The sequence below is a fragment of the Marmota flaviventris genome, chromosome 9 (assembly GCF_047511675.1).
Source record: "Marmota flaviventris isolate mMarFla1 chromosome 9, mMarFla1.hap1, whole genome shotgun sequence".
Classification (NCBI taxonomy): domain Eukaryota; kingdom Metazoa; phylum Chordata; class Mammalia; order Rodentia; family Sciuridae; genus Marmota; species Marmota flaviventris.
This window is the reverse complement of record NC_092506.1, coordinates 5,257,573-5,391,380: the sequence shown is the minus strand read 5'-3', so window position 1 is coordinate 5,391,380 and position 133,808 is coordinate 5,257,573. Positions and strand designations below refer to the sequence as shown.

The 133,808-nt window shown below is 51.5% G+C and overlaps 5 protein-coding genes across 15 annotated transcripts; 3 read left to right on the top strand and 2 right to left on the bottom strand.

Annotated features, from left to right (window-relative positions):
- Nucleotides 1-18,773: 18,773 nt before the first annotated feature.
- On the bottom strand, nucleotides 18,774-28,462 carry Unc93b1 (unc-93 homolog B1, TLR signaling regulator). The gene is made up of 11 exons (XM_027944012.2): nucleotides 28,309-28,462; nucleotides 28,065-28,206; nucleotides 27,553-27,706; nucleotides 24,811-24,972; nucleotides 24,484-24,616; nucleotides 24,051-24,144; nucleotides 23,526-23,650; nucleotides 22,724-22,906; nucleotides 21,835-22,108; nucleotides 20,224-20,342; nucleotides 18,774-19,393 (listed from the first exon to the last, which is right to left on the bottom strand). The coding sequence occupies exons 1-11, from the start codon at nucleotides 28,402-28,404 to the stop codon at nucleotides 19,091-19,093; spliced, it is 1,785 nt and encodes a 594-aa protein (XP_027799813.1). The 5' UTR covers nucleotides 28,405-28,462; the 3' UTR covers nucleotides 18,774-19,090.
- Nucleotides 28,463-37,460: 8,998 nt separating this feature from the next.
- Nucleotides 37,461-52,068, top strand: Aldh3b1 (aldehyde dehydrogenase 3 family member B1). 4 transcript variants are annotated; one of them, XM_071615999.1, is made up of 11 exons: nucleotides 37,461-37,642; nucleotides 38,314-38,459; nucleotides 41,502-41,667; nucleotides 44,016-44,126; nucleotides 44,226-44,346; nucleotides 44,571-44,656; nucleotides 44,999-45,080; nucleotides 46,593-46,979; nucleotides 47,393-47,559; nucleotides 49,241-49,340; nucleotides 51,428-52,068. In XM_071615999.1, exons 3-11 carry the CDS (start codon nucleotides 41,506-41,508, stop codon nucleotides 51,616-51,618), a joined length of 1,407 nt encoding a protein of 468 aa, XP_071472100.1. In that variant the 5' UTR covers nucleotides 37,461-37,642; nucleotides 38,314-38,459; nucleotides 41,502-41,505; the 3' UTR covers nucleotides 51,619-52,068. The 4 variants fall into 4 exon arrangements, with proteins under 4 accessions (XP_071472100.1, XP_071472099.1, XP_071472101.1 ...); XM_071615998.1 differs by having other exon boundaries at nucleotides 37,462-37,642; nucleotides 41,505-41,667; XM_071616000.1 differs by lacking the exon at nucleotides 41,502-41,667 and having other exon boundaries at nucleotides 37,471-37,642.
- Nucleotides 52,069-53,281: 1,213 nt separating this feature from the next.
- Nucleotides 53,282-57,490, top strand: Ndufs8 (NADH:ubiquinone oxidoreductase core subunit S8). 4 transcript variants are annotated; one of them, XM_027944017.2, is made up of 7 exons: nucleotides 53,282-53,368; nucleotides 54,291-54,348; nucleotides 54,432-54,482; nucleotides 55,229-55,318; nucleotides 55,404-55,576; nucleotides 57,074-57,202; nucleotides 57,283-57,490. In XM_027944017.2, the coding sequence occupies exons 2-7, from the start codon at nucleotides 54,291-54,293 to the stop codon at nucleotides 57,412-57,414; spliced, it is 633 nt and encodes a 210-aa protein (XP_027799818.2). In that variant the 5' UTR covers nucleotides 53,282-53,368; the 3' UTR covers nucleotides 57,415-57,490. The 4 variants fall into 4 exon arrangements, with proteins under 4 accessions (XP_027799818.2, XP_071472102.1, XP_071472103.1 ...); XM_071616001.1 differs by lacking the exon at nucleotides 53,282-53,368 and adding an exon at nucleotides 53,582-53,605; XM_071616002.1 differs by lacking the exon at nucleotides 53,282-53,368 and adding an exon at nucleotides 53,586-53,618.
- A 2,319-nt stretch (nucleotides 57,491-59,809) lies between these two features.
- Nucleotides 59,810-68,774, top strand: Tcirg1 (T cell immune regulator 1, ATPase H+ transporting V0 subunit a3). Its single transcript, XM_071615996.1, has 20 exons — nucleotides 59,810-59,892; nucleotides 61,818-61,938; nucleotides 62,255-62,333; nucleotides 63,038-63,258; nucleotides 63,341-63,429; nucleotides 63,663-63,789; nucleotides 63,862-63,944; nucleotides 64,118-64,211; nucleotides 64,283-64,495; nucleotides 64,694-64,838; nucleotides 65,935-66,074; nucleotides 66,142-66,299; nucleotides 66,395-66,485; nucleotides 66,949-67,067; nucleotides 67,147-67,360; nucleotides 67,574-67,705; nucleotides 67,864-67,974; nucleotides 68,050-68,167; nucleotides 68,367-68,544; nucleotides 68,617-68,774. The coding sequence occupies exons 2-20, from the start codon at nucleotides 61,822-61,824 to the stop codon at nucleotides 68,693-68,695; spliced, it is 2,508 nt and encodes an 835-aa protein (XP_071472097.1). The 5' UTR covers nucleotides 59,810-59,892; nucleotides 61,818-61,821; the 3' UTR covers nucleotides 68,696-68,774.
- Nucleotides 68,775-70,607: 1,833 nt separating this feature from the next.
- Nucleotides 70,608-128,778, bottom strand: Chka (choline kinase alpha). 5 transcript variants are annotated; one of them, XR_004618751.2, is made up of 14 exons: nucleotides 128,213-128,774; nucleotides 106,811-106,922; nucleotides 95,299-95,328; nucleotides 94,279-94,332; nucleotides 86,791-86,904; nucleotides 82,458-82,591; nucleotides 82,039-82,143; nucleotides 81,248-81,306; nucleotides 79,083-79,170; nucleotides 78,583-78,691; nucleotides 76,706-76,812; nucleotides 75,793-75,874; nucleotides 71,324-71,709; nucleotides 70,608-71,239 (listed from the first exon to the last, which is right to left on the bottom strand). XR_004618751.2 is itself a non-coding variant. In XM_034636878.2 (13 exons), the coding sequence occupies exons 1-13, from the start codon at nucleotides 128,545-128,547 to the stop codon at nucleotides 71,650-71,652; spliced, it is 1,389 nt and encodes a 462-aa protein (XP_034492769.1). In that variant the 5' UTR covers nucleotides 128,548-128,774; the 3' UTR covers nucleotides 70,608-71,649. The 5 variants fall into 5 exon arrangements, 4 of the variants coding, with proteins under 4 accessions (XP_034492769.1, XP_027800062.1, XP_027800063.1 ...); XM_034636878.2 differs by having other exon boundaries at nucleotides 70,608-71,709; XM_027944261.3 differs by lacking the exon at nucleotides 95,299-95,328 and having other exon boundaries at nucleotides 70,608-71,709; nucleotides 128,213-128,773.
- Between the last annotated feature and the right edge of the window lie 5,030 nt (nucleotides 128,779-133,808).

The window sequence follows — 133,808 nt, the reverse complement described above, 5'->3', positions numbered from 1 at the left end:
GTAAGGACCATATGTACTATTGGACAACCTAAGGCAGGCACGGTCCCTAAGCCACATGCTTTTTGTTTAAACAGAGAGGGGGAGATGTTGAGAGCCACAGCCGAAGGGGCCCCAGCAAACTTCCAGCTGCCGGCTGATGATTGGCTCACAGCGGCCCCAGCAACATCTAGCTGATTGGCTCCTCTGCGGTGATGCTCATTGGGCTGTTTCCCTGCCCTTTCAGACCACGGAGCTGCTCATTGGGGGACTTTTTGGCTCCGCCCACATGACCCAGCCAATCAGCCTCAAGAGCAGGAGGATTGTGGGAGGTGGAGAGAAGCTTGTGTGGGAGAGAGAGGCTTGTGGAAAGCCGGTGGTGGCAGTTGAGGCTCTGAGGGTTTTTCCTGAGAGGCTGTTTTGTTTGGCATGTGTGGTTCTAAAAATAAAGTTAGTTTCTTTTGACAAGTGGCTCCTGATTGTGCCCAGCCAGACTGCAGCAGGCGTCTCCACCGCCTCCCCCTGACCAACCCCTTTCTATCCGGGAACTCCCCCGGGGAACACCGGGAAGTGCAGGATTGGACCTCAGTTCCACCTCCCGAGCAGTACTGACTCTGCAGATGGGTCCCCAGACCCTGCCAACTGGAGTCTTTGGCCCTTTGCCGGAGGGAATTGTGGGACTGATACTGGGAAGAGGCAGCACTCTGCATAAAGGGCTCAGAATTCTTACAGGTGTGGTTGATGGTGATTACCACGGGGAGTTAAAAATTGTTGCCGAGGCTACCCAAGGGATCGTTATTATTCCTCCCGGAGAACGCATAGCACAATTATTGCTGCTGCCGGCAGCGTCCCTACCCAGCCGCGCCCTACAGGCAGCCCTGGGTAATGGCAGTTTTGGTTCCACCGGCTCCCCTCAAACCTTTTGGGTAGCACACTTGGACTCCCGACCACAGTTAACCATTAAAATACAGGATAAAATCTTCAAGGGGATATTAGATTCAGGAGCTGATGTCTCTGTTATCTCTAAGAAACAATGGCCACCTGCTTGGCCTCTCCAAGATCCCTCAGCTGTATTACAGGGGATTGGGCAGACGAGACCAGAAAAAAAGTGCCTCCTTTCTAAAATGGAGAGATGAGGAAGGACACAGTGGTTATTTTCAGCCTTACGTAGTGGCTGGACTCCCCACAAACCTTTGGGGAAGGGACCTACTTCAACAAATGGGAGCTATCCTCACCACTCAGACCCTAAAAGGGAGTAATAAATTTGTTAATGACATGATGTTAGATATGGGATGGCTTCCCGGAAAAGGACTGGGGAAAAGACATGAGGGAAGGGCAACGCCTGTGGACCCTACAGAAGAAATTACCAGAAGTGGAGGAGATCGGAGGGGGCTAGGAAATTTATCCTAGCGGCCACTGAAATGCGGCCACGTCCTCTATCTATTACTTGGTTATCAGATGACCCTGTGTGGATAGAACAGTGGCCCCTAACTAAGGATAAATTGCAGGCCGCGACCCTTCTGGTTCAGGAACAGCTTAGGGTGGGGCATATAGTGCCTTCCACTTCCCCCTGGAACACTCCTATTTTTGTCATAAGAAAGGGGTCTGGAAAATGGAGGCTTCTCCAAGACCTGCGGGCTATTAATAATACCATGCAGCCCATGGGACCTTTACAGCCAGGACTACCCTTCCCCACGGCTATCCCTAAAGATTGGCATCTTATTATTTTGGACCTAAAAGATTGCTTCTTTTCTATTCCCCTGGCCCCCCAGGATTGTAAACGTTTTGCTTTCTCTTTACCTTCAATAAATTTTAGGGAACCCTATCAGCGGTTTGAATGGACTGTCTTACCTCAAGGAATGGCCAATAGCCCTACTATGTGTCAGTACTTTATAGCAAAAATTCTGCAACCCTTTAGGCAACAATTCCCAAACTTTTACCTCGTCCATTATATGGATGATATATTGTTGGCAGGCCCTGATAGGAAAGCACTTTTCCGGTCTTATGAAGTCCTCCAGTCCCTGTTAAAGGGGGCCGGACTGATTATAGCCCCAGAGAAGGTGCAGATTCAGTATCCTTATAACTACCTAGGATATACTATTAACAAGGTAGGGATCACTCCCCAGAGGCCTCAATTTCAGGTGAACCAGCTCAAAACCCTGCACCAATGGCAGACATTTCTGGGGGAAATCCAATGGCTGCGGCCTTCCCTCCATGTCCCTATTGGTGAACTTAAACCCCTGTATGACCTTTTGAGAGGAGACCCCTCACCCACCTCCCCGCAAAAACCTACTCCAGAAGCCTTGAAGGCGCTTAGATTGATAGAGACAGCCTTACAAGAGATGCAGGTGATGCAGGTGGAATACTCCCAGTCCTTGTTATTCATTGTTCTGCCATCAAAACTCACCCCGACTGGAGTCTTTTGGCAGACTGGTCCTATTTATTGGGTTCACTTACCTGCATCCCCCTCCCGGGTCTTGATACCTTTCCATGATCTGGTAATACAATTAGTTTGGAAAGCAAAATATCTAGGAGATGCCTTGTTTGGGAAAACCTTTGATGTTCTCATATTACCATATAATCAAGACATTCTTTCTAAATTAAGACAGGAACATTATCTCTGGTGTCTTTTCTTCTGTAGTTTCATGGGACAGGTTGACAATCACTACCCTAAAAGCAGGCTCCTTGAAAGTCTAAAGACATGTCCAATAATTTTCCCAAAGATCCTAAAAAAGGATCCTCTCCCGGGGGCACAAACCGTCTTCACTGACGGGGCCAAAAATGGGTTTGCTGTCGTTTCAGATGGGACCCAAGTCATCCGCAAGAGAGTGGCCGATTGTTCGGCCCAAAAAGCGGAGGTTGCAGCCTTAATATTGGCCTTACAGACCTATAGCTCGGTGCCCCTTAATGTTTTCACAGACAGTCTCTATATCACCAGGCTCGCCTCTGCGATTGAGACGGCACCTTATATTGGAAAACAATCCACTATCATGGATCAACTACAAACAGTGCAGCTTCTTATATGGGCTAGGGCAGACCCCCTCTTCATAGGTCACATTAGAAGTCATTCCGGACTTCCAGGTCCTCTGGCGGCGGGCAACGCCATGGCAGACGCTGCCACACATGCCACTAATTTTATATATACAATAACTGAGTATGATAAGGCCCTACAACTTCATAATAAATTTCACCTAAACGCACAAACTTTGCACTTCCGCTCAGGATGTTCCCGGCATCAAGCTTTAAAAATTGTCTCCCTATGTCCTACTTGTGCACCTTTTATCCATTCCCCTTCTCTGGGAGTCAACCCAAGGGGCCTTCAGCCAAACGACATATGGCAAACTGATGTAACTCATATTCCTAGTTTTGGAAAGCTGTCTTTTGTGCATGTCAGTATAGACACGTTCTCTGGTTTTATCTCCGCTACTTTACATTCAGGAGAAAAGGCTAAGGACGTGATACAGCACTATGTTAAAACCTTTTCCTTTATGGGAACCCCTCAATGTATAAAAACAGATAATAGCCCAGCTTATATTAGTCAAACCTTCCAAAAATTTTGCTCACAGTGGGATATTATACACAAAACAGGAATCCCATATAACCCCCAAGGACAGGCCATTGTTGAACGGGCCCATCAACATCTTAAAACCTATTTGCAAAAAACAAAAGAGGGGGAGATATACCAGAATTGTCAGGGACCACAAGCACTCCTAAGCATAACTCTATTCACTTTAAATTTTTTGCTCACTGACGCCGAAGGCCGCGGCGCAGCGTCACTTTTCCCCTCCCACCATACAAAAAGCACAGATAAGATGGAAGGATCTGGCTACAGGGAAGTGGCAACCCCCTGCTCCACTCTTGGCTAGAGTGAGAGGAGCTGTATGTGTCTTCCCTCCAGGGACGGAAAAACCCATTTGGATCCCGGAGTGCTGCACCAGACCGGTGAATGAAAATTCAAGACAAAATGAAGTTCCCAAGATGGCTGATCCTGCCGCTGTTGTTCTCACCCCTTCAAGTGAGTGCCGAGACATACCTCATGAGCTGGACCCCGCTTGTTGCATTCCTTCTGGACAGGTTTGTTGAAGGAGGGCTTGACCCCCCACCTGGGAATATTCATGAATATCTTTTTGGAGCCCCTTGTGAGTGTAAGGGAGGGCCCCGGCACTCGGCCCCCTCTGGTTATATCCAGAGCGTTGATTGTGGGACTAAAGTAGCCTACGTGGCGGCTGAACTCAATCAAAACATTGGAGGATTTGAGCAACCAAAATGGGTATGTGTCAATAAGCCCGGACTTAATGTCCCCAGTTCGACCGAGACTCTTGGAAGCTGTTCCGCCACTTATCATTACACCCCGGCGATGCACATCTCCTGTTATACATCGGCCTCAATTTGTGTTAATAATCAAGGAAAATAGTATTTTGAGGCCATCCTAACTAACACCCGTGGAGAAGGGGGGACTACTTATAATTTTATTCCTTTTCTTGGTGACCGGGGAGGAGAAGGCATCACGACTCGGTTAACGGAGGCAGGATGTGAGGGCATCGTGGGTAAACCCTCCTGCTGGCCCATGCAGGCCCCCATCGGAGTCTCTGATGGAGGGGGACCCACTGATGCTATCAAACACCTTCAGGTGATTAAGCTTTTAAAGCCGGAGATCCCTAAGCCTACATACCACCCCTTGATATTGCCCAAATCCCAGCTTCCTGATTTAGATGCCAATACATTAGATATCCTAGAAACCACCCTTTTCTTACTTAACAGTTCCAATCCTACCCTTGCTAGTGACTGCTGGCTCTGCATGACGGCAGGTGCAGTCATGCCATTGGCGGTCCCCATTAATTATACCATTGATGATGACAACACATGTCAATCTGGGCTACCCTTTAAGGTGCAGCCTCTAGGTGGTTTTATGTCTTGCCTTCTGGGCATGATGCAAAATAATACCTATGATGTTGATGTTGGAGTCTCTTCCTTTGGGAACTGCTCATTAGTAAAGAATTACTCTTCACCTACTCCGCCCATTTGTCCCCCTAATGGTACAGTTTTTATGTGTGGTGGAAATTTAGCTTTTCCCAGGCTCCCAGCAAATTGGACTGGCGGTTGCGTTCTGGCATTACTGCTTCCTGATATCACGATTATTTCAGGAGATGAACCCCTACCCATTCCTAGCCTAGACACCCTAGTTAGAAGACACAAGAGAGCTGTTCAGGCCTTACCACTCCTTGTTGGCCTTGGAATAACCGCTGCTGTGGGCACAGGCACAGCTGGACTGGGTACGGCTATACATTCTTATCGCCGTCTATCTCAGCAGCTTATAGATGATGTGCAGACCCTATCTGGCACTATTAGGGACCTACAAGACCAAATTGACTCTTTGGCAGAAGTGGTCCTCCAAAATAGGCGAGGCCTAGACTTACTGACTGCCAATCAGGGGGGAATCTGTTTAGCCTTAGGAGAAAGGTGCTGCTTCTATGCCAATAAATCGGGCATAGTTCGCACTAAAATCAAGGAGCTTCAAGAAGACCTAGAGAAAAGGAGAAAAGAATTATTCGAGAACCCTCTTTGGACTGGGATGAATGGGTTCCTGCCCTACCTTCTTCCCCTCCTGGGGCCCTTACTGGGTCTTCTTTTGATTGCAACCTTGGGATCTTGTGTTGAAAATAGGATAACTCAATTCATTAAGGACCAGATTAACATTTTAACCTCCAAGCCAATACAGGTTCACTACCAACGCCTGGAGATGGACGACTCTGCCCACGAGGTGTACTTACGACCCATCCGGAGATGAGATGTAACTGGACAGGAGCCAATACCCGAGCCCTCCTATGTATGCCTGCTTTTGCCCAGGTCCCTAATTACCCTGCCGACTTGGTGCCATCATCCCAGACACTTACGTTCAGAAAGCTCCCTGGTCATAGCTATCCCACTGGCAAAGATGATGACTGGGATCCGCAGTTGTGTCCTGCTGGCCATGACATCCTTACTGAAAAGTGTCCGTTTACGTAGGACAAGAGCTGATCTTGTAGTACCCAGTGACGGGCAACTTCCACGCTTGCACTGCAACCTAAGCCAGGGGAATGGGGCCTCCCCAGAGACGGGTAAGCAGTGCAGGGGCGGTGGACGACCTAAGACAGGGGCTACTTGATTCCCATTGACATGCAAAAAACAAAAAAGGGGGACTTGCTGATAGCAGGCCCGCCCTGGCCCCTGGGGACTCAACCCCCAGTTCTTTGTTATGCATGTCAATGTGGCCAGCTCACAAGGCCATGACACGGGCTTGCGGTTCCCTGTTTATCTGCCTGGAGCATATGTGTCTCTCGGGAACATCTTGACCTGTTCGAGCCTCCTGATAGGGGTCGGTGACATGACGGTAACCCAAGGACGCAGTTATTACTCTCCCCTCCTCACTTTTGAGTAATTTCCCGCAGCTGTTAAAAAGATATATAAGGGGAACAAATTTGGCAATAAAGCGCGCACATGCTCCCTCCTGGATGAAGAACCTTGGTGTCCTGTGTATTTTTTAACCCCGCCGTCCCTCGCCGGACTCGGCTCCGTCAGCCGGACGCGGCAGATAGGAAGAGCTCAGGGGTACCATCTACACAATTAGCTGATTTAAAATTGGAGTGGGGGGCTGGGGCTGGGGCTCAGTGGTAGAGCACCTGCCTCGCTCACCTGAGGCCCTGGGTTCATTCCCCAGCACCACATAAAAATAAATGACTAAGTAAATAAAATAAAAGATAAAATAAAATAAAATCTGAGTGGGCACAGAAAAGGGCTACAGTGTGACTGGACACCTGTTAGGGGATTTAAAAATGGCTCCACGCTGCCCAACATGAAACTCGCATGTCACGTGTGTCACGGTGAACACACCTGTGTAACATTACGGATTTAACTTTGATAGAAAAGACAATTCTTACAACTTCCCCCTCTTATATTATCCATATGTAAATCATCTTCTTCAAGTTTGGATATCATCTTTTGACACTTATGTTCAACTGTGTCTAATACTAAAGGATCATTTTGATATAAGACCAGAGTCTGTTGAGAGCCGTCTCCATCAGTCACTGAATGAGACCCTCCCACACACGGAATCACATACCATCGAACTGGATCCATTGCTCCCAATACAAAAACTAATGGGGCAATAATAGATGTGATTGGTTCTTTCCATATTATTCTTTAAAAAAATTTTTTTGAAGTCATAGATGGACCCAGTGTCTTTATTTGTTTATTATTTATGTGGTGCTGAGGATCAAACCCAGTGCCTCACAGATGCTAGGTAAGTGGTCTGCCGCTGAGCCCCAGCCCTAGCCCTCCATATTATTATTTAGTAACATCTATTAAAAAAAAAGTAACGTCTATTTTTTTTGTAATTCCCTTGAGAGCCTCTCAAATACCAACCCCCTGTTGATTATCATCAATGTAATTAATCCAGTCTGTTTTTGTTTATCATAGATCACCAAAAAAGAACTGATTTAAAACGTGCTGTTATCTGATTTTTGGCTTTGAGCTGATTAGGAATCCCTTGAGATATCCCGATGGAATTTATATGAATATGGGGGGGGTCACATGACCCTGAGGAAGAGTGAGCCATCTTTTCCCCAGAGAACTGGGACTGATTTTTTTTTTTTTTTTTTTTTTTAGTTTTCGGTGGACACAACATCTTTGTTTGTATGTGGTGCTGAGGATCGGACCCGGGCCGGGCCGCACGCATGCCAGGCGAGCGCGCTACTGCTTGAGCCACATCCCCAGCCCAAACTGGGACTGATTTGATCTGAGAAATGCCAGGGTGAAAGGGATCCCAACTGAACCAAAGTGCAGGCTCCACGCCCACTGGCGGGTAAGGTCTCAAGTAACGGTGTCCACAATCCCACCACCCGCAGGCTCGGGCTGCAGGGAGCGCTGACCAGACATCTCCGCCAAGGACTCGCTTTTCACAGACTCATTTCCCAAGGGGGCCGATGCCCCCCCCCCAGGGAGGCATGGGGGTAACTGGATCCCAGGGAAGGGGGTTGGAGGCTTCCTGACTGCAGCCAGGGTCTTGCAAGAGTTACTTCCCCAGTAACTCTTGAGATTCCTCCTGAAAGAGGGATCTCCTACACTCCTGCCCATGGGGTCCGAGGTCCAGGCAAGTGGGCATGGGACCACTTGGGCCTCTGGCCTCCCTGTTGGGCAAGGGGAACAGTCGCTTTCATTTAATGCACAAACAGAATATTTAATCCTTCCATCCGGGCATTTGTCTCCTCGAATTCAATCTCTAAGTTTGTTGTAAATTCTCACTTCTAGGGTGACCTTGGTGACACCATTAGATTTCCAGAGGTTGATTTCCCCAGAACATGCTGGACAGACATCAAACTGAACAACCAGAGGGGGGTGGTCCAGGTGACATTAGTGATCAGCTTACAGGATGTGGTTTTCCATGTCACTACGATGTCATTAGAGTCCTTTCAAGGTTGATGGGGTGGGCTCTGGGGGTGGACTGAGGTCACTGCTTCTCCTGACAAAACCCTGTCCTGCAGTCCAAACAGCCACCTCGGTCATGAGCAGGTCTTGGCAGGGCCCCTCCCAAGCAGGGTCCAGCTGGTTTTCCTCCCAAACCTGGATTGGGGCGTGGTTGCCTGGCCTGGGTGTGCGGGAGCCCCAGAGGTGGCACCTGCACCAGGAGGCCCTGCAACCTCAGGGAGGACAGAGCAGAAGAGAGGCCCATGTGTACTTCTAGGAAACTGAGCCTTGGTTTCAAAGGTGCGGAAACCTTTGTTTTCCTAAATAAAGCAGTTCACTTGGGGACAGTCACCATCTCTCCTGGGAGCAATCCTAACTCAGAGAGGGACAGTGGGGGTGCGCTCAGTCCAAGGGTTTTGTCTCAACGTCAGCTTAGTGGTTTGTCTCTTGAGAGTTTGGTTCTTTCTCTCCACCTCTCCTGAGGAAGGAGGGTGCCCGGGGTGTCACGAGTTCTTTAATAATGGTGAAATGGCTTCCATTATCTGAATTCATATTCTCCATCAAACCAAATCAAGGGATTTCAGATTGCCCCTCTTTTCCTTTTGGGAATTTTACTGCCTGATTAAGAGCAAACAGCTCACAGGTCTGGGCAGACCACCTGTGAGGTAGTCTTCCTGATTTATTTTTTATTCTGTTCCGTCTACTACAGAATGTCCACTATGTCTCTTCCCTTGAATGACTCAGGAGGACCCATCTACAAAGATTCTGAGGCCTATTGAGAAGGGAATTTCTCTGAAGTCAGGCCGGCCCTGGTCTGGTCTTCTATTAGATCCAAGCATGGTGTCCAGTGGGGTCTGAGGTTTTTTTCCCCTAGTTAAGAATTCAGCGCGGCTGGGTACAATGGCACGAGCCTGTAATCCCAGCGACTTGGGAGGCTGAGGCAGGAGGATCCCCAGTTTAAAGCCAACTTCAGAAATTTAGTAAGGCCCTAAGTGACTTAGTGAGACCCTATCTCAAACTAAAATATTAAAAAAGGGCTGGGGATGTCGTTCAGTGTTAAGTGCCAAAATGCCTGGTATAGTTTCATCCCTGGTACAGTTAAAAAAAAAAAAATCAGCTATCGCTTGTGTCAAGTAGTCCCTTTCCAGAACGGCCTCGAATGTTAGAATCCTGGAACAGTTAAGCACCTCCCAGCTCCTCAGTGGAGGATGGTCCTGACCTGGTGGCATGGGCTCACTCTAAGGGTCCTCTATCCGTTAATTTTTTACTTTCCTTAACCAAAAGGTCAATAGCCACCAGTGGCCAGGTACATTCCGACCATCCCCTGGACACTGGCTCCTTTAGATAAGTAAGCTACTGATTGCCTTTGTCCCCCAGAGCCCTGGGTCAAAACCCCTGGAACTGTCCCCTTGTCTACACTGACAAGCAAGTGGGACAGTCTCTCTAGTGTGGGCTCAGCCAACCCAGGAGTTTGACAAGGGCCTGTTGAAGGACATCCCGACCCGGGAGCTCCCGGGTGTCTACAGGAGAGGGCGGCTCCTCCCCCTGGTTCCCCGTGCCGTGGCCCATCCCTCCTCGAGGACACCCTGTTGGTCCCGGGCGCTTGCTGAGTTCCTTCCTGGTGTTAGGTGCTGGCAAGCCAGGTACCCTGAGATCTGTTCCGGGTTGAGTCCTTGTTTCCCCTCACTCATTAAACGTCCCAAGTACTTGACCTCTTGTTGTACAAATTGTGGTTTAGTTCTTGAAACTCAATCCCTGTTGTGCCAGGAAGGAAAGGAGGTCCACAGCTGCCTCGTGCGTCTTCCTTCTCATCTCCGGAGATTAACGAATCATTGTCTATTGCAGGGGCTTCGTTCGTGGTGGGTTCTTAGATTTTTCTAGAACTTGTTCAAGGCTTTGTCCAAATAAGTTGGGGGGGCACTCTGTGAACCCTAGAAAAGGACTGTCCACTCATGCTGTCGTTTCCTCCAGTCTGAGAATTCTCCCATTCAAAGGAGATCACATCTCTACTGACCTTGGCTAAAGGACATGTCCAGAAAGCATCTGTTAGATCTACCACACCAAGCTACTGGTGATCGGAAGGTATTTTGCTAGAAAGGGTGTAGGGACAGGGGACTATGGGATGTCTGTGTTGAATAATCTGATTCATTGCCCTCGAGTTTGGGGCTCCCCTGTAAGATCCATCTGGTTTCCTGACTGGTAAGATTTGGGTGTCCTAGGGGGACATACAGGGTTCAAGCAGGCCATCTTCGAGTAGCCCTTCTATGACAGGTTGCAATCTGTCTCTCTTCAAGAGGAACTGGGGGTTATTTTCTCCTGATTGATTCTCTTTAATTTTGAGTTCAATATGTATTGGGTCAACCTTTAATCTCCCTCAATTTCTCTCCTTTGTCCAGATCTCGGGAAGAAGCTTTTCTTCTTTAGCAGTTAGAAGGTCCAGAGAGCCAGGTGCAGTGACACATGCTGTAATCCCAGCAGCTCGGGAGGCCGAGGCAGGAGGATCTCGAGTTCAAAGCCAGCCTCATCAACGGCGAGGCACTAAGCAAATCAGTGAGACCGTCTCTAAATAAAATACAAAATAGGGCTGGGGATGGGGCTCAGTGGTCAAGTGCCCCTGAGTTCAATCCCTGGTACAAAAAAAAAAAAAAAAAAAGACATAAGGTGCGTCACCCTTTCTTCCCTTCTCCATTCAGGCTTCCCCTCTTAAATGTCCTTCCTCCCACATTTGTAGCACTCATTTCCTCCCCCGCCCCTCACCCCCCTGGCCCCCTGGCCTGTGGTCTCTCAGGGTATCTTGACAAGGCCCCGTTTGTGTCTGATGTTTAGGGCCTGGTTTTCGCTGAGTGACCTGTTCTGTGGTAGAGAGCACGATTTCGCCTTCGTCTCTTGTCACACGTACCTTCTGAGTGTTTCCATCGTCCCTCTAGACGTCTATCCTTCCAGTTTTCTTTCTTATTTATTTATCAGTTTAGGTGGACACAATATCTTTATTTTATCTTTACGTGGTGTTGAGGATGCCCCGCGCGTGCCAGGTGAGTGCGCTACCACTTGAGCCACCTCCCCAGCCCTATCCTTCCAGTTTTCTAGTCTGTGATTTTCTAGAACTGTCAGGCCAGCCATTAGACACACACTGTAGTTCTAACATTCCTTGCCTTGAGGGATCATTAGCATCTAACCCAGAGTAACTTCTCATGGATGGCGAAACTCCAGGTCCAGCCAGATGCCTGGGCTCCCAGGTCATCCTGGCTGATCTCCTAATCATCCCCTCTCTTCCCCAGAAAATAACGTACTTCAGAGAGTCGTAAGTCCAGCCCAGGTGTCAAGTTGAAGGCTGAGGAATTGGTCTAAGTGGTCTGCTGCCCATGTGGGTCCTCTAATCAAGGGCTTCAGGTTTATTAAAGTTTTGAGTTTCTCTGGAACCCAGTTTTGCCTAATCCCAGAGGATAAAGGGCGGAGGGGGAGGAAAGGGAACTGGCCTTTTCCTCCCTGGGGAAGGAAACCTTGAACACCCCATTTGCATTGTTCTAATTCTTTTTAATCTAGGCAGGGAAGGGTCTGGCACTGGCCCAGGGGCAGAAGCCTGCAGCTGCTCCGTTTCCTTTGCATCCTCTTTTGACACACTCCTGGGGCAGGAGATGGATTCGGTTGCAGCAGGGTTTGAGTCCACAGGAAGGTAGAGCGGGGGAGTTAAGGGATCCCATGTGTTTGATTCGTCCTTCTGGGTCTCACCATCTTTAGTCATCTTAAGAAGAACAAGGACTTTGGGCCTCTTTCTCTCCAAGACAGCATAAACTACCTCTTCTTGACTACGAGGGCCTTTGTCATTTATTCTATCAATAATTGACAGACCCGATCTTCATCTGTCCCAAACTTTGGTCAGCATACTGATGGCTTTAGCTTTGGCGGCTGAGTCCAAATAAAACAACAGTATTTTATCATCTTTGCTTTCTCCTTCTCTTCTGTCCTAGGGTACCTTTCCAATACTTTAACCTGCGGCCCAGAGGGCTACCGGGGGAACACTGGTGTCCTTTCCCCTGCCCGGCACCCTCTTTCCGTGGAGTAGCTTTTATTTTCCATCCTGTCCCCTGGGTATGATCTTGTGTTCCTGAGCCTCCGGAGGTGTAGCTGCCCTCGGTTAGGGAGGACTCCTGCCCCTCCCCAGCCGCCCCCTGACTCTGGCCGGCTCCCCGGCTCCCCCAGGCTTTGCGCACCGACTCCTCCGCAGCCAGCACTTGGAGCACACGCATGTGCACTCGCCTCCCATTCTGGGGGGCCACCAGGACAGCGCTCCTCCCCAGCTCGGGTTATTCCCTGGACTAAGGTGCTTGCCAGAGCCCTTCCTCGCGGTGCTGACTCACCTTCGATTTAGGGTTTGCTGTTGGCCTCGGAGTCTCAGCTTTCTCCCCCACCCAGCAAGGCAGCTGGTGTCTCCTCCAAGAAGGGGGTCCCCAGCGCCCCCAGGCATGTATGGAGCCCCAGCTGAGCGCCAAGAAATCAAATATGGGACAAAGAATAACTGTCTATAACCACCCACTGTTATATTAACCCCCACTGAGTATAAATGGAAAAGAATTTCCAGACCTGGGGTCCAGAGATTTTTTTGGCATTAGCCCCTCTGGACCGCAGCAGCTTAAATAAGCCTGCTTCCTGGGAATTCCTGGGTGTCCAGCCTCATCTGTCCTACATCACTCAGAAGTGGGTCAGCAAGGCATACTGTCCCTCCACAAAAAGGTGTGCCTCAAAGAGCATCTGGATCTAGCACACCTGGGCAGGTGGCCTGCCAATATTTATCCCTAAGGAGGCATTGCGCCTCACTTCTGATAGGAAGAGTCGAGGGTTACAATCTATGTGATTAGTTAATTTAGAATTGGGGTGGGTACGGAAAAGGGCTACAGTTGTGATTGGACACCTGTTAGGGAATTTTAAAGTGGCACCATTCTGCCCACATGATTCCCAAACTTAGGATGGCTCCATTCTGACCCTATGAAACTTAAGTTACAGTCAACACGCCTGTGTTACATTACAGGGTTAACTTTGATAGAAAAGAAAACATAAATCTTACTACATGATATGTATTTCAGTGGCTTTAGCACAGATGATCCCAACTTGCTCAGCTTAGGACTTTTTGACTTTATGAATGTAGGATGGTAGGCAGAGATTTTCTCAGAGCACAGAAAAAGATAGCAGGACACCATTAGTACCAAGGTGAGCCCTCCCAACTCAGTTGTAACATTGTCGCTCCTCTGTGATCTAGAGATAGAACGTCTAACCAGATATTACCACAAATGGTGAAGTGGCACCCCCTTTCTCCACAGAAAAGCCCTCTTCACCATGGCTGACTTTAGGACTGTCAGCAAAAGAGTCTCTGTGAAAGAGTCCAATGTGATAAACTTCCTATTTTCGTGTCGCCCTGTTTAAGTGGCCACTGGCCGGGAAGATACCAGCACTCCAGGTGCTGGACACCCCCTTACTAGTTTTTCACAAACATATCCAGTATAGTACTTTGTAGAAATGTGCAAACAAGGCCTCTGGCCTTGAGCTGGGCTTCACAGAGATGTCTACATTTTTAAGATAAGTTACAAATGGGCTCCTTGGTAACAGCTGGCAGGGGAGGAAAGAAAGGGGAGAAGAAGCTCTCCCCTTCTCAGGTGTTGTCCTTGAAGAGTTAACTTGCCCAGAACAGTGAAAGAAAAAGCTGCTTTTATGTGAACTTCTGCAGACTGTGAACTTCTGAGCCCCTCCCCTTACATGCTGGATATAAAATTCTGAAACTCCCTGAACTCGGGGTTCAGGGATTGATTGATTACAGCAAAAGCTGTGCCCCCTGAATCTGGCTGCAGCCAAATAAAACTGTTTCCTGCTGTCTTGGGTGCCTTGCCTCGTTTGTCCCCACAACAATGGGAGAAGGAGTATGTAACAATAGTGTGTAAAAGGAAACTAAAAAAGTATATAAGGCTATGGCTCCCTGCACTAAATGCTCAGCCTTTGGATAGGAATCCCCTGAGCCTTTGTCGACACAAATAAACACTGCTTCCTGCTGAATGCCCTGGTGTCCCATGTCTCTGTGTCTCTGTGCAAGAATCCTGCAACAGTACCAAAGTGATATGATCAGCAGAAACAACACTTCAGACTTTGACTTTCGCTCTTTTCCCAGGTTAGGAATACACAGTGCCATGGTCTTTGTCATGCCGGGGAGTGGCGGCAAGCACTGCTCCCAGTCCCCCGCGATGGGGGTGAGCCGCTGATGCTCCACAGTGCCCTGGGTGCTAAGTCACCATATTCCATAATTTAGGTGTATTTGGTGCATTTTCAACTTACAATGGATTTACCAGGATGTAACCCCACCTTAAGTCTGGACCATCTGCATCCTCACAGAGTTGTGCAACCACGGAAATGGGGTGACCTGCTGCAGCCACCTAGCCACAGAGATTCCCAGAGATGGGTGTGGCTTCCCAAAATGCCAGTCAACCTTGTTGACTGCAAGACACCTTGAAAGAAGACTCCACCTCTGAAGCCTCATCCCTGCCTTTGATGCTATCCCTTAAATAAAGAATCGGAGCCATTTTCTAACTGTTCTGTTCCAGCTCCTGTCTATCAGGCGCCCCCTTAAAACTAATTCTGACTTTGTCCCTTGTTTCTTCACTAATTACTTCAGGCTTTAATTTTCTCAGGTGGCTTATCCCCTCCTGTGCAGGAAGAATTACCCTGGAGAGGCGCTGGCCGCCTCGCGATACAGCTGCAGCTTAGGGCCTTGCTGGAAGAATCTGCTTCCAAGTTACTCCCCTGGCCGCTGGGTGGAAGGCACAGGGCCTCAGTTCCTTGCAGGCTGTTCCCGAGACCACCCTCAGCTCCTTGCCATACGGGCCTCTCCGTGGGGCCGCTGACAGTGCAGCAGCTGGCTTCCTCAGAACAAATGAGTGGAAAGCAACAGAAAGTGCAAATGACGAGATCAGTCCTTTGTCTCTCTCTCAAGTGACATCTCACTACTTTGGCCATTGCATTAGTTTTCTGTTGCTGTGAAAAGGTTTCTAAATTCAGAATCTAGAAACAACACCCATGTATTATTACCCAGTTGATGTGGGTCAGGAATCGAGCACAGTGTAGCCGGGCTCTCGGCTCAGGGGGACTCATAAGGTCACAGTCAAGGTGTGGGCCGGGCTGTGTTCTCATCCGGGGCTCAGGGTCCTTTTCCATGTTCCCTCTGATTGTTGGCAGAATTCAGTCCCCTGTGGCTGGAGCTCCTAGGCCCCCATATTTTTGCTGGCCGTGAGCAGGGGCCACTCTCAGCTCCTAGAGTCTACTTAAAGGTACCAGCAGGCTGCTCACCTTCCTCCAACCAGCAGGTGAGGGCCTATCAGGTACACACAGGTAATCTCCCTCTCGATTAGCTCCAAGACACTGAAATGATATCCCTTTCTGTTCCGCAGCCCTGACCACACTCACAGCAAGGACATTAGTGTGGTGGGTGCCCAAGGGACCGAGAAGCTTAGAGGCCAGCTCAGAATCCAGTTTGCTACAAGAAATACACTGAAAAATACATAGGAAAAAATACAAAAGATAAAAATAAAAATTAAAAAAAAAATTTAATTTTAAAAGAAAAACAAACATATAACTAGATCCGGCCCATAATGAAAGGATGGAGATTACACAAAGATGTGAAGAATCCAGGGTCAGGTCACTGGGATCCATCTTAAAAGGAGCTGCTGACCCCATCCATCTATTTGACAGCCTATTGTGTTTGGAGGGGGTGTCTAATCCTGCTCTTTCAGGGTCTGTTGTCTAGTTCACAGTGACTCGTTTCCTTGTGTGATCTGTAGTTTTGGATTGTGAGCTCAGCTTCAGAAGGGACTTGTGTGGGAAGCCATGATGGCCAGGCTCAGGGCATGTACCTAGAGAGCTTCCCTATTGGTTTGGCCAGGTACCCCAGGGCCTATCATAGGCAAAGACTGCTAGTCAACGTTAGCCTCTCAACTTCAGGGTTCCTGGACCTTACGAATGGTGTAACTTCTTTGTAGGAATTCCAAACTTATATAAAAATTTCAAGGGAAACGTCTTCTGGACTTAAAGCTCAAGATTTTTTGCACCTTTCTGCTTCTCTGGGTGGACATTTTTTTCTGTCCTTTGTTCTAATAGTGTTGTCTTCCTTGGCCCCAGCTTTAGCGTTGCATTGTAAGAGCCCCCAACCCTCAGCCGTGTCCCCACCTGGCTCGTGAAACTCAACCCAGGCCCCTGGGCTGCCTCAGTTCTCTGTCTGCACCCTGCTTTGCAGCTCTCTCTTCATTTTTGGCCCTAGGAGACTTGGCTTCTTTTCTTTTTTTTTTTTAAAGAGAGACAGAGAGAATTTTTTAATATTTTATTTTTCAGTTTTCGGTGGACACAACATCTTTATTTTATTTTTATGTGGTGCTGAGGATCGAACCCAGCGCCCTGTGCATGCCAGACGAGTGCGTTACTGCCTGAGCCACATCCCCAGCCCTGGCTTATTTTCTTGAATGCTCAACTCTATATTTAAAAGGAAACTTATCCAGTGGTTCTGGAGGCTGAGACAGGAGGATTTCAAGTTCAAAGACAGCCTCAGCAGTTCAATCCCTGGAAGTAAAAAAAAAAAAAAAACTATAAAAGGAAACTTGTTTCTCATCAAGCATTTTTAAGTGTTCTGTAGAGGGGCCCTTTTCAGGTTATCTCACCTGCTACGGAGAATTTAAAGATGGTAGAAATCCTAGACTGGAGGTTTGAGGGATCATACTTTTAAAATCACATCATGCCAACAGACAAGACAGGAGTTGCTTTTGGAGCAACGATAGTGCTCTGAGGCAGAGGCTTCAACACAGACTTTCCACCCAGGGATCAAGGCCTCCACTAGCCACTTTATGCAGGGATGACGGAGACAGGGGAGGTGACACCAATGGCACTGTCATCACTTACTGTGAGACCTGGAGCTGCTCAGGGAGCAGGCATTCTGACCTTGGTGGCTCAGTCACCACTGCCCAAAAGAGCCAGCATGTTGCTGCCGCCCTCCCTGTGGCCTGCCCTCTGTGTGCACATGGGTCGCCTGTTGTGTTACGTGCTGCCTGTTCTAGGTATCACCTGTCATGTGTGGGTGTGAGTCTCATCCACGTCGCGGGGGCAGCTAGGTGGATGTGGGGTCCTTGTGGGGACCATGACCCCGTAAGAGGAGCAGGACTGAAGCCGCAACCTCACACTACGCCACACACCTGGGTCACCTCAGTCTGCTCCACATTGGAGACTTGGTCCTTCAGCATAATGAACTTAGAGATGAACTGTGACATCTGTAGATCCACTGTCCAGACATGTCCCCTCCCCATGTTCACCCAGCACACCTAGGACCCACGTCCTTCCAAAAGGCACCCACCCTGCATCCAGGTGCCCATTAGCCCAGGGTCTGGTCACCAACTCCAACTGGGGCTCTGTTGGAATCCTGCCAGGAGGAGGTTGCCACCTTCTAGAATGCTCCCTTCCTCGGCAGGTATTGATGGGACCTGGAGGGACTTGCTGTGTGACAATGTCTGGGTCTGCTTGTCATTGAAAATTTGCAAGCGAGGCAGGCTGCTTTCCCTCCAACATGTAGACAACGTCTCCTCTCCTCTCCTGCCGTGCCCTTGTAGCTTAGAGGACCCAGTGCTGAGGGGCCTACTGCCTCTTTTATGGACTGTCCCGGGAAGCTGTGGTTCAGATGGGAGGGGGGCGCCTTGCAAGGCCACAGCACCTGGCTTCAGGGCCCACTAGAGGCTCGAGAAGGCAATGGGGGGGGGCAGAGAAAGGAGAGAGGGGAGCCACAGAACATGGGCAGGAGAACCCAGGAGACCCAATGCTGAGGACGGCGTGGAGGGGAGGCAGAAGCGAGGGTCTGGCCTTCAGCCAGGGGCCCAGGGGCTTGAGCGGGAGTGGTGTGGCCTCAGCAGAACACCAGGGGAGAAGCCACAATCCCCCAGGGCGCCCTGACTCCTCACCCAATCCTTCAGAGGTCTTCACAGAGGGGTCTGGGTCTTCTCTGTCACAGTGGGCACCTGCAGATGCTTAACACTGCCTGGTTCGCCACCAGCTTCTGGGCATCCTAGCTGAGGCTGTGGCCCAGGACAGTGACCAAGTGTACCTGGGCTAGAGTCACTACTTCCCAGGCCCATACTTGGCACCGGGTGACCCCCAACGTGATTCAGAAGTGGAACCTGCCCTCAAAGGTGTCCCTGGGAGATTGTGGCCAACATGCTGCAAGAGACAAACAGGGCTGGGGCCAGGCTGCCCGCCACCACAGTGCCCCAGGGGCGGGACCAGCCAGGCACACACCCCAGGCGCTCTTCATGCCCCTGCACCCACGGCCAAGTCCCCCCAGTCAGGACAGTATAAAAATCTCTTTATTGCTTATTTTCTATAAAAAGGCGGGCTCTCATAGGAAGTGCAAAGCGCGAGTCACAAGAGTCACAAGCGGTCCAGGCCCGCAGCGCCCCGGGCTGGGGCGGGGTCCAGTGGCGTCCCTCGGGGCTTCGGCTGTGCTGGGACCCTAGGCCCCCCTCACCGCCGCGGTTCCAGTGGCCCTGGGCTCTGGGGTGGCTTCCGGACACAGATCAGAGGGCGCAGGGCTCCGGGGACCGGCTACCGGGGCGGTCGTGCGGCCGGCGAGCAGGGAGGCGCGGTCCAGCCGGCGCCCGGGGCCTCAGTGCTCCTCGGGGCCGTCGCCCCCCAGCGCCTGTTCGTAGGGGCAGGGCCGGCGGCAGGGGGCGGCTGGCTCCGGGCCCGGCCCTGCCGCCTCCTCCTCGGCGCAGTCCCCGCCGCGCGCCCCCTCCGCGTCGCTCTCGTCCGAGTTCTCCTCCTCCAGGTAGCGGTAGCCCCGCACCTTGTGCTGCGGCCGCGGGATGCGCGGCTGGCGCGGGGCCATCCCGCGCCGCAACTTCCGCTCCATCCACAGGTACGAGGCCGCCGCCGCCACCAGAGTCACCAGCAGCACCGCCAGCTTAGCCTGGGCGCAAGGGAGCCATGAGGGCACCGTCCTCCCGGCTCCCAGCCCAGGTCGCAGCCACCTGTCCCGCTGCCACACACACCGGCCCCAGAGCCTCTGCCCCGCGCCCACACACCTCCAGGGCACCCTCGGGAGGATCCCGGCACTGCCCCGGTTTCCTGGTAAGCCCCACAATCCCTTTGCCTCACGGGTAGATAAGATTGGGTAAAGGCTGAACCAGGCCCGACCCTCTTTGACCAGGGCTTCCATTACCCTCTGTCCCCTCAACACAGCAGGCCGCAGTCAGGCCTTTCAGATTTTTAAAACTGTAACCCGCAGTCAGAGAACAACCGTGCAGCCTGACTTGGCTCACAGACTCATATTTGCATCCCTGTTTTGTTGGTTTCTATTCTACTTCATTTTTTTAAAAATGTTGCTCAGGACCTGCTAAACTGACCTGCCATGATGAAGGAGCAGCTCAGGGGGACAGCACTGGCCTAGCATGCTCCAGGCGCTGGGTCCCATCCCCAGCACCACAGAAAGAAAACAAGCAGACGAGCCCTTGCAGGCCACGGAGGGAGACATGGAGGAAGACAGATTCCGGGAACCCAGGAACCCAGTCTGAATAGGTGACCAAACAGGCCACAGGAAGACAGCTGGGATACACCCGCAGGAAAGCACAAACTATGGGTCCCTCCAGAGATGGGTAAACTGGGGCTGACAGGAGAGGCGGTAAATGGGGTACTGGGTTGGGGGCCACCCAGTGGGCTGAGGAAAGGGGTCCTTGGCCTGGGGCTTGGCCCAGGGAAGTGGGGATGGGGCATGGAGTCCCTAGCCCCACCCAACCTCACCTTCATGGGCAGGCTGGCACCCAGGTACACCATGAAGATGGCCACTGCCTGCCACCAGTGATAGATGGTAAAGATGAAGTCCTGCCTCTCCTTGTCCTCATACAGGATTCCCAGGAGTGCTGCAAACAGGCGGAAAGGACAAGCAGGATGCAGGGGTCGCCTGGTGCTGCTGACCTCCCCCTGGGACTCTCCTAGGCCCTGCACTGTTCCCCTCCATGAGTCCCAGAGCACCCGGGCAGCACTTATGCCAGTCCTTGCCTGCCCTCTAGAGGAGGCCCTGGTTACCCTGCTGCCCAGGGGAGTTCCAGAGGAGAGCTCTATGCCCAGAAGTCATGGCCTAGATCTCAGGTGCCTAGGGCCAAGAGCAAAGGGACTGTTGCTCTTCCTCCTCAGGGACCAGGGAGGGCCAACTATCCACAGCAACCAACTTTCTACAAATCGACCCTCAAGTGTGGGAGCAGGGGACTTGTTTCCCAAGGACCCTCCCAGGTGGGGAGAAGAGTACTGACAGGGAGTCAGGGGACTCGGACTTGAGCTTCAGGACTGGAAGGTGGAGGTGGGGGTTCAGAGGTGCAGAAATGTGGATATAAACGTTGGCTCCGAGGGTTATTTGGGTCAAGTGAGTTTATGCATATTCTATGCTGTTAGAAGTTCTAAAGAGAACAGGCCAGCCTGGCACCTCACAGGTACTGGGAGGTACTTGCTATTAACACCTCTGCCAGGCTCAGGGAATGAACACTCCTGTCCTGGGGCTCATGGGTGACATTAAAAACCGTTAATGGCTCTGGCACACCAGAACAGATGCCAATGTGGACTACCCACGTGGCTAGACCCATGTGTATCAGTAATTCCCACTGGCAATACCCCCTCCATACAGAGGGCATCACACAGCTGAACTTGGGCTCACTCTGCCTTCTGCTAATAGGGCCCCTTTCCCCAGTGACTCATCCCTAGCAGCCCAGACCTGGAGACTGCTAGGCGATTAGGTTAGGATTCATGCCTGTTCCTGTCTCTGCTCCACAAAAAGGCCCAGATCTGGGGCCATATGTATATCTCAGTGGTAGAACACTTGGCTAGCACGCATGAGGCCCTAAGTCAATCCCCAGCATCCAGGGGGAAGAAAGAAAGGGCCCAGGTCTACACCTGCATCCTAGGGTATGGACAGGGCTACCTGCCACTAGTCCCACCGTGCTGGTCCCTCGAGCATAGACCCCATCATCCAGTGTATGGAAACTCTATGAAGGCAGCCCCACCCCTGTGATGAGGAGGAGGTGTCCCCGCTGTGTTTTCCAATTTCCCTGAAGGCTGGGCACACCCACCCCATGTGTCCACAAGATCTCACCCCATCCCTTGGTGTCTGCAGGGCTCAGTGCCCACCCTGAAGTATCAACATACCCCCAGGGCGTCTGGCTCTTCTTCTTCTGTGCCTCCAGTGTGGGTCTGTGGGACTTCCTGCCACCCCTGGACTGCCCACCTACCTTTACTTCATAAAACTCCATGGCAGATCCCCTATATGTTCGTGTCCATCCCTGGGTGTCCATGTCTCCCAACCACCCACAGCTTGCCACAGATCCTCCCCGCAGTCATCCCAGTGTCCATGGCTGTACTCACTGCTGAGTCCGGTCTTGTTGAAGGCACTGCCCACACCCCAGAGGGCAGCTGCCACATAGAGGACCCAGCTGTGTTTCAGGGCTCGAGGTGCAGGGGCCCAGAAAAAGAGGCCAAGAGTGAGCAGCAGGTGCAGCCCTGCCCCAGTGACCAGGGGCACTGAGCGTGGCAACCACAGCCCCAGCAGACCCAGGACCGAGGCAGCTGAGGCACCCAGGCTGTAAGCCACAAGGAGGTAGGCCAGCCGCTCCAGCCCAATGGAGCACACTCCATAGCCCTGAGGGAAAAGCAGAGTATTGGAAGTCTGACAGCCCAGGCCCTGACCCTCCCCATACAAATGTCACTTTAGGCCACACTTTGTCCTCTCTGGACCTCCTGGGAACTAATTTTCTCCAGGGCTGCTAGGAAGCTTCCAGGAGAACTGTCAATACTGAAAATACTTGGACTGTGTCCCCAAACACTAAGGGCTGTACCCTACATAAAACCAAATGCTTTATGGAAATGATCCCAGTTCAACTTCAGAGAGGTTAAAGTAACTTGCCCAGGAAAAAGGAGAATAGGGACAAGGAAGGAAGAGAAAGAGGGAGGAGGTTCTTATACATATTTATACATATGTACTTTTTTTTTTTTTTTCCAGTTCTGGGGAATAAACTCAGGGGCACTCTACCACTGACCAATATCCCAAACCCTTTTTACTTATTTTCTTTTTATTTTCTGAGACAGGGTCTCACTAAGTTGCCGAGGCTGGCATCAGCCTCCTAAGTCACTGGGATTATGGGCATGTGCCACCATGCCCACCTATACATACATACATTAAAATATGTGTATTTGGAATTTAAATTTAACTGGATATCCTGCCTCTTGTTGGCAACCTTATGCAGGTTGTACTTACCAGGGCGAGACCAGTGCAGGCAAAGAGCACCTCAAAGCCACTGTAGATAAAGAAGGGCACCAGGTGGCGCAGGCGGAAGTCACGCACGTACTTGAAGGGCAGCTGGAAGATGTTGCCCCAGCCCACGCTGCGCAGGTCGATCTCCTCGGTGGGCCGATAAGCTGCACCGCACAGCCCCAGCACCTGCCGGCAGGAACTGTTTAGAGGTGACCAGCCAGGCACCCCGCTCCACCCCTGGGCTTCAGCCTGACCGCAGCCCAAGGCCCCGCCCCCAGCAACACTCATGGGCTTTGGCCCCGCCCCGGGACACGCCCACAAACCCTGCTTTCTAGGCCACGCCCCATCCCCACCCCCCAGGCAACGGCCACACCTCCCGCTCGGGTGGACTTGGACCTTGCTTACCAGCCCCCTCCTGATCTTAGGCACGTCATATCCACGCCCCCGGCACTTTAGCTCTGCCTTCTAGTATCGCCCTCAGACTTGAGCCACATCCTCCAGTCCGTGACCCTGGGACCGGCCCCAAACCCCTCTCAGGTAGCACTAATCTCTGGGATTCCAAATCCAGCCCGGGGTCCCTAGGCGTAGGCCCGCCTCCTGGACTCAGCCCTGGCTGGCAAACTCGGCGCCTCCAGGCCTGCCCCCTCGGAGGCCACAGCCCTACAACCCTCCCCTGGCCACACCTCCAGGCCTCGGGACGCAGGCCCAGACTGTTTTCCAGGCTGTTTTCCAGGCTGTGCCACTCGGTCCCAAAGACCCATGCTTAGCCCCAACGCCTCTGGCCCATCCCCAGCCCGGGCCGCACCAGCAGCATGGCCAGGAAGGCCACCGCCATGAGCACGCTCTCCACCACGATGAGGTTTCGGCTCCGCGGTAATGTCCGCAGAACCGTCTTGTTGAAGCCATTAAGGATGCCATGGCTGTTGGTGCCTGGGAAGAGTGGGTGGGGACACGGTGAGTGGGACCCGCTGTCAACCCTACCACGAAGAAGTGCAGCAGCCAGGGGACAGGCGAAGGTGGTGCCCGCAAGGAGCGCTCCCCTGGGAGGCTGGGCAGTCCACCTCCATACATCCACCCTGCACTGAGCTCTGCCTGCCTGGCTGGCCCCAAGGGAGAGCTGGGCAGTCTCAATCCAGGCGGCCCCCACCGCTGTCTGCTGGCTCAGGCAGCTTAACCACATGCTCCTTCTGGGTCCTGGCCTTTCCCACCAAAGTGATGGGATGCCGGGCTTCAGCCCCGACCCCTGTGAGTGAGGGCTCAGTGTCTGCTGGGTGACTGGGTGGGGGGAGTAGCAGGCCCTGGGGAGCCCCCCACCCCCATGAATACTAACCGCAGCTCTGCACGTTGTACAATGTGTGGTTCAGGTCATACAGGTAGTAGTTCAGGAAGTAAACCATGGGCAGTTGGGCACAGGCAAAGCTCAGCTGTGGACAGGAGGGCCGTTGGGGCCAGACTCAGGCACCAGCCAGGCAGGAAGCCCTGGCACTGTCTGGGCACAGACTTGGGGAACTGGAGCCCTCCCCCTACTGGGTCAGCCTGGAGGCAGGGTAGCCGGGGGGTGCCCAAGACAGGAGGACTTCTTCCTGGCCAGCAGTGTAGACTGGGAGGAGACAAGGTCTCCGTCACTAGAAGTAGGCAAGCAGGGGTTGGCTCCAGAAAGGAAGCTGGGACTAGAGGGTTGAGAAGACGTGCAGTGGGCTCCCATGTATGAGTTCTGGGCCCGGGACATCACACACACCCCCAGTGCGGCGCATGGTGCTCACATGGAAGAAGCTATAGAAGATGGCTTGGAAGACCAGGAGGTAGGGTGCGTGGGAGCCCCGCGGTGGACGCTGCTGAGGGCCCTGCTCATCCTGCTCCTTGTAGTGGGAGTACTCATAGTACTTCTGCGACATCCTGGGCCACAGGAGTAAAGGCTCGCCTCAGCCCCGTCTCTATGGCAACCCCACTTCTAGCACCCTGAGCTACGGGCTGAGCAGTTGAGGCCCAGAGCAGGGAAGGGGCTTGCCCAAGAGCCCCCAGCTGAGGGCGGCAAAGCAGTTGAGGCTCAACCAGGTCTCCAGCCTCCCAGCCCGCTGCCCCTGACTCACCTGGTGATATAGTTGCCCATGGAGGCCCAGAGAGGAACGATGGCCATGCCCAGGGCCACAGCTGAGGGCACCAGTGTGTAGTAGCGCTCCCAGTAGTTGGTGGAGACAAAGAGCGCATAGATGCCCACGGCCAGGAACATCATCCACTTGGTGCCAAAAAACCTGCAGACAGGGGAGGGGTGCTGGTTTCCCAGACCTGCGGGGACAGCCTGGCCTGAGACCAGACGGCCATGGCCCTGTATCCCCGCTTCAAGGCTGTGTGTGATGGAGAGAGCCCTGGCCAGAGATGGCCAGAGAGGGCCCGAAGATGGAGTCTCAGGTTACAGATGCCGAGTGGATTGAGACAGGCCACTGTGCCTGCACACCTCGGTTTCCACAGCTGTGATGTGGGCAGGACCCAAACTACAGGCCTCTCGTGGTCATGGCAAGGATAGAAGTCAGTGGCTGTGGGTACAGCTAGCACTCACTCCTGTCCTGCCTGACTCACCACTCTCCCTTTCTCCTCCCAGGCTTCTGAGGTGACTCCAGGGCCCAGTGACACATTCAAAGGGCTCGACCAGGCTAGGATGAGAGAGAGGACGGGCCTCACGCTGTCAAGCGCCTGAGTTGGAGCCCTTAGTGCCCCTTCCTCCCTGCCCACTGCTCTTGGGTTCCACTGTGGTCAGTGGGGAAGTTTCCTCTTCTCTGGGTCTGGGGAGAAGCCACACAGTGACCATGGAAGGGACTTGATCAGTGACAGGGTAAGGACCCAATCAGAGCATGGAGGCTGATCAGCCTAAAAGCCCACTCCCAGCATCTCTGGGTTTTACTTATGTAAAACTTAGTTCTTTCTTTGTCTTGACTTCCAGGAAGCTCGAAGCTAAACAGCCCTGGGTTTTTGCCGCCCATTCTTTTGAGCCACATCTGCAGCCCTTTCTTTCTTTTTTCGAGATAGGATCTGGCCAAATTGCTGAGGCTGGCCTAAAACTTATTCTCCTGCCTCCACTTCAGCCTCTCAAGCCACTGGGATTACAGGCCCCGCTTGTTATTTTTAGTTTGCAATATGACAGACAGGCAGCCTCCTCTTGATCTATTTGAGGGAGGGGCAGTTCACTAAAAAAGCACATTTTGATGGAGCAAAAAGTAAAATGTCAGCACTCATTCACTGCAGGAGAGGATTTCAATGTTTAAAAATTGAAACAGCCCGTGGTCATGAGCCTTTGGAAAGGTAGCCTGGTGGTTCTGGCCAACAGTGAGCACCTGGGTTTAGAGTCACTTGACCAGCATTCAAACCTGAGGTCTGCCAGTTACTGCCTGTGGGACGCAGTCAAGTCTTCTCACGACAAGTTTCCCTCGTGTATGGGAGCAGCTACCCTGGACTGTTGGGAATTTAGCTCCTACAGAGTGCCCAGCACATAAGAAACAAAATAAAGGCTAGCTGTAATTATTTAAAGTAATAGGTTTCTAGACCTGAAAGCATTTCATATGCCTTTGACCTAGTGAAGACACTGCTGGGAATTTAACCCAGGGGAAAACAAAACAAAAAAAATAATTTTAAAAAGAAGGAAAGAGCCGGGCACTGTGAAGCCACCTGTCATAGGAAGCTGAGGAAGATGGATCACAAGTTCAAGGCCAGTTTGAGCAATTTAGTGAGACCCTGTCTCAAAAAATAAAAGGGTTGGGGGTGTAGCTCAGTGGTAGAGCACCCCTGGGTTCAATCACCAGTACCAAAAAAAGGAAAAGAAAAGTAGAAGAGGAGGACAGACAGACAGCCTGGCAGTGCATGGCCGGCAGTCTCAGCTGCTTAGGAGGCTGAAGTGGGAGGGTTCCTTGCGCTCAGGAGTGAGATCAGCCTGGCCAACATAGCGAGACTCCTGCTTCCACAGAAGAAAGAAAAAGAAGGAAAGAGTGTCGAGCACAGAGGAAGCGACCATGTCCAACTGAGGGCCACAGCTGGTCCCCATCTCTGCAGAAGACACAGCCCTGGCAAAAGTCCTCATTGTGAAGGCTGCAGACGAGGCTCAGATGTGTCAAGTGGAAAGAAAAAAAGAACAAGAGCAAGGCTTGCTCTGGTGACGAGGTGGACTTTATCCACTCGTGCTGGTGGGACAGAGGACATGGGCCATTTACTGGAGGGCTTAGGAGGAGTTTCCTTGTTTATGATTTCAGTTACGGTGACACTGTTCAACTGTGAAAAGGAAACTTAAAAACAAGGGAACTAAAACCCATCTACTCTGCCCGCTGGCCTCCTGGTCTCATCTGGGAGGTGCTGTGGGTGGGATTTCTGCACTGGCCAGGAGGCTGGGCCACATGCCTCTAAGGCTGGGAAGCTCCTGCCCAGCCATTCCCCTTTCTGTGCCAAATGTCCCCTCAACACCAGTCACAGCTAATAGGGCCAGGAGTGGGTGCCTGGGCTTTGCCCCCTGACTGGAGCCTCCCCAGAATCCACAGCCCAACTCAGAAGGTCACTATGGGTCCGGGCCACCACAGAGCCCATGAGAGGATGCCATGTGGGACACAGGCCAACGGAGGGCAGAAGCCTGCTTGAATTTCTTGCCTGAAACCAAATGTGCCCTAGAAGCGGGGACGAAATTCTCCTTTCCTCCCCTACACCTTGGTTTCCCCTCTTCACTCTCACCCTCCTAGGGAGGCACCCTTCCTCCCCAGTTCCCTGTTCCTCCCTGCAAAACAATGGGCCAGCTGGAGACCTAGGGTCCAACAGCCTCTGCACCCTTGGAGACAAGGTGACAGCCCAGCCCTCACCTGATGAGCACCGGTGTGTAGAGCAGGGCAGCGATGGGTGTCACGTTGATGCCCATCAGCATCTTGCTGTCGATGTCGGGAAGGCCCATGTTGCCGTACTTCACCTCGCGGTAGGTCTCATCGTAGTGCAGGATCAGCTGCATCTGCAGGAGGCCTGGGGACAGGGGGCAGCGTGGAGGGAGCGGTCTGGCTCCCGGGGCAACCTTGCAGAGGTGGGAGGCAAGCCTGGCAGGGAGCTCCAGTCACCCGAGGGGTTCCCATTCCTACAGGGAGCGGAGGAGGCAGGGAACCCACCCCCACCCATCCCCACGGCTCAGGCTGGGACCTGGGGACACGGGCCTGCCAGGAAGCCCCTCCTTGCCCCAAGTGAGGCCGCTGCAGCTGCAGCTACGAGGGCGATCTACCGGGAAGTGAAAGGGGAAGGAGAAGGGCTGGCCCAAGGTTTCTCTTTCCCTGAGCGGGTCGGGCGAGGCCAGGGGTCGCGCGGCGCAGGCCGGGGGCGCGGGGCGTACCCAGGTAGACGCCGTAGGTGAGCATGCCGCCCGCGCTGGCGGCCAGCACGTTCTTGAGCACGCCGAGGCGCTTGCGGCGGTAGTAGCGGCGCTCCTCCTCCTCCTCGTTGTAGTTGGGGTACGCGCCCACCAGCTCGTCCAGCTGCGGGCCAGCACGCCGCTAGCACCCGCTGGCCACCCGGCCGCCCCGCGCCCCGCGCCCCGCAGGGGACCCTGCCCCGCGCCGCCCCGCGCCCCCGCTCACCGGGGCCTCGCACCCGTCCGCTGCCCCGAGTCGGTCCTCGTCGCCCTGCGGCCCCACGGCCCCGGCCACCGGGTAGAGCGGCGGCTCCGCCTCCATGGCCAGACCCCGGACTGACAGCGCGCCCCGAGCCTCCGCCGCCGCCGGCCGCTTCCTCCCGGGGCCCGCCCCGCGTGCCGGCTCCTCCCCGCGGGCGTGCCCGGGTCCCGGAGCCGCCAGGGACTCCGCCTCCCGGAGAAGAAGGCGAGTTCGAATCCCGGCTCAGCCATTTCCGGCTCCGTGCCTTTGGGGACGAGTTCCACCCCTTCCCTGTTTTCCTTACCTGTAAAACGGGGACACTTGGCGCCACTCCCCGGGACTATGGCGAATGACCAGCTAATGCGAAGCCTTGACTCCACCGCGGGGCTCCCCTCCGGCCTCTGCGAATCCTGAGCTTGGGGAGGGCGCAGGGGGACGGGACTGTGGCTCCCCTAGGCTCTAGGGGTGGCCTAGGGTGGCCCCACCACCGCCCGGAGGGTCCAAGGCACCCGGAGCCCATGAAGTTGCCACCCTGCAGCCACTGACATTCCACAGCCCTGCTGTCCACCTGGCTGGAACCACCTGGGAGACCTTTTAAAATATCCAGTTCCCTTGACCTCCTGGCTCCTTCTGGTGCCTTTCCTCCCTGCTCCTCCCAGAAAGGCCCTTCCCAGGCTCGGCTCTCAGTGCCGGAGGCCAACCCTGAAGACCATGCATCTGGGCTTCTGGGGTTTAATTTCCCACCAAACCAACTGCTCCCCTCCTCCCCCTCATGCCGTGTTGGGCACATACTAAGTGACCAGTAAGTGGGACCCCACAGAAGGGTCACTGGGAAGTCTGGGGACTGGGGACATGGGTATGTGAATTTACAGGGGCCTCAGGCTTTAAGATAGCAACACTTTATCCAGGGGACACCCAGGTGCAGCTGTGGGAGAAACAGGGTGAGTTCCTGCCGGTGGGTGCCTAGAGGTGGGAGCCATACAAGAAGCAGGAGAGAGGGCAGGGCTCAAGGTGCCAGGGCTCGAGGTGCTGGACAGGAGGAAGTGGGAGAATAGAGATGCAGTGGGTTCCTGGAGCCAGGAAGCGTGAGGCTGTGGCCAGAGTGGATACCAGGGCTCACTGGGTGATGACAAAGTGCAGGTGTGGCCAGGGTGGGCCTGGAGGTGAGTGGCCATGGGCTGGGGTGGTAGTGTGCTTTGATGCCCCAGGAACACTTGGTCCTATAGAATTCAGGGGACAGGCATGTTCCAGGAGGCAGAGAGATGGTTCCGGGTATGGCTGCAGGCAGTGGGCAGGGGTGGAAAGGGCGGTTTGGAGGCTCCAGTGGGGGAGGGGGAGGACAAGCCTCTACCTCCCAGGAGGATACCCCCTGAAACCGTGCTGAGGATGGGCTGGTGGGCCTGAGCCCAGATCAGCTCCTAAGGTCCCTGAGGCCTGTGCTTTCCCCTCCGCCAGCCCCTGGATAACTGCCCAGAGCTCTGGGGCCAGCAGAGGTCTCAGGACTATCCTCTGAAGTTGTCAGACCCTCACCAAAGGGAGTCCGAGGCCATAAGGAAAGGGGGAGCTGTCACCCACACACGCCTGTGCTCAAAGCCATTACAAGACTCTGCCAGTCAACCTCGCACAAAGACGCTTGGAGGACAGCCGCCTGTCCAGCCTTGGGTGGGCACTGGGGGTATTGATTCTTGTAGCTGAGGATTATTTTAAAACGATCATAATTCTCCTCATTTTACCTTTAAAATTCTTCACCTTCACTTTACTTGATCTTGGGTTCATATGAACATTGAATTGGTGTTATTTAGATGGACACCAGAAAGAAACAGAGACGAGGGCCCTCCAGCCATGGAGCGAGTCCCAGGGTGTCCCCCAGCCCTGGCCCTTCAGTCTTCTCTGGCCAATTGTGTGGGAAGCCCCTCACCTCGCCCTCCACATACCCCAGGATTTCCTCACCTCCAAATAGGGATAGGCACAAAGGAATTCTGCAGACAGGAAATCGGATGGAGGGACAGCCTAGTGGCCAGGGGGCACAACCTTGGGTCACAGCAGATGTGTAGGAGCTTGTGGAAAAGGAGACCTTACACCCCTAGATGGAGGGAGCACCAGGCTGGAGATACAGGCAGGATGGGGTGTCTGGTGTGACCACAGGTCCACAGAAATCCCATGGAGGAAGAAGGAGATGACTGACCTCCACAGGGCCAGGAAGCTCTAAGACGCAGTCTCTTGAAGCTGCTGTCCAAGCCCGCAGTTTGGAGGTGTGGCCAGGCCTCTCACTCCACTGCTCAGCCAAGGAGAAGACCTCACGGATTTGTTTCAAGGTAGAGGTGCATTTCCAGCGTCCCAAGCACAATGTGTCATCCAGGGAACTCATGGAACAGGACTCATGACCCTTAATGGGGAGGAAGGGGGCATCTGCAGGGTGAGCCAGCAGGCTGGAGAGAGAGAGAAGCGGGACAGTGTGGGTCTGAATGCCATCTGCTGCCAGAATTCCCTCTTCATACCTTTTCAGTGAAGGCCTTCAACTGATTGTATAAGGCCCACCCACCTGGTGGTAGAGCACTTGCCTAGTACGGGCAAGGCCCTGGGTTCCACCCCAGCACCACACACACACCAAAGTCTACTGATTTAACTGTAAATCTCATTCCCAAAATGCCTTCACAGCCACATCTAGAATAACGTTAGACAAATATCTTAACTGCAGCCTTGCCAAACTGACACCTGAAATTAACCATCACCGACCACCAAGACGAAATGGAGAGGGATGTGTTTTAAGAAATACAAGCAAAGAGAAGGAAGGAGATGAACGGGACGGCTGCAGGAGGGGAGGTGGGCCCCCAGTGAGAAAGGCTCCAGAGTCCACGCACCACGGTCACCTCCCGGTGCCCACCCCTCAGCCTAGGGACGGCTCCACTAGGTGCTGCCTGTCCGCGAGTGACCCCACCTTTAAGTTTTCAGAGTTATTTAATTAAAAACCCTTGTTACCTTGGAATCCTCCAGAAGTTCATTTGTAACTTCTAACACTAAGTTGGCGTATTAAAATAAACTCCTTTTTTGTTTTACTTTAATTTATTTTTTGGCAGTGCTGGGGATGGAGCCCAGGGCCTCCCACCAGGCTCCGCTCCGCCACTGAGCCCCGCCCCAGCCCTGACGCCCTCCTTGTTTTCTTTTTTAATTGGCTCATTGTAATGTCACACAACAGTGGAATTTGTTATAATATATTCATACGGGCACACAATAACACATAATTTGGTTAATTTCATTCCCCAGTACCTCCCCTTTCCCTCCCCTCCCTCCCCTGATCTCCCCTATTCTGCTGGCCTCCCTTATATGTTTTGTTAAATTTGTTCTGATTGGTTATACATGACAGTAGAATGCCTTTTGACACATTGTACACAAATGGAGCTCAGCTTCTCCTTCCTCTGGCTGAACATGGTGCAGAGTCACACCAGGAGTGTAATCATATATATTTATAGAGTAATAAGGTCTGTCTCATTCTGCGGTCCTTCCCATCCCACAGCCCCGCCCTCCTCTCACTCCCCTCTGCACAATCCAAAGTTCCTTCAACCCCCTCCCCCCTATGGATCAGCATCCGCCTACCAGAGAGAAAGCATTCGGTCTTTGGTTTTTGGGACTGGCTTATTTCACTTAGTATGATGTTCTCTAGTTCCGTCTATTTACCTGCAAATGCCATGATTTTATTTTTCTTTAAGGCTGAGCAATATTCCATTGTGTATATGTACTACATTTTCTTTCCATTCATCTGTTGAAGGGAACCTAGGTTGGCTGCATGGTTTAGCTATTGCGAATTGAGCTGCTGTAAACACTGACGTGGCTTCTTCATGATAGCTTGCTGATTTTAAGTCCTTTGGGTATATACCAAGGAGTGGGATAGCTGGGTCAAATGGTGGCTCCATTCCAATTTTTTTTTTTTTTTTTTTAAGAGAGAGTGAGAGAGGGAGAGAGCGAGAATTTTTTTTTTTAATATTTATTTTTTAGTTTTCGGCGGACACAACATCTTTGTTTGTATGTGGTGCTGAGGATCGAACCCGGGCCGCACGCATGCCAGGCGAGCGCGCTACCGCTTGAGCCACATCCCCAGCCCTCCATTCCAATTTTTTTGAAGAATCTCCCTACTGCTTTCCAAAGTAATTGTTCCAATTTTCAGTCCCACCAGCAATGTCCAATCATATTAAATTTAATAATATTTATTTATGTATTTATTTTGGTACTGGTGATTGAACCCAGGGGTGCTTAACTACTGAGCCACATCCCCAGCCCTTTGATGTATTTTATTTAGAGACAGAGTCTCACTGAGTTGCTCAGAGCCTGAATAAATTTCTGAGGCTGGCTTTGAACTCACAATCCTCCTGCCTCAGCCTCCCCAGCCACTGGGATTACAGGCTGCACCACTGCGCCCAGTTAGCTGCTTTCATTTTTAAATGAACACTGACACAAAATTACAAGTACCGATTACTCAAGTTTAGTAAGAAACAATTTTGGTCTTGTTGGTGTCATCGTGTGGCGACAGCCTATGGATTTGGCTCCTGGAATATGCCGGTGGGGAGTGGATCCTGGTGTGCTTATCTAGAGACACGGGGTCTCGGGGTCTCACTGGGCTGCTGAGGCTTTGAACTCGCCATCCTCTGGCCTCAGCCTCAAGAGCTGCTGGGATTAGAGGCTTGTGCTACCCCCACCCCCTCCCCCTTGACCTTTGGTTTCTGATGATTGTGGGTCAAAGGGGGGTGCTGGCAGAAAGCAGAGGCAGGGGGGAGAGGGGCTGGGTATTGCCACCCCCACCCCTGCTTCTGAACTTTGGAGTGAGCACGGTCAGTGGCTTGACTCCTCCCGGGTCCCAGGGTCCCCTGAGGGAGCCCCTGTGGTTCAAGATTGCGCCAGAGCCCAGACTCCCTGGGATCTGATGGCGTCACTTCCTCCCCTTTCCCTTCTGGTACCAGACAGGAACCTCTGACTCAGTGAGCATGGGAATGAAACAGAGCCATGTTTGGGGAACACACAGGCAAGGTTTCGATAGGGGCTCAGCTGGGGGGGCAGCACTGGCGCAGCTCCCCGAAAACCAGGAGACGCAGCTCCAACGGCCTGGAGGGCAGGGCAGTGGGCGGGACTAACGGCCGGTGGTTTGGCACTGGGGCCAGTTTGGGGGACACAGTTCTTTCTTGCACCAGATTCTGGCCACTGGGCCGTTGCAGTCAACCTGTGCAGGAACTGTTGGGTCACCCCTGCAGCCAGTGCCATCATCCTGGGTGAGCACTGGCCTCATGGCTCCATAGCCTTACGATGGGGCTAAAGGACTGCGGGGCCCAGGCTGCGTAGCTGTGGAAAAGCCCAGGGCTGGGCGGAAGAGAACACCCACTCCCGCAGCCAGGGTGTCCTCAGGCACAGCCCGGGAGAATCAGACCCTGGCTACTTTGTCCTACACCAGAATCCAACCCGACAGCGTCTGTCTCTGGCTCCACAGCCACCATGTCCACATAGACATCTGTCCACGCTGGGGCCATCAGTGTATCAAGTGCCGGACAGTAGAGGTACCTCCCCTCCAAGGTATGGGCCTCTTGCTGGTTCACCGACATGGGCAACAGCACCTCTGAAGTCCAGCCCATGGGCCAGCTGACAGTGGGCTCTGTTGTCACTAGTACACTCGCTCTGGGCGACACAGTCCTCGGGGTGATTGCCCACCTTTACACCCATCCCACCACGGGATCCAGGCCACGCACCAAGACTTCAGTGGCACCCATGATGTCCTCCAAGGCCACCAAACGGCATGCACAGCTGTAAGCTGCTTCTCCATCAGGACGCGGAGGGCTCGCAGCCTTTCACACTGGACACCAACGTCCCAGAGTCTGTCTCAGCCATTTGTATTTCTGCCATAAGCCCCAGCTAAATCCCTCTCAGGTTACAGGCACATCTAAGCCCGGAGGTTGTGCAGGATCAATGACATGTAGCACCCGGGGTCTCTGGCCCCCGCCGGCTCCTGCCCACCTGGACGCTCTCGGCCCCTCCCAGTGCTGTAGGGCGAGTCTCGAACCTCTCCATTTTAGGGCAGTGCACATGTTGTCCACCCCTAAAGCTCACAGGCCAGGGCTCTGCTGGCCTCTGTCTATATTGTCTTCCAAGCTCGGCTTGATGGGCCGAATGAGGGAGCCTGGTCGCCTGGCTAGGCCCTGCTGGCTGCTGCCCGCCCAGGAGCCACGGCCACTGCTGCCCATTACCACTGAGGGCCTGAGGGGTTGATCCCCCTCCCCTCCTCCTCATCAGCCACGGGGAGGCCGAGAGGGGTTCTCAAGGCACGGAGGTCCCCCTCCAGCGACGGGCTCTGGTCTCGAGGCCTCTTCCTTACCTTGCACCTGCCTCATCTTGACGGGCTCTCTGAAGCCACCCCCGTGTCTGCTCAGAGCAGGAAGGGACGTCCATCCCGCAGCCCAGCCCTGTGCGAGGGCTCCCCGTCCTCTCTCCATCCCCTTCTCCTGGCCATGGGCCGCTGCCCGGGCTCGGCCGCTCGGTCCACAGTCCACCAGGTCCTGCTCACCCCCAGGGCAGTAAGAAAAGATCCCAGCCACTTGCCTCCCGAGGGGCCGCCCCGGGGTGGGAGCTCAGTGCTCCTAAAGGCTTCTCCCTGCTCCCAGGGAGCCCACCCGCCGCATCCCGACCTTCCTCGGGAATCCATGCCAACAGGGTGGAGAACCCGAGAGCCACAGGCTGCTGTTGCCAGGGGGAAGGCATCTCTCACCTGACGGCACAGGATCCTGCCGGCCACGCCCGTTGTCAGGCTGTGGCCCAGGCCAGGAGGAGGGTCTGGGCCCTGGAAGTTGAGAGGAGATGTGAGGCAGTTGGGACGGTAGACTGCTCTATCTGGAGGTGACAGCAGCCCTGCCGTCACCTCCATCGGCCAGAGAAGGTACGTCAGTGGGCGCATGTCACCAGCAGAGGCTCATGACCTCGAGTCCCTAGGCTGAACCAGGGTGTCTGTGACCTTGGCTACAAACTAAAAGCATAGCCCGTGGGAAGCCTCGGCGAGGAAGTCTGCCTGTGGCCATCGTGGGCCGACAGTGGGTGACGGGCCATCCCTCTGCTCAGTGAGTGCTGGCCGGGGCCCAGGCACCGAGACCTGTGGCCTCTAACTCTGCACCCCAGGAAGGGCCTCAGGGACAAAGCAAGCACACCCACCTCCTCAGGAGGGCAGGGAGAAGGGCAGGAGGACAGCCACATTCATTGAGCACCTCCTGTATACCTGAGGTCCTGGCAGGTGCTTTCCCGATGGGCTCCTTTTGTCCTCCCAGGAGTGAGGTGAGGACACTGTGGCCTGAGGTGGGGACACCCAGCAGGTGAGCTGAGTAGCCTGTCTGCAGGTGAGACCGGGGAGCTCTGGGAAAGCTGGAGACAGGCTCAGGTGGCGGCAGGAAACGAGGATGCTGGTTCCACCCGATGCCACACCCTTGTCCACTCTGCCCTCCCCTGCCCCTTGCCCCTGCCTCAGAGAGAGGACAAAGGTGAATTTTTTTTTTTTTTTTGTATTGGAGACTGAACCCAGGAGTGCTCCTCCACTGAGCCACGTCCCCAGCCCTTTCTATTCTTTGACACAGGGTCTTGCTAAGTTGCTGAGGCTTTGAACTCCTGCTCCTCCTGCCTCAGCCGCTGGGATCACAGGCGTGGCCACCACGCGGGGCTAGCAGAGTCTTTCCATCAAATCCTCTGAAGTGAGTGCCAGCGTCTGTGGCACTGCAGGGGCAGGCCAGGCCGAGGCCGGGGGCGGGGGTGGCTGGGGCGGCACCTCCTCCTGGGCGGCCACAGCAGAAGAGGGAGAGGGCTGCTGGGGCGCCCTGGACCCAAGGTCAGGCCCCACCTCAGGCACCTCCCTGGGCCTCCACTGTGAGCTGCAGATGGGGGCTGCGGGTGGGTGAGGAGGGAAGGGCAATGGGGAGGGCCAAAGCTAGGGGCCCTGGCAGAGGACGGTGGGACCGAGCCAGTCTGGCAGGCAGCTGGTGGGTCTGGCAAGGGCCTGAGCCACCTTCCTGTCCTGGAGTTTGGGAAGTGGCTCTCCTTCAGGTCGGGTTGGGGCACTTGAAATGTCAATGACTCCAGTCCCCCCTGCAGGGATTGAGTTATTTCATCCTCGGGATCCTTGGGCATGTGTTACAGTTCCGTATCCCTCTAGGTGGAAATGCAGAGGCACAGGAAGGTTAAGACAGTGACCTGAGGTCACGCAGACAAGTGTCAGGACCGGGCTGGAAACCAGGCTACCCCTCACCGCCTCTGTACCAGGTGCTGAGCTAAGTGCTTCACCATGTCAGCCGTTTACCTTGTGGACACCCTGGGCCTGCTCTTGCCTGTACACACACGAGAACTCCAAGGCCAAGAAGCAAGTGCTGTCCAGTGAGGGTGGGCAGATCTGTCTGGCCCAGACACCTGAGCTTGGCCGCAGCAGGAAGTTCGAGACCTCTGGGTCCCCTACACCAGATGTGCAGTCCCAGGCAGATCTAAGAGTGACCCCTGGAGGTCCTGCCCAGAGGCCCCGATTATCCTGGCCACAACCGTCAGGCCCACTGAGCCTCTGGAACCCGGCTCTAGGGGCAAGGAGAAGGGTGGGGTGCCTCCCACCCCAGGGTAGAGGGGCCTCCACACCCAGCACAGGTGGACCCTGTCCCAGGAAGGCAGACCTCCTCGGGAGCCTCCTTGCGAGCTGTATCGAGCCCTGCAGGGAGTCTCCTGACAGCTCTCTGGTCAGAGAGCGTCTTTAGGATCCTGCACACCCCTCTCACCCATCAGGACCTTTCCAGGTGGGCTCCCAGTTTGCTGTGTGGCTTTAGGCCTGTGACTGCTCCTCTCTGAGTCTACTTCCTGGCTGAAAGCTATGGGCTCAGCCCCCGCCTAGCCCTGCCTGTCACCAGCTCTCTTTGCTTCTGTCTGGCTCAGCTCCAGAGAGCGGCAGAGCAGGCTGTCACATGCTGAGTCACGTGACAGGTGGCGGCTGGGGGCTCCATCCTCCACAGAGAACGGGGAGGGGGTCCTCCGCAGCCCCTTATCCCTCCCCCACCCCAACTAGCTAAATCCTCCAGGGTGTCGGAGCCCACGTGGGCCAGAAGCCCTCTCCCGCCCGCCCAGGGAGGCAGGGGAGTCGGTGGGTGGGGCAGCCATGAGCATCTCCCAGGTGCAAGGTCGGCCCAGAGGCCCTGGCCCCGGAGCCTCCAGGCAGACCCAGGGCACCAGCAGAGAGGGCACCGCAGCAGGCAGTGGCACAAAGCCGGTCCCTGCCCGCACACCTGGAACCCACGCGCCCGTCTGACCCAGCACCTGCTTGGCCCCACAGGTATGCCTGGGGTGGAGACAGTGGCCAGGCCCCCGGGCACAGCTCTGTGCCTGAGGAGGAGTGGGAGCACGAGGTCCCCCAGGATGATAGGTGACACGGTGATGCGTAGCATCTGATCACTGTCGTCGGCAGTGGAGGGTGGTTTCGTCCCTGGGAGGCAGAGGGGACATCCGTGACGATGAACACCTGCTCGGAGCAGGAAGCCCTGCCACCCCTGCCCCTGGTCAAGTCCCCTCCCCTTTCTGGGCACTGCTTTCCTCATTTGTAAAACGTCAGGTTTGGGGGGTGACAGGTTCTGTGCAGGGGGTGCTGCTGGGGGTGGTGCTGGGGACACAGATAGGCAGAGGCTGAGGACAGCAGGCAGCAGACATTGTCCTGGGACTGTGCTCTGGCCGCCAGCCATCTCGGCTTTGCAGATGGGGACCCTGAGGCTCGGGGGGCTGGGGCAGGGCAGAGCCTCTCTTGCTGTAGGCCTCCGGGCCCCATCTCGCCCCTGATTCCCGGGTCCACTGCCCTGGGCTCTCCTCGGGCCGGGCCCCTTGGTCAGAATTGACAGGCTGTGTGGCCTGTGGCCTGGTGCTGCCCTCTCTGAGTCCTGGCTCCTTCTCCTGAGGTTCAGGGAAGGATCTAGAGGCCTCTGGAGGAAGTAGCGGCAAAATCTTGCTTTGCAGCCTCCAGCTGGCCCAGCGCCAAAGTCAGGCCGGAGGCCAAGGGTGCCCCGCCCGGGAGGCCGGCCTGTCTTGGACCTTTCATAAGGCAGGGGAGCCCCAGCTGAGCAGGGACAGCCAGCAGGAAGGGCAGCTTGGCGGGGCCTCAGGTACTGTATCCCGGGCAGGCTGGGGCTGCACCCATCAGCCAGGGCCAGGACCCGGCTCAGCCACGGGGCTGCCGGCTGCCAGGCAGGCAGGCTGCTTGGGGACACACAGGCTCACTGTGTCCTCGGCTCCATGGCTGGCCAGGGGAGAAAGGGGAAGGAAGAGACAGGGTGGAGGGACCGGGAGGGGGAGAAGGAGGGCCCGGGAGAGGCCGGAGCGCTGGGCCCAGCCGCCAGCAGCCAACCTCCATCTGTGGGAGTGGGCCACCAGGCCTCCTCCTCCTGGGTACTGGACGCCCTGTGAGGCCAAGGGACCCCGCCCTGTGCCCAGCTGCCCCAAGAGGGAACACACTCCATGACCCCGGAGGGGGCAAGAGTCTACTCAGGTGACAGCCACCTCCTGGGCATGCCGTGCCATTTCACAGACAGCAAAAGTGAGACTCAGAGGTCAAGAGACTCGCCCTAGGTCCCCCGGCAAATAAGCAGAGCTGCTGGGAGTTGGGAGCCAGGTCGCTGGACCCCCAGGCCATGCCACGGGCCGAGAGGCGAGCGGCTCAGGGACAGCACTGGCCCAGAAGGTATGAGGCCCTGGGTTGGATCCCAGCACAACAGAACCCAACAACAAAAAGCCCGAAGGCCTGAGTAGGGACAGGGCCTGCAGCCGGAGGAGCATCCAGCCACCAGGCTGCGGACGGGCAGGGCAGGACCCGACGCCGGCACAGCTAGGGGCTCCGTGAGGGGAGGAGCCAGCACCGAGCCACCCCACTCCTCTGGCTGACGGCGCCACACCAGGGCAGGCACACCTGTGCCCGCCAGCCAGAGCCTGTGATTATTTTTAGAGGGATCCCCAGGTCATCCGCCTGGAGGGAAGTGGCCGGACCTTCCCGGCCCCAGGGGACACAGGCCAGTGTTCTTTTCACCCTCAAATGCTGTAGGAAGCCCTGCTCACCCCCCTTCACAGAGACCTCCAGGCCTGCAGCCCCTGGACCTCCCTGGCCCGGCCCGCGGAGGCAGGAAGGGACTTGGGCCGGCCGGGCGCAGTGGGCACTGGCGGGACTGAGGGCAGGTGAGGGAACAGCACGGGCAGAGCGCCACTCCCGTCCTCACAGGGCGCCTCGCTGACAGGCAAGTGCCTGCCTGGGCCCAGGTCCCCTCCCCAGGACTCTGGCTGCCCCCTCGAAGGGCACTGGAACTGTGCTGAGCCAGGGGTGGACCTGGGTATCCAGCCTAAGAACATGGGTGGCCTTGGGGGAGCCCGCGCCTGCTGTGTCCTGGTCTCCATTTCTTTCGATGGGGTCACTAACGGCCCCCCAGCTGCTGGCAAGTTTCAGCGAGTCAGGACAGACAGCCAGACAGACTCAGTGTGAGATGGACCTGAGATGGACCCACGAAGGGGGACCGCACTCCTGGCCCAGCCCAGTGACTGCCGCAGGAATCTCCTGTGTCCACAGTGGCTGCTCGGCTCCTCTGAGGGGTCACAGCCCAGGGTCCCTGATGGCCTGGCTCCTCTGCTTGCTGGGTCCTGCCCAGCTCCCCACCCTCAGGGCCCCTTGCTGGGGGCCTCAGCACAGAGTGACCAGCCACAGAGGCCCGGGCAGGTCAGGGCCGTAGCCTGCTGCCCATGCCAGCCAGCCTCACTGTTGCTAGGAGCAGCTGCTGGAATGTTCCACTGGACCCCTGTCCCCACCGAGCTCCTGCCCACGTCCCCTGTGGGTGCTGCGAGCTTCACATTTTTGTGGGCGCTGAGAGGCTCTGATGAAAGGCAGGGGGCGGTGCGCTTGTCCCCACGCCCTCGGCGGGGGTGAGAAGGTGACGGGAGGGGAGTCAATATTTGTAGACCTCTTAGTGAAACAGCCAGGTGACCCTGTGTCCTGAGCTCAGGGCACAACGGCCAGCGCTTTAGGCCACGTCCTGCCACGTGACGCAGAGGAGCCAGGGCTAGCTTCGCCCCTGTGCTTTGGACAAGGAGACCGAGGCAGGGAGGGCGAAGGCCTGCCCAGGCCTCCCAGCTTACGAGGCCCAGCCAGGAGCCCAGCTCCGGAGGCCGGCAGGCACCTACGAGCTGGCACATGCTGCTCTGTGTCCAGCAGGCGAGGAGGCTGGGCACGGAGACCCAAAGGATGGGTCAAGTAGGCCAACAGGGGCTGCCGTCCAGGCCCTTGGGAGGAAGCAGACAGGCAGGGGAGGAGACTGGGGGATGGACAGAGAGTCGCTGGACATTTATCTCACAGCACCACCCAGAACAGTGGGAGCACAGGCAAGGGGCAGCTACGGGGGTGGGTGGGGAGCAGTCAGGGCTGGCTGCCTGGAGGAGGCATCAGCTGAGACCCGAGGGAGGCAGGCACCAGGCTGAGGAGTGGGTGGTCACAGCACTCATCAGGCGAGCCTCAAGGGAACAGGTGGGGCCCAGGGGGACGTGGGTCCCTGCCCTGGCTGGTGACATGAGTGTCCCTCGCCCCATGTCACCTCCTTCTACAAGCACTGCAGACTGGATTGGAGGGGGCAGCAGGGCCTTCCCCCTTGTGCCAGGGCAACTGAGGTGCAGGGAGAGGGGGCCACTGCCCAGGTCACCCAGGCCTTGAGCTGCCACACCCATCCTGGCTCCCAGGCTGGGACAGGGAGGACAGGGATCTCTGTGTCCAGCACATTCCAAGAGGTGGCCGTGGTGGCCGATGGCAAACTGTCCCTCCATTCACTGTACTCCTGTCCACTCGGCCAGGCCAGGTGATGGCCAGCCTCCCTCCAGGAGGGCTCCCAAGCAGGGTGGGACCATGACTCAGGGCTACCCTATGTGGCAGGAAGTAGGGTGACCTCAGCCTGCCTGCCCAGGTCTGGGGGCCGGGGAGCAGCTGTCCCCAAGCCACACTGTCTCCCGTGACACCCCGCGCTCCCCTGGCAAAGGGAGTGGTCACCAGGCCTGGCGCGTCTGAGTGTGCCTATGGCAGGGCAGGGACTTGAAGGCAGCAGCTGGCCCGTGGGGTAACTGAGGGGCAGCCGCAGGTCGCCCCTGGAGGTGGAGCACCCAGTTCTCGCTGCCCTGTCCAGCAGGATGGACCCCGTCGAGGACACGCTGCGGCGGCTGCGGGAGGCCTTCGGCTCGGGGCGGACTCGGCCGGCAGAGTTCCGGGCGGCGCAGCTCCAGGGCCTGGGCCGCTTCCTGCAGGACAACCGGCAGCTGCTGCTGGACGCGCTGGCCCAGGACCTGCACAAGGTGGCCGGTGGGGGAGAGGGTGCCCTGCAGGGAGGGGTCAGGCAGCACAGCTGGGACAGAGGGACTAAGAGCCACCGAGCCCAGCTCCTGCCCGGGCCAGGACCTGCCTCCTGCCGTCACCCAGCCCCGGGTCCTCGGCTCAGTCTGCAGCTACTGTGCGCTGGTGAGGCTCTGGGCACCCGAACAGGGCCAAGGCCCCCAGTGCACAGAGCTGACCCTCTGGTGGGGGACAATACAACAGGACAGAGGTGGCACAATGGGCTGAGTGATGATGAGTGTCATGGGGACACCCCAGAGAAAGGGCGGAGGGTCCAGGAGCAGGTGCTGGTTTATACGTGGAGGGGCAGGGAAGGTGTCTCTGAGAGGGGGGCATTAGAGCAGAGACACAGAGGAGAGGGAAAGAAAGAGCCCCTGGACATTGGGGGTGGCCACCTGTGTAGCACAAGCAAAGGCCCTGAGGCAGGAGGACTTGGTGTATTTGAGGAGCTACAAAGAGACCAGTGTGGCTGGAGGGAGTGGGAGAGAGAGATGTGGAAGGTGAGGCCCGGGAGGTGGGACCCAGTGGGTAGGGCCTGGTCAGCCCCGGAGAACTTTGGCCTCACTCTGGGTACAGCGGGCATCACAGGCTCTGTGTGAACACGGGAGGCCCTCAGGCTCAGACCCTCCCAATCCTGCAGCAGCCACCGTGGAGGCCCCAGAAACAGGCACCTGGCAAGGCCCCACCCCTTGACCGCACTCCTGCCCCAGGACAGCTGTCCAGCGGGCTGCCCCAGAACCCTTTTCTGGGCAGGACGTCCCCAGCTATCGCCTCCCCCAGCCTGTTGGGCTCCCTGGGGAGCGAGTCTCCTGCCACCCGAGACTTGACCTGACCAACCGGGCTATCTGGTCCCTTTGCCACTTCAGCTCCGACTCCTGGAGCCCAGGAAACTCAACCTGGCCCCTCCCCCGGCCGTCCCCACCCCAGCAGGCAGTGTCTCCCAGAGCTGCGTCCTCCCACGCACCCAGCGGCTCTTGGAGGTGCGTCACTCCCAGTTACCCCTAGAGAAGGCTCGGGGAGGGACATGTTCTTGCCCGAAGACACAGCCAGGGCCCAAGCCCGCTCCCGGTGGCCCACTCTCCAGAGTCACGGAGCTCAGCAGACCCAGGCTGTCCGGGTCCCGGCAGCGTGACCAGCTGTGGACACGTGTGGCTGAAGGCTCGCCGCAGCCCGGCGGCCACGAGGGGGCATGAGGGGGCACGAGCGGGCACGGCCTTGTCCTCTGAGGCCGTCCCCTCCTCCTGGGCCCAGTGCTGGCCCTGGCCTTGCTGCAGTCTAGCTGAGTGACCCCGAGTGGAGGATTCCTGCCTCTGGTCCTGACCACCCGGCACCCTGTGTCCCATCACCTCTGCTCTGACACAGGGAGCTTGTCCTGTAGTCGCTCTGGCCACAGCCTCCAGTAGCTGGCAGTGTCTCCACTGGCCGTGTCTCTCCTGGGTGTGGGGACAGGGCACACCAGCTGGCAGAGATCAGGACAATGTCTCGCCCACTGAGCCCCATCCCAGCCCTGTTTTGTATTTTACTTAGAGACAGCGGCTTACTGAGCTGCTTAGCGCCTCGCCGTTGCTGAGGCTGGCTTTGAACTTGAGATCCTCCTGTCTCAGCCTCCCGAGCTACTGGAATGACAGGCGTGGCCACCGCACCCAGCTCTATTGATTTTTGTCTCCTCCCTCCTGCCCTAGAAACCTGACAATGGTCCCTGTCCCTGGGCTGTGGGAACAGAGAGCATTTGCCAGGGAGGGGGCTGTGCCCTGCGCTGTACAGATGGATGTCCACCCTGCAGACAGCTGTACGCGGCCTGTTAGGTCCAAGTCGGATCCCGCCCCCTCTGCTCAGCGGCATCTCCTGTCACCTGGCCATCACCTCCGCCATGCAGGGCCCTGCCCCGACTGGGACCCCTGTCCGGAACGTGCCACCCCTAGGCATGCAGGCCCCACCCTCCTTGTCTTCAGGTCACTGCTCAAATGGCTCCTCATCCCGGAGATCTGTACTGACCACTGTATAAACAGCACACCTCGAGCACACTCTCACACCCACCCCTGCACACGTCAAGACTTAACACAGCCATTGATGATCTCATGGTCACAGTCACTGTCCCCTACATGGGACCCCCAGGGTGGTTGCCCATCTGTTTTGGTCACTGCTCCAACTTGGCACAGGAACAGGTTCGTGCCAAGGAACGTGCGCCTGTTCCCGGTAAGGGCACGGAGTGTGGAGTGAACCCAGAGGTGTCACAGCAGCAGATTCTGTGCCGTCCCCCATCCAGCCACCCACTGACCCCCAGCCCACCTCGACCTTGGCTTTCCCGCAGTCCAACTTTGAGGCGGAGGTGTCTGAGATCGCCATCAGCCAGAGCGAGGTCGACCTGGCCCTCAGGAACCTGCAGACGTGGATGAAGGACGAGAAGGTGTCCAAGAACCTGGTGAGAGGCCCGGGGGTCGGGGCGGGCAGGCGGGCTTCAGGGAATACTTGCTCCCATGGGGTGGCCTCTCTGGGCACCTCACTGTTCACCCCCACCCAGGCCACACAGCTGGACTCAGCCTTCATCCGCAAGGAGCCCTTTGGCCTGGTGCTCATCGTCGCGCCCTGGAACTACCCGCTGAACCTGACGCTGGTGCCCCTGGTGGGGGCCATTGCTGCAGGTGAGAGCAGAGCCTCCGCCTTCCTACAGCCCCCCCAGGTCTCAGGGCCCCCAGGGGCCAGACCAGGTGCTTCCACCTGGCCCACTGTCCAGGGCTGTGTGGCCTCAGATGTGTCTTGTCCCCTCAGCCAGAGTCTCCATCTGACAGTGGGCGGGGCCAGCACCTGCCTGCAGGGCTGTGGGTTGGGCGTCTACCTCCCCGCCTCCTCCTCTCCTGCCCGGCAGGGAACTGTGTGGTCCTGAAGCCCTCCGAGATCAGCAAGAGCGTTGAGAAGGTCCTGGCCGAGGTGCTGCCCCGCTACCTAGACCAGGTGAGAGGGACAGGCAGCCCCTGGCGTCAGAGACCCAAGTCCCAACCTCAGTGCCACCTCTTCCAAGTTGTGTGACCTGGGCTAAGTGCCCCCCACCAACTTCCCTCTGTGCAGCAGCCAGGGCACCTGTCCCTGGGAGTCCCAGCTCTGTCTCCGGCTGCCCAGCCCGGCCCCACCCCCTCAACCCCATACCTGTTGGGCCCAATCCCCTGGGGGACCCCAACCTACCCAGCCTCCTAGAGCCTTGGCAACTCTGGGTCAGGCCAGGGGGCTGGGGGTGGGCAGGACAGGTCCCCCCCCCCCCCCCGGGCGCTGAAGCTGGGACCCCCACCTGTGGTGCAGAGCTGCTTGGCTGTGGCCCTGGGCGGGCCCGCGGAGACCGCGCGGCTGCTGGAGCACAGGTTCGACTACATCTTCTTCACAGGTGAGGAGGGGAGGCCCTGGGGGATCCCATCCCTGACTCCAAGAGCAGGCGACGGCCACTGATGACCCAGCCCCGAATGGGCAAGCGCTGGGTGGGTGCACAGGGGCTGACCTCAACCAGGCTGGGAGCAGGACCTGGTCCCTCAGCACCACTCAAAATGGCATCGAGTCCCCTGTGTGGGTCCACAACCCACCTCTGCCAACCAGTCTCCTGAATCAAGCCTCTGGACTTGCTAGCTCCAGCTGTGCCAGGCCTTCCACCCCAGCGACAGTGGCCCTACTGCAGGCTAGACAGGTGAGGCCCGGGTCCAGGTGACCAAGGGCCTTGCCCAGGTTCACTCTGCCCTGGCCAGGACAGGATGTGCACCCAAGCCCTTGGTGAGAGCTGACCCCCGGGTTCCCCTGCCGTCACACTAGTCCCCACACCTCCTGGCTTCATCACCAGGATGGGACTTCTGGAGGAGACACAAGGACAGAGGCAGGGGGCGGCACTCCCAGGGCTGAGCTCACCTCTGACCTCAGAGGAGAGGAGGTGGAGACGCAGCCTTGCCCTTCTCCCCTGTGGACCCAGCGTCAAGCTCAGGAAAAGCGATGCCTGTCCCACCTGGCCACAGGGAGGCTAACGGAGCAAGAGGGTCTGGTGGCAGCTCCTGTGGTCCCCATGCAAGGGAGGAGCCGCCCCTCCACCCACACCCTGCAGCTCTGGCGGGTGAGACCCAGAGGCTGTTCTAGGCGTGGTCCTCAAGGTGGCCTGCACAGAGGCTGCAGACAGCGGGGACCTCTGCTGCACCCCAAGCTCTCCAGGCCTGTTTTCTCATCTGCAAAGCTGCAGTCATCTCTAAGTCACAGGTCCGTCCTGCGGGCGAAGGAAGGGCAGACGAAGTCCTTCCCAGACTTGGCCCTGGAGCTCCGTTCTCTCCTGCTGCCCTGGTCAGTGAGGTTTGCTGAGCCCACTGACCAAGTGCCAGACACCACGTGGGCCTCGGGGTGCAGAGGGGCTGGAAGGACAAGACCTTTGGAGTTCTGCGTTAAGGGGAGAGAAGAGAGTAAGGGCCGAGAGGTGTGGAGCTGCAGGCCAGGCCAGTGCGGGAGGCTCCAGGGGTGACAGGTGGCATCTGAGCAAAGGCAGGAGATGAGCAGGAGCCACAGGCCTGGTGAGGTGCCCTCTAGATCCAGGAACTCAGGAAGGGAGTTGGGGACAGAGAGGGGACAGGCAGGCTGAGAGCTGGTAAGAGGCCACCAAGGCTCTAGAGGAGAAGGGAGAACTGGGAGGGGAACAGCTGGCATTGTAGGAAGAGTGGCCCCAGGATGGGCTGGAGACGGGGCCAACTTGCAGCCGGGCTGCAGCTCGGCTTCTCCCCAGAACATCTGCATTGCTGGGGCTGGTCTGGGCAGAGATGGGCAGGGCCCTGGCCTGCAGGGTGGCGAAGTGGTAAGGAGGCCAGCCCCAGGCCACGGCTATCCGCATAATCAGAGTGATGGAGAGGCTACTCTGGTTTCTTCTCATGCCCAGGGAGCCCCCGTGTGGGCAAGATCGTCATGGCCGCCGCTGCCAAGCACCTGACACCCGTCACCCTGGAGCTGGGGGGCAAGAACCCGTGCTACGTGGATGACGACTGTGACCCCCAGACCGTGGCCAACCGCGTCACCTGGTTCCGGTACTTCAACGCCGGCCAGACCTGCGTGGCCCCGGATTACGTCCTGTGCAGCCCCGAGACCCGCGAGCGCCTGCTGCCTGCCCTGCAGAGCGCCATCACCCGTTTCTATGGCGACGACCCCCAGAGCTCCCCCAGCCTGGGCCGCATCATCAGCCAGAAGCATTTCAAGCGGCTCCAGGGACTGCTGGGCTGTGGCCGGGTGGCCATCGGTGGCCAGAGCGACGAGAGCGAGCTCTACATCGGTGAGTCCCCTCTCCCCTGCCGCAGCCCCCTGGGCCGAGGGCCTTCCTTGCTGCAGGGGCCTCGCCTGAAAGCCGGCCCCGCTCCCTGCTGGCCAGGCCTGGGTCCCCGGCCCGGTGCCTGGTTCCAGAACACGAAGGCCCCACGTCACCATGGCCTGGAGCCTGTCTCCTCACCCCAAACTCTGATCCACTAAGCCGGACCCCAGTTCCAGGGTCAGGAGGGTGGTGTAAACTTCCGTTCTGCCGTCTGTCCTGCCATCTGCAGTTCCGAGAGGCCAGGACCCAGGTCCTCAGAGCCTGGAGAGCTGGGAGGTCAGGCCAGGGGGTCCCCGGCCTGCATCCTGGGCCCCGGCCCTGCCGAATCCCCTCCCCTGGGGTGTCCCTGGGCTGACTGTCGCCGTGCCTGCCCGCAGCGCCCACTGTGCTGGTGGACGTGCAGGAGACGGAGCCCGTGATGCAGGAGGAGATCTTTGGGCCCATCCTGCCCCTGGTGACCGTGAGGAGCCTGGATGAAGCCATCGACTTCATCAACCGGCGGGAGAAGCCCCTGGCCCTGTACGCCTTCTCCAACAGCTCCCAGGTGCGGCCCGGCAGGATGGGGGAGTGGCGGCAGCAGAAGGGACACAGCCTTTGTGGGGCAGTCACACAGGACTTCAGGGCTGGTGGCTCTTGGCTTTGTTCCTGCTCTTCTTCCCAGGAGTATGTCCCTGGGGTCTTCTCCAGGGTCCAGAGCCCCCGAGTCAATTTTCCCCATACACCTCCGCCTGGTGGCCACCTTGCCTAGCTCTGGAGGCACACACGAGGGGGCCACCTGGGGTGTGGATAGGACAAGCACATGCAGTTCCCAGAATATGCTGATTAGGCCCACGGAGCAGCCTGAGAGTCCCCAGGGCACAGGGGTGGTGTCCCCGTCCCCAGCCTAAGGACACAGCAACAGTTCCCACCACCCTCCCACACCCCTCATGAGATTCTCCTCCTGTCTGAACAATGGTTTTTTAAGTTCACTTTTTATTTGGAAATAACTTTGGACTTACAGAAGAGCTTCAGAGACAGTAGAGTTCTCGCGTACCCCATCCCCGGTTCCCCTGCCTAAGGGCCCTGTTGTGGGTCGGAATAAGAAACTGCCATGGTTCATCTCCATGAACTACACTCGGGCTTCCTGGGGACTTCACCAGTTTCCATGAAGGTCCTTTCTCCTCCAGGAGCTAAGGATGCACTAGCTAAGCCTCTCAGCTCAATGCCAGCAGCTTTATTTGTCCCCAGCCTCAGGGTGCCTGGTTTTTCCCAGGACTTCATTAGGGGTGCTGGGTGTGCCGAGACCTCAGCTGGCCAGCAGGGCAAACCTCCGCTCCTGGGTGAGGCTGCACCTGCCGGGGCCCCACCATGAACTGGAGCCAGGCTCCGAGTCTGGCCCTTGGGCCACGGAGGCAGTGTGGGGGGCGCTCTGTGCGCGGTGTTAGATCATCTGCATGTTATTTGTGTCTTCAATGATTTCTGTAGAAGGGATATGTTTATTTGATTCTTTGGGCTACAGGCTGTGTCACAGGCTTGGAGGCCCCTGTGTCCTATGACATGGCCAAACTTTGGTCACCTTGCACCTTCCTGACCCAACTCTAGAACCAGCCATTCCTCCAAGGACCCTGTTTATCAGGATCCTTGACCTTTAGGAAACTGGACCTGGCATCAGGGTCATCTGGCCCTCCACCTCCCTGACCGCCAGCACTGGTCCACCTGGCTGTTTGCTGTTAAGGCTGGTCACGAGGGCCACAAGGATTGGAGCTACATACAGTGAAGTGACCACACAGCAACTATTTAAAGTCGGCTCGTTTTCCCCATTTCCTTCTTCAGATAAACCCAGACTGAAAAGGAAGGTCTTCATTAAGTCAGCCAGGAACAGATGGAACCGCAGGGTCAGGTCCTCGTGTGTCCCCGTGCTCACTCCACATGGCCCCTCCCCATGAGACTGAGCAGGCACACCAGGTCCCTCCTGGGACACCTCCCTGACTACGTGGCACCGCACCACTGCCATGACACTTTACCCGTCCCCAGGTGACACTGTCTCCTGCCTTCCCCTTGGGCTTGAGAGCCTGTGTCCCAGCACGCTGCACAGGCCACGCGCAAGCAAGCACTCAGGAAACACGTCAGCGGCTCTGTGAGGGGCGGCGTGCCTGTCCTACCTTCGGCAGATGCCCGGGCCCTGGACCCTCTGCAGCAAGGCTGGAGCCGCCAGGTTCAGCCTCGAACTCTCTGCTCTCTCCCAGGTGGTCCAGCGGGTGCTGGCCCAGACGAGCAGCGGGGGCTTCTGCGGGAATGACGGCTTCATGCACATGACCCTGGCCAGCCTGCCTTTCGGAGGAGTGGGTAGGTGCCCGCGGAGCCCTGCCCTCTTGCCGTTCCCGAGTGTGTGGCAGCAGTGTTACCTGACGAATTTCTTGCCACAAACTGCTTGAGCCCAACCTCACATGGAAGGCCATATGGAAGGTGACACGGAGGCCCCCTGCACTGACCATCCTGCTCTCCTCCCCGGTTTGGAGTGGAAACTTCCAGACCTGCCTGCACTTACCGCACATGGGTGGGCCCACAGGTGCACAGCCGTGGCCACCGTCTGTTGTGCTACAACTGGCCTTTCTCCCAACAGCACGGCTTGGGGTCTACTGTCTGTCCACGGGCACAGCCCCAGGGGCTCCACGCTCCGTGCCTGGCTGCCTGTGCTCCTTCACCCTCCCGCAGCCCACAGGCCAGCCCTGGCATCTGTCGCCAGCCCCCTGCCCTCAGCTCCATCACAGCTGCAAAGCCCTGGCCTCCAGATTGGGAAACCTCAAGGCTGGCCCCGGAAAGCCCGTCAGCCTGTGTGACCTGGGCAGCCACTTCCCCTCTCTGGCCCACTTCCTCAGTGAAAGGGTAGAGCCCGAGGAGGCAGTCAAGGTCCTGCCACAGTAAGCTCCAGAATGAGCAGCAGCAAGGCCTGGAGAGTTGTACCTCAGTACTGCCTGGACCCTTCCTGGAGGGTGGCTAGGGCCACCGCAGCACACAGCAGGCTGAGGCAACGCCACCTGGCAGTGCAGGCCACACTGGGGTGGGCACACTGAGACCCTGGCTCTGGATCCCCCCTTCCTCCAACCTGGAGCCTCTGCTCCTACCGAGGTCACTGCCAGTCCCACTCCTCATCCTACTTTCTCTGTCCCTGGAGGAGTGGGGGTTGGCCTGCAGGCATATCTGATCCAGCTGCGACCCTGAGGCCCCAGATCAAGCCAGGCCTGACTCCCAGCATCCTGAGGCCAGACCAGGGGTCCCACTCCAGCCTCCTCCCCCAGCTTCCTGCCTGCTGCTTCAGCCACTGAGCTTGGCCCTAATAGGCCTCTGGCCCCCAGGGTTCTGTTACCGCACACCAGTGCTCCTCCTGCCCACCTTCCCTCTTCACCTGGTGAGTGCCCTATCCCTCGGCCCACTCACTCCAGGATGCCCCAGCTCCACCCAGGCCGTGGCCCTGACTTCCCTCGCCTGGTCCTTGTCTGCCTCCCTTCCTAGACACTGATGCAAACCAACAACACAGAGCTTACCACGTTCGCAGCTCTGAACACTTGCTTGGTTCTTTTTTTTTTCCTTTTTTGGTACTGGGGATTGAACTCAGGGGCACCTGACCACTGAGCCACATCCCCAGCCCTATTTATATATATATATATAGATACAGATAGATAGATATAGATAGATATATATTAATACCTTTGTTTTATTATTTTTATGTGGTGCTGAGGACTGAACCCAGGGCCTCACACGTACTAGGCAAGTGCTCTACTGCTGAGCCACAATCCCAGCTCCCTATATTTACTTATTTATTTATTTATTAGAGGCAGGGTCTCACTGAGTTGCTTAGCACCTCGATTGATTTTTTAAAAATTATCTTTATTTTGTTTATTTGTTTTTATGTGGTGCTAAGGATTGAACCCAGTGCCTCACATGTGTGAGGCAAGCACTCTGCCACTGAGCCACAACCCCAGCCCTAGCTGAGGCTGGCTTTGAACTCGCAATTCTCCTGTCTCAACCTCCTGAGCCACTGGGATTAGAGGTGTGCGCCACCACAACTGACTGGCTTCTTGCTTAGTTCTTGCCACAACCCTTGAGGTGGTTCCATAGTCCCAGAGGATGAACCTGAGTTAAAATCGCCTGCCCAAGGTGACACACAGCTATTCATGGTAGAGCTGAGCGTTAACCCTGGGCAGTGTGGCTATAAAATAGGCACCCTTGAGCACTGTGTGCCTAGCTTGCCCCAATACCTGGTGTCCCCAGCACTTACTGTCCTGGTGGTAGTGCAAGGCTTGGGGCTCAACCCTGATCAGCCCACTTAACAGATGGGGAAACTAAGGCTCAGAGGATCAGAGCCCAGGTCTGCCTGATATCCCCACAGCGGGCCACTGAGGGCCTGACCTGTGCTCTATGCCACTCTACAGGTGCCAGCGGGATGGGTAGGTACCACGGCAAGTTCTCCTTTGACACCTTCTCCCACCATCGTGCCTGCCTGCTCCGAAGCCCGGGTATGGAGAAGATCAACGACCTCCGCTACCCTCCCTACTCACCACGCAATCTGAGGGTGCTATTGGTGGCCATGGAGGAGCGCAGATGCAGCTGCACACTGCTCTGAGCCCGCAGGTGCTGGGGCACCAGCCTTCCTCCCCTCATGAAGCAGCCAGAGATGTGGGCTAGGGCACAAGGAGACGCCCAGGTGACAGAGCAGCTTGCTCAGCCTCACCCTCCGGGGGATTTCCTTTTCTGACCCTTAGCTGCCCCATAATGAGGACAGGCTGAGGATGGGAGCACAGGAACAGTGCAGAGACCTGCCCCTACCCGCCATGTCATCCATCATTTCCCGGAAGAAGAGAGCAAACGTGGCACCTCTGAGCCACTTGCCTTCCTGCAGAGGGTGCAGCAGAGAAGCCCTGGCATGGGGTCCAGGCCACAGCATGGAAGCTGTGTGAGCAGGTCATCACTGTCTTCTGTGAGCCTCAGTGTCCCCACCTGCAGTGCTGGTGGAGATGATTAATTGACACCTCTGAAGATTGTTACAAAGATTAAATCCCGAGGCTGACCATGAGCTCTGGGTGTCCTTTTATTCTTGGGGTGCAGGGCCAGAGTGGGTGAGGTACAGGGGGCTGCCTCCCTCCAGGCAGGGCTGAGATTCCTGCAGCAGCACTGCCCTTTGCTTCAGCAGCCTCTCAGAAGCTCTGCCTGCCTCCCGGTGAGCATGTCCAACCCTAACTCCTCACCATCCTGCTCATCCTTGGGGCTCCATTCACTCATCTGCCACCAGGGCCAAAACCCTGTGACTCCTGCTTGACGCCCTATCTCCTCCCCCAGGTCACAGCTTTGAACACGTCCTGGTGAACCTGTATCACCCCAGGATTGCTCCAACTCATACACAAATCACAACACCAGGGCCGGGCCTCGAGCAGGACACTATCACCTCACTTCTCCCTCTGGCCTAGCTCCTCTCCCCACGCTACACACCAATCTTCCAAAATTAGGCAGGACCATGCCACCACTCGGCCAAGACCCCTCATTGGCAACCTGTAGCTGACAAGTCCCTCATCTGCTTCAGTCCCCAGGAGGCTCTTGTTCTGCTCCTCTCTCCCAGGACTGCAGTCACCAGGCTGCCAACATCGGACACGCGCTGGACAAGCTTTCTCTGTCCTTCCGGGCTTGCCCCACCCTAATGTCAGCTCAGGCACCGCCTCCTCCAGGAAGCCTTCCCTGTCCACCATCCCAACACACACGCAGACTGACCCAGGGGCGACTCAGTGCCCGTAGCCCCCAGGGTCCCTCTACCGCGGAGCGCACAGGACCAAGCAGACGATGAGAGGCGGGTCCCGAGGCCCACCGGTCCAGGTGCAGGCCGCACGCCGCTCCTCGGCGGCCTGACACGTCCCCGCCTCGCTTCCCCATCTGAGAAGTAATAGTAACGTTTCTCCAGACTGAGCTCTGAGAACTAGATGAAGTCGCACGAGTCCAGCGTCTGCGCCCGGGGTCGCCGCCGCGGTTACAGCGGCGTCACCTAGCCCTCCGGCTCCCCCGCCTATAGCACTCCCGCACCTCTCCCTAAGCCACGCCCCGGACGTCCCGCCTCCAGCACTCGGAGGTCCTTGGGTATTGGTCTTTCCGAACCAAGATGGCGGCGCCCTTCCCAACTTCACACGCCTGCTTTCGCGCAGCCAATCAGAGGAAAGATGCTTCTAGATCCCGCCTCCTTCGGCAGAACCACCGGCCAATAAGGGCACAGCACGGAGGTCACCGCGGAAAAGGCAAAACCAGCCGACCCAATGGCTATGTCCCAGGGATAGGCTCCGCCTCTCGCTGACCAGCCCGCTCGGCTGGGGAAGGAGAGGCAGCGCTTCGAGGTGGGTGCCCGGGGCTCGGCCGTGAAGGCCAGGCTGGGCAGCGCAGCGTCGGGGGCGAGTGTGGTGTCCCCGTCAGTCCCGCAAACTCTGTGCTCACGCTCCGTCTAGGCCCCTTAGGACTCGTGGCCTCTGCGTCCTTCACGTGTCGCGGGCCGACCGGGAAGCTGGCATTCTCGCGGCGCATGCGCTGCCTGGCCGGGTCTTCCTGCGTCCTTGGGGTCAGAGGTCATGGGGAAGGTCGGAGAAGGTGGTGGGTTGGGTGCCTGGGACTGTAGCCATTGGTCAAAAGAGTGGGCCCGCTAGAGGTCATAGGCCTGGAGGGTCCCTTTTGGGCTCTGGCGAAGTGCCAGGCTCTGGACTCACCCTTTGGGGTGTATGAGTCCCAATATATAAATCTCATGACCCCCCTAATTTGCAGGTTAGAAGTCTGAGGCCAGGTGGCGTCACCTACCTTAGGTCACTCAGTATGCTGGGGGACAGTTCTAGAAGGGCCTGGGAGCGGGGAGCTGGGAGAGGGTTTCCAGCGGGAGGCGGCTTCCAGCCCTGAAGCTCCCCTGTTGTGGGACTGGGGGAGTCACTTCACAAGGACAAGTTGACAGTTCCTGAGTGTCCTCACGTAGAACCTGGGGCAGAGTTAACTTGTAGTGCAAGCTGGTGGTGGTTGGCCTTGTTATTTTGTGAGGACAAATCAGGGCCGGGAGAGATGTAGAAGGAACTTAGGACCCATAGAATTCCCAGAGCTTTAGCCCAGCTGAGCTGCATCAGGTTGGAGGGCTGGAAGACATGTGCCTGGGAACAAGATGGCCATCGTGGGAATGGAGTGTGAGGGCATAGGATGGCACCACTGGCCCTGGGGCAAGTGCCAGGGGTCCTGGAAGGTCAGTTTTCAATCTTGCACTTTCCTTCCATTTTATGCCCTCAGATGCGCTGCCTGACCATGCCTACGCTGCTGCGGGCCCTGGCCCAGGCTGCGCGCACAGGTAGGACCAAGGGAGCCTTCCCTGGGGGTGGGAAAGCCCCTTCTGTCCTAAGATCACAGCACATCATCACCCCTCCCTTGTAGGACATCCCAGTGGACGGAGCCTTCACAGCAGCACAGTGGCAGCAACCTACAGTGAGTAGTGGGGTGGCCTCCAGCCTAGGCTTCCTGATGGAGGCGCAGCCTGCCAGAGGCCAGGGAGGACACCATTCTGGTCCTGGCTGTGCCTGGGCCCTTCCTGAGCTTCAGTTTCCCTTCTAAAAACGAGGATGACGCTGGGCGTGGTAGTGCACACCTGTAATCCCAGCAATCCTAGGAGGCTGAGGCAGGAGGATCACAAGTTCGAGCGAAGCCAGCCTGGGCAACTTAGTGAGACCCTGTTTCAAAATAAAAATAAAAATAAAAATGGTTGGGGTGTAACTCAGTGGTAATCCCCAGTACCGAAAAAAACAAAACAAAACAAAGGATGATGATAGAGATGGGCTGAGATTCTTGGGAGCAGACCTGCTGGGTCAGGGTGGGGGAGAGTGGTGGCAGTGCTCCTCTGAGTGGGGCCTGCGGTGTGAGTCATGGGTGCCTGTTCCTCTGCATCAGGATTGCTCGTGAAGGTGGGGGCCAAGCCTCTCAACCACTTGTGCTCCTCTTTAAAGCCTTGCTTGAGGGTTCTTGTGGGCTCAAGGGTCACCTAGGCACAGGGAGGAGTGAGTAAGGCCTGCCTAGGTCCAGGCTGACCTCCCAGGTCCTTGCGGAAGCTAGGGAAAGGGTGGGGAATGACCAGGCCCTGGGAGCCCAACTGGTACGCCTAGGAGTGAGGCCAGGCCTCATCTCCCTGTGCTGGACTCCTGAACCTCCTGTCATGGCCCATGCCTGCCACCCCGCAGAGTATGTGAACCTGCAGGAGCCCGAGATGGACATGAAGTCAATAACCGACCGGGCAGCGAGGACCCTGATGTGGACTGAGCTCTTCCGAGGTGGGTCCTGGTGGGGTGAGGACAGAACGGGCAAGGCTGTGCTGGGGAGGAAGACGGCCCACACACATGCCTGTGCTGCCCACAGGCCTGGGCATGACCCTGAGCTACATGTTCCGGGAGCCAGCCACCATCAACTACCCATTTGAGAAGGGCCCGCTGAGCCCGCGCTTCCGTGGGGAGCACGCGCTGCGCCGCTACCCATCTGGGGAGGAGCGCTGCATCGCCTGCAAGCTCTGTGAGGCCGTCTGCCCTGCCCAGGTGAGCCCAGCCCCTGCCCCTGGAGGGAGGACAGGCAACCTGATGGACAGTCCCTTTCCTGCCTGACCCTGCACCCCCTCCCCACGAGTGGGTCTGATGGCCTTGCTGCCTGAGTGTCGTGGCAGCAGCGTGGCAGCAGAGGCCAGCCTTCAGCCTGTGTGGCTGGGCGGCATGTGTGGTGCTTGACTCGGTCGGTCAGCAGTGTGAGGCTTAGGCCTAGGATCGTTGGGGTGGCGCCTGAGGTGTCCACTTTTCCCCAGATGTAGCATCAGCTCCAGGAGCTCTGTGTGTGTGCCTACCCTGGGCTGGACCCACAGACAGAGGCCCCGTCCCTGGCGGCCGGCCCTTGCAGCTCTGGCTTTGGGTGGTGGAGGATTCCCTAGAGGAGGGGCTCTTGGGATGGAAACAGAGATGCAGACGCTTCAGACCCTGGTGTGCCCAGCAGGAGCCCAGCAGACTGTCCTCACTTGGTCCACACAGCGGTCACCTTCCAATATCTGTGGCTCAGGGTGGCTCCTGGCCACATCCTAGCTGGTCTCTCCTGGACCACTCCCAGGTCCTCCAGGCTGAGAGCTGTGGCTTTGATGCTTCTCCTCCACCCACTGCCTGGGAGCACACAGGAGTGTCCTCATGCAACAACCCTGGCTACCGCCCACGCCTATCATCCAGAGACTTGGGAAGCTGAGGCAGGAGGACAGCAAGTTCAAGACCAACCTCAGCAGTTTAGAGAGAGACTGTCTCAAAAAGCAAAAAAGGGCTTAGGATGTGTCTCGGTGACAAGTGCCCCTTGGTTCAGTCCCCAGTGCAGTCATGGCTTCTGGGTAGTGAGTGCTGGTCACAGACAGGCATGCACTGAGCTCACGCCTTCCATCATCTCATTTAATCGTTAGTAATGCAAGCAGATAGAGGTTATGTGTCCATTTTTACAGGCATAGAAAGAAGAGGCTACAGCTAAAGGTCCCACTGTGAGTAGGGAGTGCAGCTCTCCTGGAGGTCGGCAGGAGGGTCTGAGCATCCTTGAGGGTCCTCCTGCTGGGGAGGCCCCAGGCCGCCTTTCTTTCTCCCTGCTGGCACACACGTGGTGCACAGAAACCCCTCAGACTCGCTATCCTCAGCTTTATTATCCGTCAGCTGAGGATGAGAGACCTAAGGCAGAGAGCTGCTCACCACACAGCAGGTAGTCACTGGGCACTTTCTACAGGGCCAGGCCCTGTAGGGCTAATCTGCAGTGAAGGGGGAGGTCCAGCCTGGCCCTGGGGGGGCATTCTGAGGCAGGAGATAAGGCAGTTAATTAACAAAGAGCAAGATGTTTCTGAGGCAGGTGCTGAGAGAAACAGAAGCTGGTGTGGCAGGTGTGAGGGCTGCCTCTTAGGAGGGGTGGCAAGGGGCAGAGGCATCTGCGCAGACACCAAGGGCAGGAACAAGCCCCACATGGGTTGGACCTGGGGCCAGGACATGGCTGGCAGTGTGACGGTGACCAGTGGCCACTCCCCCCAGGCCATCACCATCGAGGCTGAGCCCAGGGCTGATGGCAGCCGCCGGACCACCCGCTACGACATCGACATGACCAAGTGCATCTACTGCGGCTTTTGCCAGGAGGCCTGCCCTGTGGACGCCATTGTTGAGGTAAGTGGGCCCCAGGTGGGAGCAGCTGGGCAGAGGTCCTGGGAGGGGTCTGACCTGGCTGGACCTCTGCCCCACCACAGGGTCCAAACTTCGAGTTCTCCACGGAGACCCACGAGGAGCTGCTGTACAACAAGGAGAAGCTGCTCAACAATGGGGACAAGTGGGAGGCTGAGATCTCCGCCAACATCCAGGCCGACTACCTCTACCGGTGACGCGCCCGCCCACCCAGCTCAGCCCCCCAGCTCAGCCCCAGGCCCCGCTGCCCAATAAAAGAGCCTGCTCTCCCTAGCTGCCTCCTGTCGTGCATCCAGTGTCCAGGGTGGAACTGTCCCCTGCCAGCCCAAGGTCTCTGGATTCCTCCAGCCAGGTGAGGGCCTGGTCCACCAGCTTCATTCTTCCTGTGGGTTCCATCAGCCCAAGGGTTGGCCCAGCCTTCCTGTATGGTTCCATGGGCCCATCAGACCCTCTTCCTGGTCACCAGAGGCCACAACCTCCCTGATACCTACATACCTTCCCCAAGGTGAGCAATGCCAAAGGTCACCTTGGCCCTGCTGCCCCCACAATTGGTGTTCTTGGGAGTAGGGGGAAGCCTGCTCTGAGGTGACAGTCACGAGCAGATGACAAGGCCCTGCTGCCTCTGAGCTGGCCTTTCCTCCAAACACATCCCCTTTTCTCCCCAAGTTCCCCAAACAGACTGCTGGCTTCACAACTTCCCAGTTTGCAGTCCCACTAAGGCAGGGTAGCTCCTGAGCTATACACAGGCCCAGTGCCAATGTACTAGCCAAAGCAGCCCCTTGAACTTGGTGCTAAGCATTGTAGGGAGGCGCTTACGAGGTGAAGTGACTATCCAGGTCACTTAGCACATATCCAGTGACTTACTCGGGTCTAAGAGGCCTTGAGTCCCCTCCCCCATCAATTGCAAAAATGTTTTTTGCAAATTGCTGATCTCCGAAGATGTATCTTGGAAAGCAAGGAGGTGTTTATGGACCATGGTGTGGGAAATGCCCAACTGCGCCGTCTCCTCGCTGGACTTTGGGGCGTTGAGAAGACCTGCTGCCGGTTTCTGTTCTCGGGCTCAGGGGTCACTCCAGTTGAACTGGGCTGATTGGGCTGCGCAAAATAACCACACAAGAGACACAAAGAACCTTTTTCTTTGGGGTCGCTGTGATGGCTCCTCTGACCTTAAGGGTCCACAGGAAGAGAGAGAGTGAGAAGCTATTCAAATGAGGCAAGGGGTCAGGTTTCAGGGGACTCGTCCAGGTTGACTAAAACCTGGGTAGGCCACACCCAAGCACACAGTAAGAGAAGGGGACACACACAAGGCACTTCCAGGGATGATTCTATCCTAAACGGGGCAAGGGGTTATATCACAAAGGGACAGGTGAGCGTAGCTTCACCCATGGGGCTGTAGCAAGACACACCCATGCAGGGGACACCGACCCTCGAACCCAAGAAGGGTGGGGAAAGCTCTGCCACATTTCTGTGACTGAGCGCCTCAGCACCCAGCCGGGGAGTGTGACTCAGTCACATGTAAGGTTGGTCTCCCACAACCTATAGCACTGAAGCCCAGCCCCCAGTCCATTCTCAGGAGTCCTTTTGCTCAGATCCCCTACTAACACCTGGCCTAGTTCCCAGGCTGGCTTTTGTCATCTCCTGATACAGAAGTGACTCAGGCTCTGCTTGGGCCCCACCAACAGCCAAGAATTTGGGGCAGGCCACTTCTATTTAGTTTCCCAGCCACCATTAGCCCTTGAATTAGACCTAGGGCAGCTGCATCAGCAGGTAACCAGGTTCTCACTGATCTGAGGTATGTTCTGGCCTCAGGAGTGTATCCATAACATGGTTTTGTGACCATGGTAGAGTTCTGGTTTCCTCTGTGCTCCCAAGGATTGACCTGGGCCCTTGGCACTGAGGTTGGTTGTAGTGAAGGCCCTTCTTATCCCACTGATGTGGAGTCGAAGCACATGTCTCTCAATTTCCTGAGGATGCTGATGGTGCTGGTGACTGTTTCCAGGTGTAGTTCCGGGGCTGCTCCCCCACACTCCTACCCTCTAGGCCCTCGCTCACTGAGTGTGATTCAAGGATCACCAGGGCTAAGGGACCGTCCTCCCTCTGGTCCCCAGTGGGTACAGTCCAGCCCGTCCAAAGTGCAGGCAGCGAGATGGTGGTGAGTCCCAGTTTCCTGGCACTGGAACTGACAGTTCTCATGCAGATGATTTGAAGCAAGATCACCAGGACACCCCTGTACAGTATGTGTCCAGCCACAAATGAATCTGCTGTGCTCTGGGCAGCCACCCCATCCCCTCAAGGGCACAGCCCTCCTGGCTCAGCCTCCTATCCTGGGTGGTCAGAAGCAGAAAGGGTGAATGAGTCCTGTGCTGGGGAGGGCCAGGTTCTGGACCCTAGGGCCTTAGGTCCAACGAGCCCTTCAGGTGGAAGGGGCGTGGGAATCCCATTCCCTAGGCTGGCACCTCCCGGGCCTCCGGCGCCGCTGGTCAGTTATCTCCGCTCTCGTCGCCATGATTAAGCGGCCCACGCACCTGAACAGTCCCCGAACCTCCCGCGCCGGACTCGGAGGGGACGTGGGCGGGGCGGGGCGTCCCGGGCCCCGCCCCTGGGCCCTAGCGAGCCGCGCGCGCCGCGGCAGGGTGCACAGCCCCTGCAGAGAGCCAAGCGGCGCGGCGCGCAGGGTGAGTGCCCGCCCCGGAGGGGTGTGCGGGGCGCGGCTCCGCCTGCCACCCGCGCCCCTGCCCCGGAAAGGTGTCCCGGCGCCCCACCTAGCTGGGTCGAGGAGGCTGTGCTGGCGGCCGCCGGCGGCGTCAGGCGGAGCAGAGGAGACGATCAGGAGGGGCAGGAAGATGGGTGTGGGTCCCCAGCAACTTTCGAGGCCGCCCCTGCCGGCCTGCGCTCAGAGTTTTCCCGCTGCGCCTTGCTCGGAGGGCGGGATGCATTCTACAGATGAGGAAAGCAAAGCTCCCCCAACTAGGAAGTGGCAGAGCCCGAGCCCGCCAGTGGAGGGTTGGCAGTCCAGGGCCAGAGGCTGGGAGAGGAGTCGCTGCTTCTGAACTCTGCAGACCACGCGGTGGCTGGAGGCGCTCTGTGGTCTGGCAGGGTCTCCCCTGGCTAGGGCAGGGGCCAGGGGGAACAGGGTCGGGGCTAGCCAGCGGAGGCCAGGTCTGCAGCCCGCTCTGAGCTGGGACTGCCAAGCCTGCAGCCCTGGTCCTGGCTCCTCCCTGGCTTGGCCATCAGCTGGTCATGTTATGTTGGGCCTTGCTTCTCCCGGCTTCAGTTGACCCCCCTTTAAGACAGGGCTCCATCGCCCCTCCCCCAGCATCACCATCAGGGATTAGTGTGAGTTGGTGTGGGTGAAGGGGACAGATGGGGGTCTCTGGTTATTTTTGTCATCTCATATCTGTGGGGGTGGCCAAGTCCCAAAGAGGAAGTAGAGGTCCAGAGAGGGCAAGTGACTTGCTTAATGTCACACAGTGTGACACAGTGTCACAACCTGGGTGGGGCCCTCAGTCCTGGTTCCTTGCCCTCTGCCCATGGCCGGAGTCATGTCCTTGAATGATGAAAGCCAGGCCCTCCTGCCCATCCTTTGCTGTTCAGGAACCTGCCCTTCTGCGGCCCCTGATGCCTGCCCTCAGAGTTCACTCCTTTCCCAGGCTGTGAACAGGCCTGTGGTTTCCTATTCAGAATTACGGAAACCAGGCCCAGGGACATGTAGGTCATGTCCACACAGCAGGCAGAGCACACTAGTCTCCCCAGGGGGTGAAGGGTGGTCCTCAACCATGTCTGTCTCCCTGCTACCTAGAGAGCTAAGGAAACTGAGGGACCCTGGGACCGGAGAGTAGTGGGCACAGCAGGCAGAGGGGTCCTGACTCTCCAGCAGGTTATCTGCAGGGCCAACTGGAGGCCACCCTGCCCCTCTCCCTGCCTGTGTTTGAGCAAGGCGCTGCCAGGCCCTTCCTGCCATTTCAGTTTCGTTTTTGTTGGTTTCAACACCTGGAAGCCTGTCCCAAGTCCCCAGGGGCGATGGATACAGCCAGGCGGCCTGGGGCCTCGGGATAGCTCCACCCCTTCCCAGGCCAGTCTCTGTGGCCTTGCTGAGTCCCCGCTGAACAAGTAGAGCCGCCCACCCTACGGGCTGAGACTACAGGAAGGTGGGAGGGCGCTGGCTATCCCTGAGGACAAGCCCCATCCAGGCCCTGTGTGTCACTTGTCACAGCTGATGTTTGGATAAATAAAGGCAAGCCTGGGGGCAGCCCTTTGCATGGGGTGCTAGGGATAAGCAGGACTCAGGTGAGGGCAGACAGAGCATGAACAGAGGGGTGAGCACAGCCAGTGTCACCCCAGTGCTGGGGTGGGTACAAGGGACAGGGTGGAGGCAGGTGGGCTTGCTGAGAGAGCTGGAGGCTGGGCTGGCCTCATGCCCAGTTGTGGCGCTTACTTCCGGTGTGATCTCAGCACCTAACTGCCCCTTCCTGGGCTTCAGTTTTCCCCTTTGGTCACATGGGGACAGTAGTCACAACTCTGAACTACAGGAACAGAGCTTTAGGAGGTGCCAGCTGGGTTGGGAGCCTTCGTGGCTTGCCCTGACCTCACCCCCCCACAGCACCATGGGCTCCATGTTCCGGAGTGAGGAGGTGGTCCTGGTCCAGCTCTTCCTGCCCACAGCTGCTGCATACACCTGTGTGAGCCAGCTGGGCGAGCTGGGGCTCGTGGAGTTCAGAGACGTGAGTGGGGCCAGGGCGGGCGGGGGGGGCCTTCATCCTGGGGCATTGCTGCTGGGGTGGGCTGTGATCTAGGCCTAGATGGGGACCCACCTGTCCCATAATCGCCCCTGGTCCCACATGCATCCCAGCAGCCCTGGCCATAGGTCCTTTGTCCTCAGGAAGCCCGCACCTGAGGCTCCCAGGCACATGGGGATCTGGAGGCTCAGCCCTTTTTGAAGAAGGTGGCTAAGGCCTGAGGAGAGAGAGGCCTTGGCCCAGGGTGGGACCTCCCTGGACCTCTCCCTGACACACTGACCCCTCCATGTGGCCACCACAGCTCAATGAGTCGGTGAGTGCCTTCCAGAGACGCTTCACAGTGGACATTCGGCGGTGCGAGGAGCTGGAGAAGACCTTCAGTGAGTTGGCCCAGGCCCATCCCAGGCTGGCTTTATGGAAGTGGCCCTGGGCAGGCAGGTAGAAGACAGGAAGGAGGTTCAGGCAGGCCCCCATCTGTGGGTGCTCCTGGGAATGGGCCTGGGTGGGCTGTGCAGAGGGCCCAGGCGAGGGCTGGTTTGGGGGAGCGTGGGAGTTTTGTCCTGTGGACTTTGGGAGCCATGAGGGCTCTCAGCAGATGAAGGGCATGGACAGAGCTTACTCCTAAGTGATGGACCGGGTGGACGGAGGCCAGGGTGTAGGGCTGGACTCCCCAAAGCAGAGCTGCTTCTTGGACCCACCATGGCAAGCTCCAGGAGGTGCCTGTGGCCAACGTCCAGCCCCTGCCTCCTGACTGGGAGGATAGAATAGGTTTTATTTCATGGCCTGTTAGTCTGACCAACAGCTTTAGAGTGATCAGGCCTGCAGGCTGACCTCAGTGGGGCTCTGTCCCTGGGCTGGGCAGTGGCCAAGAGATAGGAACACAGAGTCACCCAGGAAGGGAGCAGAACTTTGGGGACAGGGGTGTGGGCTGGGTTTTTTTCTGGGGCTCACAGGCTTGGTGAATTAGTTAGCAGGTGGCAGTAGAGTTTGGGGTGCACTTGGAATCCTCCAGATGTGGCCAGTCCTTAGCTAGTAGTGGATATTAGCTGGTGTGGCCTCTGCTGAACCTGCCCTCTGTGCTCAGCCTTTCTAGAGGAGCAGGTGCGGCGGGCTGGCCTGGCACTGCCCCCTCCCGAAGGGAGGCTGCCAGCGCCCCCGCCACGCGACCTACTGCGCATCCAGGAAGAGACAGAGCGCCTGGCCCAGGAGCTGCGGGATGTGCAGGGCAACCACCAGGCCCTGCGGACCCAGCTGCACCAGCTGCAGCTCCACTCGGCCGTGCTGCAGCAGAACCACGGCCCTCCGGTCAGCTGCGGCCTGGGGGCATTGGCAGGGAAGGTGTGCAGGCCCCACCTGTGCCCGGGTTCACGGTGTCTCCCACTCCCAGCCGGCCGCTGCCCACACTGATGGGCCCTCTTCAGAGAGAACTCCCCTGCTCCCGCCTCGCCAGGGACCGCACCAGGACCTGAGGGTCAAGTGAGTGAGGGAGGACCTCTTGTCCTTTCCCACCAGCCCCAGCCCTGACCCCAGGTGGGGGCAGGTCAGGCCCCCTGCGGGCCTGGCCCTGTGCTCCCTGGGGCTCAGCTCGCCCTCTGCCTCCTCCCAGGCCCTGCCCTGGGAGGTTTCTGCCCTTCTGGCCCTGCACTGGGGTCTCCTGCCTTTTCGGGCCAGGGTGGGAGGTTGGAAGCGCCTCCATTCCTGGCTGGCAGCTTTGTGGCAGGTGCCGTGGAGCCCCGCAAGGCTGCGGCCCTGGAGCGCCTGCTGTGGAGGGCCTGCCGCGGCTTCCTCATCGCCAGCTTCCGAGAGGCCGAGAGGCAGCTGGAGGACCCGCTGACGGTGAGCCGGAGGGGCCTGCCGGGCTATCCTGGGCGGAACCAGAAGTCCAGGGTGACCTGAGCCCTCCCGCAGGGTGAGCCTGTGACCTGGATGACCTTCCTCATCTCCTACTGGGGTGAGCAGATTGGACAGAAGATCCGAAAGATTACGGACTGGTGAGCCACCCGGTCACACCGGCTGCCCCCACCCTGGATCAGCAAGCCTCTACCTGCTCAGAGCCCTCCCTTGCCTGGGTCTGGGCATTTGCCTGCCCTGTGTGCCTAGGACCCTCCATGTCACCTCCACCCTCCTGGCAAGCTCCCTTCTGACCGTCCCCCGTCCTGACCAGCTTCCACTGCCACATCTTCCCATTCCTGGAGGAAGAGGCGGCCCGGCATGGGACCCTGCAGCAGCTGCAGCAGCAGAGCCAGGAGCTGCGGGAGGTGGGTGCCCACCCGGCCGGCCCCTGCCCGCCTCCTGCCCAGCCCCTGCTGACCACCCGCTCTGGCCCCAGGTCCTCCGGGAGACAGAAGGGTTCCTGAGCCAGGTGCTGGGCCAGGTGCAGCAGCTGCTGCCACGGGGGCAGGTGCAGGTCCGCAAGATGAAGGCGGTGTACCTGGCCCTCAACCAGTGCAGCGTGAGCAGCACGCACAAGTGCCTCGTCGCGGAGGCCTGGTGTGCCACGCAGGACCTGCCCGCCCTGCAGCAGGCGCTGCGGGAGAGCTCGGTGAGCAGCGGGCTCCGGGCTTGCCCACTCCACCGCTGCCGCGGACACCTCCTCCGCCTCATCACCCTCCTTTCTCAGCACCTTTGCCCCGGGGGAGGGGGTTCCCTCTCCTCCCAGCCACCTCCTCCAAGGGGTCAGCCAGGGTCCCTGAGGCCTCCGCATCCCTCTCCATCCATCTCTCTTTCCTGGGAATTCCAGAGCGAGGCAGGGGTGAGTGCCGTGGCTCACCGCATCGCCTGCAGGGACATGCCCCCGACCCTCATCCGCACCAACCGCTTCACGGCCAGCTTCCAGAGCATCGTGGATGCCTACGGCGTGGGCTGCTACCAGGAGGTCAACCCTGGTGAGAGCCACAGGGCCCTCGCCCTGGACAGCCGTTGGACCCTCTGCCTGGGCCTTGGGGAGGCCCAGCTGCCCCATGGAGTGCAGGCCTGGGTGGGGTGGGGGGCTTCCTCCTCCTCACGTCTGTGGGGCTGTTGGTGGTGCAGCTAGTCCCAGCGGGGGGGCTGCAGCCTTGTGGTCCAGCAGGCTGGAGGTCCAAGTTCAAGGGTCGGTGGGCAGGTTCCTTCTGAGACCGTGAAGGGGAACGTTGTGGGCCTCGTCCTGGGCCTGTAGGTGGCCATCTTCACAACCACATGGGATCCACCCTTTGTGTCCGCCTCTGTCCAAATTTCCCTACTCATAAGGACACTGGCCCTGTTAGATTAGAGCCCACCCTAATGGCCTCATCGTTTCTGACCAGCTCTGTAAAACCCCTTCTCCCGGTGAGGTCCTGGGAGTTAATGTGCAGGAAATCTTTTGGGGGGTCACTGTTCAGCCCATGTAGGGTGTGTGTATTGGAATCGACACCCAAATGAGAACTCACCCCATTTTACTGAAGGGAAATGGACTTGGGAGATTCAGTGACTGGTTTGGCCTTCTGGAACTTTCTGTGTGGCCTCCAGGATTGCTTCTGGACTCTCTGTCCTTTCTGTGGTTCTGCTTAACACTCTTTTTAAAAATAGCAGCAGCAGCCAGGCGTGGGGGCTCGCACCTGTGGTCCCCGCTACTCTCGAGGTGCGAGTATCCTCTCTAGGAGATCCACATCAACCCGGGCAACAGGAGGCCCTGGCTCAGAAATAAATAATTGACTTTTCGTCAGGAACCTGTGGCCTGCCAGGTCCTGCCCGGGGACACTCATTTATAATACCCTGTGAAGTGGTCCTGCCTTTCTCCCTGTCTTACAGATGGGGAAACAGGCTCAGAGAGGTTAAACAGCAAGCCCAAGGTCACAGAGATCACCAGTGGCCAATGCTGAAACACCAAGTGGTGTCCCTGCCTCACAAATGCTCCTAAGCTTGGGGTGGGGTGGGGTGGGGGCCTCTGTCGTCTGTGGTCCTCAAGGGAACAGACGCCAGCTCCTGTGTGGTCCTGGCTGACCTGCGCCCCGCTGCCTGCAGCTCCTTACACCATCATCACCTTCCCCTTCCTCTTCGCCGTGATGTTTGGCGACGTGGGCCACGGGCTGCTCATGTTCCTCTTTGCCCTGGCCTTGGTGCTTGCTGAGAACCGGCCCGCCGTGAGGACTGCGCAGAATGAGGTGTGGGCCGGGGGGGCCTGGTGGACGGGGTGGTGGGGCTGGGCATCCCCTGACCTGGCACCCCCAGATCTGGCAGACCTTCTTTGGGGGCCGCTACCTGCTCCTGCTCATGGGCTTGTTCTCCATCTACACCGGCTTCATCTACAACGAGTGCTTCAGCCGCGCCACCACCCTCTTCCCCTCGGGCTGGAGCGTGGCTGCCATGGCCAACCAGTCAGGCTGGAGGTGAGGCCAAGGCCCCAGCCCACCCTCGGTCCCGGCCTGTCCTGTGGCTCCCCAGGCCCCGTGCAGCCCTGACCACTTGCCCACCATTGCCCCAGTGACGCGTTCCTGTCCCAGCACCCACTGCTCACCCTGGACCCCAATGTCACTGGTGTCTTCCTGGGACCCTACCCCTTTGGCATCGACCCGGTGAGTCCTGCAGCTGCAGCACCATGTTGGTGGTGGCCAGAGGGAGACTGGGCAGGGACTTCAGCTCATTCACTCCTAACTGTGGCAGCTGGTGCCCAGCCTCTTCTGGGTGCCAGGCCCAGGAGACAGCCAGCACCTGCCTGGCTGGGCCTGTCACCATCACCAGGTAAGCAGAGGCCTGTAGGTGCAGCTGCCTAGCACGTGCTGAGCCCTTAGTGATATCTTGTGTGGTCTGTGTGACAACCTGGGTGCCCATTAGCGTGAGCCCGTGTACAGACTAGGAAACTGAGGCCCAGGCTGCAGGCCCAAGGCCACCCAGCTGGGAAGAGCTGGGGCTTGAGCTCCGGTTGCCAATCTCTCCCTCTTCGGCCCCCGTGGCAGTGGCAGAGTCCTGAGGGGGCCAACGGGGCAACAGGAGGCAGGGGCTCCCTGAGTGTGGCCCGCCCTCCCTCCCTCCACCCAGGTCTGGAGCCTGGCCACCAACCACCTGAGCTTCCTCAACTCCTTCAAGATGAAGATGTCTGTCATCCTGGGGGTGACCCACATGGCCTTCGGGGTGCTCCTCGGAGTCTTCAACCACGTGTGAGGGCGGAGTTGCCAGGGGGTGTGTGCAGCTGGGCGGGGCCGGGGTGGTCCCAGTGACCCTGCCTGCTCCCCCCAGGCACTTCCGCCAAGGGTACCGGCTGCTGCTGGAGACCCTGCCTGAGCTCATCTTCCTGCTGGGCCTCTTTGGCTACCTTGTCTTCCTGGTCGTCTACAAGTGGCTGTGTGTGACCGTCACGCATGCTGCCTCTGCCCCCAGCATCCTCATCCACTTTATCAACATGTTCCTCTTCTCCAGCAGCCCCACCAACCAGCCGCTCTACTCTGGGCAGGTGGGCTGGCCAGGCAGTGGCTCACACCCCTCATGGAGACCCTGCAGACTCTGGGCCACCCAGAGTCAGAGGGTCCTCGTCTGAGAAACATGGTGTGGGCCTGAGGCCCCGCAGAGGGACAGTCCCTGTTAGTGACTGATGGGCAGGAGAGTCCCTGGGAGCCTGGGAGAGGGGAGGTGGTCCAAACTTCAGAGTGACTCACCTCTGCTGCAGGAAGTGGTGCAGCACGCATTGGTGGTCCTGGCCTTGGCCATGGTGCCTGTCCTGCTGCTGGGCACACCCTTGTACCTGCTGCACCGGTGGCAGCGAAGCCGCCACTCACCGAGGCCAGCTGTGGGCCAACAGGTAGCTGCTGGGAGCATGTGGTAGGGGAGTTTGGTAGACGTGGCCCTTGACCCTGGCTTCCCCACGGGCTCCAGCGTGGCAGGTAACAGGCCCCCAGGGTGGGCCCCTCCTGGTGCTGGGGCTGCTGACACTGCCTGCTCCTCTCCCTCTATCTCTAGGACAAGAATGAGGACAAGGCCGGGTGCATGGACTCCCCCGATGCTTGCGAGAAGGGCTGGAGCTCTGACGAGGAGAAGGCGAGGTGCCCAGGGGGTGAAGAGGAGGCCGAGGTGGGTGCAGTGCCGCCTTGAGGGGGCAGCTGGCTGCCGGCCCCTGCCAGCCCTCTCACCGCCACCCTTCCCCAGTTTGCTGCCTCCGAGGTCCTGATGCACCAGGCCATCCACACCATCGAGTTCTGTCTGGGCTGCATCTCCAACACGGCCTCCTACCTCCGCCTCTGGGCCCTGAGCCTGGCCCACGCCCGTAAGTGGTCTGCCGCAGCAGAGTGGGCAGCCAGGGTGGCCCACATCCTGCTCCAGCTCACACACAGCAGCTGTCTGGGTGACCTGGGCAGGTCCCTTCCCTCTGGGCCTCAGTATTCCTCCCCGGCCCCTTGAGCAGGGAGGCTCCAGGGGCTGGAGGATGCCCATTTGCCTGACCCCACCGTCCGCTCCCTCCGCAGAGCTGTCCGAGGTGCTGTGGGCCATGGTGATGCGCGTGGGCCTGCGCATGTGCGGGGAGGTGGGCGTGGTGTCTGTGGCGCTGGTCCCGGTCTTCGCCGCCTTCGCAGTGATGACCGTAGCCATCCTGCTGGTAATGGAAGGGCTGTCTGCCTTTCTGCACGCCCTGCGGCTGCACTGGTGAGTACCCGGGCTGGCTGGGTGGCAGGGTGGGTGGAGGCTCCCCTGACCAGCCTGCCCCTTGGCCCCCAGGGTGGAGTTCCAGAACAAGTTCTACGCTGGCACAGGCTACAAGCTGAGCCCCTTCACCTTCGCCATCCAGGATGAATAGTGCCCCCCGCGGGCCATGCCCTCCTCCTTACCTTCCTGAGGCAGAAAAGGAATAAAGAGCCCCAGGCCCAGGAACCGCACTCCGGCCTCTTCCTCCCTCAGGGGCTGGACTGAGACCAGGAGGGCAGGGCCCTGGGTACCAGGCTCCTCCAGCCAGCCTCCACCAGTCCCTATACCTGTCTCCCTTACTCCCTCTGTGGGGGGCAAGGACCCCCACAAACACACCTCCAAAGAACCAGACTGCGGGGGAGGGGGAGGGAGGGACATTTCCAGCACATTCTAGCTTAGACTGTCTTTCCAGCCAGGCCAGGGGAGTGAGGTCCCTGTCCTTGGAGGTATGCAGAGTGGCTGGCACCTCTGTTCCACACCTTGTACAGGTTCCCAGAGGTTGAGGCACTCTGAAGTGGAGCAGCAGCGACACCAAGCCTAGCCTGCTGCTCCTCATGGGACTATGGGTCATCCACCCAGGGCCACAGTCCTGCGGGGAAGGCAGGGGCTGTCCAGAGTCGCTAAGACTTGCCCAGGGCCCTGAGGGTCAGAAGGGGGCTCAGTCCCCATCCCAAGGCCATCATCTCATCCCTCCCCGGTCTCCTGCCCCAGGCCATCCTCCCTGCATAATGGGTGGGGGTGGGCTTCGACCTCCCCAAGTCTCCTCTGGCTGTGCCAGTGGAGGCCAAAGCCAGTGCTTTAGAGGCCGACAGGCTACTAAGTAGTTCTTCCAGCTGGAGCACCAGGAACAAAGGTAGCTTTGAGGCCAGCGCTGCCCTGGGCACAGTGAGCTGGCCATGGCTGTGGCTGTGGCCGTGGCCAGCTGCTAAAGGGGCCTGACCCTTGGATCTTGGACTGTCCTGTTGAGGACCCCAGAGGCCAGGTGGGTGTGCAAGGGACTGTGGTAGTTCACATGCCTGGAAGACTGGGCCCAGAGAGGGGGCAGCAGTGCCTGGCCACGAATGGCTGGGGTGGGGACGGGGGGCAACATGGGTTCAGGCTGTGAAGGGACCTGGGCTAGTCGGTGGCTTTGATCCTTGGGGAACAGAGTTGAGCAGACCTTGGGGGCGGGGGGTATGTGACAGCAGATGCTCAGTCTAATGGAGGTCTCCTGGGGAGACACCAGTGGGTTGCCATGGAAACAGCACATGCCTGGCTGTGGGGTGGCACCTTTCAGGGTCACCTGCCTTGAGGACTGGCAGTGACCAGGCTGGGCTGAGTTCTCACTCAAGGTTATGGTCTGGCTCAGGGGAGGACCCAGACAGATAGCACTCCAGGGTCAGCTGAGCTTCACGGAGAACAGGTCAGAGTGGCTTAATTTTGTGCACCATCTTCAATGGAAGGATTCAGAGGTGTGAGGGTGTTGCACGCGCTGGCAGGACTCCCCTGAAGGAGCCCCATCACCTGCAGACCTGACCCCAAGGCATCTAGGTTGGCCTGGGGCTTGTAAGCAAGCAGGGCTGTTCAAGTGTGGCTGGAACCAGAGCTGGGGTAGGGCCATGACCTAAGCGGTGAGTGATCACACATCCTGTCCTGCTCAAGATCCTGAGTGTCCAGATGGGTGAACAGTTAAGTCCCCTCCTGCCTCCCCCACCACCTGCTCCACTCCCCAGACAGCCACTGTCCCAATTTCCTCTGCAGAATCAGCAGGCACAGAACTGGGTTGAGTCGGGGAGGGTAACAGGCTGTCCTAGGGCCAGCATGCTGGGCAAGAGCCCCATGGGACTTGGGGCCAAGGGCAGACCCTGGGGACTGGGGAGTCCAGAGGAAAATCAGAACATGGCGGACAGACAAGTGTCATAGGAGGAGGAGAGTCAGATGCTCTTGTCCACAGCTAGGGCAGGGCACTGCCATCTAGAACCTCCCATGGGCACATGGAGGTAAGAGGAGCCCTCCCCAAGGTTAGGACACATCCAGAGAACAGCTTGAGGCTGAGTCTTAATTTTATTATTTATCTGTGTAGCACAGTCTCTGTGGTAGCAGAAATATATGCACAAAAACTGACAATTCAGAGTTTAGAGTAAAAAAAGTCGGCTAAAATTTACCCACTGGACACTAATGCTCATGGATTCACAGCTCTGCTTCATTGCACCACAACCCACGTCAGTGCCGCTGTCTCCCAGAGTGACACCAGGACGTGGGGGTGGGGGTGGGGGTGGGGGTGAGGGATGGGGCTGGGAATGCTGGTCAAGGCCAGGGCAGCAGCCTACGCGGAAGGATTCCCTGGAGGCTGCCTGTGGCCAGGAGAGGGAAGGAGGGAAAGGCTGGGGGCTGAGGTCCCCACACTGTGAAGCCAGAATTACAAAGCACACCAGTCAGAAGGGGCGGGTGCAGGTCATGTCCAGTCATAGAGAAGCTCGTCCACGTATCAACATATGTAGCAGGCACAGGAGGGCTGTGGCCATCTGCCCGCAGAGCTCCTGGCAGCTCCTGTGTAGCCTGCTTCTCCAGCTGCCACCGCTCTGCCCAGAGGAACATGCTGTCCGGGGAGCCACTTCACAGTGTGTCCACTCCCTCGTGTCCCTTGGGAGCAAGAGTGTCTACATCACATTGTCACCTACAAGAAGCCTGGTTACAACGTTCACCAGTATATTAATGATAAATTTAAAATAAAAAAAACAAAAAACATTAACCGAAGTACCTGCAGCAATGCTGTCCGCTCCTGCTGGCGGCTGTGCCCACCGGAAGCCTCACAGCCCGGCGTGAAAGGCCGCCTCTGGTTCCGGGGCTCAGAGGCTGATCTACTGCTCTACTGCCTACACTCTGCTTCCCCACCTGGTCCAAGTCTTAGTGAGATCGTCAACAAGGGATGAGATAAATGTCACTCCACTTTAATAGTCTTCGTTATCATACACATCTGTGTTCAGAGATGTCCGGGCCTTCATGCTGCAGGTGCCAGGGTCACAGTGCAGAGGGCCCGGCTCACGATCTCCCGCAGTCCAGTGGCGAAGGGCTGCTCCTCCCCAGTCACACCCCAAGCTTCCTCTTCTGGTCGAAATAGGCATCAAATCTGGCTTGCGCATACTCCTGGGAGACAAGGAACAAGGAAGGCCAAGGCCTCAGCAAGGGCTGTACTCCTGGGGCCCTGCCCACGCGGCCGGCCCAGGGCCCAGCTAAGAAGACACCGAGCACAGTGTGGCCCATGCTGCAGCTGCTCTGAAGACACAAGCTGCCAAAGCTCTCAGCACTGTCCCCACACCCCCTTATCTCAAAGCTAATGCCTGTCGAGTGCCACTCAGAAGGACCTCATCTACAAACCTGGCCTTGTGACTGCCCGGAACATTGGGCAGCCCTGGGACAACTCCAATTTTAACAGCAAAGATCCCAGAGTGTGGGGAGACAGAGAGAGAGGTCAACTAAAGAAGGTGCCCCTATTTTCTAAGATCACTGGCAGCTGTCACAAGGAGCACGACACGGGGGAAGGGCTGGCCAGGCTATTTCTGCTGTCAAGCTGCCATTCCCAGATCTGCTCCCCTATCTCTCCAGCCGCACGCACAGCAATTTCTGAGGACCCACTCCCAATCCAAAGTCTGCGCTAGGAGGGTTACCTTTTTCTTTTTTCTGAGTACTAGGGATTGGACTCAGGAGTACTTAACCACTGAGCCACATCCCCAGCCCTTTTTATATTGTGTTTAAAAACAGAGTCTCACTAAGTTGCTTAGTACCTTGTTAAGCTGCTGAGGCTGACTTTGAACTCTTGATCCTCCTGACTCAGCCTCCTGAGCCACTGGGATCACAGGCATTATGGGCATGTGCCACCATGCCTGGCTACACTGTCACTTTTTGAAAAATTAATCTGGAGGCAGAATTTCTATCCCCCAAACATGAACCCATTTTAAGGGTACACTGTAGTTTCCACAGACACGCCCACCATGGCAAGAAAGGCCCCGGGTCCCCTGGAGTTCTTGGGGCTTTGCAGTCAGTACCCTTCCTCTTCCCCCACTACACAGGCAGTGCTGCCCTGACCTGTCCCTAGACAGGCCTCAGTCCTACAGCAGCACCCACAACCACAGCATGTTGGTTCTGGCACCTGAGAGTACTCTGCGCTGTGCAGAACAGGGACCCGCTCCTTCCCCGGGTCCCACTCTGTTTACGTCAGCACCTGCCCATCAGCACTGTGCAATTTCCCGCTTAGGTCTATTGAAACTGAAGGTGTGGCCGTGGTGGCGCACACCGGCAACCCCAGCAACCTGGGAGGATGGGACATTTGGATCGCCAGTTTGAGGCCAGCCTCAGCAACTTAGCATGACCTCGTCTTAAAAAATAAAAAGGCTTGGGATGTAGTTCAGTGATAAAGCACCCCTGGGTTCAATTCCCAGTACGTAACAACTAAACTTGAAAAATAAAATAAAGGTGCCATGAGCAGTTGAGCACTACCAGTTGTAGCCCACCTAGCATGTGGGACGCCCTGGGTTCCAGCCCTGGCACTGCAAAAGAAGAAAACGGGGAGGGAGAGGGGTGCTTCCATTTTGTCGAGCTCCCCTTTATCTGGCTCTCTGTACCCACGGGTTCCACATTCATGGACTGAAAATACTTAGGGGGAAAACCTGCGTCTGTACTGAACCTGCAGACCTTCCCCGGCCGCTCCCTGAGCCATCAGTGACACAACAGTCACACAGCACTGCCCTGTATCTTAAGGTAGCATAAGCACTCCAGAGGTGACCAAAATGACAAGGGAAGATGCATGCAGTATTTTATGCCAGGGACTTGGACACAGATTAGGGGAGAGGGTTCTGGAACCACTACTGCTGGACTTCCCCATTACACTTTTCCCCTTTAACTGTGCTTTATGGAAGTTATAAAATATTTGCCTAGATCATAAGACTTTTCTTTTTTCTTACAGAAGCCTAATAGTTTGGCCTTTTACAAGTCCATTTCAAGTTAACTACAGTACATGGCATGAGATCAAGAGATTTTTCCCCCCATAACTCTATGGTTGTTCCTTTTTTTTTTTTTTTTTTTTGGTACTGGGGATTGAACTCAGGTGCACTCCACCACTGAGCCACATCCCAACCCTATTTTGTATTCTATTTAGAGACAGGGTCTCACTGAGCTGCTTAGTGCCTCACTGTTGTTGAACTTTGAACTCGCCATATTCCTGCCTCAGCCTCCCGAGCTGCTGGGACTCAGGCGTGCACCACCACACCTGGCCCCACGTCATTTTTTGAAATGAATTACTTTGGTCCTTGAGTGGGAGAGTGTGTGACTGTGGACTGAACCCAGGGCAGCTTTACCAATGAGTCACATCCTCAGGCATTTTTCTTTTTTGAGACAGGGCCTTGCCAAGTTGCTGAGGGTAGCCTCAAACTTGTGGTCCTTCTGCCTTAGCCCCTTCCCAGTAGTTGAGATTATAGGCATCTGCCACCAGGCCCATTCTTATTATGAATTCAATTTGTTTAACAAACATATAGCCATTTCTTATATCAGTTTTGGACATTTTTATCTTTCAAAGAGTATGCATTTTCATCTACACTGTCAAATGTGCTGGCACAAGGACTGGGATTGTAGCTCAGCAGTAGAGCACTTGCCTAGTACATGGGAGGCACTGGGTTCAATTCTCAGCACCACATTAAAAAATTAATTAATTAATTGAAGGTACTATTCCCATGTACAACTGACAATATTTCTTAAAATAAGTTTACACAGTTAGACCTGCAGAGACCCTCCTCTTGACACCCTATATTGGTATTGTGTTCTTTTTTTTCTTGTCCAGCCTCAAACCTGGAATCCTCTGCCTCAGCTTCCTGAGACATTGAGGTTACAGGCAAGTGCCACTGTGCCCACTGGGGATTTTCTAGATAGCCTTCTGTTTTCTAGATATTCACCTTTTCTAGACATCAGTTAAGTTCCATGAGGACACATCCTTTAAGATTTATTAAACCCTGTTCTCTGGCACAGCACGCACTGCTCTGAGCGCAGGAAGAGTGGATACCGCAGCCGAGCACCTGGTAAGGACCAGCAGGTGAAGCTGCCTGTCTCGGCAACTGCTGATAACCGCCTGCCCACCCTTCCCAGAGGACTGGAGCATGCACTCTAACTCTGCATCGCCTCTTTCCTCTCAGTTTCGTCAGTTTTGTTTCATGTCTTTTACAAGACAGCTGGGTGCACACTTAGTATTTTACGTCCTCTTATTACAAAATGCCATTCTTCGTCTCTGGTAATATTTCTTATTCTGAAGTCAGCTTTGTCTTACAGTGTCATCTGACCAGGACTCCAAATCTGCTTAAAAAACCCAATTTCCTCTTATTTATCTGCCTAATGGTGTCTTTACATCACCAAACCTTCTGCCTAGAAGTGGAAATCACCTTGTGCAAAGCCGAGGAGGACAAGACGAACCAGCACCTCCCACACCTGCCCCAGGGAAAAGGAGCCATAGGCCTGGCTTGTGCCATGTCCTCCCTCATGATGAAGCCCCAGCACAGGGACTTCTCTAATGGTGTCAATGTCAAGGACAGTTCTTAACATTAAAATTACAGCCTGAATTGGCTACAAGCCAATTGGCTACAATTCTCCTGAAAAAGAACCAGGAGATAAGTACCAATACTTATCAACAAGAACCAGCTTCTGAGGCTGGGGACGTGGCTCACGCGGTAGCGCGCTCGCCTGGCATGCGTGCGGCCTGAGTTCGATCCCCAGCACTACATACATACAAAGATGTTGCGTCTGCCGAAAACTAAAAAATAAATATTAAAATTCTCTCTCTCACTCACTCTCTCTTTAAAAAAAAAAAAGAACCATCCCTACCCAAGCTGGGCACTACAGGTGGGCACAAGGAGTGGGCAGATGACCACACCCTGGCAGCGCAGGAGGAGTGCCCACACTCTGCCACTCAGGCTCCCTTATGTCAGAAGGTCTCGATCTCTCCAGGCCTCCTCAGACCACAGGCCTATCCGGCACTGCCCTGAAGCTGGGTGGCAAAGCCAGTGGGCCCAGGAGTGAGGTGACCTCCCAAGGCAACAGTGAGAACCATGCTGTCCTGGTGCCACCAGGTCACCACTTTCAGGGTCTGAGGGAGCAGGTCACTTCTGCGAGTAACAGCCACTGCTTCCAAGCACTCCCATGCGTCACAACATTTCCCCAGGAGAAGATGAGAGCTACCTCTGAACATACCATGTACCCAAATTCAATGGCTGAAATCTTGGCCTGTACAATGGACCAAAGTCCCCAGAAGAAATGGGATGCGAGGGCAAACCTGTAATCACAGAAGAAATACGTGAGCTGCTCAGTGCCGTCACACCCCTGATGAAGCCCTTTCCCACTGGATGGCCAGCCATCTGGGCTGGATGGGGACAATGCCTTGACCACTTGGTGGGATTACATGTCAGAGGGCACAGAGGGACCTGCAGGAGTGAGCACACCCAGCTGCCTGGCTACAGCACACTGACAGCACAGGGACGGAGACCATGGTGGCCTCACTGTTGCCACAAGTGTGAATGCGTAGGCGCAAGTGAGAAGAGCCCTGCTGGCCGGCTGCCTCTCCCCACAGGCCCCGGGACACTGCTCCCCAGGCAAGGGCTTCCCAAATCCACCCTCATGCCTCTCCCTCCCTGCCACAGAAGGGGAATGAAGCAGATGAGTGCGTGAAACTTGCCATCTTCTCCAGCCCTCTCTGTCACCCTGAATCCACATTCCTCCTCAACAATGCCTGAGTGTCATTTACATGACCAGCCTTCCTCTGCGTCCTGGAGGTCCCTGGCCCACCTAGTCCCTTGGTACTGCCCTTTCTGTGGGTTCTCCTCTGCCTGCGCTTTTCTGTTTCCACTGGTTCCAGAAGCCAGAGTGTCACATGAGCACAGTGGCAGCAGCCTCACACAGCCGGGTCCTGCATGTGGCTGGACCAGGCGTACTGTCCCGGTACCCAGTACCTATCTTAGCTGCTGATGCTGGAATCAGATCTCTACGGTCCGTGCCACCACAGGAAGCAGAAGCCTCGATTTTGGATGAGGTGTGGGCATGACCAAGCACTCCAGGCAGTTTATAAAGGGGCAAGCTGTACTCGCGGCTTTCAAAGGAGGATCGTTACCTATTGACTTCAAGCAACACGTCTTCTTCTATAGCAGATTTTTCTTCACTACTGAGGTTTTCAAAGTCATTCTGGAATGTAGTCAAGTAACTGGAAATAAAATGGAGCTTAAAAAAGAAGTGACTGTGTTAGGACCAATGCTGGGTGAAACAGACGCTGTTCATCGCTGTGCAGAGCACACACGCACTGTGCCCGCAGCTGTGTCCACGGTTCTGCTGGAAGGGTGTGGTGTGGGGGCTGCTAGTTCTGGAGGAGTGATTCAGATAGACTCAGTTTTTTCCCTAATTAAATCCACACTTAAGTTTTTCATTATCTCCAAAATGGCCTGTGTGCCATGCGGGGCTCCCAGGAGCAAAGCTCTGGGTTACCCTGGCGCTGGCAGGCGTCCCCTCAGGGTGGAAACTGCGCTGGACAAGACGGAAGTGTGTGCCTTCCCACCCTGCAAGGCCAAGACTATTTACACACATGTTCATAAACTGGCCAAGTCTGACTTTGCTTTGGAGGAAAAACAGTTTACCCGAGACTGTTCCAGGCATTCAGACAGCTCACCCTGGCAACTCTAGAATGACCAGACATTTAAAACTATTTCATCACAGATGAAAGAAAGGAAATACAAGATCACCTCAAGAGATGCACAAGGGCTATCTTATAAAGCTCCATACCCATATACTACCTTAAAAGTTTTCAAAAAAATATAACTGGGGCTGGGGATATAGTTCAGCTGGGAGAGTTCTTGCCTGGCATGCACAAGGCCCTGGGTTCAATCCCCCATACTCCCACCCCCCCACACACCAAATAACAACAACAAAAAACAGAAAATGTAACTAGGAAGGAACTTCTTTAAATGACATGTTGCTGTGTGATTTTAGCGGTTCATTAGAATGAGATCTCCTCTGACCGCCTCCCTGGCCTGCTTGCCAGTCCTGATGGACAGCGCTCCAGCTCTATGACCAGGGCGAAGCTGTGCTCCCCTCCCCAGGCAAGCAGGCCCCCCTCGCCTGCCCTTCCTTCTCATGGAGTCCTGGCCGCCTGGCTCTGCACATGTCAGGTTCACCCTCCTCAGCCTCGAGATGTGGCCAGAAGAGGGCAGTCGCAGTGCCTGGCCCCTCAGCAAGGCCACAGTGAAAGGGCATCCAAGGGGAATCCAGGAGTGCGGCTCAGGACACTCCTGAGTGAACCGAGGTGGCAGTGCAAACACACCTGTCCTCACCTGACCCTGTCCTCACTCCTGATTGCTATGTGAGCTGCTGTTGCCACTAGTAAGGTGCCAGGACACAGAGTCATTGTACATCAGGGCCATTTAGGGAGGTGGGCTGAGCTCTCTCCTGCCCTCCCAGCTTCACTGCCACCTGCTGAGCCTGTACTCAGGCCTTAGGGTGGTCTAGACCACAGGCGGGGTGGGGGGTGGAAATGCGGGGGGGATGGGACGGGGGTGTCCCAGGAGGAAATGACGCTCCTCCAGTAGCGCAAGACAGGAAAGGGAACTGCTCATGCTAAAGGCATTTCCTCCAGGTACTGACCATGGCGTACAGGACTTCTCTCTGCACAGTGTGAAACCAACAGAGGAAGGGTCACATTCCCCAGAAAGAAGCCCAGAAGGCACAGGCTGGGCTCTGTGGGAAACACTGGAAGCTCCTCTGTGAGCAAGCAGTGCTCGTCCCCGACAGAGGACAACTATTTCCAGCACGGATCTCAACAAGGCTGAAGTGTGAAGTTGGCATCCACGTTAACAGAAAATAACATTTTTAACATGAGCAAAAGGGTTTGCCTAACCATGACACAATTTTAAAAGGGCATCTTTAAAAACATGTAATTCTAATTGCATGAAACTGACTTCTGTAACTATCTTATCAAGTCCATAAAAATGAATCTCTTACCTGTTGTTTCCTGGTGGGATACTTGAGAATGTTGGCAGTAAAGAAGGGGTACGTCTCATAGCTATAGTCATACATCCATTCACAGAAATGGTTCCCAATGTCAAATCCCCTGAAAGAGGAGACAGCACAGTGTGAGCACACCTGACGCCTCAGAGCCCTCACTGGGAAGGGGAGGCGCGTCCTGCCCGGGCTTTCTGAGGGCACAGGGTGTGGCAGCTCTGTGGACAAGCAGAGCGAAGCAATGGGCATCAGAGTCACAGCTGTGGAGGGCACAACGCTGCCACCTGGCCTGCCCACGAAGAGGCTCTGACAGGCCACAGGAAATGGCGAGTTCCATCCACAGAGCCCCTGGCCCAGCGGCCACTCTGGCCAAAGCCTTCTCTTCCAAGAGCGGTGCTTCCAGCTCAGGTGCTGTTGCCACTCATCTTGTCCTCACATCATTTCATAATGTATCACAATAAAAAGCAGTACTGAAAGCTAAGCCTTTGGTGCGACATTACCTGTAATTATAACTGCTGTATTCAAAGTCAATGAGCATCAGTTTCTGTTTTTCAGAATTCTCTCGGCCTTCCAGCAATAAGACATTACCTGCAAAAAGGTTTGAGTGGCAAGACTTAGAACAGAAAGCTGACGTTTTTAGAGCTGAGACTGACTCTTGCCTCTGTGGGGACCCTGACTGAGTTCAGTTTGGGTCCTGCGGCTGGAGCACAGGTGCACTACTACCAGGGTTGGCCCCCTACATGGAAAGACTCCAGATGCACCTATCCAGATCCTGGCCACCTCCCTGGCACCAGGAGGCTCACTGTGGAACACAGCCTGGCCTCTCCCTCCTGTCAAGGCCGCACCTCCCAGACGTCTGGCACACTGGAGCTTGGTGACCTAAGCACCACCACTCACACCCACCCCAGCAGCCCTGGGACTGAGCTGCTGGCAGTGGCTGGCGAGGGCACAGCAGCTGAGGAGCTGACATGGTGTCCTGCCACAGCTACCACAGGCTGAGCCCGAGGACAGCACAAGCAGCAACCCTATAAGGACAGTTCCTTTAGCGTGGAATTTCGGGAATGAGGTCAGTCAGCCGCCAGCCTGACATGAACTCAGGCCCATGCTCCTGAGGTCCACACTGTGAGCCCTCGAGCATCTCAGCACCTGGGCCAGTGGACCCTTTGCTACTGTCCGGCCCCTCTCTCCCAGGGTCCCTGGTGAGGGTCTCTAGGCTTGGCAATGTACTTCTCCTGCATCCAGGAGCACTGCAAAGGAACTTTGGAGGACCATGTCCCAAACGCCAGCACAGAAGAAACGTACAGCTCACATCCCCACCTGTTCCTCCCTGGCCATCCAGAGCCACAGTGGTGCTGTGCGCTGCCCTGTCAACAATGGTCACCACTGAAGGCCATGGCTGGCCCCCAGGGCTGCACTGAACTGCCTGTGCCCTGCTTCCCTCGACTGAGCCCACAATTGGTCAAAGGTGACTGGGCTCAAACTAGTGGCTCACTGCAGCTGGAACCTGACCAGGAGCTACTGTGGAACTGAAAACCAACTGCTAAGGCAAGAGGACCTCTTGACCCCAGGAATTCGAGGCCAGCTTGGGCAACACAGTGAGAGCCCATCTCCCAAACAAAACAAAACAGACTACTGAGCCTGGCAAAGAAGGTCTTGAAGCAGGACCACAGCCACCTGTGACCTCCAAGGACCAGGACAGCAAGGCAAGCTAGGAAATGCCAGCAGCATCAGTGGGAACTGCACCATCAGGAAGCTGAGGCAGGATGACTGCAAGTTTGAGCCCAGCCTGGGCAACTCAGTGAGAGCCTGCCTCAAAAGAAAAAAGAGAGAAGGACTGAGGACGTGACCCAGTGGAAGAGCACATGTGGCTTCAAGACCAAGGAGGGGAGGGAGGAAGGACCAAACTGGAAATCACGCCGGGTAAAACTCTGCGACAGTAAGGGGCCCTATGGCATTGTAATTTCCTGAAGCAGAGCAACCAACAGTCATTAACTGTGCCAGCTGGGACAACCAAGAAGGTGGTCTGAGGCGCTGCCCCGTGCTGCTCGGTGGGCCAGGAGGGGCCTGCATGGCTACTCCTGGTCTGCCAGCTGCTGCAGGACGAGGAAGCCCCGGGCAACATGCACCTCAGAACATTTAAGTCTTTAGTCCAAGTTCCACATTTAGTGAAAAATCTTTCAGATTTTTTTTCCATGTCAACATTTTAATAGAAGTGGAATGATACTCTATGTTTTTCTAAAACTTGCTTTTTTTTCCTCTTAATATAGCCTAGAGATTTTTCTGTTGATAAATAAAAAGAATAAGGAGAGCTTTACATCTATTTTTATTTTTTGGGTTTTGGGAATTGAACCTAGAGACCACCGTGCCACATCCCCAGACCTTTGTATTTTTTCATTTTAAGACAGTGCCTAATTGCTTAGGGCCTTGCTAAATTGCTGGGGCTGGCTTTGAACTTTACAATCCTCCTGCCTCAGCCTCCCGAGCAACTGGGATTACAGGCATGTGCCATCAGCCTAGCCCAAATTCTTTTTAATAGTTACCCAATACGTACTGTCACTGCAGCATAATCTGATGTATCAAATAGTCCTGTGATGGCCATCTGGTGTTTATCACACATAGAGCATACACACAAATCCCATCTGTAGCATTACATGATGACTCTTACCTTCCTGACAGTCATTGTGACAAAATACAACTGGAGATGGAGTAGATTCAAGCAGTGACCTGGAAAATCAAGGTGTCACTATCACCTGTCGAGGATTAATGTAGGCTGCCCACAGCCCCGCTGCCCACACCAGCTCTTCAGTGCTCCCACACGCACAAGGCCTCTCTGCACCCGCTCCCTCCTGTCCCAGGCAAGGCAGTCCCCGGGTGTTGGTCTGCTCTGATCTATTCCTTCCCAGCATTTATCAACTTGACACTATGTTATTGTTTACTTGGACTAATAAAAATGACATCTTGGTCACCACTTCCTCACATGACGTACTGCCCAGCACAGCAGGGGGACTGTACATCCTGGACAGATATGTATGTAGGTACGCAAGCCTGCCCAGCCCCACCCTGAGAACAGTACAGGGCCTCCTCTCAGAGATCAGTCTCAGGATTCGCACAGCTCCCCAAAGCTCAGGTTTGCCATTTCTCTCATCAGCTTGCACGCCCCCACCTGCTTCTGCTCCGAAAAAATCTAATGCCCCAGACTTTGCTGCCCCAAGCACCAAACTACTTGTCTGAAAGTCGGCCTCCCCCCGTGAAGCCTTCCTGGAACACAAGAGAGTATCTCGGGCAGCAAGACCCACCTGTCAGACCCGCCTGTCAAATCCACCCTGCAAAACCAGCAACAGATGCCAGGCACAGGATGCGCTTCACCAGTGCCAACTGACAACAGTTCTAGTGACCAAGAGTAGCTACATTTCTGGATAGGCGTGCTCACTTGTCAGGAAAGAAGTCAATTCTCACCTGAGGTTTTTCAGTTCCAAAGGCAGATTGTAATTGAGGAACTTGTGAAGCTGTTTGATTCTGGATTCCCCAGTAAATTTAATCCTCAGCACTTGATTTAGGTATCTGTTAAAGAAAGGTGAAGCTTCACTGCTTGATTCTCAGACTTCACTTAGACCGTCCCAGTCCAGAAAGGAGAGGGAAGGGTGGCGACTAGGGATCCAAGGTTTTCTGGGATGCTAGCTCTGCCCCTGCCCCGGGGAACAGCATTTCTGCCAAGTCATCTTTCTTGGTCCAGGAATTAATTGCTCCATGTAAAAAAACTTACCCCAGAGACAAACACTACCCCTGAGGGCCGGCGCACCAATGAGCCAGCAGAGAAAGGCCTCAGCCTGCCCTGGTACAGAACTAATCGAGGCCTGAGCGATCGGACCACTTACTTTTCCATTGTTCCAAAAAGCCATTTTGGTTCCTTATTGAATGGCATTTTCATACCATGAAATGTGGCCATTTTTTCAGCTATTTCTGCAGAAATATCTGGCAAACTTAATTCTTCAGTGTCTAATCGCCGGCTCTGAAAGAAAAAGGGAGTTAAAAACTGATATTTACCAGGTCATCTAACAAGCGTGAGATCACACAATCATAGGAATTAGAAGTCAGTTTTTGCACAGCATTTCAGTCTCACCCAATTAACAAAATTTCCTGCAGAATGGACACTCTGCCCTCACAGATGGTGACCCAGCAACTGCCATGGCAATTCCACAAAGAGGGCAAGCCACCTCTCAGAGTCTATCCTTACGGATGATATATATATATATATAGAGAGAGAGAGAGAGAGAGAGAGAGAGAGAAGAGAGAGTGTGAGTGTGTGTGTGTGTCTGTGTGTGAGAGAGTGTGTGTGTGTGTTATATACAATACCTTTCATTATTTATTTATTTTTATGTGATGCTGAGGATTGAACCCAGGGCCTCGCACGATATAGACGAGCAGTCTACCGCTGAGCCCCAACCCCATCCTTATGAATGCTTTTTAACTTTAAGAAAGTCCTTCCTTAAATTTCAATGAACTAAAAGCCCCTTTCCTATGGTGATGTGATTCTGCCCTCTCACACCCGCAGCACCAGAAGCCCTGTTCTCAGCAGCGTGCCTCAGCTGGGGTTCTGCTCTGCCCTGCACCGGTGGGATGGTGTGCTGGTCAGAACCAGTGCTGACCAGGGGGTACCATGAGTTCAGCAGGAGCCAGGGCCAGTGGCTCTCACTGTGTCCATTACATCTGGCCTGGCAGAGAGCAGGCTCTGCAGGCCACACTTGTTCTGGGAGCTCTTTCAAAGTGTTCTCAGGGGGCCTAAAGTCCAGGGGACTCTGCAGGTCTTGCACATAAGCTACTCCCTACAGACCCCCAAGGGACGTGTCTCTAAAGGCACAACACAGAGGGCACAGGGCCAGGGACGTGCTCCCCACTTAGACAGTGCATCTAACCCAGGTGCTGTGTGCTGAGAGCCCTGAAGGCACCAGGCTGTCTCCCACTCGACTCAGGAATGTCGTGTTCCACGACATTCTCAACAGCCATGCCACGATCCGGACAGGAAGCTCAGCCTCGAGTGGAGAATGCTCGGCCTTCTTAAGGCACCTCCCGTGGCTTTTTTAAGGGCCAGCATCATATGCCCATTGATGACGGAACACATTCCCAGAAATGTGGTGCATCGCCTGTGGCACACCTGGGCTGTGGCACACCTGGTCTGTGGTTCAGCCTGCTGCTCAGGGGCTGCAAGGACCAAAACCAGATTAGATCAAGCACAAGAGGCAGGCAGGCGGGGGCAGGCTGCTGCCGGCCTACAGCACACTCTACAGTGTCTTCTCAGTAGAAGGTGGAAGCTCTAAAACAACAATAAATAGTATAGTAAATACATAACCAGTAACAGCCTAAGTTGTTATTATGAAGTTATTATGTGCTGCACATAACTGTATATGCATGTATAAAAGTATATTCAATGTGATTGCTAGCATAGTGTTCACTTCAGCATCACCACAAATGTGTAGAGTGTAGAGTGCTCAACTCTGACACAATGTCACACAGCAAAAAAAAAATTCTTCCATGCCATCATAATCTCCTGGGACCACTGTCATACATGTAGTCCACTGTTGACTAAAGTGCTATGCAGCACGTGGCTGTAATTTGTTTTGTACTGTGGAAAATTTAAAGTTAACCTGCTCAGGCTGGGGCTGCAGCTCAGTATAGAGCGCCTGCCTAGCACATGTGAGGCCCTGGGCTCCATCCTCAGCACTACATAAAAATAAACAAATAAAATAAAGGCATTCTGTCCATCTACAACTACAAAAATATTTTTTAAATGTTTAAAAATTAATCTCCTCAAAGATGGACAAATCTGGACTGGGGATGTGGCTCAAGCGGTAGCGTGCTCGCCTGGCATGCGTGCGGCACAGGTTCGATCCTCAGCACCACATACAAACAAAGATGTTGTGTCTGCAGAAAACTATAAAATAAATATTAAAGATTCTCTCTCTCTTTAAAAAAAAAAAAGTTGGACAAATATCAGTATCTGTTCCTTCCTCAAAAGTCAGAAAGGGAAATGGAGACTATTATTCTTAGGAGTCATTAATCTCACATGACCCTTTGAAAGACAACTACAGGAATCAAAAAGGACAGAATCCTCAAATCTAATGCGGTGGGCAGGCAAGGTGGCACATGCCTGTAATCCCAGCTGCTCAGAAGGCAGAGGCAGGAGGATCACAAGTTCAAAGCCAGCCTCAGCAACTATGAGGCACTAAGCAATTCAGTGAGACCCTGTCTCTAAATAAAATACAAAATAGGGCTGGGGATGTGGCTCAGTGGTCGAGTGCCCCTGAGTTCAATCCCCTAACCAAAAAAAAAAAAAAAAATCCAATGAAGTGGCCAAGAGTAAAACTAAAAATGATGGGTTTTTTTGTTTTTGTTTTTTTTTTTAAAGAGAGAGAGAATTTTAATATTTATTTATTTTTTTAGTATTTGGCGGTCACAACATCTTTGTCTGTGTGTGGTGCTGAGGATCTGAACCCGGGCTGCACACATGCCAGGCAAGCGTGCTACCGCTTGAGCCACATCCCCAGCCCCTAAAAATGATGTATGATATTAGTCTGAATCAAACAAAACTGACATATCTGTGGGTCAAAAACAGTCTACTACAGTTTTATGTGGTTCAACCTAGTATTTTAACAGAAATTTTTAAAATCTCAACAGGCATGGCGACACACACCAGTAATCTCAGCAACTGGGAGGCTGAGGCAGGAGGATCGCAAGTTTGGTGACAGCCTGAGCAACTTAGCAAGGCCCTCAGCAATTTAGTGAGACCCTGTCTCTAAATAAAAAAAAAAGACTAAGGATGTAGCTCAGAGGTAAAGCAACTTGGGTTCAATCTCCAGTACATTTAAAAAAAGACAAACCCACTATGGTAAGTAAGATACAGTGGCGCAGACCTATAATCCCAGCTATTTAGGAAGCTGAGGCAGGACAATCACAATTGTGAAACCAGCCTGGGTAATTTAACCAGAACTTGTTTCAAAATTAAAACAAATCAAAACAAAAAAACTGAACCAAGCAAACAATATGTAAACTTAGAAGAAGAATAAGATAAAGCTGTCAGGCTGAGCAGGGTGGCCACACCTGTACTCCCAGCTACTCTGGAGACTGAGGCACGAGAAACACAAATTTGAAACCAGTCTCAATTCAGTAAGACCCTGTCTCAAAATAAAAAAATAAAAAGGAGTTCTGGGGAGTAACTCAGTTACAATCCCTGGCACCACAAAAAACAAACAAAAAAACTCCACCATGTAGTAGGTGATATGTACAAAGTGTGCAAAATTTTCTAGGATCTTGCGATCAATTCCACAGATGCCACAACCTGTGTCCTGTTGCTGTGAGACCCCATCTCTAACATATATAAATTACTCCGTGGTTAAGTGCCCCTGGGTTCAATCCTGATACCAAATTTAAAAGTTAATTAATTAAATAAAGGTACTGTTGTCCATTTACAACTTAAAAACAATAACCAAAAAAGCTTTAAGACAACAAGAAATGGAAAATAATCCTGACTATTTGGAAGTAGAGGATTTAAGTAAGGCCTCTAAACCTCTCGGCACCTGGGAGCAGAAGGACAGGGCAGGAGAGACCCTAACAGGGAAAAGCCAAAGTGAAGGGAAGACATTGGAGACAAGGGAAAGAAGACGTGACAGGTGTGCTGGGAGCCCAGATGCTCCACCAGCAATTTCTAAAAGAAGGCCCCAGGCCAGGTGCAATGGCACACAACTGTGATTCCAACAGCTCAGGAGGCTGAGGCAGGAGGATCACAAGTTCAAAGCCAGCCTCAGCAACTTAACAAGACCCTGTCTCAAAATAAATAAAAAAAGAGATTGGGGATGTGGTTCAGTGGTTAAGCACCCTGGGTTTACTCCTGGTGCCAAAGAAGGCCTCAGAAGGTGAGAAGGATTAAGGGAAAGGGGAAAGCTTACGGGATGATGCAAAGGTGACTCTCACATATATTTTTAATTTGAATGACCATGTCTTTGTAGGAAAGAAACAGGTTCTGATATACCAAAAACAAAACAAACAAACAAACAAAAATCTGTGTGTCTATATATATTTTCTAATTCAGTTTAATAACAGGTCACAAAATCACTTACTTCAAGCCACAGCATCAGGTTCTCTCCATGCTGAGACATGGAGTCCACCTCTGTTTGCAGCTCACATCAACTGACCATTCACACACACACATCTTACCGGAATGAACTGCTCCAATCGGCCTTGGGGAAAGATGCCATAGAGCTTTGGCCCAAGTGACCTCTCTGCGAGAATGGCAAACATAACGCTCTCCAGAACCATAGCCTCGGCCCCCTAGAACAGAGGGCAACAAACCAGGTGTTTACTGAGTGCCTGCTCTATGCCAGGCATCTCACGAGCAGCACCCTCCTCTCCTCCCACTATGATGAAACACGGACTGGCACCATCATCACCCCAGGATAAATATGAAGGAACAGGTCCTGGCATTTGTAGGACCCATGCTTGCAAGCATTATACTACATGAGATTCAAAATTCAAGTTTGATTTAGGTCACTGGTCCAAAAATAGAAAACATCTATTGAGATTTCATGGCTTCTATTTAATTCACAACTGATATGAGTCTCGCCCTTGGCCTCTGAGCAAAGTACACACCACTGTGCACTCTGATGAGGGCTGAATTGTTTTGTGCCAGACAGTCCCAGGGAAGCAAATGATCCAAAGGCCTTCTGCCTTCTAAACTGCTCTGTAGACCAAATAAGTTTGAGAATTCCTGATTTAGGTCTGGGGTGTGTGGTTTTTTGGTGCAAAGCACAGACTGGCACGCAGCCTCCTGGGTTTCTAGCCTCAGCCCTCTTCCCAACCTGCTCCTCCTGTGATGCTGGTCTTCTTGCTAAATGCTCTAGGAAGCCTGCATGCAGTCCTGTGAGTCACGTGGGATCTAGAATCATTATGCCTTCAAAATTCTTCCTTTTGTCTCATTTCAAACTCATTCTTTAGTCTTTTTCCCTTCAAAAGTAAAATGCAGCTTGAGAGTTTCCATCTTGAGTGTGGAGAATGGGGAAGAGTCCCTCCACCCCGGAGTCCCAAGTCTCCTAAGGAGCTTGCACAAATAGAGATTCCTAGGGTCCTGACTGAGTTTCTAAGCTGACCTGATTAAGGAAAGGAGCCAGCAGGTATATGCAGATGATTCTGGTTCATCTCTTCCTGAGTGTGCTGTGGGGGAACATGAGCCCAGAGAACACTGTTTAAAGCACTCACATTACAAAAACAAGCTGAGAAACTAAGAAGACAAGTTCCTTAGGCAGTGACAGAATGCTACAGTGAGAAGCTAACAAAAAAGAAAGGCTACTTCCAAAGGACATTAGACCACAAAGAGTCATTCAGTCACTTCTACCTTGTGTGGGCAAAGTGGAATTCTTGGTAAGTAATCCCCCCCAATTATGGTATAACCATCACCTTGTGAGGCTCAATCTTCATTATTCATTTTATTAATTTACAGTTGTTTGTACTGAACAACACTGATAGAGCACTGATTTGATCAAATTAATAGATTTTAGAGCAGGATTTGATCAAACAGGTTTTATTGCTTAAACCCTTAAAGACAGACAATACCAATCTCTCTAGTTGGCAAAATACCTAATCCCCATCATTCACGGATCCTCACAGCACACTTGACCAGAAGGCACAGTCACTCTGGGCCCTGTCTGACCTCAAGTCCAGCACTGGAGAAACTCTCCAAGGAAGCTCACCCCAAGGCTTGCAAAGTGGCCTCTGCTTCCATATCTGCTCAACTGCTGCTGTGGGCAGTGCACCCTGATGTCCTGGGGACTGCGGGCACCTCCCACACTGTATAAAATGCAAAAGCAAACAGAACCTGGGCACTGTAGGACAAGAGGATCTGGCCTTGGCTCCCAGAGCAGGCGATCTGCCATTGGTGAGTCTTCGTAACCCTTTGCCATCTGTAGACTCTCCCACGAAATTCTAACTCTCCAATCACTTCCGAGAGTAGAATTAGGACTTCTTTTGTCTAGGTATCCAGAATTTTGTCAGAATTTAATATGTTTTCCACTCCCCCACCTTTGTTTTTGAACCAGGAATTGAACCCAAGGACACTTAACCACAGAGCCGCATCCCCATCCCTTTTCTCATTTTTTTATTTTGAGACAGGGTCTCACTAACTTGCTTAGAGCCTTGCTAAGTGGCTGAGGCTGGCTTTGAACCTGTGACCCTCCAGCCTCAGCCTCCCAAGCCACTGGGGTTACAGGCACATGCCACCAGCCCAGCCCAACTTTTTGTCAAAATGATAAAGTAGGGCTGTTGTGGCTCAGTGGTAGAGCGCTCGCCTAGCACATGCAAGGCCCTAGGTTCGATCCTCAGCACCACATAAAAATAAATAAATAAAGATATTGTGTCCAACTAAAAAATAAATATTTTTAAAAAAATGATAAAGTAATCATGATGAAGGATATTATGGTAGGAATTATACATCTAACACATATATATCCAACCTGAAATATCCCTGAAAGTTTGAAATGGAGCCACAGGTAGATTGACACCTCAGTAGGCTCAGCATGCTGCACATCATGGTTGACATTACTTACACAGGGCAGCACTGTCGTGGGACCTGGATTGACACGCTGCCCAGACTCTGCTTCAGTACTGGCTGAATCAATGCATGCCCAGAAATTGTACTGAGAAGATGAGCAAAGACTTAAAGAACCTCCCAGTTCTCTTCCTGCTGTTCTGAAAGTGTAAACAAAGCTTGGTTCTCATGGAATCCCACAATTTGGTATTTGTGCCCATCAGGAGGGGTGGGGACAGTGTGTAGAGGGCAGGATCTATGGACAGAAACAATGCACAGAAAGACCGGACATGGGAGCTGGGGTTGTGGTTCAGCAGTAGAGCGCTCGCCTAGCATGTGCGAGGTACTGGGTTCGATCCTCAGCATCACATAAAAAAATAAAAATAAAGGTATTGTGTCCAACTACAACTAAAAAATTTTAAAAAAAAAGACCAGACATGAGCAAGAAGGGCAGTGGCTGGGAGGGTGCCTGTGGTCCCTCTGAGTCACTGGTCTCCAGGCCCTTCCTGCGGGCTACTGAGAGCGAGTGAGTGGGCCAACAGGCACGACTCAGTCCACACCTTCATGTCACACCCTGGGCTAGCCATGATCCCAGTGGCTCAGGAGACAGGCAGGAGAATCATGTGTTCAAAGCCAGCCTCACCACACTAGCAAGATCTCATCTCTAAATAAAATGTAAAAATGGGCTGGGGATGTGGCTCAAGCAGTAGCGCGCTCACCTGGCATGCGCGGGGCACTGGGTTCGATCCTCAACACCACATAAAAATAAAAAAGAAAGATATTGTGTCCACCTAAAACTAAAAAATAAAATAAAATGTAAAAAAGGACTGGGATGTGGCTCAGTGGTTAAGCACCCCTGGGTTCAACCCCCAGTACCCTCCCCCCAAAAAAGATTCATTCACACATTTACCCCAGGCACACTGATGAATGTGTACCTGGCACTGTGCCGAGTAACCAGGAGCACAAAGAGCAATACCATCAGGTCTGTGCCTGCAGATCTTACGTTCTAGAGAGGGCAGATGAATGAGTGAACATGACCACAGACAGGCTTACTGAGAGGGACAGAAGGGTGTTGGGACAGGACAGCTAGGTCTACGGAGGCCCAAAGGGTGAGGGGGAACCATGAGCAGCTCTCAGGCAGGGGAGTCTGGTGTACTCAAGGAAGGGGAAGGGGAAGGGGAAAGTGTAGGGGGGAAGGGAATCAGGGGATAGAAGCGGACAGGAGCACCTTGCAGAGGGCTGGGCTTGGGAAAAACCTGGGTTGAAGAACTGAGTGCCAAGTCCTAGTTGGGCATGCCTGTAATCCCAGTTACTTGGGAGTCAGCTCAAGACCATTTGGGGCAACTTGGTGAGAACCTGTCTCAAAAAATAAGAAAGGGCCAGGCGCGGTGGCACACACCTGTAATCCCAGTGGCTCAGGAGGCTGAGGCAGGAAGATCGAAAGTTCAAAGCCAGTCTCTGCAACTTAGCGAGAGCCTGTCTCAAAATAAAAAAATTTTTTAAAAAAGGGGCTAGGAATGTGGCTCAGTAGTTGAGTGCCCCTGGGTTCAATCCCTGGTACCAAAAATAAAGCAAAAACAAAAAACAAAACTCACTGTACTAGACAAGCTCACCCAGGCACAAAAGAGGAGGAACCAGTGCTAGGACTGAGAACTCCCAACATTTAGGGCAATGGCTTCCAAACTGACTGTCCCCGCAGTGCAAAAGGCCTCCACACATCGACCTCCACACACACCAGATGTTACACACAGCAACACGCCCTCACATCAGGGCAAGCTTCCTAATATTCTCTACTCTATTTCATTTCAAAAAGCCAAGAAGCCAGGCACGGTGCTTAGGCACCTTAGAGCCCCAGCTTCGTGGTAGGCTGAGGCAGGAGGATCACTTGAGCCCAAGAGACTTAAAGGCCAGCCTGGGCAACACAGCAAGGCTGACAACTCAAAAAAAATAAATGCATACATTTTATACCCCATTAGAGGGTCACATGACCCGCCACTCCATCCACTGATTTAAATTTGGATAGCAGGAAGAGGAATGGGGCAGGGGGTACTGGCAAAGGAGGTGAGACACCTGCCATCATGGAGGAGGGGGTGAAGCTCTGTGTCAAATGGTACTAAGGGTCAAACAGGAAGAGAGGAAAGAGGACACTGGATCTGGCAATGTGGAAGTTGAGTGATGATGTCAGAAGGGGTGACTAGGAGTGAGGAGGGAGTTGAAGGGGACAGAAGCAAGGGGTTTAAATGGACTCTCACTTCATCTACACTGGGTCATTTATTCAAAACACTTGACACCCAGAAATAAGAATGATGGCACGTGAGCCTCTGGAGAAGACATCACCAAAGTTCTGTATAACCTCATTCCAAGCACGAGGAAGCAGGGGGTCAAGACTGAGGGGACATTCTCCACAGTAACTGACAGGCATTCTTCACAAGTATCAAGACTGTAAATAAGTAAGAAGAACTGGTATAGGCTGAAAAAGACCAAGCAGAAACCACCGAATGCAACGTTGGGATTCTGACTAAACCCTGGGATAGAACAAAAGAAACATCAGGGAAAAATCTTCTGAAATTCCAATAAGGTCTGCGTTTAGTACTACCGCAGCAGACTCAAGGACCTGGTTTCGATCACCGTACTGTGGCTGTGTAAAATGAGAACCTCGGGGAAACCAGGGAAGGGGTGCCTGGGAACTCTCTGTACTATGTTTATTATTTATTCCAAATCTCTTTTCTGAAAAAGGAGATTGGGAAGTAAGAAAGCAGAGACAACAGATTCTGTCTCAAGAAAACTTGCTGGGGGCTGCATTCCCAGGGCTCTGGCTTCTACCCTTCAGGACTAAAACAGCAACATAAACCCCACCCAATAAAAATAAATAAAAACCAAAATATATTTTTTTAAAAAGGAAAGAGAAATCTTGTCAGGAACAAGAGCATAAATGGTGGGAGCAGGCAGGGCACTACCACCGATAGCCCTGTTACCAGGAAGTGAAGGGGACCGTGAATGGGGAAGTCAGGTCCAAATAAGAAAGGGGCACAAACACCCTTCAGTAGCAACAGTCAGTGAAAAGTGCCAATGCAGAGGGCTTGTGGTAGACAGATGAGGGACAAGAGATTGGCAGTCATCAAAGAACCAGGTTCTACTTTCTGAAACGGCGAGGTCCAAAGGAGACCCAGCTCTGGAACAGACCTCCCAAATACAGAAGCAGAGCCTAACCTCCTGGAGACCCTGAGCAGGTCCCAGGCAGTGGTGCACCCCTGAGGTTGGGCACCACAGCCCTGGAACCAGACCACCCTCCCAACTGTGTGGCTCTTCTCTAGCAGCCCTGGCTGCCTGGACACTGCACAGAGAAGGAGTGGCAGTAGCTGGGCTCAGCAGGGTCGGGGTTTAGAGGAGCACGTGACAGGAAGCATGAGGAGAAAGTTGAGAACACGTGGAAGGCAAGACGTGTGGCAGCAGAGCTAGGTGCTCAGCTAGGCAGAACAGATGAGGAGACTGGAGGGCTGGTGGGGAGTGAGAGGGTAGTTGTTACCCACCCTCTGGAATGGAGGTTTGTTTGATGGCAGCCAGATAGCTGCAGAGGTACCCGGGCGGGCTACTGAAGCTGGCCTGCCATAAGGGACACAGTTTCCCAGGGGAGCAAATAACAGGAGGAACAGAAGGAAAGACTGTTAGGGATGAGGAGGTCAGAATGCAGAGGCCAGAGAACCAGAATGGATTCAAACTGAGCTGTGGACTTGGGTCTCCAACACACAAGTAATGGGCAAGCCCAGAGACAAGAGCTACCATTGGGGAGGACTGACAGCACAAAGCATGAGCCTCAAAGGGACAGGGGTTCCTGATGGAGGAGAAATGGTTAGACGCAGGGAAGAGGACGAACAGGAAGACACCAGCTCCACCTGTGGCACAGAAGCACTTGAGAGGTGATAGATGGCCCTAGGGCCATGAGCAAGGATCCTGTGGGACAGTGAGGCTCTGAATGAATGTTCAGAAAAGGGGTTCTGCAAGCCAGGATGGGTGACTCAAAGGGGCTCCATAAGGAAACAAAACCAACTGCTCCACTCTTACTGCCAACCACCTACCTTCTCCTCAAAGGATCATATGCAAAATCACACTCCCTGAGGTTTTCCAATAGGCCTTGAGGAGGAAGAGGAGGCCCTGGATTGACAGTCCAGGAGACAATAAAGTGCATGCATACCAGGAGGAGGGGTGGATGTGCCTGAGAGGTTCCCTGCAACCAGCGCCCTATTACAAGCAGCAAAGAGACAGTGAGAAGCAGCAAGACCCCCCACCTCCAGAAGTTTAGAATCTCAGGGCAGATGGAAGATCATGTCATGCTGACCCCCTTCTTGTGCACACAATTGCCCCCTTCATGATAAGTATACATATATGGAAGACAGCATTTAAAAGGCACTTTTATGGGACGGGGATGTAGCTCAGTGGTAGAGCATAAGACCCTGGGTTCAATCTCCAGCACCACCAAAAATAATTAAAAAAAAAAAAAAAAAAGAACACCACAAAAAAACACTTCACTCCAGGTATGGAGATCCTCACCCCAGACTCTATACTTCTAAGCCTCCACACTCCATGTGGTAACAACCTCAAACCCGCTGCTTGCATGTGTTTCAGTAGACGCGGGGTCAGCTTAGCTCACAGTCTCTTGAGTCTAGGGACCTTTTCCGCCTGGAACAATGTCTGCTATTTCCCCAGAAAATGGAGTGACCACTAAAATGACTGGGCACTGACCAGCTTCCCTAATGGGAAGCATGGGAACTAAGAAAAGGGGTGAGACACACTGCAGCAGTGGAAGCCAGCTGCCCCCACATCAGAGCATTACACACAAATGTCACCCCAATCCTCTACCTCTCTGCACCCCGGACACTCGTGTAGAAAATGCTGCCATAAAGACATCAAACTTCCACCATCTGCACCCTCAAGAGGGGCCAGGAACCCCCACTGCTTGCTCAGTCTCAGTGAGGTGGCTCCCAATACACCAAGAGCTCTCCCCCTAAGGAGGACAGGTGAGGGTGTTTCCAAGGGCAGTGAAGAGGCCCTGCAGAACTGCAGCGCAGCGAGGTTGGCTGACACTGGTTCACCTCTCATGCAGGTGCAGAACAGACTGAATTACTTACTTGAAATTCATTTTCTTTCTGAGCTTGTTCGGATCCCTCTTTATTACAGGACCTCTATGAATGAGAAAAAGCAAACACTTCCGGTGAGATGGAGAACACTGAGCAGACACTAACTCTGCAACCACCAGAACAGTAGGGCTTACGAACACCACAGATCTTTAACAAGGGCTTCTCAGCCCGCCGTGGGACCGGCGTAGTCTACAGGCACCAGCAGCCTCCAGCACTAGTACCAATGCCTTGGAAAGTGCTTTATCTATTTACAAGAAAAGGGATGTGCCACTGAGACCAAAGAACTGTGCATCTCATGGCCGTCCCTCGGACCTTTCACAATTTCATTGTTAGAGGAAAGTCACTAGATAGTACTCTTCCAATTGAGCCTTCTAAAGAAAAGTGCAGGCCAAGGCTCTCACTAATTTAGTTATGGGGTTCTTTCAAGCCAACCACAAGGACTGGGGTATCAATCCACCCACGGATGGCTGTGGTTAGCACAGAGCATGGACAAGAGAAGAAAGCACTGTGCAGGCAGGACACCTGGCACTCCCCCAGACTAACCCTGCTGGTGCAGCTGGTCACAGCTCCAGCAAAAAGAGGACAGGGTGAAGTTAACAAAGTCCCTAAAGTTTCTTATATACTAATATATTAAGGTTACTTTTACATTACTTTCCTCAATGAAATTGCAAATTATTGGCAATATTAACAACATACTAGATCACCAACTTCCATAAGCAGCTCTGAGGCTACATTCTTTCTTCACGGCACAAAGCATGTGTCTTCAAAGCAAGCCCCCCACCCCAAGTGCTTTAAACCCTCATAGAACCTTAAATGAGGGACTGGGGGAAAGTAAAGTTAAGAAACTTAAGGGTAATGTCAAAATTTCATACTCTATTGCCTCTAAAATTATGTTATATTTAAAGTCTGCGTGTAAGCCAGACCCAAGAGGAGTCCTATAAAGGAAACCTCTTTAAAAGAAGAGGTTGGTAACTTAAGGTAACAGATCTTGAACATCCCATGAAAACATACCTTTCCATTCCACAGCTTTATCAAAAACACCTGTACCAAGGGTGGAAAGTGTGGACAGGAAAAAAATGCCACGTTAAGCAACACCAGCTACTCTAGCAGCATTCAAAATCCTTGTGACTTACAGCAACCACTCTCTCCCATCATACACGGAATAGCATTCCACAGACATCTTAATGCTTGTTATGTATAAACAATACATGTTTTTCTTACTCAGTATAAAAGTAAACAAACATCCATGTTCATAAAGCTATCTGCTAAAGGCTTTCTAATGCTTGAACTTATACATATTCACTAACATCTGGAACATACGCTTAAAGTACATTTGGTACAAAGTACAGAAAGTACAATGAAGATATATGTTTTCATTTGTGTAATCTGCATTTCTCTGATGAAAGGATGCTACAGGTTAAATCCCGTTACAGTGAACACCATAAAAATCAAAATATGACAAAAATGCCATTATCCATCTGCTGAGAGGGGTCAATGGATGACGAGATAAACTGAGGAGGAGCTACTGGCTATCATGAAGTTCTACTCCCTCCTTTAACTGCAGGGTGCTCCCTCGGCTGCACTGTTCCCTTAGACTTACACCTCCGTGATCTCTCCTGGGTGGCCTGTAAGTTCCTGAAGAACAGGGACTTCACCTTTGATTGTCTGTCTACCCTGAAAGTACCAAGCAAATTCTGATGCTTGCTATGCTCTGGTCTAAGTGAATCAAGGAATACTCTGGCACCGGCACCGTGAAACACAAGGCAAACAGCTCCAAGGAGCAACCCAGCACCATGGAAGTTCACATCCACATTCCCAGTAGTGGGGAAACTAGACACAGTGTTAATTAGAACACTGAATGGGGCTGAAATGCCCTTAAAAAGTCCTCATGCTTTTTTCTCCAAGGAAAGCTAAGAACAGAGTCGTCTGGATTGGGGTTTAAATCCAGAGCCTTGCACATGCTAGGCCAGTGCCCTCCCCCTGAGCTATACCTTTGTGTGTGTTCTGCAAGGGATCAAACCCAGCCTTGCTCATACCCTAAGCCTAAATTCTATAATCAGGCATATTACATACTAACGCTTTGTATAAAAGCTTTTAAGACAAATAAAGAATTTGGATATATTACTAAATTTTGTTGTAACATTTGGATATATTACTAAATTTTGTTGTAACGGGATTTGACCTGCACAAAATTCTAAACAACTATGGTTATTCCTATGCTGTTATTGCTCTAACTGTATCTTCTTAGGGAGATACAGTTAATGGATTATTTAGCTAACAGAAGTCCTTTTCCCTGTTAAATGGTGCTCTCAAAAGCAAGTCGCCTCATCCCAGGTTACAAACTGGCTAACAATCCGTTACAAAGTTCCAAGACCACTCCTTTTTAACATGTTATCACCAGAAGTGGAGGTAAATTTCATTCATTTTTTTCCCACCCCCAGAAGTCTCATCCCACCCCAATGGCTGCATGACTTATTCAGTAATAAGAGCACCATCGCAAAGGCAAGATGGACTTCTGCAGTATCAACCCCATGTTCTGTTTCCTCAGTACAGAATGCACAGGTGCCCTTCAGCTATAACCAAGAAGAGCAGGCCCAAGAAATCTCAAGCCAGGGAAACAACTGTGGAGAGGTGAGCAGAGGCCTGCTCCTAGATGAGCCAGGCACAGACCCACTCACTTGGCCAAAAGAGAGGTCAGAGGATCCTGTCCAGGAAGATGGGAAGAAAAATATATTTGGGGACTTGTGGAATTTTACCTCAGTGGTAAAAATTTATTTGAAGTAGATATTAAGATATATTGTATGAATATTTAGTATGACTTTAAACTCTCCTAACTTGCAAATTAATAAAAATTTTATTTTATAAATTAGAATACTAAAATGTTTTACACTTATTAGAATTTAGACATTGTTTTTTTTAACATTAAATAATGCTGTGTGTGTGTGTGTGTGTGTGTGTGTGGTGTGTGTGTGTGTTCTGCAAGGGATCAAACCCAGCCTTGCTCATGCTAAACTCAAGCTCTAACCACTGAGCCAACACCCCAGTCCTAATTTTTTTTGTGAACATTATATAAGTCATTTTTAAAAAATGATCTTATATAGATATAGATTGAAATATTTACAGAAGAAACGATTTAATGCTGGCACCTGCTTCAAAATATCCCTGGGGAAATAGATGAAAAGATGCAAGAAGGCTGTCCTCCAGGAGAAATGGATAATGGGCACCTGGGGCTTATCACTCTTCTGCCTCCTTCTGTTCTGATCTGAAATTACTCAGAATAAAGCACTTTTTTGAAAATAAACAGAAATTTCAAGACCTAAGAAATTAAAACATCTTGGGCTGGGGTTGTGGCTCAGCGGTAGAGCACTTGCCTAGCATGTGCGCGCCCTGGGTTCGATCCTCAGCACCACATAAATAAAGGTATTGTGTCCAACTACAACCAAAAAATAAATATTAAAAAAAAAGAAATTAAAACATCTTGAAAATATGTTAAAAAATACCCAATTTTATCAATATACTGAGAACTTCTGAATTATAAACCTGAAATAGGTGAATTGTCACATAAATTTTAAAAAAAAAAAAAAAAAAGACAAAGCTATCCTGTCACTGGCTTTCTCGTTTCTTCTTCTTCTTCTTCTTTTTTTTTTTCCTATATAAACTACAGAAATTTATTTCTCAGAGTTCTGGAGGCTGAGAAATCCAAGATCTTTAGGCACCAGCAGAAATAAAATCATTTCTTATTTTTCTTTCTTTTTTCTCACAATGCCAGATTAAATCCAGGAATGCTCTACCATTGAATTACACCCCATCCTTTTCAATTTTTTGAGACAGGGTCTCACTAAGTTTCCAAGGCTGGCCTCAAACTTGGAATGCTCCTGTCTCAGTCTCTCAAACAGCTGGGATTACAGGCATTCACCATTGCACCTAGCTGCCTAAGTTCTTAATAAAAGATTCCTCTATTAATAATTGGGCTGGGGATGTGGCGCAAGCGGTAGCGCGCTCGCCTGGCATGCGTGCGGCCGGGGTTCGATTCTCAGCACCACATACAAAGATGTTGTGTCCGCCAAAAACTAAAAAATAAATATTAAAAAAAAAAAAGATTCCTCTATTAATAATAAAGAGGGTTTATGACTATAATAAAACCCCATTTGTGAGATTAAACAAAGCAGCACATCAATTTTCCTTAGATGTGGATGTATGAATATAAATAAATCAGCAAGAGCAGCACATAATTATTTGAGCCATTTTTAAAGTGACTTTAGAGATCCACTACTGCATGAGCTGCTCCTGGGACAGGCTGGGAAAAGTGGTAACTCAGACCCAAAGAATGACACATCATCAACCAGCACAATAAACTGGGAATGCTATTTAAGACATCAAATCACTGCCAATTATAGGCAATGTCATAATAAGGAAATAACCACTATGTCACACACGATGGTAGCTGCAGGAGTGAAGTGAGTCGAGGCATGACCACACAAACTCACCTAGGACATGCTCTTCTCTCCATCACCCTTTCCCCACCACATGAGGGCTACATGGATCATTTAGCTAGGAGCTCTTTTAGAGACTCTCCATAAAACATAAATTGTGGGGTTTTCAAAAATGCTGTGAGACCCATGGAAGGATGACTGAATAATTCAACTGCTGGCCCGACTCAACTTCTAGAGCATGTGAAGGTTGGCTGGGAAAACAATCCACCTCTCCACTAACCCAGGACCATCCTCCTGAGCTGAGGCCTCAACAACTCCCAGGCTATCAATCCTCCAAGAGTGATGGAAGCTGCATTCTGAATGCCAGGCACTGTGACCTGTGGTCCTGGAGTAGCACTGGGATCCATTAGTTTGAAGGCTTCTAATAGCCACCCGCTTATTCAATCACGCTCTACTCTCTAGAAGAGAAGGTTCTGTCATAAACCCTGGCCTTGGGGCTGGGGTTGTGGCTCAGTGGTAGAGCGCTTGTCTAGCATGCGTGAGGCACTGGGTTCAATCCTCCGTACCACATACAAAATAAAATAAAATAAAAAATAGTATGGTGTCCATCTACAACTAAAAAATAAATTTAAAATTTTTTAAAAAATTAATAAACAAACCCTGGCCTAATTCCTGCTGCTGCTGCAGATCTGGTCCACCTCAGGTGAGTATCAATAAGTATAAGAAGGAAAGAAAACATCCTATACTTATTGATTTTATAATTTCTTACAGTATTCTCTGAAAATATTTTACTGAACATTAAAATGTGAGATCCATACACAATGATTTAAAATGGAGCTTATGCTGGGGGTGTAGCTCAGTGGTAGAGTGCTTGCCCAGTATGCCTGAGACCCTGGGTTCGATCCCCAGCACCACAAAAAATAAAAAAATTAAAAAAGGTGAACTAAAATGGAGCTTATGTAATTCGTTCATGAGCACATATGAATCACAAGTATGTAAATAGAAAAGTGACTTCTAATATTTGATGGTAGTCTCTATAGAATCTCCCACATTTCCAAGGAATATTCTATGAGTTGATCTTTTGGAACATTAACAACTTCAAACTGGAAGATCTGATGAATATGGATAAGAAACCAGAACCTCAAAAAGGCTCCAGGCCACATAAGGTAGCAGCTGGTGAGCGAAAGCCTGGTCAAGAAGGCCACTTCAGGACCTTCTCAGAATCATGCCTGATGAAGGCAACCTGCTGACCCAAGCCTGCTGGGACTTCCACATAGGCACCCAAGGGCTGACCTGCAGACAACCCTTTTCTAGGAAGTGAGCTGTGACCTCTCTGGCCTGGTATATTCCATGTAGGGTCAGGTCAACACTGCTAAGCTTCATGAAGAAAAAGGGCATCCAGCTCGGATAAGACCACAAAAAGCAACTAACTGATAAGGAAAAAGGAAAGAAAGTTTGCTAACTCTCACCAAAAGAACTACTACACTACTACTAGATACACTGCAGTGTATGTGCACGCACGCGCATGTGTCTGTATGTGTGTGTCTATGTATGTATGTCTGTGTGTATGTGTCTTTGTGTGTGTCTCTGTGTGGGTGTCTGTATGTGTGTGTCTGTGTGTGTGTGTGTTTCTGCGTGTTCCCACAATGCTGAAAGATGTGAAGGAAGAACCGAAGTACCTCAATTAAATTCTCAAGTTCAGGCCCAATAATGTCTAGAATTACTCAATGTCTGTCATTTTCTACTGAGGAAACAGAAGAAAGGGATCTGATTTGCCTTGGACAAAAAAATAAAATTAAAAAGTGATATATCAATATATAACATTCTGAAATCTTTATCACTGTACCTCTTTAAGCACAGCACAAATTGTAGCTGGTGCTACTTAACAAACATTACAATTTTCTCTTTAAAAAGCATTTCTTGAATCCAAGAACTAAAAGAAAGAAATTAAAGCTGTAGAGAATGCTCCAACTTCAGAGGTCTCATACTATACCGTGAATCGTGTCTGTCACCTGGAAACCAGAGTGCTCCAGGCACGATCGCATGGACAAGCCTGCAGCAGAGAACACATGCACATACAGCTAAAGTGGTACATTACCCCAGCGCCCTTCACTCCACCCAACACAGACATTCCTTCCCACAGAGGGGTAGGCCGCGGGCAAGCCATCGTTCCGGGGACCAGAAATCTGCATTGGTTTCATGCTATAAATCCCAAACATTTAAGACCAGCAAGACAAGGACACTTTGAATATGTCAAAACTAGACATAGTCTGTGGTTTATTAAGTTATCAAAAGAAGGCACCAAAGCAGGTATAGAAGGACCACAGGTATAACTGGCAGCTACCTCTGGAGAGTATTAACTAAGAAACACTAGGTGGGTCAAAGGGGTGCGTACAATGCAAAGAAAAAAAGTCTTACTCTGAGGGAAGTTTTGACTACCTTAGAAATAGATACAATCACACCGAACTCAGAGTACAGAGGGTTTTAAAAAAGCAGAGTAAACAAAACAACTTGAAGTCATAAATGATGGCAACATGACAAGGGGAAAAGTCAGCTCCCATCCAGGAGCCTCAGCGGTCATGTCTGCAGGGAGAGTGGCTTCAGCTCCACACAGGAGTATTTTTAAGCAGTTTATTTCTCAGTAGCCAGTAACTATCTACAAGCTGGTCCATATTTTATTGGGTTGAATTAAATGAGTTCAGAGAAAATAGGGAAGAGGATATTTTGTTTTCTGGACTCCAAAAGAACAGTCTCACAAATTTCACTCTTTAGAATCACTAATACATATCTGCGTTGTGCCTTGGTGCCTTTAATTGCATTATGGTTAGTATTCAAACAAGCACTAATATTAGCCTTCTATTACTCAAAAAACAAACAAAAACATTTTTTCCAGACAACACTTAAGAGAGATCTTTGATGTGCATTATTAACATTCATGCCTCTGAGACCATTCTTAATGGTGAGGCTAATCTCTCAGTTCATGCACAGAAGGACCTGGCTTAACACAGAGTCACTGTTCTGACAGAGGAAGGGACAAGGCACTCCTCTGAGACTTCCGCCAACTGGCACAAGTTACAATGAATGAACAATACGTACTGACATTTGTGTCTTCCACAATTCATGATAAATAAGCAAACTGGTTATTTGTAATCAGCCAAACTTGCTTCTGTGAAAAGGCTGCTACTGGACGTCGCAGAGCTCATGTTCCTTCCCAGTATCAGAAAGGAAAAAAATCAAGTTACATTTATAGCTAGTTTTAGAGTTTCAAGCTCTCATCTAGCAGTTATATCTCTTTCCAAAATGGCAAAGGCTCCTCACTTCTCAAAACTTCTAAAACAATCCTACTTTAGTTACAGTCATATTACAGTTGAGTCTGGTTGTCATCATCTATGCAGTTAAGATAAATGCCTTTCCCTTCACTAAAACTGAAGCTAGTCTATGGAAAACAGACATGAAATTATACTGATATGTATTAAGATCAAACCAGCATTTATTAAACCTATAGATAATGGTATATGGCTGGGTCTTCTCCAGATCAGATTTCTGAAGGATCTGCTCCTGCCCTTGCTGAACAAAGGACTTTTCATAAGTCTCTAAAACTAAAAAAAAAAAAAAAAAAAAAAAAAAAAAACCCAGGATATAATGAGCAAGTTTGCTTATGTCTCATCTTGTATAGAGTTAGGGGCTGGAAGAGACAGATGTTTGTGGACACAAATTGAGCTGTAAGTCAATCACAAGGTTTTACCTTGGCTTTCTGGTACTTAACCCTTAGAGAACTGCAACAAAGAGCAGTCACATCACTGTCACTATGGAAATAAAGGAAATCACATATCTCACAACACCAAGAGGAAGAAATAGGAGAAAACTGAGAAGCATCTAGTTATTTTAAACCAAGTCACTTATAAATCATTACTGAAAGCTGGGGTTGTGGCTCAGTGGTAGAGCACTTGCCTAGCACATGTGAGGCCCTGGGTTCGATCCTCAGCACCACATATAAATAAACAAATAAAATAAAGGTATTGTGTTCATCTAAAACCATTTTAAAAATTAAAAATAAATAAATAAATCATTACTGATTAAAAAACATGAGGACTATTTCCACATACTATTTGATTCCCACAGAGGTAAAAAGTTCAAAAGTGTAAAACAAGGAAGGGGAGAGGGAAAGAAGGGACATACTAAACTAAACTAGACTATCATATAATTAAGCAAAACAGCAAAATATTCTGAGGAAACACACGGGCCTATCATTATGTGCAGCAGCAGTCCTTAATTAACATTCTTCAAGGAAAGGGTGAACTGGAACTCCCTTAAAGGCCCAATGGCACTGAAAGAGCTCACCAAGCAGTCACCAGTCTCTCCTCCATGGACACACATACAGACATAGGATGTGTGTGCAGTTAAAAAGAAGGAAAGCATGGGGCTGGGGCCGGGGCTCAGAGGCAGAGCGCTTGCCTAGCATTTGTGAGGTACTGGGTTCGATCCTCAGCACCCCATATAAATAAATGAAATAAAGGTCTATTGACAACTAAAAGAATATTTAAAAAAAAAAAAAAAGAAGGAAAGCAGATCACCTGAATCACACCACATTTAATTCTGTTGCTACCCTGTAAGTTTATTAAAGTAATGGTATTTATTTATTTATTGGGGCTCCACATTTGCTCTGCATCTGTTAATTAAACAATTAACAATTTTCCATTAATTCTGGCGATTTTTGTTGTTGTTGTTGTTGTTGTGATAAGAATGAAGGCCTCAGTGAAGACCATAAATGTCTCTCTCCGTGACGTGCCATGTTTATTTCAAAAAGTTGAACATAAAACAGCAATTTGATTCTCCCATGCCCCAGGAGAAATAAATAAATAACAGACTTTTAGAAACTGAATTGAAAACCTTTGAAAAGGAATTTAAATTCATGGTAGAGCTCCTGGCACAGCGCTGGGGAGGCTCAACTTCTGCTGTGCCTGGTTCACTTCTTACTTCCTTCTCTCTACTGAAGTCATTTTTCAGAGTCTCTGAATGTGATTCCTCCCCTCATGTCACAGCAACCCCAATGACCAACAGTCTACAACGGCCACCAATATTTGAGGTTCTTCTTTGGCAACAAATGTTCCTCTTACACCCTGCAGAGTTTGAGAACTAAAAATATTTCAATTCAAAGTTGTAGATCTCATGGTTTTACTATGTTTAAACTTCAACCATAAGAGCATACTTGAACTAAGGGTCAGATCAGGAAGTTTTTTCCAACAAAAATGAGTTTACTGCCGGGTAAGGGGGCTCACGCCTGTAATCCCAACAGCTCAGGAGGCTGAGGCAGGAGGACCACAAGCCAGCCTCAGCAAAAGCGAGGCACTAAAGCAACTCAGTGAGATCCTGTCTCTAAATAAAATACAAAATAGGGTTGGGGATGTGGCTCATGTGGCTCAGTGCCCCTGAGTTCATTCCCGGTACCAAAACAAAAGAACTTACTATCTTAGGTCAAGCATGAGACTGTGGAAGTGTTCCTCTTCATCCACTTAGATACCACTCATTTCTACCCAGATGCTTGCAAGCATGGTCTCCACTTTCCTAAGCAGAGGCAGCTTTGGGAACGGAAACTAATATAATGTTTGCCTAATATAAAGATAACTGACTTGCTAAATACAGGAGTGTCTGCCCCTGAAACTAGAATGGTTTGTGAAACATACTCCATGCTATTAGTTTGGAAAGAGTTAATTTCGTTTTAAGCAGTTCAAATCATTCTGAGATTTATTTTCCTGAGTTACTTAATAGTCTCCCCTCACCTTAAAAATAAATAAGGAAAGTGCACATCTGTAATCCCAGTTACTCAGGAGGCTGAGGCAGGAGGACTGCAAGTTTCAGGCCAGCCTGAGCAACTTAGCAAGACCCTGTCTCAAAGATTAAAAATAAAAAAATAAAAAAAGATGGGAATGCAGCTCAGTGATAAAGGGCCCCTTGGTTCAAAAGAGAGGGGGAGAGGAGGGAAGGAAGAGAGAGAGAGAGAGAGAGAGGGAGGGAGGGAGGAAGGAGGAAGAGAGGGGAGAGGAGAGTGGAAGGAAAACAGACACAGAGTTCCGTTTAAATAAATTCTCATTTCCAAGCACTTCTATTTGTACTTAACTGCTAAAAGATAATACTACCAGAGTGCTAAAATTCCAAAAAGGATGAAATATTAATGACTGCTAGTGAATCTTCATTAGGGGAAAGGCTAACTGCCAAGCTGCAGCTGGCTTTTACAGGGTCACTCATATAGTAGTAACCCAGCCTATACCAGAGCTGGGTTGTCCAATATGGTAATAGTCAACCACATGTGACTATTTCAACTTAATTAAAATCAAATAAAATTTTAAATTCAGCTCACGGGCCACACTTGCCATATTTCAGTGTTTGGTAGTGACATATGGCTAGTGACAAGCACACTGGACAACACAGATACAGAACATTCCATAGCTTCCATCATTTCAGCGGTGCTCTATAACAGAGAACTTTACTCCTAGCTTATACATGGAAGAGCACACTGTGCCCATTTAAAAGGCTTTTATTTAAGATATAAATAGGAATGAAAGTCTTATCAGATTTAAACAATTTTATATCACATGCAATTTCAGCAGCTATTTATTTATCTATGGTACTGGGAACTGAAGCCCGGGTGCTCTATCACTGAGCTATATAACCCCAAACCTTTCTATTCTAAGACAGGCTCTCACTAAATTGCCCAGGCTGACCTTGAATTTGTAATCCTCCAAGTAGCTGAGATTACAGGCATGATCCACCAAACTGAGCTCAGCAGCTACTTTTTAAAGTATTTTAAAAGCATTGCTTAAATGCAAAATATACAGAAGAACAGAAATGGGACTTATTACAGAATGTACACAGTCCTTGAAAAATTCTAAAAAGACTGATTTCATTAGGTCTTTTAACATTAACAGAGCTAAAGGACATCAATTACTTGGAAAATGGCTCTATAATCAACTGCAATTTGATTAAATTAAAAAGCAGGCTACACAACAGACACGAGGATTTTGCTCCTTAAGATCTTCAATGGAGGGTCAGTGTTTTAAGGTGGCTCCAGCTGTGGCTCCTGCTGCATACTAGTTTCGGGACCGGAGATGTTCTGAGGTATGCATGGAGCAGCTGTGTACCTCCAAACAGGCTAACTTGTTCCTAATACTTTTAGACATTAACCACTTTCCCAGCTGGACAGAGTCAAGGACAAAGTATCCAATGAAAGGACTCATTCACATTATGACAATTTTTAACAAATTAACATCTAGATTGTCAATTTTAACTTTACTAAGTATATAATATATATAATCAAATATCACAGATAAAATCTGTTTTTTTTTAGGTTGAGTTGAAAAGACTGGTCTTTTAAAAATTTTAGTCAAAAAACTATTCTGTTCTGAAGATAAAAATGGATCTTTTCAAAGATCACAATGGGTATCAAAATCCTATCATAGAAATATAGCAACCTAACGTTTCTTTCCACATGTGGTTAGTGAAATAGCAAAAACAAAAAGGTCTGGGCATTTGAAATATCCTCTAACTGGATAAGACAATTCAACTTACATGAAAACTAAATTTGACTAATATAAAAATTTAGGAAGATTATAAATTTATCATTCAAAGTTTTAAAGAAATCTCAGAAGTAGTTAATAAATTCAGCTTCACTGAGATCATACTTTGTTAACTGAGACTATTCTCCAAAATCTTTTTAAAAATGTTTTAATTGACATCTTAATTATACATATTTATGAGAGAAAATTTTTTTGATGTTGCTATAAAAACCATACCTTCTCCACTTAAAATTTTACAATCTGAGTTGAAAATTTCAGTGTAGAAAATCCAAGAAACATCAGCACTTTTTAAAGGTTTCACCAACATATATTCTCTAGATATAACACTGAGAATATCTGTTTGACTAATAAATATTAGATAAAAACAAGAATTAACTTACGATGTAAACAATGAACCAAGTCATACAGACCAACTAAAATAAAAGCAATATACTTAAATGTCTATAGTGCACCATTAACATCTCTAGAAAGAGGATTGAAGCATCCAGAGGCCCCGCCCAAGCTGCCCACACTCACCATCTGCAGAATCGCCCCATACAGCCGCAGAAGCACTTTCCGAGGCTCATCGCCAACCGTGGCCATGGTGTCGGGTAAGGAGCACTGGAACAGCATGTTGCTGAGGCCACCTCTGTCAGAAATCAGAGGACAGTAAACATCCACACTGTGAAGGTGAGCAAAGTCACTCTTGGATGAATACAGATGAAAAGTCAGCCCACACAGGAACTGCGCTTGTAGCATCCTGCACCCTCTCAGAACACTTGGAAGGAACAAGATTAGTGAATTTATAGCTTTCATATTAAGTCCACAAGTCACACTAAAAATGGGCAAATTCCCAATCTGCTTTTCTACAGTAAACTTGTGCAGAGGTTTTTTAAAAATTGCCAGTGTGTACCTAGAGAATGAAAAGGGCCAAAGAGGAACCTCCTCAGCACTAGGAATGGGGGAACATCCCAGAGGTATTCCTCTCTACAAGATCATATTCTTCTAGAATCCAAGATTTTCATTTTTATTTCCATAATCACAAGATTAAAATGCTGGGCCCTTCCTCTCTAAGGCTTGCGATTCCAGGATCCACCCTTTTTGTTCCCTCAACCAATTTTAACTAACAGCCTTGTCAAATGTCTTTGCAATGTTGGGCTGAGGATGTGGCTCAGTGCGAGAGCACTTGCCTGGTATGCATGAGGCCCTGTATTCTATCCCCAGCACTGAAAGAGAAAAAAAAAAAAAAAAAAACTTGCAATACAAACTGGGGCTTTCCAAAGAAATGGGACCCCAATGCCCTATAGTCAGATTCATGTCTGACTACCAAAGTCAAAAGCAAGCTAGAGCCTTGGAGCAAATCATCTGCCTGAGTGGGAAACGATCAGCTATAGAGAAAAGTTAGTTCCTAAGATGACTATACGATTAAGAATTACTGATAAAATGCTCTTCAACTGTAGTGGACTTCATTATATCCTTTTCTTATCTAACCAATAAATCTTAGGAATACTACTTAAGCAAAGCACTATGATGGAAGCAAGAGTAACAAACTGAACATATGTGAGTCCCTGCCTTCAAGAAAGAGACAGAAACTGAACACAAATTTCTAGTTTACAATTCTAGAGTCCATAAGTCCGAAAATAGGTTTTACATGGCTAAAATCAAGGTTATGGCTAGAGGTCAAAAGACTGTACATCATACCCTAGGAAACACAAGATAACTAGAAACAGATGCTGAGTTAATGGATTTAAAGAATAAGGGTGACTGGGGGAACAGGGTTAGTTAATGTTTACTGGGGACAGAATCTCAGACTTGAGAGGATAAAGGGTTCTGGAGATGGATGTTGGTGGTGGTGACTGCTCAATGTGCATGTACTTAATTCCACTCAACTATACACTTAAAAATGTAGATTTTATTCTGTCTACCAAATTTGTAGTAAGAAAGAATGAAGAGCAGGGAGCACTTGTATGTGGCTACAGTCCCAACAACTTGGGAGACTGAGGCAGGAAGATAGCTTGAGGCTATGAGTTTTGAGGCCAGCCTGAGCAACACAGCAAGAGCCCCATCTCTTCAAAAAAACAAATTAAGTATTAGAACATTCTATATGAGCAACCTTAAAAACATGTCATATAATACATGCTGCATGGATGAACCTTAAAAACATTTAGAGCTTGGGGTAGAAGGCAGGGGGAAGGGGTGGGGTTTCTTTGTGATATGATGAAAATGTTCTAAAGTTCACCATGTAGACAGTTGCATGGACCTGTGACTACACTAAAAACCACTTCAAATAGGTAAATTTAAATGGTACAGTACGTCAAATATGTTAACTCAATAAAGCTGTATTTTTTATTTTTTCTTTTTTTAGTTATTGATGGGCCTTTATTTTATTTATTTATATGTGTTGCTGAGGATGGAACCCAGTGCATCACACAAGCTAGGCAACCTCTCTACCACTGAGCCACAATCCCAGCCCCAGTAAGCTGTTTTTAAAAAGAAAAAAGCAATGATCTTTTTTCCTATGATTTTTTTCTTAAGCAACTAAAAAACTTGAATATGTTTCTAGGCAATTCCCCTCAGATTTAAAAAAGCCATATTTAAGTAGTTTCCCAATGGCTTACTTAAAACAATCATTAAGTGTCTAGGAATGACTGAGTAAGGACCTATTTTCCCAGAAGACAAATTAAGTTGGTCCTTAGTTAACAAGATCAGAAAGAACAGGGAACCCAAGGTTCCTGGTTTCCAGAGCCAGCAGGAAACAGGCCCAGAGCAGCCTCACCCTTTCTGCTTACCCTCAGGCAGCACCTCCTCCACAGGGCTCATCAGAACCCACACCCAGGTCCAGCCACAGCCAACATGGGTTTCTGGCTACCAAGCAACAGGACAGGCATTACATCGGAGTTAAAAGCCCTGGTTTTTCTTCCTGTCACACACTCTTGAAAGCTCAAATAAATGCCAGAGCAAACAGATGAACTACTGTTCCAAACTGTGGACTTGATTCAAAATCTGTCCCCGTACGCCTACAGAAGGCAGTCAAGCTAGCTTGGCCAGAAACAAGCTCACAACTTGGAAATTCTTCATCTACAGTGTTACCTGCAGTCTGCTGCTCAACAGGCTTTAGTGAAAAAGCTATGGATTATTGCTTAGGGACAGTCCAAATAAATGAATCAAGGTCACTGGCACCAATGACCTCAACTACAATGAGAAACTCCTTAGAAAAAAGCCAATGATTAATGTGTCAAATAACATCACTGGGAACAAGAAGATCTGGTAAGAAGAAAGGCCAAGAAGAGATGGTAAAAATACAAGAGCCCAATTTGCTATATAATTTGTCAGAAATATCCTCCTAGGTGCTCTCAAGGATTTCAAAATTTGTGAAACCAAATTTGTTATCATACATAACAGCTTTACAATAATATAAGTCATAATTAAATAAAGGAGGCATAAGATGTTCATGCAAAATATCAAAGTGGGGCTGGGGATGTGGCACGCTAGCCTGGCATGCGTGCGGCCCGGGTTCGATCCTCAGCACCACATACAAACAAAGATGTTGTGTCTGCCGAAAACTAAAAAATAAACATTAAAAAATTCTCTCTCTCTCCCCCCCCTCCCTCTCCTCTCTCTTAAAAAAAAAAAAAAAAAAAGCCCCAAAATTTGAAAAAAAAAAAAAATATCAAAGTGAAAATGACACATTTACTTCGCATTCACACACATAAGCAATCCATGATGGTAAAAATAAAAGGACAGGAAGTGCCCACTGGTATCCCTCAAGATCACCACTTATTGTGCACACCTGAAATTCCAGCGGCTCCGGAGGCTAAAGCAAGAGGATCACAAATTCTGAGGCAAGAGGATCACAAACTCAAAGCCAGCCTCAGCAATGGCAAGGCACTAAGCAACTCAGAGAGACCGTGTCTCAAAACAAAATACAAAATAGGGCTGGGAATGTGGCTCAGTGGTTGAGTGTTCCTGAGTTCAATCCCTAGTACAAAAAAAAAAAAAAAAAAAGATACATATGCTGATCAAGAATTCACTCCCCTCGCCCCCCAAAAAATTCACTTCCAGTAGTTGGGATGTAGCTCAGTGATAAAGTGCTTGCCTAGCATGCAGGAGGCCCTGGATTCAATCCCCAGCACTGCAGAAATTAATGAATGATTGCAGGTAGCTCATTATGCATAGTATGTTGAATACAAATATGAAACAATCTCTAACATCTTCAGCATTCCTTGAAATGCAAAACAAAAAAATAATCTATTGAAAGTACTAAGAAGATTGGGGGGGGGGGCTACATATTCTTACCTCCTGTACAGTGCCCAACACATGGCAGGCTCCCAATTATTTGTGAAAGAATGAACGTACTCACACGCGAATGCATGCCCAAGATCTCCCTGGAAGAACACTTAATACTAACAATGCCTGCCTCTAGAGATGCTGAAGGTCAAGTGGGAGAAAGGCTTATTTTCTAGGATACCCTTCTGTAAAAGTAACTCATTATCTTTTAAGAAGTTTTCAAAACAAAATAAATGTTTGTGGCTCAGTGGCAGAGCACTGGTCTAGCATGTGTGAGGCACTGGGTTCGATCCTCAGCACCACATAAAAATACACAAATAAATTAAAAGTACTGTGTCCATCTACAACTAAAATAAATAAATAAACAAACACCAAACAAATAAAAATAGACCTTGTTTTTCCAACTGTCCTTTGTCATCACTTCATAAATAAAATGTACACAGCTCTCCTACTTGCTAATTTGGTGAATATCCTCCAAAGATCCATATGTTAAAGACTTGGTCCCCAGGGTAGTGCTACCAGGAGGAGCTGAGGACCTTTAGAAAGTGGGATCTTACAGGAGGTCCTTGGTCATTGGGGGTATGCCCCTAAAGGGGACTTGGGACACTGGTCTCTTCCTCTCTTTTGCTTCCTGGCCACAGGTGAGCAGTCCACTTTGCCTCAGCTCCCCACCCTGTCATCCAGCCCCTCATCACAGGCCCAAAGTGATGAATCTGTTGATCTTGAAATGAAACTTCTAAAACTGTGAGCCAAAATAAATCTTTTCTCCTTATAAGTTAGCTGTCTCGGGTATTCTGTTGCAGTAATAGGAAGCTGTCTAACTAGCACTTGGCTGAATTTCCTTAATTATCAAGAAGGTTTATAGTAAGCACCATTCTACTCTACAACAACTGGAGGCCAATAAATAAATATGTTTAGGAGCAGCTCAGTGGCAGAGCATTTGCCTAGCATATGTGAGATCTTGGATTTGATTCCCCAATGCCACAAAAAAAAGCAAAAAAGAAATATATCCTTGAAAATCTAAAATCTCTTCATACGTCTTCCCCACGCTTCCTGCCTTGCATACAACCTGGCAAGCATGACAGGTATTAATGATTCAAGGTCTTTACTGGTCGTGGGTCGTCATTTTGAACATGAAATATTGTTGTACGGTATTGGAGAGAAGAGATACAGAAGAACTCAGAATTGAACTGATTCCAAAGCATAACAGAAAATTTTTTAATTTTTATAATAATCTTGATTTTTCTTATTTTACACTTTTCCTTAAAGAATACAGAAAATTTCCCATGAATTGGGCGCTAGTTAATTAAACCTTTTCTCAAACACCCTTCCTCTAGTCACCTGACAGATAACATTCTGGGTACTTTCCCAGACGTTTATACCTAGGACTCCTTTTCCCTCCCAGATTTCCTTTTTGAACCGTCTAAAAGGCCAAAATGTCCCTTAGTCATATGACACACAATAACAAGGACGAATTTGCCTCTTGGTGGCTTTTCCCTCTTTCAAATTCCGAGAAAGTCCTACACCGAGCAGCTTGTTTTGTTTGCCCCCACTTGTCTTTCCCTGCAACCTTTTCACTGAGCCAAACAGCTCAATCCTTTTCAAGGGAAATCAACGTCACATAAGTGTCCCAATCAAATGAGCCACGCTATCTACCCTAAGGGTGAACCCATAATGTGCTGAAACTGGAAAGGTGAAAAAAATCTTTCTGTTCCTCTTAATTTGCTATTAGGTCACTCGCTACCCTTCAAGAAAGTAACTTTAACATTTAGCCATCAATTGCCAGGCTTCACCATTCCCACTTCATCTGACTTCAGAGGCGCATAAGACAGTATCTGGGAGCCTGTGGTGGGGACTGCTCCCCACTGACACACAGACAATAAAAACCAACTGTCATGTGGGAAAGGAAAGGTGGCGATGGCATTGGCAGCTGTAAAAACCATCCTTCTATTTACCACTTCCAAAGTCCTTGGGGGTGGGACAGCATAACACAGCTCCTAACTCATCATCCCTCTCTAGCCACTATGCTACAGGTTCAAGGTATCACGTTGGATCCAGAACACACAAAGTCAAAGGCAGCTTTGCAAATCCTTCCAACTATGTACCAGCTATAGCAAACACTGAGCATTCTCATCAGGTTGGCTATGAAAACTATATTCTAAAAAGTTCATGTAGACATAAACATACTCTGGGTATAAAACCCAAGTCAAATATGAGTCAATAATGTCATCAAAACCCCAAGAATAAAGCTTAATAGTCTTGTAGATGTAATTTACCTGCAATATGTGACCCACTTTAAAACATACCTCACCCACAGCATATGAAAGCTGGTAAGAATTCAGTGTTAACTTGGACACTTGTGTATATCACATCCAAGGTTTTAAGAACTCAATTTGTCTACTTGGGAGGCTGAGAGAGGAGAATGGCAAGTTTGAGGCCAGTCTCAGCAACTTCGTAAGATCTGGTCTCAAAAAATAAAAAGGGCTGAGGTTTTAGTTCAGCACTTCTAGGTCCAATCCCTAGTTCTGCCAAAAAAAAAAAAAGATTTTTAGAGTAAAATCACTTTATTCAATGGTGATTTACAATATAATACAATCTTTATTTTAGCAAAATGTATTTAAATAGCTTCTCCAATGTATCTTCTATTTGTAGGCTTGGCAGGTCTAAAGAGGTCACTTAAGTTCTGTTACAGCATTCTAAGCAGAAAAAAATCCATGTGATACAACTACCTAGTGACTGATCCAAAGTCTTGAAATATGTCATTCTATACATCTCTCTATGCATGTATGTATGTATGTATGTATTTATTTATTTATACTGGGGGGGGGGGTTGCTGGGGATTGAACCCAGGCTTGTGCTTGCCATGTGAGCTATATCCCCAGCCCCCCCATCTGTATATTTTTTTATCATTTGTAAAAGGATTCAACTGCAAGTGAGTCAGCTAAATGCTCTGGCAGATAATAAACCTAAGCAACTGTTTTCTCCACAAAAACCTTCAACAAAAATATTTTCATCTACTGGGCCTGGAGGTATAGCTCAGTAGTGGAGCAGTTGCCTGGCAATATGCAAGGCCCTGGCTAGGTTCAATCCTCAGGCACAAACACAAAACTTATCTACTAAATTAAAATAGGAAGTTACTTGGTCTATATCGAAAAAACTTTTTTAAAACAAAAAGTCACCAAAACCCCTGCAAACTGTCCACAAGACCCATGGCATCCAGTAGACCCACAGCCAATCAGCAAGGCTGGGGGCCTGATAGGGGAGAAGACAGAGGCAGCTTGACAGTTTCAAGAGCATCATTGAAAGAAAAAAGACAACACAACTAGTTTCTCAGAGGAAAAATGAAGCTTAAGCCAACATAATACCAAATTTAAATACTGAATTTAAAGCACAAGGAAAATAAGGAAAAAAGTGTATTTTAAAAAAAAAAAAAATTTCTTCCAACCATCTAAAACTCAACTTGAAATAACCATGGCTGGGGTTAGGGGGAGTGCAGTAAAATGACAGTTTCTATAGGCAGTAATCAAGAACAGGCATCCCAACCCCCAACTCTCTGCACACAGAGCCTGAGGCACAGTGCAAAGAACAGGCTGTGACATCCAGCCCAGGGGGACTGCTGGCTCCACAAGGAACCATGTGACCTTGGTCAAGTTACTCAATGCCCCTAAGCCTGTTTTCTCACCACAAAATAATACAGCAGTATCTAACAGAGGTCTTTGTGAGGATTCCGGGAGATAATGTGAACTGCTCATCATCAGCACCAATCCCAAAGCAAAGGTTAATCTCAGAGAAGCTGTAGAGGAGACAGTAAAGCTCAGACATGAGCCCTCTACTCCAGGGAGGCTCAGCCCCCACACGTCTGGCACGGGGGTGGAGGCAGAGGGAAGAGGCAGGTGCCCTGTGCACTGTAGGATGTTTGGTCAGCGTCATCTTTGCCCTCTGCCCACTAGATGTTAGCTGTACCACCACGACAATCAAAACTGTCCAATCATGGGAGGCTGAGGTAGGAGGATTGCAAGTTTGAGGGCATGCTGGGCAACTTAGGGAGACCCTACCTCAAAATAAAAAGGGCTGTGGAGGTATCTCAGTAAAGTGGCCCAGGGGTCAATTCCCAACCACCAAAAGAAAAGTCCAAAATCACTTCCATTTGAAAACAGATTTTGGGGGAGCAGGGGTGGGAGGTGCCAGGGATTGAACCCAAGGACACTTAACCACTGAGCCTCATCCCCAGCCCTTTTTTGTATTTATCTAGAGACAGGGTCTCACTGAGTTGCTTAAGCCCCAACTTGAGTTGCTGAGGCTGGCTTTGAACTCACGATTCTCCTGCCTCAGCCTCTGGAGTCACTGGTTACAGGCATGTGCCACCATGCCCAACTGGAAACTTATTTATTTATTTATTTTGGAGGGGGAGTGGTACTGGGGATTGAACCCACCTTGTGCATGCGAGGCAGGCACTCTACCAACTGAGCTATGTCCCCAGCCCTGAAAACTGATTTTTAATAACTCTGTGACCCCCAAATTGGAAGATCAACATATTCTCTACACTGACTTTCAACTCCTTTTTCCGATCTCTATTCAAAATAATGTCTTTCTCTTGATTAGCCAATCTCACCTAACAGTAGTGCCTCTATCTCGCCCAGCTCAAAATCTTCCTTAGCTTCAAAGCCTAGGCCTTTCCCTATCTTTCAAATTCTTTCCTCCTTTCACTCCTTCTCAAATGAAAGTCTCCCAGTTTCCCAGCTCTCTCCCAACTAAGTTCTCCCCCTCCCTGTCCCAGGCCATCCCAGAACCAGTTTCTAAAATGCCAGTTTCAAGTCACTATGCTACACCTCCAGGGAATGCAGCCAGCCTCTGGCACATTCCCCTCTTAAAAGGTCCTGCCACCTTTCCAGTTAGGGAACACTCTCTCTTCCTCTCAAAGCACCCCAAGCACACCCTCTAGCCTTCTGACCTCCCAGTCCTTACTTTCTAAATGCTTTACTAAAGCTCAACCAAAGGAGCACTAAGCACACTAGAGTGTGGATGTGTTGGGAAAGACCTGGAGATTACCATCTCTCTGTGGAAAGTTAGAGATACAGGCTTTCCCTGGACAGGTAGAGTGTTCTGGCTGCCCGCTCCACAGGAGGAAAAACAGGAGAACCAGGTACCAGTGCAGCTGGACAAGGCTGAGAGCCACGGCCAGTGTAGGCAAAGGAAAGGGAACACACTGGACAAGAGCAACGCCTGCGACCCCATGGAGAGTGGTAGTAAAATACCACTCAGGCTGGGGGGCAGCTCAGAGTCCAGCACGCACTGGAGGCCCTGTGTTCAATCCCTAGGACTGAAAAAATAAAAGTAAAAACTAATGAGCTGCATAACCTCTGGTTTCCATTCTGGCACATAAGCTGGGAAAGGGCTGCCCAATCTAAACACGCGGAAAACAGACCAAACTCAAAAAGTCAATTATTCTTCTCAGATCCATCAGTGAAGTCATGAGGCACACTCCTCCCCTAAAACTGCACAGGCAGGTGGAGACCCAGAACCGCACCTCACCAGAGCAGAAACCTCAAAGGGAAGCAATGTGGGGCAGGAAGACCTGCTCAACAACTGACAAACTGCTGGGAGCTTCAAGGGAATGGGTGGGGATTTAGCTCAATGGCAGAGCACATCCCTAGGCACAATGCAGAGTTCAATTCTCTGCCCTGGAAGAAGAAAAAAAGAAAACTTCAGGGGACCATCATATAGTGGGTCTCCACAATTATTCATGAACTCTCTACCAGGTCCTCACAGTGATTGGAAATTAAAAAATCCCTTCATAACTGGGTAAGAAGGCACACGCCTATAACCCCAGCAATGTGGGAGGCTGAGGCAGGAGGACTGCAAGTTCGAGGCCAACCTCAGCAACTTAGTGAAACCCTGTTTCAAAATAAAAATAAAAGGGGAGCAGGCATGGGTGGTGCAAGCCTGTAATCCCAGTGGCTTTGGGAGGCTGATGCTGGAGGATGATGAGGTCAAAGCCAGCATCAGCAACTTAGTGAGGCCCTGTCTCAAAAAATAAAAGCGGCTGGAGAAGTAGCTGTAGCTCAGTGGTAAAGTGCCCCTGGGTCAATCCTTGGAACCAAAAAATAAAAATCCCTTCATGCTTCTGGCAGACCAGTGGGGAAAGAAACCATCTTAAAATACACAGCAGCATTCCCCTCTCCTTAACAAATCCCGTCTGCCCTAAGGAGAAGCAATTTTGACAGAGCCTCATCAGCTGGAGTTTTCTCAGAGCCTAACCTATCCTAGGAGAAGGGAATATACTATTCCTGTCCCTCTGGTCATCTGCCCCACCTAAGGGGAGTCAATACCAAGCTTGACAAGTATACTGGCTAAGGGTGCTAAGGGCAAAGTTCACCAAAAGGCTGAGCCCAAATAATAGGACTTCAGGTTCAACATTCAAAAATCAGTTAACACAATTTATCACATCAACAAGCTAAAGAAGAAAAATCACTGGGGCTGGGGTGTAGCTCAGTTGGTAAGTGCTTGCCTTGCATGCATAAGGCCCTAGGTTCGATCCCCAGCACCATCAGAAAAAAGAAAAAAAAAAAAATCACATGATCATACTTTAGAAACAAAAGGAAAATCACCATGAAAGCAACACTGAAAGTGCTTCTCAAAACGGAGTTAGAGGGGCTGGGGATGTGGCTCAAGCGGTAGCGCGCTCGCCTGGCATGCGTGCGGCCTGGGTTCGATCCGCAGCACCACATACAAACAAAGATGTTGTGTCCGCCGAAAACTAAAAAATAAATATTAAAATTCTCTCTCTCTCTCCCTCTTTAAAAAAAAAAAAACGGAGTTAGAGGCCACTAAGGAAGCAGGACACATGCTAGAGTCCACAGTGGCCTGGGTGTAAACTTGGGTTACCTCTCTCTCCCCTTTGACTTCAGGAGGCATCTGGAATACCCTTTTTTTTGTTTTGTTTTATGCTGCTGGGGATTGAGCGCAGGGTCTTGTGCATGGGAGGCAAGCACTCTACCAACTGAGCTATGTCCCCAGCCCATCTAGAGCACGTTAACTACCACAGATTACATTGTGCCCAAGAAGCATATCAAGAGGTTCCAGAACATTTGTTTCTTTTTATACTGGGGACAGAACCCAGGGGCGCTTTACCACTGAGCCACATCACCAGCCATTTTTATTTTTTGAGACCGAGTCTTGCTAAGTTGTCCAAGCTAGCCTCAAACTTGGGATTCTCCTGACTCACCCTCCCAGCTGTACTCCTGTTTTATGGAAATTTCCATCCTTTTTATACATTCTTGTCTTTATCTTCTAACAGTAATGAAGCCCCTTTCCTTTCCAGCATGTAAGCTCCTGCTTTTCCTGCCTTCCTCAGAACATGGATCCAGAGCTATCTGAATCCATGTCTTCTGAACTATCATTCTCAAGACCCCAAATAAAGTCCATTTTCAATGCTGTAGTTTCTCAGTTTAGACTGATCAACTGTATCAATAGATAAAAGAAAGCATTTGACACACTGGGTGAGGTGGTGCACACACTTGTAATCCTAGCAACTAGGGAGGCTGAAGCAGGATTGCAAGTTCAAAGCCAGCCTCGACTTAGCAAGATCCTAACTCAAAATTTAAAAGTGGGGAGAGGCTTATTTAGGAAGTAGTTCACTGGTAAGGAACCCGAGTTCAGCAATAAAACAGTATGACAAAATTCAACACCCATTCATGATAAAAAGTAAACTCTCAGAATACAAGAAATGGAGTGGAGCTTATTCAACTTGATAAAGAGCATCTATAAGAAACCTACAGCTAACATCATATTTAATGGTGGCAAGGTCACAACTTTCCCACTAAAAACAAGTACAGAGCAAAGACGACCCCCTCTCACCACTCCTTTTCAATATTGTACTAGAAATCCTAAGTAATGCAGTATGACAAAAAAAGAAAATAAGGAGCCAAGCATGATGTTACACACCTGTAATCCCAGCCACTCAGGAGTCTGAGGGTAGGAGAAAAGCAACTTCAAGGCCAGCCTGGGCAATCTAGAGAGACCCTGATTCAAAAATTTAAAAATTGGGGGGCTGGGGATATATGGCAGTGGTAGAGTACTTGCCCAGCATGTGTGAGGCCCTGGATTTCGTCTCCAACAGTACAACAAAGTAAACAAATGAAAGAAAAAAGGAAGCAGGTATGATGGTACATGCTTCTAAGCCTAGCTACTCCAGAGGCTAAGGATAGCAAATTTGATGTCAGTCTCGGCAACTTGGAGAGATCCTGTCCCAAAATAAAATATATAAAGGGGTGAGGATATAGTTCAGTGGTAGAGTGCCAAGATTCAATCTCTGATACTGTGGAGGGGAAAAAAAAAAGGAAATAAAGTATACAGAGGGGTGAGAAGAAATAAAACTGACAAAAAAACCCCAAGAACTAATAAGAGACTACAGCAGAACTGCAGACTACATGGTTATTATATAATAGTCAACTGCTTTCCTATATACTAACAACAAACAAGTAGAATTTGAAATTCTAAACACACTACATTAACATCTCCCAAAAGTGAAATACTCAGATATAATCTAATGAACTATGTACAAGGTCTACATGAGGAAAACTATAAAGATTCTGATGAAAGATATCAAAGAACAACTAAACAAACGGAGAGATATAGTTATTTTCAAGATGTCAGTTCTTTCCAACTAAAACTGTAGTGTCAACACAATTCCAACAAAATCCCAGAAAGTTGGGAATCAAGATAATCATGTACAACATTTAACTTTAAGGACCACTGACCTCCAAGAAATTCCAATCATCTTTATTTTGGTCAGATCATGTCTGTAGAGGGCTGGAGAACGCTCATTGTGCTCACACCACTAGCACCTCAATTCCAAATACTGATTACTGGGGGGAGAATCACAATGTCACTACAGGTCCACAGGCAAGGCCATTTTACTATGCAGACCAAGTCCAAACACTTGTAGGACTCGGGTTGCATTAACTATTTACTTACAACAAAAGAATCATGTCTCCCATTTGTATTTAAGAACTGCTTTTCTTTTGAATATTTGAAATTATGTGATGCTGAGTATTCTGCTGCAAAACAATAAAACAGAATACACACCAAAAAATCCCAATGAGTTATTCTGGGGGTACCAATAAACTGATTCTGAAGCTTATGTGGAGAGACAAAAAAATTAGCCAACAATATAACACTATCCAACTTCAGGACTTGTTAATAAAGCCATGGTAATCAAGACAGTCTGGGCTGGGGATGTGGCTCAAGTGGTAGCGCGCTCACCTGGCATGCGTGCGGCCCAGGTTTGATCCTCAGCACCACATACAAAGATGTTGTGTCCGCCGAAAACTAAAAACTAAATATTAAAAAATTCTCTCTCTCTCTCTCTTTAAAAAAAAAAAAAGACAGTCAGTACTAGAAAAAGAATGAATAGCTAGGGCTGGGATGTAAGCTCAGTTGGTAAAGTACCTGCCTTGCAAGCACAACGCCCTGGGTTCAATCCCCAGCCCCACAATAAATACATAAATAAATAAATAAAAATAAAAGAGGACAACTAGATCAATAGAACAAAAAAGTTCAAAAATAGCCCAGCCCTTGGACAAAGGCACAAAGGCAATACAATGGAGCAAAATAGTCTTTTCAACAAATGGTCCTGAACATTCACATGCAAAATTAAAAAAGCTAGACACAGCATATCCTCTGTTAAAAAAAAATTATATATATATATATATATATATATATATATATATATATATATAAAAGATGGGTCATAAATCTAAATATAAAATGCAAAATAGGGGACTGGGGATGTGGCTCAAGCGGTAGCGCGCTCGCCTGGCATGCGTGCGGCCCGGGTTCGATCCTCAGCACCACATACAAACAAAGATGTTGTGTCCGCCAAGAACTAAAAAATAAATATTAAAAATTCTTAAAAAAAAATAAATAAAATAAAATGCAAAATATAAAATGCAAAACTAAAAAAGTCCTAGACAATAACATAGGAGAAAATTAAGATGACCTTGGCTATAGTGATTTTTTTTTTTTATAACAAGACAGGAAATAAATGTCCACACTTTTTATTGATGAAATTCAAAATACAATAATTAAATCAAAGTCTCCCCATGAGAATGGAATTGTTCAGGGAACATAACAGTTAGTTTGAGGTTCAAAGTCAGTTTCCTGTCATTGACATCCTTTACAGATATTTGATCTGTCAGTGCTGATCTGCAATGAGCACTGATATATTTCATCACTTGGAAGGCACTTGGAAAGTTCTAGATTCTTCTCTTGATATTAGCATGTCATCACACTGCAGTCACTGACAGTAACAACTCTGCTTTGAAGGGGGAAAAAAAAATAGCTTATTCTGAATGACCATGGCTCAGGAACATGGGTTCAAGTTACCTTGATAATATATTCCCTGGTGGCAGTTCTTAGAAACAACATTAAAGGCACCATCCAAGGTGGAGTCTATAGTTTAGTAGAAGAGCACATACTAAGAACGCATAAATCCTGGGTTCAATCCCCAGTGCATTTACATAAAAAAGGCATGATTCATTGAAAGAAATAACTTTTAGGGTTAACTTCTTTAAAATTAAAAACTTCTCTACAAATGTCACTGTTAAGAGAATGAAAAGACAAATCACAAACATAGAAAAAATGCTTGCAAAAGACACATCTGAAAAAGAATTGCTATCCAAAATCTACAAAGAACTCTTTTTTAAAAAAATTTTATTCGGGGCTGGGGATGTGGCTCAAGCGGTAGCACGCTCGCCTGGCGTGCGTGCGGCCCGGGTTCGATCCTCAGCACCACATACAAACAAAGATGTGTCCGCCGAAAACTAATAAATAAGTATTAAAAAAAAATTTAAAAAAAAAATTTTATTAGTTATTGAAGAACCTTTATTTATTTATATGTGGCGCTGAGACTCGAACCCAGTGCCTTGTACATGCTAGACAAGCACTCTACCACTGAGCCACAACTCCAGCCCTAAAAAGAACTCTTAAAACTCATCAATAGGGCTGGGGATGTGGCTCAAGCGGTAGCGCACTCGCCTGGCATGCATGCGGCCGGGGTTCGATGCTCAGCACCACATACAAACAAAGATGTTGTGTCCGCCAATAACTAAAAGAAATAAATATTAAAAAAAATTCTCTCTCTCTCTCTCTCTCTCTCTCTCTCTCTCTCTCTCCATCTCTCTCTCTCTCTTAAAAAAAAAAAAAAACTCATCAATAAGAAAACAGGATGGATTTGGTAGTGTACGCCTGTAATCCCAGTGACTTGGGAGGCTGAAGCAGGAGGATCACAAGTTCAAGGCCAGCCTCAGCAATGCAACGAGGCCCTAAACAACTTGACAAGACCCCTGTTTCAAAATTAAAAATTAAAAAGGGCTGAGGATGTGGCTCAGTGGTTAAGTGCCCCTGGGCTCAGTCCAGGTACCAAAAATAACAATAATAATAATAAAACAATCTGGGCTGGGGGTGTGGCTCAGCGGTAGAATGCTTGTCTAGCATGTTCGAGGCCCTGGGTTCGATCCTCAGCACCACATAAAAAAATAAATAAATAAAATGAAGGTACTGTGTCCACCTAAAACTAAAAAAGTAAATTAAAAAAAATATTAAAAAAAATAATAAAAACAATCTGTTAAACAAAAGCGCAAAAAACCTGTACAGATTTACCAAAGAAGATAAGAAGTATGAAAAGATGTTCAACATCATATCATTAGAGAACTGCAAATTAAAATAAGATACTAGCTGGGTGTAGCAACACACACTTAGCATACTGAGTAGCTGGGATTATAAGACAGAAGGATCAAAATTTTAAGACCACTCTGGGCAACCTGTCGCAAAATAAAAATAATAAAAGGGTCAGGGATATAGTTCAGAGGTATAACAGCTGCCTAGCATGTGAGAGATCCTAGATTCAATCCCCAGCACCAAAAAGAAAGAAAAAAAAACCCTCACACACCTATTCGAATGGCCAAAATTCAGAGCACTGACACCACCAACTGCTGCCGGGACAGGGAGCAGTAGGAAATCTCACTGCTGGTAGGAACACAAGATGGAAGCACCACCTTGGAAAGCAATTTACAAGTTGGCAGTTTCTTTATAAAATCCAACATAATTTGATGATATAACTAATAATCACAATCCTCGGTATTTACCCAATGAACTGAAAACCTACGTCTCCCTAAAAACCTGCACATAGATGTGTGTAATTGCTTTATTCATAATTGCCAAAGCTTGGAAACAGGCAGATGTCCTTAAATAGATGAATGGATAAACTGGCACAACCATACAATGGATATTACTCAGCACTAGAAATTAAAAAAAAAAAGAAAAAAAAGTAAACTATTAAATCATGAAAAGACATGAAGAAAACATGTACATGTTATTAAAGAAGACAACCTGAAAAGGCGGATGCTTGATTCCAACAGTGGCATTCTGAGAAAGGCAAAACTAGGCCTTTAAAGGGATGGCGGGTGACGGGTGTCAGGAGAGGAGGAGGAACGACCAGACAGTATAGAGGATGTTTTAGGTACTGAAACTATTCTGCATCATACTACAATGGTAAATTCATCTCATTACACAGTTGTAAAAACCCACAGAACATCATCTGCAGTGGCACACACCTGTAATTCCAGCTACTTAGGAGGCTGAGGCAGGAGGATCCAAAATTTGAGGACAGCATGGGCAACTTAGCAAGACCTTGTCTCAGAAATAAAAACTGAAAAGGGCTGGAGATGTAGCTCACTAGTAAAGTAGTAAGTACCCTTGGGTTCAATCTCCAGTACAAATAAAAACAAAATTTTAAAACGCCATAGAACATAAAATACCAAGAAAAAACCCTAATGTAAACTATAGGCTCTGAGTAATAATTTACATATTACATGAGGCATCAATGTAGGTTCATCAATTTTAACACTTATTCCACACTGCTGGAGGATGTGATAATAGGGGAGGCTACACACACTGGGTTTGGGGAGCAGGGAATGTGTAGGAACTTTGCATTTTCTGCTCAATTCTCCTATGAACCTAAAACTGCTCTAAAAAAAAATTTTTTTTTTTTTTTAAAGAAGTGCTAGGGGTATAGCTCAGTGAGAAAATGCATGCTTAGCATGCATGAGGCTCTGGGTTCAGTCTCTAGCACACACACACACACACAAAAAAAAAAAAGAAAGAAAGAAAAGACCAGAAGGATGAAGTCATCCATTCAATGAACTAAATTTTCACAATAAACCTTATTAACAGTACAGCTCAAACTTTATATTGCAAAATGACACTAAAAATTATTTCTGTTTTTATATTTAATATAATTTGGATTATACAACTATGTTTATACCAAAAAGTGAAAAGAAAATCAAGTAGGGAGTTTGCGCTTAAATTTTCCCCAAAATTTTATGATATAACTATAAAACACAATTCATCCTCTATTTGATATTTACTGATTATCCTTGGCAAAAATATCTGAGGAGCCAGGTGTGGTGGTACATGCCTGTAATCTCAGTGACTCAGGAGGCTGAGGCTGGAGGACTGCAAGTTCAAAGCCAGCCTAAAAAGCTTAGGCACTTAGTGAGACCCTGTCCCGAAATAAAAAATAAAAGGGCTGGAGATGTGGTTCAATGGTTAAACACTACTTGATTCAATTCCTGGTTCCAAAAAAAACCTAAGGATTTTGCCAGTCTCAAGGTCCTGTTTTTTGATATGTAAATTATTCTGTTTTGCAGGGCTCCTGGTATTATCCTGTTCATTTTCTTTTCTCTGTTAGGGGTTTCTTTTTAGGGTATACTGCAGCAACAGATATGCACTTCTGACCTGGTCTCAAACTTTCTTTTCATTAAACTTCATGAAATCTTGCACCTTTTGCAAGATTTGCAACTTCATTTCACAAATGATTTTAAGTGTTTTATCAATCAGCAATGAAAATGATAATAATAAGTCCTTAATCTAACAAACAGGGAGAGGCTGGGGATGTAGCTTATTGCCTAGCTTATGAGTCCGTGGCTTCAATCCCCAGCACCGTGAAGGAAAAAATAGTAAGAAGTTGTCTTAGTTGTGATGTCTGGGCACAGATGAATTTTTAAGTGACCAATTCATTAATAACAATTTTCATGATCTGACAATTTTTACTTTTCCTTTACTTCTCATAGCTGAAGACACTCAGACAACCAATAATTTTTAAAATAAGGAACCCTGTTTATCACACAGGAAAGAGGCCAATTGAGGTTAAAAATGACAATTACTACTGGGCGTGGTGGCACATGCCTGTTATCCCAACCTGTTATCTCTGGAGGCTGAGACAGGAGGATCTCAAGCTCAAAGCCAGCCTCAACAAGAGTGAGGTGCTAAGCAATTTAGTGAGACCCTGTCTCTAAATAAAATACAAAAATAGATCTGGGGATGTGGCTCAGTGGTTGAGTGTCCCCGAGTTCTAACCCCAGTACCAAAAAAGAAATGACAATTACTACAAATACTTAGGCAGTGCCAACTGTGTGCCAGACATAATTCTAGAGCTGGAGATACAAAGATGAACATGAAATGCCCTCTAGGAATTCAATCCAACATGAAAGCTGAATGAATAAGCACACATACAAGCATGTTAAGTGCTGCCATATCAAGGCCTATATGTTTGAAGTGCTAACAAAAAAATACAGAAAACAATTAATTCTGTCTGGTTCAGAGTTAGGCCTTGAAGGAGAAATTTTAAAAGCAGAAACCAGGGGGAAAGCTGCCAAGTACAGGGAAGGGGCAAAGAAAGGCCTGGTAACTGAGGACACAAAGCTCATTCAGAAAATGCAGGGTCCAGTGGAGCTGGCTCCATGTTGGTCACTGCAGTTTGGGAAAGGGTTGATTTTAAAACAGCAACAACAAAAGAACCCCTCTAAAAAGGTAATCTGGGGCCCAAGTTGAGACGTTGCAAACAAGTTTGGATTTTATTCCCTAGGTACAGGAAGTCACAGGAATAACCAATGATATTTGAGAAATACCTGGCAACAGGCTACAGAAGGAGAGTGGGGGTGAAACAGAGATCACTGGTGCCTCCTGTTACAGTGTCTAAGCAAGAAGGGTGGGCAGGTATTGCCTTCCCCAGGCCTCCACAGCTAAAGAAGAGATTTCCAGGATGATGTAAAATTAGAAATGATCTCGGGATTTGAACTACCATGTTAATAATTCAGAGAAAGCAGAAGTACACTTGGGATAGGGAGGACCCAAAAGGATAAATCTTGGACAGGCTGAATAGAGTTGAGGTGGTATGGTCTGATAAACTACAACAAATGAACTAGAACTCAGCAAAGTTGGAGCTCAAGTTGGGCATGATGGCACACACCTGTAAACCCAGCAACTCAGAAGGCTAAGGCAAGAGGATTATAAATTCAAGGCCAACCTCACCAATTTAGTAAGACCTAAGAAACTTAGTGAAATCCTGTCTCAAAAAACAAAAAGGGCTGAGGATGTGGCTCAGTGGTAAAGTGCCCTAGGTTCAATTCCTGGCTTGACAGATAAGCGCAAGCAAGCAAGCAAGCACGCACACACACACTCAAGTTCAAAAGGATTGGAAAGTGGAAAGTGTGTATATACACAGTAGCTGGAGCCACAATAAATGCAACTGTCCAAGGAGGACCACTGAATTTTGACCAAGTGCATTCTTCCTACTTAGTTAGTTGCCTTTTTTTCTTTTTTTTTAAGAGAAGTACTAAACCCAGGGCCCTGCACATGCTCAGCACTTACTCTACCACAGAATAACATCCCCCAGCCTTCTTTTTTAAAGCTAGGCATCACTCACTTTCCCATGTCCTAAATCACCTTTTATCCTTATGCAAGTCATTCCACAACCACCATCTTCTCCAGAACACAGAACTGAGACAGTGTACCCCATGCTACATTATTTAGAAAGGTCCTCTGTTTTTGAGACTATTAACTTCTAGAGAAAAGAAACAAGACATCCTCAATACTTTTGTAGTGACTGGTTTGAACAAGCCTGAAAGGTTTAACAGATCGGTGGCACTTCCTGGAGAGAACCACAAAAATGTCTTAAGGCTGGATCCAGGGTGTCCAAATGTTTCCACAAGCCTCAGGGAGAGTAAAGATGCAGAAGAGGGGGACACCAGAGACCTTGCAATTCAGGCTTTGTCTGTGATAAACTTGCCTCAGGTAAGTCACATCTCTAGGATTATGTTTTTACAGGATGAAAATAAATGGCCTAAAATACTCTGTACCCCTGGTCTAGTTGAGAATTGTAAGGTCTAACAGGATTGAAGTTTTGGAGTGAACCCTCATGCCTACCTACCCCCACCCCCAAAGAGCTGGGGACTGAGCTAGGACCTCACCCATGGCTGGCAAGAACTCTACCACTGAGCTACATTCCCAGCCCCTCTTTCTTTCTTTAAAGTGCCATTAGAGCCAGGACAGTGTCACATGCCTATAATCCCAGCAATTTGGGAGGCAGGAGGATTGCAAATTTGATGCCAGCCACAGCAACTTAGTAAGACCCTAAGCAATTTAACAAGACCCTGTCTCAAAATTTTAAAAGGCCCGGGGATGTAGATCAGTGGCAAAGCCTTCTGGATTCTATACCCAGGATCAAAAAATAAAAAATAAATAAATGAAGTGCCATTAAGAAATTCAGGAATGATGTAAACATCTTCAAAGTTCTTGTCTCTACTTCCTCCCAACTGCCTTTTAACTATTTGCTCATTAACATATCTGTAAGTGGGGCGTGAAGGGCAAAGAGGAAGTGAAGTCCAAAGATTTCATTTTGCTGCATTAGTGGCTCTGATGAAAGACTGTGGACACAGAAAATAAATCAAACCATAAAGTGGATGTGTAACCGATGTGAATCTGCAATTTGTATACAGGGTAAAAATGGGAGTTCATAATCCGCGTGAATCAAATGTACGAAATATGATATGTCAAGAGCTTTGTAATGTTTTGAACAACTAATAATAAAAAATAAATAAAACTGGATTTGAAGGGGCTGAAGTTGTAGCTCAGTGGAAGAGCGCTTGCCTAGCATGTGTGAGGCAAAGGGTTTAATTCTCGGCACCACATATAATAAATAAAAGTCCATCAACAACTAAAAAATATTTTTTAAAAAAATGGATTTGGAGATTATGGGTGCTAGCCAGCCAGTTTCTTCCTAGACACTTTCACTCAACCTGGTCAACCAATGAAAAGAAAAATAACAGAAGACAGGCGATCGGGTTTTTTAAAGGTCCAAACAGAAGGACCCATATTCAATGTTTAAATGCTTGTCACCTGGGAGAAGAACAGCCACAGAAGTCAAGGGCATAGCTATACCTTTCTGTTAAGTAGAGATCTGCAGATACCTACTTCAGTGATTTAAATTTGAGGTCAAATATTATTAAGTTTAAAACAAAGGGATAAATCTTTCTTCTTTTTATTTTTTGCAACCACGCCTCCCAACTTCAGGTCCCCTTCGTCACTCCAAACGGCTTTCAAAGAGGGACAAGAAAAGTCACCAAGTGGTTTTTTTTTGGGTCCAGCCACAACACCCCGACTCCCTTCAAGGCCATGAAACCCGCAAAGGGGTCCGCGGGCGCGCGGTGCGCGTCGGCCCTGTCCCCGCTAAGGGCCCGGCCGGCCCGGGGACCCGGCGCGCTGCCCACGGCCCGCCCGCGTCACCTGACCGCGGCCCGGCGCGGCACCGACCTGATGACACTGATGTGGAACTGTTCCTCGCGGAGGCCCCGCCAGGCGCCGGGCAGGAACTCCTTGCACCACAGGTAGGCCTTGCGCCGCGTGCGCGGATCCGGCTGCTCGGCGGCCGGCGGCGGCGGCGGCAGCAGGGGCAGCGGCGGCGGCGGCGGCGGGGGCAGCGCGAGCGGCGGCTGCCGGCTGCCCAGCGGCTTGGGCTCCGGCTGGTCAGCAGCGTCGCGCGGCTGCCCCGAGCCGGGCGCCGGGGCCGCGCTGCCGCTGCCGCAGCTCAGCAGCAGCCCGAGCGGCGAGGGCTCCGCCTCGCTGCCGGTGCAGAACTTGGTCTTCATGCCGGACAGGCGGCCGAGGAGGCGCGGGCGGCCGCAGCGCGAGAGAGCGAGGCTCAGGGTCCGGCCGGGGGCCCGCCTGGGGCCGGGCGGGGTCTCTCGCGGGCTCTCTGGGGGCGGCCGGCCGGCGGCGGCTGCGCCCGGCAGGCGGCGGTTGGAGCGCGCGGGGCAGCAGTGGTAGCGGTGGTAGTGGCGGTGGCGACGGCGGCGGCTGGCTGCGGGTGCTGCTGGCCGCGGCGCTCGCTCTATACAGCGCCGCACGAGGAGGGCGGCCGCGTCACAGCCCGCCCCCGCGCTCCCCGCTGATTGGCCGTCGCGCGCCGCCCCGCCGCATCACAACCGCCGCCGCCCTCGCCACGCCGCCCTCCGATTGGCTGAAACGCCGCCTCCCCTTACGCGGTGCTGTGGCTGCCAGGGACGGGGCGGGGCCGGCGCGTGGGGGAGCGAGGCGCGCAGCCTGTCGCCCGGGGTCGCACTGAGGAAGGAGAGGGGAGCGGGGCCCGGGGACGCTCGCCGGGCTGGGCCGGGCTGGGCCGGGCTGGGCCGCGAGCGGGGGCGACAGGGCGTTCCAGGCCCGGGAGGCCCCGGGGGAGGCTCCGGAGCGAAACTTTCCCTGGGCCCCTCGAAAGCCGGTGATTTCGGAGGCAGGGGGCCTGGCCCGGCAGGCAGGAAATTGACGCCTGCAGGCAGGCTGCTCTTTCCGCGAGACCTTGGGGGCCCCGTGGGTGTGTTTTATGACATTTCTCAGCGCTGGCTCAGCCAAGGCGCGTCCACGCCGGGTCCAATTCGGGGCCGTTGGTATTACTATCCGCGGTTCAGAAACCGAGGCCCGAAGAGGGAAGAGGTGACCGGTTCTAGGCCCGCAGCCGGGCGGCCCGCACACTTGCACTGCTGCTGCGACCCGCCCTCTGCCTCGGCCCGCCCTCTGCGCACCTTCGCCTCAGTTTCCCTGTCCGTGGTGCTGAGGACGCCGAGGCCAAGAGGCCCAGGGCAGGAAGTGTATCTTCCCGTCTGTGGGACCGCCACAGGCGCCTAGAACTCTGGCCAAAGGTGCTTGCCACTGAGCTGCTGGCTTTGTGGACGCTGTCACCTGCCCTCCTGCAGGAGATGGCCGCGTGACCATGACTAACGCACCTTTGCCCTGGTGGGGTGGGGCGAGGGTCCCCGCTCCAGTTTGTCCACATACTGCCCCTTGTCCGTCTCTCGGGCCCCTCCACCTCAATCCTTCCTGAAAGTAAGTAGGATATAGATCATATAAAAAGCACGGATCCTGTGTTGTGGGATATGAGGTGGGACAAGAGGTTTCCCTGGTTAACAAGAGCTTAGGAAATCCAGGACCAGGCGCACAGGAAATGGCTTCTTCGCAGGGATTTTGCAGTCTGCAGGAAACAAATATCTCTTCAAAAAAAGCATGTACTTGTCTGAACCTGATCCAAGACAAATGATCTTAACAAAAGGACATAAATGAAAAGGACTTTTTAAAATATATATATTTTTTAGTTATAGATGGACACAATATCTTTTTTATGTGGTGCTGAAGATTGAACCCAGGGCCTTATACATGTGAGGCAAATGCTCTACCACTGAGCTACAGCCCAGCCCTAAAAAGGTCTTTGGACAAGTCCATGTGCTTATAGACCTGGAAGTTGAACAGGAGGAAGCTAGGAGATGCCCAGGACTCTATAGGAGTCCCTCTGGATGTCCGAAAGTCTGATAAATCAAGGTCTCCAGTCAGAGAAACATTTAGATAATAGAGCCAAGGACTTTGTCTAAAAATACCAGCCCAAGGGAGGTGGGGCCAGTATCAGTGGCCTGCCCAGGTGGCAGGCCCTTTGTCCCATACCAGTCTGGTAATTGCAGAGGAATGTGGGAAATCTGGCCAGAGAAAGGAGTGCTAGAAGTAAGAAGTGACCTCTATAATTTGAAGTAGCTTTCTGGCTATGAAAACCCACAGGCACCTTTCTGGGATAGCAGCTCCCTATGAAGACAAAAAGTGTCTCATTAAAGGGGCTGGAAAATTTCCTGAACCCCAAAGCTTAAAAGAAAAGTGGAATGTGGGATATGTGGCCAGGCTGTGGGACGTTTGAATTTGGGTTTTGTGGCAATGGGGAGAAGGAGCACCATGTGATGCTGCTCCAAGCATTGATCTCCCCCCTAGGAACCATGAGCCCTGCCTTCCAATTTGAGGGAAATCAGTATATGGTCATCCCTCAGTACCCAAGGTATAAAATGGCTGTGGTATTTGCATTAAAAACTACTGTATCCTTCTGTGTGCTTTAAATCATCTGTAGATGGCTTGTCATACCTAATGCAAGCAAATGCTGTGTAAATAGTTGTTACATAGGGAAAATGACAAGGAAAAGTGCATACAGATGTACTTTTTTAAAAAAAATTTTTAATAGCTATTTTTTAGTTTTTGGTGGACACAACATCTTTATTTTACTTTATTTTTTTATTTTTTTTTAATTTTATTTTTTTATTTTTATTTTTTTTCATATTTATTTTTTAGTTCTCGGCAGACACAACATCTTTGTTTGTATGTGGTGCTGAGGATCGAACCCGGGCCACACGCATGCCAGGGGAGCGCGCTACCACTTGAGCCAAATCCCCAGCCCCATCTTTATTTTATTTTTATGTGGTACTGAGGATCGAACCCAGCGCCCCACGCATGCCATGCCAGGCGAGCGCGCTACCGCTTGAGCCACATCCCCAGCCCCTAAAAAAATATTTTTGATCCAATGTTAGTGGAACCCACAGATGTGGAACCCACAGATTTAGAGAGATGACTTGCTCATTTGAGAGTGTAACCACCTTTGAGGAGCTGGAACTCTGGTGGTGGTCGCAGCTCCTGGCCTCTGTCACACCTTTCCCCTCCACTCTCACAGTTCTGCTCCCCCTTCATTAGAGGAGTGCTGGGGCTTTTGAGGGAGCATCAGAGTGCCCTGATGAAGGTGATTCATTTCAACCTGTTGGCTTGAGTACTTAAGAGAAGACAGATGTCGCAAGATGCAAGCTGAATTTTCATGATGTGACTTGAGGCTTATGTCCTGTGTCTGGTAGGGATTTGCCCTCCTTTCCCACAGGCTTCGCCTCACCCTGCGCCCCCTCAGAGGCCACTCAGCCTGGGCCCATGAGGAAAACTACGTAAACAAGGAAGGATATCATCCAAAATTCCTTCCCTTAATAGCAATGTTCCAGGGCTGGGGATGTGGCTCAAGCGGTAGTGCGCTCGCCTGGCATGCGTGCGGCCCGAGTTCGATCCTCAGCACCATATACAAACAAAGATGTTGTGTCCGCCGAAAACTAAAAATATAAATATTAAAAGAAAAAAAAAATTCTCTCTCTCTCTCTCTTTAAAAAAAAAATAGCAATGTTCCAAACCTCAGCAGAAACCCTGCAACAACTCTGGAGCTCAGCTCTGTTATCTCCATTTAACAGATCAGGAAACCAAGGCTCAGAGAAGTTAATAACTCACTTGAGACCACACAAATGAAGCCCATGGCTGATCCCAGGCAGTGTGGCTACATTCTGCAGCTTCCCAAGTCACTCTCCCAAGAAGAAAAATGATTGGCCCAGCTCCTCTCTGAATGCCTTGTCATGGGGCATGACCAGCCCAGGAATTGGTGCCCCTGAGTCAGGTGTCCAGGTCTGGCCCAATCAACTCTTTTTTTTTTTAATTTTTTTTTTTATTGTTGGTCCAATCAACTCTTAACAAGTGGCTGGTACCAGACATGACCACCTGAATGTCAGGTACCTTCCAAGGCTGTGGCTGTGGGAAGTTAAGTGCAGCTCCTACTTTGCCAAAACGTGTCCCTTCTTTGGAGAAGGCCCCATGTGACTCAAGTCCTTTTTTCATGTCACAAGCACACCCTGCACACATTGGTCGTCACCTCCAAACCCTGCATAGCACATGCTCTAGAGCACATGCTGTGGAGCCTGGCAGCGTGGAGCCTGGCATCCTGCCTCCAGCTCTCATCTGGCAGCCATCTTCAAGCAGGCCGCTTACCTCCCCTGAGCTTTATTTTCCTTGTCTGTAAAATGGGCATGACAGTCCACCTCATGGAAGGATGCATGTGTGAGAATTCTTGAAATAGAGCAGGGAAAGCATGACATGTAGTGCCTAGCACATAGAAAATAGCACCATTTTCTTGCTAAATGCCCAGTTTCTGCAAGAGAAGGAGCAGTTATCTGCTGTGGCTTCCATTTAATAGTTAGAGACCAAGCCCTGCCAAGGCTGAAGCCACTTGGCTGAGGTGCAGGACCAGGCAGGACTCTTTCTTCCCAGGTGTCTTGCACCCTCTGCCCCAGACACTACCCCTGCTAGCAGCTCCTTTGGTATAGAACACAACACACATGGTGGACAAGGATACCACATGGGGCTCTTATTGGTCCGTAGGGATGAAAAGAGAGATTCTTTTTCCTTTTTTTTTTTTTAATATTTATTTTTTAGTTGTAACTGAACACAATACCTTTATTTTATTTATTTATTTTTATGTGGTGCTAAGGATCAAACCCAAGGCCTCACATACACTAGGTGAGCTCTCTACCGCTGAGCCACAACCCCAGCCCAAAAGAGAGGTCCTTATTGGTCCATCCTTATCTTTATCAATTAGGATCCACCCTTAATGCTGGGTGGTCAATTCCACTGGAACCCACTGGGCAGAGCCTGGAAGAGCTTAGCAAATTGTGACACTGAAACAACAGGTTTGCCTGAAAGAGTAACTCTGTCCATAGGAGCAGAAACCTCCCTGAGGGGAGGTTCTGGGAACCTTTGGAAGGTTGAGAAGACATTCACCTGGCAGTAAAGAGTATCCCAAAGGAGAAAACACAGCCAAAAATATGCTCATGACCCGTGAGCTAGCAACCTTATTCCCAAGACCCCTTCCAAGAAAGAGATTATTCAAAGCAAAAAGCCCCATGCACAAAATTGCCCGTTGCCACATTATAATTGGAGAAAACTGGAAATACCCTAAATGTCCCACACCCGAGGAGGCTGGACCAATAAATGATGCTGGGCCCATGTGGCATTTTCAGACAGGAGTTAAACACACCCAGGCTGAAGTCAGTGATAACAAGTAAAGGGTTCAAAGGGTTCGTTTCCCACACATTTCTTCTTCCATGCGCCTGCCATAGGGCTTGGCACCCTAGATAGGGGGAAAGGCAATCCGCCTTGCTCCTGCTCCAACCTAGATTGGCCAACTGCACACTGCCACCCTATCTCTCCCCTCACCCCTGTTTGTTGTGTGTGTCTCCCCACCTGACTG

Bases quoted from the DNA above. Each gene is read 5' to 3' on its own strand.
- Unc93b1 (XM_027944012.2), bottom strand. From the start codon at position 28,404: ATGGAGGCGGAGCCGCCGCTCTACCCGGTGGCCGGGGCCGTGGGGCCG. The intron at 28,207-28,308 runs GTGAGCGGGGGC...GCTGGCCCGCAG, and splicing joins CGGACGGGTGCGAGGCCCCG to CTGGACGAGCTGGTGGGCGC. The intron at 24,145-24,483 runs GTGAGCACCATG...TCCTGTCCACAG, and splicing joins TCTTCTATAGCTTCTTCCAT to CTGAGCTTTGCCTGTGCCCA.
- Aldh3b1 (XM_071615999.1), top strand. From the start codon at position 41,506: ATGGACCCCGTCGAGGACACGCTGCGGCGGCTGCGGGAGGCCTTCGGC. The intron at 44,347-44,570 runs GTGAGAGCAGAG...CCTGCCCGGCAG, and splicing joins GGTGGGGGCCATTGCTGCAG to GGAACTGTGTGGTCCTGAAG. The intron at 45,081-46,592 runs GTGAGGAGGGGA...TCTCATGCCCAG, and splicing joins CGACTACATCTTCTTCACAG to GGAGCCCCCGTGTGGGCAAG.
- Ndufs8 (XM_071616001.1), top strand. The intron at 54,483-55,228 runs GTGAGTAGTGGG...GCCACCCCGCAG, and splicing joins CACAGTGGCAGCAACCTACA to AGTATGTGAACCTGCAGGAG. The intron at 55,319-55,403 runs GTGGGTCCTGGT...TGCTGCCCACAG, and splicing joins GTGGACTGAGCTCTTCCGAG to GCCTGGGCATGACCCTGAGC.
- Tcirg1 (XM_071615996.1), top strand. From the start codon at position 61,822: ATGGGCTCCATGTTCCGGAGTGAGGAGGTGGTCCTGGTCCAGCTCTTC. The intron at 63,945-64,117 runs GTGAGCCACCCG...CGTCCTGACCAG, and splicing joins ATCCGAAAGATTACGGACTG to CTTCCACTGCCACATCTTCC. The intron at 64,839-65,934 runs GTGAGAGCCACA...CGCTGCCTGCAG, and splicing joins CTACCAGGAGGTCAACCCTG to CTCCTTACACCATCATCACC.
- Chka (XM_034636878.2), bottom strand. From the start codon at position 128,547: ATGAAGACCAAGTTCTGCACCGGCAGCGAGGCGGAGCCCTCGCCGCTC. The intron at 86,905-94,278 runs GTAAGTAATTCA...CCTCTGTTCTAG, and splicing joins AGAAAGAAAATGAATTTCAA to GGGGCCGAGGCTATGGTTCT. The intron at 78,692-79,082 runs GTAATGTCGCAC...CTCCTCTTTCAG, and splicing joins TACAGCAGTTATAATTACAG to GGGATTTGACATTGGGAACC.